General features: G+C 35.5%; 3 protein-coding genes across 7 annotated transcripts in view; 1 reads left to right on the top strand and 2 right to left on the bottom strand.

Moving 5' to 3' along the window:
• Positions 1-40,601: 40,601 nt before the first annotated feature.
• Positions 40,602-54,253, top strand: LOC131163060 (uncharacterized). 2 transcript variants are annotated; one of them, XM_058119764.1, is made up of 7 exons: positions 40,602-41,074; positions 43,619-43,971; positions 47,445-47,630; positions 47,801-47,902; positions 48,075-48,146; positions 48,273-48,389; positions 52,703-54,253. In XM_058119764.1, the coding sequence occupies exons 1-7, from the start codon at positions 40,846-40,848 to the stop codon at positions 53,978-53,980; spliced, it is 2,337 nt and encodes a 778-aa protein (XP_057975747.1). In that variant the 5' UTR covers positions 40,602-40,845; the 3' UTR covers positions 53,981-54,253. The 2 variants fall into 2 exon arrangements, with proteins under 2 accessions (XP_057975747.1, XP_057975745.1); XM_058119762.1 differs by having other exon boundaries at positions 40,620-41,074; positions 48,075-48,149.
• Positions 54,254-65,144: 10,891 nt separating this feature from the next.
• On the bottom strand, positions 65,145-140,576 carry LOC131162389 (tubulin-folding cofactor E). Of its 2 annotated transcripts, XM_058118823.1 has the most exons (15): positions 140,016-140,576; positions 119,338-119,508; positions 102,375-102,421; positions 95,104-95,250; positions 94,797-94,871; positions 88,860-88,969; positions 88,611-88,753; positions 88,454-88,515; positions 80,219-80,326; positions 80,098-80,132; positions 71,834-71,896; positions 69,988-70,079; positions 69,829-69,905; positions 69,665-69,742; positions 65,145-65,571 (listed from the first exon to the last, which is right to left on the bottom strand). In XM_058118823.1, the coding sequence occupies exons 1-15, from the start codon at positions 140,371-140,373 to the stop codon at positions 65,473-65,475; spliced, it is 1,665 nt and encodes a 554-aa protein (XP_057974806.1). In that variant the 5' UTR covers positions 140,374-140,576; the 3' UTR covers positions 65,145-65,472. The 2 variants fall into 2 exon arrangements, with proteins under 2 accessions (XP_057974806.1, XP_057974807.1); XM_058118824.1 differs by lacking the exon at positions 119,338-119,508 and having other exon boundaries at positions 140,016-140,488.
• Positions 140,577-142,222: 1,646 nt separating this feature from the next.
• Positions 142,223-144,179, bottom strand: part of LOC131162387 (uncharacterized) — a 17,484-nt gene continuing 15,527 nt past the window's right edge. For 2 of the 3 annotated variants that reach the window (XM_058118821.1, XM_058118820.1), the window contains exon 11: positions 142,223-142,642. In XM_058118821.1, the coding sequence (XP_057974804.1) occupies positions 142,448-142,642 (195 nt within the window). In that variant the 3' untranslated portion in view covers positions 142,223-142,447. Of the gene's footprint in view, positions 142,643-143,994 lie in introns of those variants that run through there. The other variant, XM_058118822.1, reaches the window with a different exon arrangement.

Here is a 144,179-nt window from a genome sequence, read left to right as displayed (position 1 = left end):
CGATTTAACCTAGTCAACCACTACTTCTATCTTACCTGGATCAACTGAGACACCTCTTATTGACACGACATGGCCAAGAAATGCGACCTGCTTCAGCTAGAACTCACATTTCTTCAACTTGGCATTCAACTTCTTTTCCCATAGTACCTGAAGTACTAACCTTAAATGGTTTTCATGCTCTTCCGAACTCCTAGAATATACTAGAACTGGTCCAGGTATTTATGGAAAACACTGTTCATTAGGTCCATAAATACTGTCGGAGCATTAGTCAACCCAAATGACATGATCGTAGTGACCATATCTAGTTCGAAAAGCAGTCTTCGCAACAACCTCAGTCCTGACTTTCACCTGATGATACCCTGATTGTAGATCGATCTTCGAAAATACATATGTTCCCTATAGCTAGTCAAATAGATCATTTATACGAGACAATGGGTATCGATTCTTCACTGTTACCTTGTTGATCCCCTAGTAATCAATGGACAATACTGGAGCTCCCCTCGGCGAAACACTAGGTCTAATAAAGCCCTTATCCAGTATTTCCTGCAACTGCTCCTTCAACTCTCTAAGTTCAGCTGGAGTCATCCAGTATGGAGCTTTAGAAATCGGTTCCTTACATGGTAGCAAGTCAATAGTGAACTCCACCTCCCGATCAGGAGGTAAACCGGGTAAGTCTTCCAGGAATACATCCGAAAATTCATTAACCACTCTAAAATCTTCAAGTTTCAGATCATCCTGAGGTGGTTCCTTCACACAAGCTAGGTACCCCTGACAACCGTCCAAAAGTAACCTTCTCTCCTGTATAGCCAACAGAATCTGTGGCGTCGAATGCACACACGATCCCACGAACTCATATTACTACGTCCCAGGAGGTCTGAGCACCACCACTTTCATACGACAGTCAATTACCACAAAACTGAAGGATAACCAATCCATCCCCAATATAACATCAAACCCGTGCATGTTGTATAATACTAGATTCACCGGTAGCAACCTTCTCTGAATTACCACTAGGTAGTTCTTTAACATCTTCCTACAGATCATCACACTCCTAGATGGTGTAGCCATAGACAACCCCTCATCCATCACTTGGGTTTCAGCCTCACACATTTTCACAAAATTTTTAGATATAAAGGAGTGGGTTGCTCCTGAATCGAATAAAACAACAACTTTATTTTAAAGCAATAACATGGTACCTATCACCACGTTGCTAGCGTGTTCTGCATCCGTTGGAGTAAACGAGTACACCCTCGCCCGAGCTATGTTTCCCCGAGGCACCTGATTTTGTCCTTGGTTCTGACTCGGTGCAGGCGTACCAGTCCTCTACGTACGATAGTCTCGAGCTTTGAGGCCCGATTTGCCACAGTTATAACAGTTACGCCCAAACGGCTGACATTCACCATTATGCCACTTGTAGCACCTGGCACAATGCTCATGTGATTGTTCCCTTGTGGACCCCACAATTCCATACCCTGGCAATTACTAGAACCATAGTTCCTCTTCTTCCACCGCCCTTGACAGGAATCAGTCTATGAACCAGAAGGCACCAGGCTCTTCTTCTGATCCTGTGACGCGTCATCCTCTCAGAGACCAGCCTTAACCATGGCGGCCTTATCCACTAGAATAGGAAACTCCTGAATCTGCAGCATTCCCACTAGCCCACAAATGTCCTTCCTCAGGCCTTTCTCGAACTTCTGAGCCTTTTCGTTCTTGTTCGAGATCATACATGGCGCAAAGCGAAACAACTTGATGTATCTAGCTGAGTAACTCTACATTGTCAGGGTCCTTTGAGTCAGACTTGAGAACTCAACTGCCTTTGTGTCATGTACGGAAGTCAGGAAGTATCTCTCTAAGAATACCTCCTTAAAAAGGCCCCACGTCATCCTCGATGAATCAAATCTCTGCTCCTCAAGCAGACTCACCGCCATCCACCACCTTTCAACTTCTCCTGCCAACTGAAACGTAGCATAAAAAACTTTCTACTTATCAGTGCAATGGAGAACTTTCAGTATTTTTCTGTCTTTTGCACCTAGTTCTCTACTACAATCAGGTTGGATTCCCCAATAAACGTTGGAGGATGCATGTGGGTGAACTTCTCAATGATGCAGCCCGCAACAGTATGTGGATGCTCCCGTCCCCTAGCACTTCGCCTGATCTCTCGCATAATATGCCTGGTCAAGCCTTGAGGCACGAAAGTGACCCTTCATTCACAGTCCCCTCTGAGCTACTATCCCACTTGCTATCTTTGGGCTCCATACTGAAAATAGTATAGGAATAGATTAGCATTCCTATATCATAGCACAATTAACACAATCATTATAGAATAATTATGTTAAATTTCTAGACTCTCAGGCCTAGGTCTGCCCTACCACACAAACAGGAAACCATCAATGGTTTGCCGTGATTTTACTGAAATCGTCATTCCAAGAAAAACACAGAACATCGTTAATGAATCCCTATCTAGCTACAAGACAACCCTTGCCCTACTCTACCCATTCCTACATCCTATACTCTAGTATGTTCACAACATGCCTAACCAAGTCCACAAGACCTAACAACCTGGTTAGCTCTAATACCAAACTGTCATGCCCCGAACCCAAAAATGGGGCCCGGGGTGTGATTTAGTAACATAACCCATCCCTGTATCATACAACCATCAATTATACTACGCAATATAAGGGTCCGACCCTATAGGGTTCACGTATACCCTATCCACCATCACATACACAGTCATACGCAAAGGAATAATTCAACCTAATACATTTATAGTACCATATCGGAGTCTATACAAAAAAGGATCTAATCCCTAAAATACATAATATACCTCGGGTGTCTTCATAACCCAAAATGACAACCCAGCTAAGGATTTGTACTTACACAAGTACTCCTACACAACTAACCAACCACCACGCTCTTGATACGCTAGGACGCTAGTGTCGGCTACTCAGAAGGACCTAAAAAACATTTGTATGATAGGGGCGAGACACCTCTCAGTAAGGGAGAAACAGGTTATATCGGTGTGTGGATACATGAGTGTTATTTATATAGTAAAACATAAACATTTCATAATTCCAGTATTTTCACAAACAGTTCCAGTATACATCACACAAAACACCTCGGTCTAGTATCGTCACACTCTTCGGCCTAAGCCGACCGCACGACACTGCGCCCCTGGTAACCTGGCATAGCCTAAGCCCCACAGCGTTCAACCGATGCAAACATGGTACAAACTCATACCCTTCGGTGACCAACCAAAATCATAGGTGGTATTGCACACCCTCGGCCTTAAACCGGATATCGCTGCCTACGGTATTATTCCGGCATGCCTCATATCTCAGCCTTCGGTTGTTAACTGGCATGCTTTGATTGTCCTAGGCCTTCGGTTTTATCCTGATTCAGCATTATCACAAAACCTAGAATATTTTGGAACTCATGTTCCTATATCTCATTTCAATTACACAAAGTCTACGGTAGTTAAACAACACGCTTTTCCAGAAAATATATCATTCACAGCCTATGGTAGTTAATCGACATGCTTTTCCAAAAAACATATCATTTAATATATATCAGCTCATTCCACACTTATTTGGGTAAATAAACAATCTCATATCAGGTGTTCCAAAAATACAATTTAAAATAATCAAAGGTACGTTTATCTCTATATTAAAGTTTAACCAAACATATAGTTTTCCAACAGAAACGAAGATGATACTCGAAACCCCCAATTTTCCCAAAAAGTGTAAACTCGAAAATCTCGTAATTTCATCCAATAGATTTTCTCAAATAAGTAGCCAAAACATCCATAGAATTGTAAAGCATAGTTTTACCAATTTAGATTTCAAGAAAATAAATGATAGAAAAAAAACCCCTTACCTTTCCCCGAAAACCAAAACACAAACTAAATGGCTCCAAAATAGCAAACCGAGTTCCCAAAACCTAAAAATCGAAGAACACAACTTCAAAATAATCCTATCTACTACATATCTACGGAACCAAAAATGAAATCGGACCCTTACTTCGAATTTGGGAGAAAACCTGAAAATCCTAGAAACGAAACTCCGATCTGCTATAAACGTAGAGATTCTCCCCTTGATCCACGTGATAATGTTGGATCGTTGATTTGTGTAATAGATAACTTGAATCCTTAGAGAGAGAAAAAGAGGGAGAGAGAGCGGTTCGAGTTCTAGAGAGAGAGAAAGAGAGAATCTTAGTTTCTTAGCAATGAAGCAAAAAAATATCCTATTTATAGGCTCTTGACTCGGTCCAATTCGTCGACGAGACGGCGCCTTCATTGACAAACATCTACACATTTCATCGACGAATCGGTTCTTTTGGCGATAAACCCTATTTCGATATTTTACAACTCATTCGATATCTCTTCATCAACGAGTCTCTGAATTTCGGTGGCAAAGAGTATGAGAGCCTTCATTGACGAGAACAATGACTTCGTCGACGAAGCCTGCTAAATTTACCTTTTTACCCTTTTGTTATTTATTGAATATGAAATTCTCAGATCGGTTCTTACACGGTACATGCCTTACATCACATAAGGTTCATACAATACCGTCATACAATTTGATTTTGACATTTCCAATACCAATTATTTTGCATCAAATATCATTTTCTATCAAAAGACAACCAGTATTAATTGACCTGTAGGTGCTGAACCATTTTCTATTTGCTGTCATGTGATAAGAGCATCTAGTATCTAGGATCTAAGAATAATTTGTGAGGCACTCATAACCCGAGGAAATATATAGCATATCACCATCACTGCTCTCTGAGTCTCCTTCCACTACATTTGTAGATTTTGACGAACCCTTAGACATATATCAACTTTCTAGTTTTTGCCAAACTGATGTCGAAGAATCCTCATCCATGACGTGATACAACACCTCATCTGCTAAACACAGTTGGATGGTTGATACTACCTTTGCCTCCAATTCATTCCAACTTGCTTCATCTATGCTTTCCGGTTGAATTCGTATAAGGCCTTTGCCATGCCTTGCTGCACTAAGAGATCCTTCACCCTTCTTTGTCACAAACCAAAATTTATGGTTCCACCAAACTTGAAAATGTAAAATTTTACAGATGAAAATCCAGAGGCCATTTCAACAATGCTCTAATACCAATTTTTTGTAAAAAAAAACCCAAATTGCACAGCGGAATATATTTGTATAAAGAATTAAACATACAATGCATCACTTAAATGATGAAAATACAGAACAAGTATATGAAAGCAATAATAGTCACAAGGACACAAGGAATTACATGGTTTGGCAATGCCTACATTCACGGGAGCAAATGACAAGAATTCACTATCTTTTTGTCCAATTTACAAGAGCAATACAAGAACCCTCTTAACAATACTCTCAACCATTATTCAACCATACTCTAAATACATCATATATGACATATATATATATATATATATATATATATATATAAAGTTCATGGAGGTTTTCCCTCCAAACTCTAACCATATTAATGTCCACCTTTCAAAATTTGAAATATGTGTTGGGTGTCCCCGAGCCAAACCATCGACGGATTGGACCAAATCGTCGACGGTTTCAGACAGAATGCATGTTTTCCCTTTGTGTATGCTTTCCACTCAGTATGTGAGCCACAATTCACAACACACCTCCATATGAGACCTTGCATGCATACACGCTTGTGTGCCCAATAGGCCATCAACCTTGCATAGGTCCATGATATCTCATTTAAAACTCTCTCATGCATGCATTTGCATGTAAAACTTTAATAGCAAGCATGTATCCCCACATAAAATCAAAGAAACATGGAGGTTTTGGTCCTTGGAGATTGGTACCCATAAAGTAGCCCTTGAAGCCAAAGGGAACAATACTTGGACCCATCATACTTGAATAGAGAGAGGGGGAGTTCGAGGGTTGGTGTTAGCTCTAAGGTTTCATTAACCTAGTTTTGATGATAACAAACTATTTTGTACTAATGACTTTGTGTTGAAGTTTTTCTTTTAAACAAGATTTCAAGTTGTGATAGAGTTAAAGAACTGAGAGGAGATTTAGACTTTCACACATTTTATTTGTTGTTGGCCTAACAAGGCCTAATCTCATTTTCATGATAACAAATCAAGATTACTTAACATTTTTGTTTAAGTTAAGTTTCAAGGTTTAAGTGTTTTTATGAAATCAAGTGAGTATACTTGAAGAGCTTGAATGAAGTTTACACTTAAAGTTATGAGCCATGATGGATATAAAGCTTCCAGTCATGAGGAACATGAAGTTTATTGAAGCATTGATCAAAGATTAAAAGGATACTAAAAGCTGTACAACATGAATACTTAGGAACTTAGAGAGTTTTATCTTGTTAAAGTTTTATGTAAGTAATTCGATACTCAATATTGAAGATTGAAGCTCTTATGAATTTTTATGGAGTTAGAGACCTGCTTTTAAATCATGAAAATATTTTCATAAAGCCTAAATTAGGTTTTCCAAGTTACAAGTTTAAGTTTTGGAACCAAATTTTGAAAAACCATAAGTGGCTAAGTGGTTAGGCGACTAATGATATAGCATTGGGCGGCTGATATGCTACTGACTTTATTAACGAACGAACAAAACAAGATCAGGTGATTGAACCATCATGACTAGTCGACTGACCCAGTACAGACTTTCTAAATGCGCTATTTTTAAAGAGCTCGGGCGACTGACCCTATGTCCCAGTGTTTTAAACTGTTAACAACGTGGAACTTGTTTCTAAATTTGGATGATTTGGCTTCCAAACTCAAAGAAATTTTCAGAAAACGGTCTAAAATCTTTCTACTCTATATAAAGGTATTATTCTCGCAAATTAGGTTAACTCACGCCTTATATACGATTCAAAAACTTGTGTTATACTGCTGAATCTTTTTCGGAAAGGGCTGTTATGAGTTCTTGCTGAAACATTGAGAAATTCTAATTTGATCTATCGAAATCCACACTCTGTAATCATATTACAGGTAATATAATCTCGAACTTCATTTCTTTATTGATTTTATTGAAGTATATTGTGATTCTAACATGTACAAATCTATTTTTTTTAGGAGTATCTCTATTGTACAAACAATCTTGTTTTGTTTGTTTTTTTATTAACAGTTCAGAGCTTTGAATCGTTGCCTAACGATAGGGTTGTTCTCGTTTGAGAGACATCTCCACCTTAAACGGAGAGAGGAGTACTACACCTGGTAACAAAGTGGAAAGGAAAATCCTCAAAACGGGTTGCTTGAGGCAAGGAAGTAAGCTGCTAGCCAAACCTTGTAAAAATTTTGTATTCAATCTTCTTCTTTCCTATCTCTTTAAATTCCTGTAAGTTATAACCTGCGTATATGTTTTATATTCATTGAGAACTTGTTGAATATTGGGAACTTGCTGAATATTTGGAATTGTGATTGAACCAAGAAGTTATCTTAAAGGTTGATTTATATTGTTAGATTAAAAATTAGATTTTATCTCTATATTCGGGTGCAAAATTGCTGAGGTAAAGTGTTGGTGATTGATCATTTAATTGAAGCACAAGTGCTAAAATAATCCAAGTTGCATTATTAAATTTATATCCTAAAAATATCATAGACTATTGCTAAAAATTAGATTTTGATAAATTGCTAAACTAAATTAATTGAAGTTTGAGTTTGGATGATATTTTCATATTCATATTCATATATATGATTGCTGATTGGTATAGTACGGTCGCTATTTAGATATTGTGGTTGTGTAGTCGTGGAAGTTTAAATTAAAAAGGGTTAAGGTAATCTGAAATTCCACTAATGAATTTTTAATTACCCAATTCACCTCCCTCTTGGGATTACATCTTTAATTTCAATTGGAATTAGAGCGTAGGTTGTAGTAAATCCTAACAAGTAGCTACATAAAGATACATAATGGCATACATAGGTGTATCCCCTTTTGGTGAAGGTCAATCTTCATCTAGACCTCCCATTTTCTGAGGTGTAAACTACACCTTTTGGAAACAACGAATGAGGATATTCTTGCAAACTATGGATTGGAAGGTCTGGAAAGTAGTTACCCATGGTGACATTATTCCCACTAAGAATTAGATAATAGAGAAGTTCCTAAAGAATAAATTGATTTAAATGACACAGATATGAAAAAATTGCAGTTCAAGTGCAATGAATGCACTATATTATGCCTTAGATGCCAACGAATTCAATAGAATAATGGCATGTAAATTAGTTAAAGAAATCTGGGATAAACTTAAAGTAACTTATGAAGGAACGGTTTATGTGAGGGATAGTAGGATTGACATGCTCACCTGTAGAAACCTGAACTAATAAAAAGAAAATAAAATAAATAAAAGGGAAAAAAAGCAAGAAAAAAAAAAAGATGGTTTGGTACAACACCAAACCGCAAGATCCCATTGAAAAATCGTCGACGGTTTCAAAAATTTCAGGAAAACCGTCTACGGTTCCTGCGGGGCTGAGAATCTATAAATAGGATTTAAGTTATTTTTATTTCATTCTTTCCTCTCCTCTCTTTCTCTTTGCTAGGGTTTTGACCCTTTCGCTGATTTCTCTCTCTCCTAATGTCTCTGATCGGTTGTCCATTCTCGGCTTTTCGGATTTCTCTCCTTGGCAAGTTAGGGAAGCTAGGGTTTTGGTTCTCCAAAGCTGCCGGCACCTTTTCAGGAAAGTGATAAGCAAATCTTCAGGATCAAGTAGGGGGAATAAACTATGTCAGCTGTTTTTTTATTAAATTTGAACCGATTAAATGAAAGTATAAGATTGTAGGGTTAAAGTAAGAGATTTTCTAAACGATTTGAGTGGTTGAAATTATTAGTTTGAGTTATTAAACATGTTTTTTAAAGGATTAAAGTGAGCGGGGTTGATTATCTCTGTTCTCTTTTAAATATGAATTCTTAGGTTATTATAAACTACGGAGATGATCATATCCTTATTTTCAGGAATAATGTATTCAAGCATATTATGGTATATTTTCAACAAGCAGTATATTACAGTATAGTTAACACTTAAATCGTATGGCATGAGATTAATTCCTTTTATTAAACCTGTTGAGATCACAAGGATTGTTGAAAGTAATGTGGAAAGACTTTTATGAATATGGTACCGTAGTATTGTGCAATTGCATATCTGAGGGATATGTTTGGTGATATCAAGGTAAAGGGGGACGGCAATACGTAATGCCTGAATCCTTGGGACTTTAGCCCGAGGGCTTGCTGAATTGCGAAGGCTTGCTACTGTATGGGGTAGGGTGCTAGAAGAGTGCTCAATGTCAACGAGTGCCTAGGTATGTACCAGATGTGGTCATCGAAGGATAGATTGCTTTATATGTCAACATGACCTACATTATACATAGTTATTTATATGATACATGTATTGAATGTTATTTATATATGATACATTAAAACTCATTAGCCACACACTGATAATAATTTATTCCATCTTACTGAGAGATGTCTCACCCCATGATTATCTAATATTTTTCAGATGCCCTGTGGAGTATAACAGTGATCAGAGTAGCACAGTGAAGCATAGGTGGGATAGAAGGTCCTTGGTTAGAATTGTTATTATTTTATTTATATTTTTGATGAGTTCAGAACCTCATTGTGATACTGGAATTTTTATTGTAATAAAGAATGATTTTTAGTACTCTGATAATTGTTATGGAGATCTTCCGCTGTGTATTTATCTGGTATTATAGATTTTTTTTTTAATATAACCCTTCGGACCCCTTTCCGGGTTCGGGGCATTACATCACTAGTGAGTATGAGGCCTTTAGGATGAACCCTGAGGAGTCTAGTACTAGTATGTATACTAGGTTCACCCATATAATTAATTCTCTTAATGCACTAGGTAAGAACTACTCTACATACGAGATGATTAGGAAAATCCTTAGAGAACTTCCTCCTATTTGGGAACCTAAAGCCACTGCCATAACTGAAGGTAGAAACTTGAAGAATACTTCCCTAGATGAACTTATAGGATCGCTTCTCACGTATGAGATGGCGATAAATGAAAGAACTACTGAAGTCAGCAAATAAAATAAATCCATAGCATTTAAAGCCTCCAATAAAAGCTCTAGCGATGAAGATGAAGAGGTAATAGATATAAATGATATAGCCTTCATAACCAAGAAATTTGCAAAATTCCTTAGAAATATAAATAAATTCATAAGAAAATTCCAAGACTTCAAAATGGATAAAGGAGAAACTAGTAAGAAGAAAACAAAGGTTGAACCTCCAATGTGTTATAACTGTAGAAAGTAGGCCACATAAAACTGAATTGTCCACAACTCAAGAAGGATTCTAAGAAGAAGAAGAAGAAAAAGGCAATGAAGGCCACTACATGTGACAATGTAAGTTCCAACAGTTCATAAAGTGAATCAAGCGACCAAGAGGTTGCTAATGCTTGTCTTATGGCATGTGACAATGATGAAGCACAAACTTCCTTGTCAAAATCATTTAATGATTCAAGCAATGAATCCTGTGACGATTCATCTGATGAATCCAATGATGAGACTATGCCATTTTATAAAGAACTACAAATAGAACTATTCAAGGTTTATAAGATTCTAGTTAAAGTGATTAAATGGTACACTTCTGTTAGCCTTGGCATATTCCCAAGAGGTGGGGGGGGTGAATTGGGTATTTAAATTTTTTCCTAGGTTTAGCTAATCCAACAATAGTATTTCATAACCTAGGGTCTTTCTATATACACATAAACCCAAATGCGCAGATAATATGCGAAAATTAAATCATGCGCAACATTCACAAAATAACATACATGTGCAGAAAATAAATTACAAAAAAGTAAAGTGCACACACGATATGTTATCAGAGTTTAGCTAACTGTGCCTACGTCCCCACCTCTATCTCACAAGCCCTAGGATTCCACCAATGCTCACCTAATGGGTGGAGTGACACAAGTTACAACCAGGTCAATTAACGGGGTTGACCTCAACCTAACCACACCTTATCAAGATGGTGCACCTAGCTTTCCTAACCGAGTCTAAGCCAATTCGAGACTATTCAATAGGGCTAGTTTCCCTCTTTAGGCCCACGCCTGGAATACAACAGATATGAAAATTTACGTACATGTAAATGCTTCTTATACTAAGCATATATGTACCACTATGTTCAACTGAATAATGCACTCACATATGATAGGATATTAAGCTCAAATAAGATTTAGTTAACTAATGTGTTAACTCTCGATAGAATGTATATCAAAGTGTGTATGTGAGAGTGAGACTTTTGATACAAGACGAATATGCTTCTTGTGTGCACAATCAAACAGTTTCTATAACCCTAGACAAGTATCACAAAAATATTTATCAAATGCAAAGCACAATGGATAATAGGGTTTTAAGCTTGCTAAAGGTATTTTCGTCAAAACACAAATCAAGCTTATGAATCTTGCAATGAGGATGCAAGATCAAAAGCCACACAAGGGTTTTTCCCAATCAAATATTTATGAATGAAATATTATGGGTAAAATCTTAAGCAACTCTCCAAAAATCAATACACAACTAAATGAAATGAGAAAGAGTTAAAGCTTGTAAGAATAATATGAAACACTAATCTCTCTCAAAATAAATGGAAAGATGAATATGAGAAGAGATTTTGGCAATGAGTATAAAAATATGGAAGTAGGAAAAAATTTTGCCCAATAAAATTTTTAGAGAATTTTGGTTAATCTAAAACCCTAATCTTGCATTAATTTTGCAAATGAGGGCCTATATATAGAATTAGGAAAAATTATAGTCATTGGGGACACGCTGGGTATTTTAGAAAAAGATTAAGTGAGTTTGATTAAAATTAACTCAGTTTAACTCTTGGTAAAAATTCAATAACCCGAGAGGCTCGGTCGACCGTAGTGTCCAGTTTGGTCGACTGTGGAAAAATTGAGCTGAAAGGATGGTTGATTTGACTAGCAGAGTTCAAGGGTGATTTTCCAAATCTGCGCGGTTTGGTCGACCAGGTCAGTTTCAATTACAAGGTTTGGTCGACTGGGTGGTTGACATTTCCCACGTGGGGGTTCGGGTGACCTGGGTGTTGTCCATATAATTCTAGTCGGTCGACCGAGTGGTCAATATGTTGACCCAGGGAGGTTTGGTCAACCAGGGCTTACCTATATATTTCTGATCGGTTGACCGAGCGTTCAACTTGTTGACTCGGTGGGGGTTCGGTCGACCGAAAATCTTAGTGTAACTAAGTTTAGTCGATCGAACATGCCATCCTTGGGAATTTTGATTCTATTCCACTTATAATGTTATCCCTATACATATGATGATTAATTTAAAGTCAATAGGGAACATTTTCATGCATAATAGTGTCTAAGGTCTTTGAGAGCCTACTGAAAAAATTTGGCATCGGTCGACCGAACCTTAAGGTCATTAGGTTCCCTATGGTCAATCTACGATCTTGCTGAGTATTAAACCTATCATGCATGTTATGCAGTTATTATAGACTATAAATTATTATAGACCCAAAATGATAAATATAAAAATATAATACAACTTGAAAAATAAATCAATCTTCATGCGCAGCTCCTTTGCAATTCCATGGAATACGCCGGGATATACTCATTCAAGTGCTCTTACAGCTTCCACATTACATCATCATCTGTATTAGCTAAAACATAAACCTGCTCAAATATTCAAAGCACACAAATGACATACTATGGTTTGTCATAATCAAAACAAGGATCTGACCAAAAAATCAACAATCTCCCCCTTTTTGATGATGATAAATACGGGAGCAAAATATGAGTTCAACTAGCAAGGCTTCCCCTAATAATATGCACAGATACAAAATGATATTCAATAAAGTTTACAAACAAGCATGAAGACACAGAATGATTCAAGTTGTTCATTTAAGTACAACTATCATTTTCAAATTGAAGTAACAGGGAGAAATGACTAATTTTGCTTTTATAAAACATCTCCCCCCTTTTGTCATCAACAAAAAGGTATGTAAAAATATAACTGGTTTTTAAAAAGTATAGCAATTAAGAACACAGACAAGATAATTAGTTATTAAAAGACTTAAATGTCATGAAAAACATAATCAAACTAGAAATATCCTCAAACCATTTCAATTTAAGCATTTTATAAGACCCGCAAAAATTTGGAATTTGAAGACATGCGGCATATAAAAAATAGGTTTAAACATAAACATGATCTAACTAGTTCGCATGCATTTTCATGTGAAGTTACAGAACCAGTTATACAATTTAAAAAATATATTTATATAATAATAAATGTATATATATATATATATATATATATATATATATATATATATATATATATATTCCACTTATGATGTTTGCTTAATATACTAGGGGTTGCTTGCCAAAAAAAAATAAAGTAAGCAACTGTTATTCTGGTTTAGCATTTAAGCACAATTTCATAACATAACCAAAAAGGGCAACCATATAGATCCAAAAAATTTATCAATCACATATAAGATCATATGGCAAATTCAATAATGATGTAACAATCAAGCACATGCCACAGTAATATCAAAACACATCTAAGCCTAAAATATTGGTGAGCATAATAAGATGGGCATTTTAATTTTTGGATGCACCCCCTATCAATTTGAATTCTAGCTTAGATGTAATAAATTGCTTTTACCAATTAAAGACTAATTTCATTATGCTAAGTAGTATAAGTTATCAATTTAAATCTTTAATATCAACTATACTGAATATTAATCAACTATATTTATCCCTATCAGTATAGTTGTCCCTATAGACCATAGATGCATCAGAGAGTATATATAGGCATGCAATAATGTTCATGACCCAAGACCATTCCATATCAAAACATAAAGCTTTAAGCATAAGATATAATATTCTAGGATTTTTATAAGAGCCTCAATATTTCAAAAAGTGAAGTGATGGATATAAGTCATTTATGCGCTTTCTATAGGGATGAGCAGAGCTCCCCTAATCATTTGGTGATTATGTGATGATGAAGTTCAAAATTTTCAGTTTTCACTCATCCTTTCAAAAAGATTTTAACATAAATTTTATCATAATCATCTATGTATATGGTTTTATTTTGGAAAAATTCTAACAAAAATTCGGTAGCATGTCGTCTGTAAATTGGACATTTTCCCATAAAACCTGTACCTACAACAACAACAACAAAACCAAGCCTTAGTCCCACTAAGTGGGGTTGGCTATATGAATCCTTTTCCGCCAATTTATGTGATCATGGACCATTTCTTTTGATAGATTCAAAGATATTAAATCCTTACTCACTATCTCCTCCCAAGTTATTTTAGGTCTACCCCTACCCCTTCTACTACCCCCCACAGTAACTAAGTCACTCTTCCTCACAGGTGCACTATAAGGCCTACGTTGCAAGTGTCCATACCATCTGAGTCGTTCCTCCCTTATCTTATCTTCTATAGGAACTACACCTAACTTACCACGAATATGTTCATTCCTTAATTTATCTTTCAATGTTATACCACTCATCCATCTAAGCATCCTCATCTCGGAAACTTTTACTTTTTGGATATTATGTTTCTTTGTCGCCCAACATTCTGATCCATATAACATAGCTAGTCTTATAGTTGTCCTATAAAACTTCCCTTTCAATTTTAAGGGTATTCTACGATCACATAGAACACTTGAAGTACTTCTCCATTTTACCCAACCTACTTTAACTTTATGCATTACATCATCTTCAATTTCTCCTTCAGCTTGCATAATAGATCCAAGGTATCGAAATCTACAAGTGCTATTTATTTCTTCATCATCAAGTTTAACTTTGTCTCCAATATTCCTCCTATTTCCATAAAACCTGTACCTGATAGGTTCAAATAAGCAGTATATAGTTCAATTCAAGGCACACGAGAACCTATATCCACTACCAGCATGCAATTCTCATCAACTGCATCCGCCATGCAGGAGGCATTCTAAACTAAGCATGCATTCCAGTAGTACAATCAACAGTCCATATAAAATGTAAACCATCCAACAAGATAACATGAACAGTAAATAACCATGGATGGTTAGGAATTCAGTGCAGTACTCATATGGACAGTTAGGCATGAAATATAAAAATATGAGAGCATTTTAATTTATATAACCATAAAAGAATATATGCTCTCCCTGAGTTATGTGCTCAACTCTGTCTTTTCTTATTTTTTAGGTTCTTCAGCCAAGCGTTATAAGAATTTCAACGATTATATCTTTACTTTAAATGCTTTTGGCTTAAAGGACCAAAAAGTCACAATAGATATTTATTTAAGTGAACTAAGCCAATATTTGCCTCTTTTCTTATGATTTTTAGTACGTGAGAGACCCAAGTTTGAATGGCTTTGAATGATAACTAAACGTGCATAGGTCACTTTGAGATACACGCATTCATCAAGATTAGGACCTAGGCAACCAATTCACCCATTCAACACAGTCAAAGGATATGAAACTCTAAATGGTTTAATTTTAAAACTTGAGAGCTTTGTTTGAGCGATAAAGAATAAATACTCTTGGATAATAAGATTACAATTAAGTTTAGAAAAGTATTTAGGTGAAGCAAGACATTATATAGTATAAATGGACTGGAAGGTAAGTCCTAGCTATTTAGATGAAGAGCATTTAGGAGTATATAATTTGAAGAACGATACTCTTTGAAGAATGGAAAATATCCTTTAGATATGATCACTATTTTGGAGTAAGGATACAAACCAATGAGAGAATGGATCTTTACCAGATGTGATCATGATGTGGTAAAGCTTTTCTTGTGGCAGAGATGAACCAAAATCAGAGAATTTGTATTTTGAACTCAAAGGGAACAATCTTGTAACGCCCCGAACCCTTAAACCCGGGTCCAGCGCATTATACCTAATAATCCATAATTAACATAACATACGCAGCGGAAAACATAACCATAATCTCTATATAATATACACCAAAAAACCGTAATACCAGAGTTTACTAATTCTAACTACCAACAATAATAAATCATCAATCACCTGCATTTCCATAAATCTGCATAACTCCCAAAACAATTCAGTATGTTCACAAACATTGTTTTCTCCATAGACTTAAAATGTAAGGACGTAACACATAAATATTTGCATCCCAAAATTAACAAAAAAATATACCCTTTTTTTCCATTTCCCAATAATGCTATAAAAACCTCAAGCTCTCAAAGCTCGATCTCGAGGATGTCCTGAAAAAAAATATACATTTATATTCGGGTGAGACACATCTCAGTAAGGGAAGAAACCATATATTAAAATAGTGTGTGGCCAACATGAGTTTATATATGACATAATATTTAACATTTGAAAATCCTTAACATAATTTTTGAAATCATTCCCTGATCCTATCAAACACATGCAAATGTTTAACTCACAAGATTACCCGGGGATAGGGGTGATTACCCGCCCATACAAGTAGCACCCCTCTACTCTGATATTTTTGACAACCCAAAGGTCGCAACTAAAGCATACCAGGGCACTCACCTTACTCAGTAAGCTCTCAAATGATAAATTAATCTCATACTCACATTGTTCAACAATAGCTTACCGGCAAAGGCCCTAAGGATAGGAAAATCTACTCGCCCATACAAGTAGGTTCCCTCTGCCCTAGTACGTTATATGGCTATTGCCACATCTGTAGCTACTAGTGCACTCGCCTTACTCAGCAAGCCCTCAGGCGAAAGGTACACCTTGCCCAATCGCAACATGTTCTACGTACATATATACTTTTAATATCATAATACATCATTCTTTTCTGTCATTATACATTCATGCACATTCGTTCCTGCTCATAACTTAACTTTGCATTTCATTTCACTTTAAGTGACTCTTTCTCATTTACATCATTTACCTTTGTCATTTCATTTCATTGTCATTTCATTACATAACATTTCATTTCATTACTTCGTACTACAACTAATCTTTAGCCATCATCAGTTAGTCTACATAGAAACGTGCTAGATCTGCTAACATAGCTCCTTTTAGCTGTCATCAGTTAGTCTACACAGAAGTGTGCTAGATCTGCTAACATGACTGTCTTTCAATTGTCTTACATTTATATGGTTGCATTTAACATACACAGGCAACATTGTCCATATCATATTTTATTTTCATTGCTTTACTTACTTAGCCTGTATCTCATACATTTAACATATACTTGCACAGAATCTTATGCCACATAATTTAGTAATAAAATTCATACACTGCCTGTAAAATAAGCCAACCAACATTTAATGTTTACATACTGAAAATACCTTTCATTTCTTACTTAATTATCCTTAAAATATTTCTCACTTTCATCAGTTCATTTTCGCATATACATATCTAATAAACAACCCTAAACTCGAAGGAAATATAATTTAAACAGTTGGCATTTTACCCATACCGAAACATATACACGTACATATAACACAATTTATTTTTCCATTAAATTCATAAAAATTCTGATTTAATATATATTTTTCCCCTTACCTGGTTTCTTGAATTACGCCAATAGGGACTCCGAAAAAATACTTGCGGCGCTCACCCGGGCCCTAAAATTAAATTCCTAATTTCAATAAATTATTCCTGAATAAAATATTATTTAAATATTTCCTAGGGCCATAACTCCTAAATAAATAATAATACCCTTAAATTTAACCAAATTCTCAAATCCCACTCTCGTTTTAAAGTAGGGCCTAGAAAATCCCAATTGAAAAATTACCTACGTCAAAATGACGATGACGACGACTAGGACCCCGTGGTGGTGTCTGTTCGTCGATTTAACCACATATTAACGGCGAAATTGAGAAAATGGAGAAAAATTACCTTTCCTCAGGAGCAGTGTCCAAGCCGTTCCCACGACCAATCTGCTATAGTAGAAATGTCGGCAGCGGAACCAGGATTCCAACGGCACCTTCCGTTTCCCGATCCGTCGCAAACTCGCCGAATAATTGAGAAAAGGAGAGAGACGGAGACAGATTGGCTGGCGCGCGTAGGAAAATTTTCACTTGGGGCGGGTGTCCGCGCCTGACGTCCTTCTCTGTTCTTTCTTTTTCTTTCTTCTTTACTTATTCTTCTGTCAGATACTTTATATATATATATATATATATATATATATATATATATATATATATATATATATATATTATATTAACCTACTACATAAGTGAATATATATATTTCTCTTATTTCAATTAGTTTTTTTTTTTTAAATCCAATGTAAAAATATTTAATTTAATAACTAATTATTTAATTCATCTTAATTTAATTTAATTTCTTTATTTAAAATTTTTCTTTTTTTCCCACACCATTCCTTTTATTTATTTATCTGTTATTTTATTTATATTTTTTTCTAATTATTTTAATCCTTTTAAATTTTCGGGTCTTTACAAATCCCCTAGTGGATGCCTCTAATTTTGATTTCAAGGATGTCTTGTGAAAGACACTTAATATATGTTGGTCATTTATGGTCAACAGTGCTTTAAGCCTAGAGTGATGACTTTATTTTGATTTAAGTTTTTCATATTCAAAAGTGAGTTTAGGGTATAGTGATATATGATATAAGATGGAACCCTAACACTCAATTTTGTGCAATGGACAACAATGGCTTAACTAAAGTATTATATTTAAGCATGGGTTAAGCATTTGGAAATATTTACCTATCAATGATGCCTAGTCCATTTGGAAGTGAATTTTATTCAATGTTTGAATTGGCTTGCTAATCTTATGATTTTTAGTATGGCAAAAGTGTATAATGAATACATATACTAAGAATTTTCATTTTAAACACAAACCACTTCCTAAGCCTACAGTTATCACAACCCTAAACCTAGGAACTAAGGGAAGATTAAAATATTTATAAAATTTTTTATTGGAATCCGATCTTCCTTAGATCCTAAAGAGTTTGCCTTGTTGATTATCCATTTCATTTCCTTTTCTAAGCCTCTGACACTTCTAAGTAGACAGTTAAACCATACATGCCCTTTTCTTTCATGAAGAAAGCATATTTTGTATATACGTGAAGAATTATGCTTATTTAAACTCTTTTTGCTTGATGAGGCATAAGGATGCTTATGGGATTTGAAGGATAAATCCTTTTTGAAAATGTTTTTCTTTTTACCTCTTAAGGGTTTGTTTGAACTATACTTCCCATCTTTGGATTTGAAAATCATTTTAGAATTATCTTCAATCTTTCTTTCTAAACAGATGATTTTCAATATCTTCACAATCTTTTTCTTTTCTAAGATGGCATGATAATTTTTTAAATCTTTTAATTGTCTTACCAATCTTTTATTTTCATTTTTCACTACAATTTCCTGTTTAGATAATCTAACTAGAAAATTATGAAACTTAAATGAAGTCTTCTCTAGTTCTCTATACGAGGGCATGCTTTTAACATTTAGTTCATCATATGATTCATCATAAGATATATCATAGTAATTATATGAATCATTGCATGCTTGTTCAACAAGACTATCACAAAGATTATCAGATGATTCATCATACGATATGCTGCAATACATTTCACAAGAATCATCGCATACATCATTAATACATTTCACAAGAATCATCACATACATCATTAATAGTATTATCAACAGAAGATTCAACATGAGACACAATACAACATTTAGCATAAAAATCATCAATCGAGTTAGAGTGAGAATCATATACCTCATCGCTAATTACTAGCTCATGATTTACCTCCTTTTCTTGGATCTCTCCATATCTCTTATCCAACTCAACCCAGATCTCCTGTGCACTACTATATGCCATAATCTCATGAAGAATATTAGTATCTAAAGCACAATACAGTAAATCCATGGCATATAAATTTGCATGCATCCAATTAATATCATTTTCTACTGGCATACAAATTTCTTTATCAATCACCTTCCAGGCCCTCCAATTCATAGATTTTACAAAAATGTTCATTCTAATTTTCTAGGCGGTGTAATCAACACCATAAAATAATGGAAAATTGGAAGGTAATCGTCCCTCTCCGAATGGGGATACACCAATGTGAGTCATTGTGATCTTTTTGCAAAAACGTTTAAGTCTAGTGCAATAGACTCTGATACCAATTGTTAGCCTTGGTGTATTCCCAAAAGGAGGGGGTGAATTGGGTATTTAAATTTTGTCCTAGGTTTAGCTAATCTAACAACAGTATTTCACAACCTAGGGTCTTTCTATATACACATAAACCCAAATGTGCAGATAATATGCAGAAATTAAATCATGCGCAACATTCATAAAATGACATACACGTGTAAAAAATAAATTACAAAAAAGTATAGTGCAGACACGATATGTTATTGGAGTTCGACCAGCTATGCCTACGTCCCCGCCTCTAGCTTGCAAGCCCGAGGTTTCCACTAATGCTCACTTAATGAGTGGAGCGACACCAGTTACAATCAAGTCAATTAGCGGGGCCAACCTCAACCTAACCATACCTTACCAGGATGGTGCATCTAACTTTCCTAACCAAGTCTAAACCAATTCAGGACTATTCAACAAGGCTGGTATTCCTTTTTAGGCTCACGCTTGGAATACAATAGATATGAAATTTTACATACACAAAAATGCATCTTACACTAAGCAGATATGTACCACTATGCTCAACTAAATAATGCACTCATGTATGACAGGATATTAAGCTCAATTGAGATTTAGTTAACTAATGTGTTAACTCTCAACAGGATGTATATCAAAGTGTGCATGTGAGAGTGAGACTTTTGATATCAGACTGATATGCTTCTTGTGTGCACAATCAAACAGTCTCTATAACCCTAAACAAGTGTCACAAAAATATTTATCAAATGCAAAGTACAGTGGATAATAGGGTTTTAAGCTTGCTAAAGGTATTTTTATCAAAGCACAAATCAAGCTTATGAATCTTGCAATGAGGATACAAGACAAAAGCCACACAAGGGTTTTTCCCAATCAAATATTTATGAATGAAATATTATGGGTAAAACGTTAAGCAACTCTCCAAAAATCAATACACAATTAAATGAAATGAGGGAGAGTTAAAGCTTGTAAGACTAATATGAAACACTAATCTCTCTCAAAATAAATGGAAAGATGAGTATAAGAAGAGATTTTGGCAATGAGTATGAAAAATATGGAAGTAGGAAAGATTTTTGCCCAATAAAATTTTCAGAGAATTTTGGCTAATCTAAAACCCTAATCTTGTGTTAATTTACAAATGAGGACCTATATATAGAATTTGGAAAAATTATAGCCATTGGGGACATGTTGGGTATTTTAGAAAAAAATTAAGTGAGTTTAATTAAAATTAAGGTAAAAATTCAACAACACGAGAGACTTGGTCGACCAAACTTGAGGTTCGGTTGACCATAGGTCATTTTAAACTACAAGCTTCAGTCGACCGGGCGGTTGGCATTTCCCATGTGGGGGTTCGATCGACCAGGGCGTTGCCCATATAATTTTGGTTGGTCGACTGAGTGGTCAATATGTTGACCAAGGGAGGTTCGGTCGACCAGGGCTTGCCTATATACTTCTGGTCAGTTGACCGAGCGATCAACATGTTGACCCAGTGGGGGTTCGGTCAATCAAAAATCTTAGTGTAACTGAGTTCGGTAGATCGAACATGCCATCCTTGGGCATTTCGGTCCTATTCCACCTATAATGTTGTTTTTATACATATGATGATTAATTTTAAGTTAATAGGGAACATTTTCATACATAATAGTGTCCTATGGCCAATTTAAGGTCTTTAAGAGCCGATCGAAAAAATCTGGCATTGGTCAACCGAACCCTAAGGTCATTCGATTCCCTATGGTCAATCTACGATCTTACTGAACATTAAGCCTATCATGCATGTCATGTAGTTATTACAGACCATAAATTATTACGAATCCAAAATGATAAATATAAAAATATAATACAACTTGAAAAATAAATAAATCTTCATGCGTGGCTCCTTTGCAATTCCATGGAATACGTCGGGATATGCTCGTTTAGGTGGTCTTATGGCTTCCACATTGTATCATCATCTGTGCTAGTTAAAACATAAACCTACTCAAATACTCAAAGCACACAGATGTGATACTGTGGTTTGTCATAATCAAAACAGGGATCTGACCAAAAAGTCAACAACTTTGTTGAAAAAATAAGAATGAAGTGGTAATGAAATAATTAAAATCTCAAAATCTTGCTGAAAGAGAAATGGACTTAATGGTAGGCTCGCTAAGGCTTGGGTCCTTAACTACCAAAGATACAATTTATAAACCTAATTAACCCAAGTTCAGTAGAATAGTGAGTAAGTTGGGTGTCGATCCACAGGGACTGGTGTGCAATTGTTTACCACTTCTAGCCTAATTTACTACACTTTGTGTTAAAAGGAAAAATGAGAGATTTTGAATCGGTTTTTCTAACAACTACTGAAAGCATTTAAATTTTACATTATCACTACTCCTAAAAAGCAGGTCTTAGATCATGAATCAAGCCTAGACTGTCGTGTGCGTTAACTATGTCCAATCAGCTATCCGTCCTAGGTAACTGCTAAGTGAACCATTTGATGGCATAGAGTCACCAATCATCCGAAGCACAATCGGGAACCAGGGTATACTCTATCACAACGATCACGAGATCACCCCGTAAATAAACCGTAGCCTAGTCTGTATAAGTGAATGAATCCCTAACTAGGCTATCCTTTACCCTAAGGTTTCAACATAATCAAAGATATAAACTTGCATGGAAATTAAAGTGTAGATATTGAAAGTGCATGTATTTAAATGAAAGTAGTAAAGAAAGATGTAAAGAAATTATGTAAAATTGTCTTCAATTTCAACTCAAAATTTTAATGATTGGGATTACAACCAAGAACCATTTACTCTAAGTGGAAACACAAGGAACACGAAGGTTGTCACGGACTTTTAGCGAATCCATGCACGAACCAGTACATGAATTGAAATCAAAAGTAGTAAATCTACTCTACTTGGCACCCAATGGCTTTTTAGATCTGTTACTAGCCCAAAAGTGGCCAAAGGGGAACCCTCGGTATTGGCCTTACAAGGCTTACGAATCTTATTTTGATAATAATAAATCAAGGGAATTTAACATATTTTGGTTAAAGTGATGATGTTTTAGGAATTAAGCATTAGAGTTCAAGACCAAGAGTGCATTGCTAACCTACATTCCAAATAAGTGATTAAAAGAAAGCTCAATAGATTAAAGTTTGACAAATCTTATGAAAGCTTAAAGAATGTTGAAGCTCAAAGTCAAGATAGACTTAAAAGAAGACATACATGAAGACTTCACACTTCGAATGTTTAAGTCTTAAGAAAGTCTTATGTAAGCACTTCAATTTAAAATCAATATGGATGTTTTGAATCTCTTAGGAATGATTATTGACTTAGAGACCCATTTTTAAAATGCTGATAAAATATTTTTTTAAGGTCAAAAGTTATTTAAAAAGGTTAAAATTATTTTTGAAATGAGAAGCACCTTATATCTATATTGATAAGCGATTTTCTCTATCAAAAAATCCTTATCTTAAAGAGTGTGCAACATGAAAGTTGTGGTATTTTTTCTTAACTTTTTGTTGACACTAAGAACATTCAAATCAGAATTGTTTAGTAAAAGTTATACCCAAAATAGTGAAAAGTGGTTGAAACTTACAGCACTTCTTTTTGAAAGGCGAGTGACTTTCCAAATTTAAGAAAAAGTAGCGTGGGAATGTTTTCAAAATTGTTTGCTTGTGCTTCAAACTTTGTATAAACTTGAAAAATACTCCAAGTAAACTTGGGCAATAAGAAATTACTTTTAGAACTCTATAAATACATGGAAAACCAAAGGATTTTGACACACAACAACTTAAAATCTAGCAATCAAAGTCTCTAATTCTCAAAGCTCTCTTGCTCATACATCCTTGCCGAAGTTCTACTAAATTCCTACTGATACAACCACTCGGTTCTTGTGCTCTTACTAAGTTTCAATCAACCTAAATAAGAACCCGATGATTAATTTCTTGAGCTTCAAATTCATTCTTTATTGATATTTAATTTGAAGTATATTAGTGCTCTAACTTGTACTAATCAGCTCTATTGTGAGAGTGTCTTTGTACACAAGAATTTGTTCTTGTTTCTTGTTGTTTTGACAGTTCAAGTTGTTGAATTGTTGTTTTACCAAGTGTGGGGTATTGCTTGGAGAGGGGGGTTCTATCCTATTTGAAGAAGTGTGTAAAAGGTTTGCTCCGCCCAGTTAAGGGAGCGGTATAGTGAATCCATGGGTGGTGTACCTAAGGCGAGGACGTAGCCGGGTATAGCTGAACCTCGTAAAAATCTTAGTTTCACTCTCTTCCTGTAACGACCCGAAGAAAAATGGTATTTAAATAATAAAAGAAAGGGAGATGGAAACAGGAACAAAAGGAGGCAGTCGACAAAGCGTTTGTCGACGACATTGTAATTTGGATGGCATAATCCCAGGAATTTTTCAGCTCCTCATTGACGAAGATAGGGGATTCATTGATGAGGGTATAGGATGAGCTCATTGATGAGGACAGGATTCGTCGACGAGAAAATATAGAGAGAGAATTTGTGGAAACCTGAAATTCGTTGACGAGGTTGAAGTTCATCGATGAACTTTCTATAAGACTCGTCGATGAGGTAACATGGTTCGTCGACAAATCCCGCAGTATAAATAGGGTTAAATGTGATTTTCACCTCATTTTCCTGCGTCGAATCTCTCTCTCTCTCTCTCTCCTCACACGGTTTCTCTTCCTTCTCACTAGGATTTTGGGTCCGATTTCCACTAGTTTGACAATCTGAAGCCACCATGATGCTCTTGGGAAAGTTCTCTACAAATCTGCCGGAGCAAATCGTCGGTGGGACTAAGGTGGAAACCATCCCAAATCCAGGGTAAGACTTTCTACTTAATATTTGGATTTTTGACAGTTTAAGAAAGTGTAGTATGCATAGGAATATTGAACTTTAGTTCTGGGAAATTTCGTTCAGGGTATTGAATGGGAAACCCTGCGGGTGCAGGACATATTTTTTTAGAGGCTTTTCAAGAATCAGGTAAGGGGATAAACTAAACTAGTATTTTATGAAAACATGTATATTGCTATAGCATTTGATTTCAAGAAATAAATATATTTATATATGATTTATATTTGAGAAAATACTGTTGAAAATAATGGTATGTTGAATATGCGAAAAACCTGTTAGTGTGGCATGAGTAAAAATTGTTATGAAATACTGTTTTCTGGGAATATGTGAATGATACAGATTTTTATAATGGAAAACCGGCATATAGGCCAAAATTTTGATATATTTTTCGGCATACGAGCCGAGCTATGTGTATGATTTGCTGGCGTATGGGCCGAGCTATATGTATGATTTGCCAGCGTACGGGCTGAGCTATGGATATGTTTGCCGGCGTACGGGTCGAGCTATGAAAATGATTTGCCAGCATACGGGCTGAGCTATGATTTGCTGGCGTATGGGCTGAACTATGGTAAAATGTGAAATACCGGTGTACGAGCCAAGCTATGGTAAAATGTGAAATACCAGCGTACGAGCCGATGATTTTCATGATATATGTATATATGCTAAATGATATGATTGATTTGAAAACTAATGATATGAAATATTCATGTATCACAGTTTCAATATATGTTATATGGTATCAGAACCTGGTTGGCTTGGTCTAGGCTAGCACTTGCATGGTACCGTTGCTATGTGTCTATGGTCTTCATAATCATGATATTTGTGTTAACGCCACTTTACGGAGTGGTGTGATATTGGATGGTCAATGTGGTTTTTAAGAAGTGTGTGAGCACCCCTGATGTATGGACCAGGTCAGGCAGACCCATTAGACTTACAGACTGTACTTTTGACTTGACAGTGGTCGGTCAACTATTGTCAGGTCTCGCTTTCGAGCCACACAATCCAGTCATGTGGGGGTAATACATGACAACAGTCAGCTAACCTACCAGGAATATTTTTTGTATTATTATTATATGAGATGAAATATGTTTATGATAATGCAGTATATTCTGCCATGTTTTGATGATATATATGTTTTCCCATATTTGACAAAACAGTTACTGAATATGTTTTGTATGTTATATGTATAACACGGAATACTCATGTTGTCACATACTGGTATTAGTTTATTTCCCTTACTAAGAGGTGTCTCACCCCAAAATTTTATAAACTTTTCAAGAGCCCCAAGTAGGAGAGCGGGAAAAGCTCCGCTGACCTAGTGCTGTTTGTCTGCCCTCTTTGAAGGGTAAGTTTTAGTAGGGATAATTGGATTTTGTGGGAAATGTCCCTAGATCTTGTTTCTGGGATGTATATACTGAAATACAGTGGATATAGTGACTCTGGTACTTATGATACTGTGATGGATGTTTTCGTATTTATAATATTGTGATTGTATGTTTCTTGCTGCTTAGGCTTCCGTTATGTATTCTGATGTATCCCTAGTACCCACAGGTCCAAGTGGATTATGATCTGTTAAGTTGAGATTTGTGATTTTGTAATATAAAATATATATATATATATGGGAAAATTAAGCAGGTCGTCACACTTCCCTATTCTCTTTAAATTACAGCATATATAAACTGCATGGATGCTTATTTGAATTGCTGGATATTAATTTGTTATTGGGAATTGCGGAAACCATAGGGGAGTACGTTGATTAATCAATATTGTTGCGACGTTCGGGGCACAGGTGCCCCAGGGTAGCGAAATAAAAATTGTGGTTTAATTTTTCAGGAAAAATAAGAATATTAGTGCGGTTAGAATGCTTGATTACTACCCAATTAAGGGTAGAATTGGTTTGTATTACCAAAGCTGAGATCAGGAGTTCGGTTACGCGAGAGGAAGGTACGAGCACCCCTTACGCGCCCGTTCTTATGAACGGTACCGAATTAATAAAAGTTATCCCACCAATTAAATTTAATAAATCTTTCAAATTACTCCCTTTTGTGAATTTTGTGAAATACACATGCAAAGAAATTAATCACATAAAAATATACATAATATATATATTCCCTAAGAACTGGGGTACGTAAGGCTTAAAAAAACCCGTAAGCTTTTTGTTACAATCATAGGGATACATACACACAAAAATACATAATCATATAATACAAAAATACTTAAAGAAAATAAATGTTGCATTTTATAATATAAAGTATTAACATATAGTTAAGATTAAATACTGAAAGTACCAAATAGTATTGTAATGGGTTATACTATGCTAAAATATTGAAAATATATAATAGTAATGAATATCTTATACACATAATAATAACACATACCGTGATAATAATAGTAATGACACACAACTTACTATATATATATATACACATAATAATAATAATAATAATAATAATAATAATAATAATAATAATAATAATAATAATAATAATAATAATAATAATAATAGTAAAAAGGATAATAATATACATACGTAATCATAATACACTATCATATAATAATATAATAATCAAGACCTGAAAATAATCAAACTCTAAAATTAACACACAATAGATATGAAAACAATTAACCCATAAAAATGCTAATATCGAAACAATTCTAACCCTAAATGAACAACTAAAGTCTTACCATTAATAACGATGTGAGAGACCAATCAAACTCTATAATACACATGCAATATGTACGACAAGCAAAATTATGGAAAATAATTTAAGCCACAGATATATCATGCAAAAATCAAACCTTAAATAAATCATGTGATAATCGAGGCCCTAAATATACAATTAAAACCCTAAATATGTCATTAAAACCATAAATAACATATGTAACAATTGAAACCCTAAATACAATATAAACCATAAACATGATACATATACTAAATAAATCAAAGACCCTAAGTAACATGGAAACAATAAACATGGTAATAAGAACACCCTATATAAATATGACTTAAATGATACAACTACAATAAAAATATGTAAACATTAAACATAACAAATTGAAAATTAATACAACACAACCTTAAATAAATAAACAATAAATATGAAATAATAAAAATAATATACATATACAATAAAAAATTAAACTTTAAATATTAAAACCCAAATAAATAAATAAATAATATATATATACATGCCCATGTAAGGAATGCATGGTGAGCGTGCGTGAACTGTGTGTGCATGGAAGCTTACAGTGGGGAGCTATGTGCGGACGGTCAAGAGGTCGTAGCTGCATGAGGGGGCTGTTGTGGAGCGTGAACGAGTGAGGCTATTGTGGTGGTGGAAGGCAGTTGCGGAAGAAGCCCTAACACTGGCCACCGGAGGCAGCCGCGGTGCAGGAGGTGCGCGGAGGAGACGCTTCTGACCGTGAAGAGGAAGCGCCGATACTGAGCTATAAAAGCATTCACCAGATCTCTCTAGGTACGAATTCAGGCTTGGTCTTACTGAATGTACCATCTGATAGCCGCTCCAGTTAAGTTATCCTAAAAGCAATGTATCATCAATTTCTCATGGTCTGAGTGTGCGGCCATTTTCTGGCAATAGAGGCATAGGTGGGTCCGAGGACAATGAGTTTCATCAAATTTTTTGAAGTCCAAGACTTTAAATTTCAGTGGTAGGATCACCTTCGAAACTAGGAATAGGTCATTAGGATGAACGAAGTCGAATGTATTAGATCCTTCGATAGCTCTCAAACGCTCCTCGAGCACATCACAACGATGCTCAACCTGAGATCTATTTACTCCCATATCAAAAAATATGATCAGAGGTGTCCCTGCTACCGAGAATCCTTGTGTAGTCACGGTAGGGATGAACAGAGGGATGTTCGGCATTGGGCCCTCTGTGTTACTAGGTGGAGGTGCTGAGGTCTAACTGTGTACTGGGGTAAACGCTGGAGGATCTGTGGAATCCGCATCTATTTCATGATCAATCTACACCATTTTTCCTTTGTTCATTAACAACTCCAAGATTTTGCTCATTTTATTGTTCAATTCTTCTTGTCCTTGTTCTATGCTCAAGACCCTGCTTTCTAGCTGTTCACTTATAATTCTTGTCTTCCTTCTGGTATTGTACTAGTGTGTAGAGGCTTCAATTGTTCTAGTCTGGTTTTACACCTTGCTTCATGTACATAAAACCCCTCCTTTAGAATGATGAAGGCATGATTATGTTATGCAATGAGTGTTTATGCATGGATGTAACTAGTGCAAACACACATACAAACAGAGATATGAATATGCATGTAACCTATTGTGCATGACTATGCGTGAAATTATGCATGAAGTGCATGAAAGTAATGCAACCTAAATAACCACTTTACTAGAATTCTGAAAAGAAAAAAAAAAAAAAACCTTTTCCACTAATGAAAGATTTCAAGATTAAGCCGACCATTGATGAACCACTATTTCAATTCAATTCCTCCCTTAACCATTCCTTTCTTTAATGATGGTCCATGTACCTTAGATCCTACAAAGGATCAGGTTATGATAAAGGTTCGGGGTTAACTCGGGTGAGTCAACCCATTGGATTAGTTCATTGTGGGCTTGTAGGCTTTGATGTGCATTAGGACCTCAGATGTTTTAAAACATGAGCTCCAAGCCGTTTGCTGATGGGTTTAGACCCGAGTTTAAAAAGAGTTGATTTTGAATTATTTAAAAATACTGGCCTAGATTTTTGGGTAATAGAGCCAAAGCCCACTTTTTGAAATCTAGGTTTGGCTTTTTGAAAATTGGGCTTGGGCTCAGGTTTGTTTTAAAAAGAGTAGGGCCCGAGTAATTTGAGAAGGATTGAACCGACCCATCTTTTAAAATGCTTAGACTAAGTGCTTTGTTCTTTAAGAATGGGTCGTGGTCTCACTATCGAGCTTTTCCAGAATATTGGCTAAGTGGTATGGATGTCTAGAATTGATGCAAAATGCATGACATAATATAAAGTATCTCAAAATCATATATACAAAAGACTATACGTGGAGAAGGATGTAGCTCCTGTCCCGGCCCAAGGTAGGTTTATATATATGAGATTCTTTAGGGCTCTATCTTAGGTAAGGGATTATGGATAATTATATGTGGCTAGGTTCTATTCCTTATTGATGACAAGGTTCGCAGATTGAACTTTAATCCTCCCCTATAAGGGTCTGGATAAAGCCCATACTGAGCGGAGTGGTTCGCGGGTCCCATCAAGCTCTGTCACAAAGGGACTGACGCTATTACACTTCTATCTAATCTTAATAGGGAAAGCTCGAAACCCCACATGTCACACAACATTCAAATATTTACAATTGATCACATGCTTTATTCAAACAACAATAGAAATAAAGTGTTTACAATCAATTACATGTTTATTCAAAATATGGAAATAAGATATTTACAATAAACACACTTATTCAAAAATTATGGAAACAAAATATTAACATGTTCATTCAAAAATTATGGAAATCAAATATCTACCTTTAATACGTTTATTCAAAAAATTTGGAAACCAAATATTTACAATTAATATACTCATTTAAAAGATATGGAAACAAAATATCTACAATCAATATGCTTGTTCAAAAATAAAATAAAATTGGAAACAAAATATTTGTAATTAATATGTTTTATTTTAAAAAATTTGGAAACAAAATATTTACAATTAATATGCTTATTTTTAAAAATTTGGAAACAAAATATCTACAATTAATATGTTTATTCAAAAATTTTGGAAACAAAATATTCTCAATTAATATGCTTATTTTAAAATATTTGGAAACAAAATATTTATAATTAATGTGCTTATTTTAAAAAATTTGGAACCAAAATATCTACATTTAATATACCTATTCAAAAAATTTGGAAACAAAATATTCACAATTAATATGCTTATTTTAAAAACAAAATATTTGCAACTAACTATTCACAAAAAAGGAGTAATTAAAAGACTTGTTAAATTTGAATTCGGGATAATTCTTAATTAATTACTAACTCGACTCTCTAAAGTCCTTAGCGGAGTCGTCAAATTGTCACAACATCCCAGCGCGCGGGTGCCCTAAGGTGGCGAAATAAAAATTGTGGTTTAAATTTTCAGGAAAAATAGGAATGAAGTTGCCACTAACCTTTTAGTGTGGTTGGAACACTTGATTACTACCAAATTAAGGGTAGAATCAGTTTGCGTTACTGAAACTGGGATCAGGAGTTCGATTACGCGGGGGGAAGGTACAAGCATCCCCTATGCGCCCGTTCTTATGAACGGTACCGAATTAATAAAAAATTATCGCACCAATTAAATTTAATAAATCTTTCAAATTACTCCCTTTTGTGAATTTTGTGAAATACACATGCAAAAAAATTAATCACATAAAAATATACATAATATATATATATATATATATATATATATATATTCCCGTAGAACTGGGGTACGTAAAACTTAAAAAAACCATACCCTTTTTTTTTACAATCATAGGGATACATACACACAAAAAGACATAATCATATAATAAAGAAAAACTTAAAGAAAATAGATGTTGCATTTCATAAGATAAAGTATTAACATAAAGTTAAGATTAAATACTGAAAGTACCGAATAGTTTTGTAATGAGTTATACTATGCTAAAATATTGAAAATATGTAATAGTAATGAATATCTTATATACATAATAATAACACATACCTGATAATAATAGTAATGGCACACAACTTACTATATATATATAATAAAACATACCTTTATAATGATAATACTGATCTTAATATATATATATATATATATATATATATGTATATAGACACACATATATAATAATAATAATTCACATATCATAGTAGTATGCTATAATTATAACAATAATATGCTTACTATAGTAATATGGCACATACCTTAATAATACCCTACAAAAATAATAGTAAAAAGGATAATAATATACATACATAATCATAAACACTATCATATAAGAATATAATAATAAAGACCTGAAAATAATCAAACTCTAAAATTAACACACAATAGATATGAAAACAATTAACCCATAAAAATGCTAATTTCGAAAAAATCCTAACCCTATATAAATAACTAAAGTCTTACCATTAATAACAATGTGAGAGACCAATCAAACTCTACAATACACACACAGTATGTACGACAAGAAAAATTATGGAAAATAATTTAAGCCATAGATATACCATGCAAAAATCAAACCTTAAATAAATCATGTGATAATTGAGACCCTAAATGTATAATTATAACCCTAAATATGTCATTAAAACCATAAATAACATATGTAACAATTGAAACCCTAAATACGATATAAAGCCTAAACATGATAAATATACTACATAAATCAAAGACCATAAGTAACATGAAAACAATAAACATGGTAATAAGAACACCCTAAATAAATATGACTTAAATGATACAACTACAATAATAATATGTAGACATTAAACAAAATAAATTGAAAATTAATACAACGCAACCCTAAATAAATAAACAATAAATATGAAATAATAAAAATAATATACATATACAATAAAAACTTAAACTTTAAATATTAAAACCTAAATAATATATATATATATGTATGTTTGTATGTATGTATGTATGTATACATGCACATGTGAGGTATGCACGGTGAGCGTGCGTGAGTGGTCTGTGCATGGAAGCTTACAGTGGGGAGCTGTGTGCGGACGGCCAGGGGGTCGTAGCTGCGCGAGGGGGCTGCTGTGGGGCGTGGACGAGTGAGGCTGCTGTGGTGGTGGAAGACTGTCGCGGAAGAAGCCCTCACACTGGCCGCGGGAGGCAGCCGCAATGCAGGAGGCGCACGGAGGAGACGCTTCTAGCCGTGAAGAGGAAGCGTCGGACTGATTTGTCGTCTGCCAAGGATGCGCCGGAGAAGGAGACGTTGTGCAGTGTGCGACGGAGAAGGAAGCACTATTCTGCATGGGCCGGAGAAGGAGACGTTGTGTGGTAGTGGGAGCATGAGTGTTGTCAGAGATGGGTCACCGGAGCTGTTGGTAGGCTTTGGAATAGGGGGAGGTTGTCGGTTATGTGTATAAGGGCTGCTGGGTTGGCTATCGTAGGGGTTAGCTTTGGAGAATAAGGGTGAGGTGAAGCAGAGGGTCGTGAGGCTGGTGGAGGTACTTGCTCGCAGGGCTGCAGTTTTTTTTTTTAATCAAATGGGTAAATATGTTGATCAAAGAACGTATGAACAAGTATACTGGGCATTCTCAGGCCAAAACAAGATCGCCTATTATAGCCAATCAAACTAATTCAAACATTCCTTACATCAAAATCTCTATCAAACTCACACACCATCAAGTTAGTATTACTCAGTTCCAAAACATATCAAATTTGTCAAAAACTGCCCTATAAGTATACTTTCGAATAACCTTAATTAATTCTATAGGGGTTACATGGTTTTCAAATCTACTCCTGTTCCTTAGAGTCTTCATCAATAGAGCTTTGTTCTATGAATTCAAATCAATGGCAAGGCTGCGTTTTTGGTTGTGAGGGGAGTCGGAGATGGTGGGGTTGTGTGAGGCTAGGGAATCTCCGATATGGTGGGGTCTTTTTGTGCTCTCGGCTAAAGGTGGCTTGTAGGGAAAGAAAAAGAAGAAGAGAGGGGAAGCTGCATGAAGGGAGAGGGAGAAGGCTACGGCTGGGTGTTGTTTGTGGAGGAGGATGGTGGTGGCTGAGAAGCGGGGGCGTGTGAGAAAGAAGCCTGAGAAAGATGAGAGAGTATGCTTAGGTTTTTTTTTGTTTTCTTTGGTGTCTTCGCCCCCACCAGTCGTGTTGCTATGTGGCTTTTTAGAAGCCAAAAGCACCCAAAATAAACCCCTAAGATATCCTAAGTGTGGCTGGGATGCAAGCAACCGTGAGCCCACGCAAGCCCTTCCCCTTTTTCTTTTATTCTTCCAAAAATAAGAAAAGGCCCGGTAAAAATGTGAACTTAAATTCCCAAGAATATGAGAGCTGAGACTCAAAAATAAAATAGACTCAAAATTTTTTAAAATAGCTGCAACCCAAAAATTAATAAAAGAGACTCAAAAAATAAAATAACTAGGACTTCAAATAAAACGGCACTTCAATTTAAAAATATCTGGCACTTAATTTAAAAATACTAGGACTTAATTTTAAAATACCCGACACCCAAAATAAATAATCGAGACTCAACTTAAAAATAACTGGGATTTAATTTCAATATGCCCGGGACTCAAGGATTAAATTTTTAAAAAGGGATCTGTTTTGAAATAGTCGAGACTCATTTTAAAAATAACTCAATCATGAAAAGGACTCAATTAAAATAATCGGGACTCAAATTTGAAATAAAATGGGACTCAATTTTTGAAAATAATCATGACTCAATTTTAAAATAAAAAACTCAATTTTGAAGACTCGGGGCTCAATCAGACTTTTCAAAAAGGGTCCTCCCATTCCCGAGATACAAAGTCAACTTTTTATTACACAGGGTATTCTCAGAAAGGTCTGGTTAAAATTGGGGTGTCTACAAATATTATTACGGAAACCACAAGGGAGTACATTGATTGATTAATACCAAAACTCATTAATATATTGGTTGGTTACATACTTAAAATCAAGATACCTATTTGATATCGATATTTGAATTTTGGAAGCTTGGTTGAATTCTTTATTTTTGTGATATCAAGCTAACTTCATTGATTGGATTGAATATCAATTATACTTTTGAAGTTGTTGTGTTTGAAGAGTGTGATTGCAAATTAACTCAAATTGAAAAAGGGGTTAACTCTTAACTAAAGGAACTTGTAAAACAAAGGGATTTCAAAGAAAAAATTTAAAAACCCAATTCACCTCCCCCCCCCCTATTGGAAGTACACCTAACTTTTCAATTGGTATCAGAGAGAGGTTGTAGTAAATCTTAACCTAAAAGTTACACAAAGATCCCTATGACACACCTAGGCGTATCTCCTTTTGCTGAGGGTCAATCCTCAACTAGACCTCTTATCTTTTGTGGTATAGTAAAGAATGTGAATTTACTTGCAAACTATGGATTGGAAAGCATGGAAAGTTGTCACACAAGGTGACCTTATCCCCACTAAAATTGTGGATGGTAAAGAAATACCTAAAGAAGAAAAAGAGATGACCGACAATGACCATAAGATGTTGCAAGTAAATTTAAGTGTTATGAATGCATTATATTGTGTTCTTGACATAAATGAATTCAATAGGGTTGTGACGTGTAAATCAATTAGAGAAATATGGGATAAACTAGAGGTAACCTATGAAGGAACGATTGATGTTAGAGATAGTCGAATCGACATGCTCACAAGTGAGTATGAGGCCTTTAGGATGAACCCAGATGAAATAATCACTAATATGTACACTAGGTTCACTCATATAATAAACTTTATTAATGCCTTAGGATAGAATACTCAACTTATGAAATGATCTAGAAAATCCTTAGAGAACTTCCATCGATTTGGGAACCTAAGGCCACTGCAATAACTGAAAGAAGAGATTTGAAAAACACTTCCTTAGATGAATTAATAGGATCCCTACTCACATATAAGATGAAAATAAACAAACGAACTAGAGGAAAATTTAAAGTCAAGGAATCCAATGCATTTAAAGCCACAAATGAAAGCACTAGTGATGAAGATGAAGAGGTAATGGATGTAAATGATGTAGCCCTCATAACCAAGAGACTTGCAAAAATCCTTAGAAAAAAGAATAAACTCACTAGAAAATTCCAGGACTCAAAATCAGATAAAGGAGAAACCAATAAAAAGGAAACAAGGAATGAACTTCCTACATGCTATAATTGCAAGAAAGTGGGCCACATAAAATTGGATTGTCCACAGCTCAAGAAGGATTCTAAAAAGAAAAGGAAAAAGACAATGAAGACAACTACATAGGACAATATAAGTTCTAGTAGCTCAGAAAGCGAATCAAGCGATCAAGAGGTTGAAAATGGTTGTCTTATAGCATGGGATGATCATGAGGAACAAAACTCTTCATCCAAATCTTGTGATAATTCATACAATGAATCTAGTTTATTTGATGAATCCAGTGATGAGAGTAGACCATCTTATAAAGAACTACAAACAGATTTATTCAAAGTTCATAAGATTCTAGTTAAAGTAACTAAACAATATATTTCATTGAAAAATAAAAATGAAACTGTAATGAAAGAATTATAATAAAAAAATCTTACTGAAAGAGAAATGGATTTGAAAATCAAGAGATTGGAAAGTAAGAATGAAAAAGTAACGAAAGAACTAGAAGATTTAAGATCTCAAACTTCTATTGAAAAAGAAAAGGACCTAGTCATTAGTGAACTTGAAAGAAAAATAAATCAAATGACTAAAGAGCTAGTAAGGATGCAAGCAAACTGCAAAGGAATAAAATATTAAGAAATACTTTGCCTTGAAAGTAAAATTGAGGATTGAAATAAATAATTTACAACTTCACAAAAGGAAAGGAGAATTTTGATAAAATGATTGGATCACAAAGAATGTCTTTGGATAAAGAAGGTATAGGATTCAATGGAATTGAGAATATAAGGAAAAAGAACCTCTACATGAGGTACTTTGTAAAAGCCTCTAAAGACTATGCTAGCACCTTTCAAATGCTTACACACACACACCACATGCTTCCTATGTAAGGACACACAAAGTTTGAATGTCCATTAAAGAGAAAGAGTGTGAAAACTAAATAGGTTTGGAAAGGATTTTGACAATAAATTACTTTTAAAACTTTATAAATACATGGAAAACCAAAGGATTTTGACACTCAACTACTTACAATCTAGCAATCAAAGTCTTTAATTCTCAAAGCTCTCTTGCTCACACATCCTTGCTGAAGTTCTACTGAATTCCTACTAATACAACTACTCGATTCTTGTGCTCTTACTAAGTTTCATTCAATCTAAAGTAGAATCCGGTGATTAATTTCTTGAGCTTCAAATTCATTCTTTATTGATATTTAATTTGAAGTATATTAGTGCTCTAACTTGTATTGATAAACTTTATTGTGAGAGTGTCTTTGTACACAAGAATTTGTTCTTATTTCTTGTTGTTTTGACGGTTCAGATTGTTGAACCATTGGTTTACCAAGCATGGGGTATCGCTTGGAGAGGAGGACTCTATCCTATTTGAAGGAGTGTGTAAAAGGTTTGCTCCACCCGGTTAAGGGAGCGGTATAGTGAATCCATGGGTGGTGTACCTAAGGCGAGGATGTAGGCAGGTATAGCCGAACCTCGTAAAAATCTTGGTGTCACTCTCTTCCCTATTCTCTTTAAATTACATCACATATAAACTATGTGGATGCTTATTTGAATTGTTGTATATTAATTTATATTTGGGAGTTGCGGAAACCATAAGGGAGTACGTTGATTAATCAATATTATTGTAGAAATCACAAGGGAGTACGTTGATTGATTAATACTAAAACTTATTAATATATTGGTTGGTTACGTACTATCGATATTTGAAATTTGGAAGCTTGGTTGAATTTTCTATTTTTGTGATATCAAGCTAACTTCATTGATTGGATTGAATATCAATTGTACTTATGAAATTGTTTTGTTTGAAGAGTGTGATTGCAAATTAACTCAAATTGAAAAAGGGGTTAACTCTTAACTAAAGGAACTTGTAAAACAAAGGGATTTCAAATAAAATTTTAAAGACCCAATTCACCCCACCCTCTTGGGAGTACACCTAACTTTTTACTAGGCACATAGACGAACCTATATTTTATACCCAAAAGGGTTTACAAGGTTTGAAATTCAAAATAAGAAAATTCTGTAGAATATCTCGCAAAGCAATCTGTTGGCGCTTGTGTCTGTCGACCAGGTTGCACCCATGTCTTCCCTGGTCGCGCCCTGATAGAGTCTCGCGAGAATTCGGGAATTCAAACTTTAGGCATTCTCGACCTGGTCGTGCCTCTGGGTCTTCCTTGTCAAGCTACTGGTCAAGACTTTCGGGATCTCAACTTCAGTAAATGTTCAGGATCTTGACCTAGTCCCTCCTTAGGGTCTCTTGGTCGAGCTGTTGGTTAGGACTCTCGGGATCTCTGACTCAGTCAGTCTTCAGATTCTCAACCTAGTTGCCCCTTAGGATCACTTGGTCGAACATTGCAGCATTCTTCTTTCAGTCTGAACCTTGGTATCTTCAGCTTGTGACCTGGTCGCACTGTGTGGTGGCTGGTTGCCCCACATGGTTAACCTATGTCTTCTTTCCTTTGATGCATTAAGGCTCTGTGGGCCTGGTTGAGCTCCTGATTTGAGCTTTGTGCACCCCAATTACTCCCTTGGCTTCTCACATTGTTTAACTCCTCGGTTTTAACGTGTATTTCCTGAAACATGAACAAACCTTGCATACCTCCTAACTATGATAACAAAGGGTAAATACATTATAAATGAAGACAAATCAAAGGTAAATGAGGGTTTAAAATAGTACATTTTAGGAACACATCACTAAAAAATTAAGAGATTATAAAGCAAGAATGAAACGGTAATGAAAGAACTGGAAGATCTAAGATCCCAAACTTTTATTGAAAATGAGAAGGATCTGTATATTTATGAACTAGAAAGTAAAATTAACAAGATGGCCAAAGAACTAGTGAGGTTGCAAGCAAACAGCAAAGATATAAAAGATTTAGAAATACTCAATCTTTAAAGTAAAATAGAGGACCAATCTAAAATCATCTACAATTTCGCAAGAGGAAAGGAGAACTTTGATAAACTGGTTGGGTCTAAAATAATGTCATTAGACAAGGAAGACATAGGGTTCAATGGAATTGAAAATAAGAAGAAAAAGAACCTTTACGATACTTTGTAAAAGCTTTCAAACACTTTACTAGTACCTCCTCAAATGCTTACACACACACACCACATGTTTTTTATGTAAGAAGAAGGGACACGTAAAGTTCGAATGTCCATTAAAGAGAAGGGGTGTGAAAACCAAACAGGTTTGGAGAGTAAAAAAATCATATCTTGTTAAACCATTAAAACCCAAGAAGGAATGGGCACCTAAAATGAAAACCTAATTCTCGAACTAACACCTCCATAGATCTTAGTAGTCATTCCCCTTTTAGGAATCAAGAAGGTTCAATTGTACCAAAATAAAAAGGGTTAGTGATGCCTGCACAACCTATAGAGTTTAAGTTAGTCTATCCTTATATAAGAAGAGATTTAGTAATGACTATAAGTGTGTTCTGATAGTAGATAATGCCTAATGTAAAATACTAATAGATATGTCTATGACAGTAGAGACCTTGAGAAGCTATGTAAAGATGATGAATTCTAAGAATCAATCTAAAGCCTAATTTAATTGAGCATATCATGATTAATTGATTAAACTTATGGCTATAGCTCAAGAGATATGATAACATAACCAAGTTGATTCATTTCCCATGGAAAAAAGTGGTAACCTTAGTTGAATTATTAAAGATAATTTATGTATACAGAAGGTTTAACATCCAGAGCACAACATATGATGTTCTTTGTACAAACTTGAGATTTAGAATATTAAATTAAAAGAGCCTCAGTATTGTTTCTCATCAAACCCTAAGTCCATCTTGAGACCTTGTTGATTGATCAAACATTGAAAGAAGTTCAAGATGAAAATCAGTAATTCAGCGTGGTAAACATTGAATAAATCAACAGGATATTCGTCTTAAAATGATCTTAAGACACTGATAGGTCCTCAAGTGTAAGTGCAACGTAATTGTTCTTTAAACACTCACAACGTATGGTTGATTCAAGAAGAAAAGTGCATCTACGAAGTTTTTCTGAGTTTATATAAGTTAGTAACTTATAATAACTTAGAAACTTTCAGAAGCTACTACTGAGAAATTCAGATAGTTCACAAATTACAAATAGAAAACTCTTCTTTGCTCAATCGAAAATTCCTTAAATCATAATCAAAACAAGAATATTGAACAAAATCAAAATGAATTATAACAATCTTGAAGATTAATTTCCATGTTTATTTATGATATTAGTGTCGAAATCAAATGAATATAAGAATGACATTGTTGGCCACAATCAAATAATGGATTGTACAAGGCTTAACTTAGAAAACATTGAATTCAAAGAGTCCTATACATCAATAGCTAATTTGGAAAGCAATATGAAATAAGCAATATGAAATTTGGGCATTCATATGCAAAAGAATAATCTTAATTAAAAAGAGAGGATATCTTAAGTAAATTAGGTTTATTGCATAGTAGAGAGGTGATTTGAGAAGGAGAAGTTAATGAGAATGAGTGATTGAGTTAAAAGATTTATAAAAGTTTCTAAAATGTTTTAAAAATAAACGTAATGAATATGTACTTCTAAGAGTTTATATTTTAAAATTAAAAGTGAGAATTAGTGTAAACATTTATACTTTAAATATCAAAATTCTAAAGATTATGATGGTGAGACATTTAATTGTAATTATTAGAAAAGTCAGAAATAAAAAATAGAACTATTTAGTATGAATAATTTTTATTATTTTTATTATTTTGATATAAATGATGCAAAATTAAAAGGTCAACTGACTTCTAAATTTTTGTTTTTTAACGGTTAAAAGTGAAATTAAAAGGAGGATTTACTTGTTTAGAGTTTAAACTGTAGATTTGGTTTGGGCCGAACAATGTAGGCCCAGATATCCACCTTGGGTTGGCGGCCCATGGGCACTCGGCCCTCAAATCAAAATATCTATAGGCAACCTATCTATATAATGCCTCGAACGGTTCCGGTATGGAGCATCTGACACCCTCGTTGGATTTGGATTCCACTCTTCCTCTCTAAATCTTTTCATCTCTACAAAACCCTATTCGCGTCATCCACAATACAAAGGCTCCTTTCATCATTTGAAACCCTATTTCTTCTGATCTCCCTTAGGGTTTGTCGATCTAACCTGGCGTTTGGTGTTTGTGGTGAGCTAGCTTGGGATTTTACTGCAGCTATGGCGGAGGAAGAGGTGGTGGCCCCTGCTGCCGCGGCGAGCCCTGCTCCATTGGACCATAAGCGCAAGCTCGAAGACGTTGTTGTGGAGTCCCAGGCTCCACATCCCTCTCTGGACTTGAACGTGGACTCTGAACCTGCTGCTGCTGAGAATGCTGAGGGCGACGATAAGGACACCGAAGCATCTGAAGCTAAACGACCTCGTATTGAGGATAAACCGGACGGTTTAGGTATTTATTTTTTTATCTGATTCAAGTGCGATGTCTCCTGTTGGTTTGTATCTGCTTTATGGGTTGAGGTTTTCTCTTTCTAATTTAGCTGGGTTTGTTTGTTTGTGTGTGTCTATATATATATATATATATATATATATATATATATATATATATATTATTTGATTAATATAGCACCGAGGGGGTGCGACCCATTTACCAGCAAAGAAAAGAGAAAAAAAACTGTGTTTTTTTAAATAATAAGAAATAGAAAGCGTTGGATCAGTTGTGTGATGGGGTAGTCAGTAAGTCAGGAATTGAGTATACCTCAACAGAGTTGTAATCCATTTCCTTGAGGATTTTGGGAGGTACGGTGGAATGACTATTGAATAAGATGGCATATAGTTAAAATTTTAGAAATCAAGGGAATAGGTATTCCTTGTATATTTCATTCAAGAAGTAATAGGAAAGGAATAGACATTATGATTAATTTTAGGAATAGTTATTCTTTGTCAATTCTTCATTATGGACTCAAAATCTTTCATATTGTGATTTGATTTATAGTAATAACATAATTTCTTGTATAACTAATTGTAACTAACCTACTAAAAATAATATATTCCTAGTAATAGGCATTCCACAAACCAAACGGAAAGATTTTCCTTCAAATCTCTAGCATTTCTCTCTCTACTGTCCACATTATCCAAAAAGAAGAAAAGTGAGTGGGATCTAGGTGTCATTAGATATACCCTTCCGTGCCTGTATGGATGTATATCCTTTCTCATGGTTCTGGTGATGACCCAGTACTGTCCCTTGGTTCCAGAAAATACTGGTCCAGGGGCAGTGGATATAGTAAGTAGTCTACAGTTTCAGCATCTTCATTACATAGCAATTTTGGTTGGCACAGGAGTTCACCAAATAGTTTTCCATGTTGTGGCATTTTGTTAGAATATCTGGTTTCTGTGCTGGAAAAGTTTGTAATTTAATGGGTTTTGGTTGTATCTTTCGGAGCTTCTGTTTCAAAAATAAATCAACATGCTCACAGTTCACCTCTTTTCCTTGTGTTGCCCTTGAGGCTGGTGAGGTTTTTCCCACTGAATCTTCCGGTCACAGCTCTGTTCGTCCCTTGCCTTGCACAAGTTTGAAGGAGTTGGGGGCTTGCCTTTCTTTGAGCTCCACTTGTTCAAGCCCAGGTGGTTTCAGTTTGGTCCCTCTTTCTGGGTCCACCTCCCGCCCTCTGCCTGGTAAACCTGTCGCCTTCACTCCTTTCCCCTCAAGCCGTGGGCCTCTCGGTTCTTTGGACTCGAAGCAATTTATTTTTGAGTCTTCTAACTTGCAGCAGGTCAAGCAAAACCTGATGGAACACGCCTGACTTGTTTTGGATGGTGAGGCTTGCATTCCAGCTTCTGAGGTGGATAAATTGGGAATCATCCCTGCAGCAGCCACAGATCTGTTAGTTGCTGATGACAGCCCTGCCTCTGTATTTGAGGGAATTTCAATCTACAGGTGTCAAATTGGGTGCTTCACAAAATGAATCTGGTAAGACTATTGGGGTATCTTGGAAGGCTTTGAAGGAAGAGCAAGGCAGTTATTTAAGGAATTTGAGAAGAAAGATAGAGAAAAAGGTACAATTTCAGGGGAAAAATTGCTTGGCAATAGCCGCTTAGAAGGAACAAGTGGGGAATTAAAGAGACTGGAATGCTTGGTGAACTATGACAAGGTTGGAGTCTACTCCTGCATTGTTCATGGACCAAGAAATTGCGGAACTTAGCCATCTCCTTAGCAAATTAAAAATGGGTGCTGAAGTGACTGTGGGAGGTGAATTGTGGGCTTGGAAATGAATAAGATCTAATAATGTAGGGATAAGATCTCTCCCTCCCCTTGCTATTTTCTGGGCCTTGTAGATGGAAAGGAATAGAAGTGCCTTTCAAGGAATTCTCTCTCCTATTCAGGTTGTTATGAACCATTGGATTGCTATGATCTTTAGCTGGCATTCTGAGCTTGTTGAAAGGGACCTCATTGTAATCCTTGATTTTCTTGATACTTTTCATTAAGGGGGTGTTTCTTTCTTGTTGTTTCTTTGTACTTGGGTGGCATCCCCTTGATGCCTCGTTTTATATAATTTCTCTTTGCTGATTAAGAAAAACATGCTTGTGGAAAAAAAACTAGATAGAAGCCTTGAAGTTATTGCAATCTGGGCAAATTTACCATTCAACCCTTTTTGTCAGAATGAGAAAAGCCAACTTTGAGATCATTGGGTATTCCTTCTAGTCTGTAGTAAGTTTATGAGTGGCTTCAGTTTGTGCTAGTTTCTTTTTGAATGCTCACTTTTTTCTTTTACTTGTTTTATTGCAAAATTTTGTTTATTGAACAAAAATGGAAGAAGAGTGAAAGGGTATGCTTTGACTTTGCAAGATGGGGTCAACTGTATTGATTTATTTTCTTTTGTTTGCATGGGAGTGGCATATCTTGAAATTGTAAAGAATTTTATTTTCTTGGTTTCACGTCTTTCTTTTCTTTATATAACCACTAGTGTATTTAATATGGGAAACTAATTTGTTGCAGTGAGTGAGAATGGACACCAGGCAGAAAAAGAAGATGAGACTCTGGAGGGGGAAGCTGAAGAAGAACAGCCAACTGTGGATAATGCTGTGATAGAAGATGCCGAAGATTTATCCAAAGAAGCTCCAGAAGTGATAAAGAATGAGCAAGTGGATGCCGGTAGTCATGAGATGGATGATACCCTAGAGCTGCCTGCAGATAATCCTCAGTTGGGTGATGGTGACCAAGTCACAGAGGGGGAACCAAGGGAACCGTCCTCGGAGATTCCTCAATCAGTTGATGTTTATTCTGAGCAGCAGCAACCTACATCAGAGAATCAGACTACGTCACGTAAAATGGAGGTCCCAAATAATAAGGTATGTTAATTATGTTAGAACTACTTTTTTTTGTTTTTGTTTTTTGCAGTAATAAGGTCCCAAATAACTAGCCTGCTAGGTTCTAGCTAGTAGTGTTTCCTTAAATTTGAATAGTCTGAATTGCAAAGTGCACACTTTCTAGCTTGCTTATTCAGTAATAACTAAAAAGGAAAGCAAAAATAATGAAGTAAAGGAAGAAGAAATTGCTAATCTTAATTCAATGAATTGCTGTAAACTTTTCTGCTTCTGTGGCTTTGTCAATTAGACTATAAACAAGAAAAATAAATAGAGGAGGAAGAGAAAAGTGAAGAAAAGGAAAAAAAATTTGCTGAATGAAGAAGAGCTTTTTGTTAGTTGAAAAGAAAAAAAGAGGAAATAGAAATATTCGCACTCTCTGCTTTGAAAAAAATTAATAGGTCTTTGGCTTGTCGATAATAGGGGAAAGAAGAGGAAGAAAAAATTACAAAGATAATGCATATTTGCTACTGCAACCTTAAGCTCTTAGGCTGACTGTACAACTCCCTGGTTGTTGAAGCTCTCTGCTGATCTCAAGGGTTGTAGCTGGTCTCAGCTCTTGCTGAAAGATGGAAGAGAGCTTTCCGTTTCGAAGGAAGAGAGCTTTCAAGAGATGCCCATGTGCTCTCTTGACTTGAGATGAACAAATCCCGGGAGATGCTTGCAATTTTGCCCTAATTTTAATGTATTTGGGCCAATTGGATCAAATTTTGTGTCTTAAAATGTTTAGGCAATAAAAAATGTCTAAACAGTAAAAATCCATATTCTGTTGCACAAGTAGAATTGCAATCCTATTGTCTTGATAGGATCCTACTGCAATCCTACTTGATTCCTATACTTCATATGATTTGGATTGATTAGGCAAGTGATCTGAATATTGATAACCATGCACAGTATTGTTGCTGGAGGAGTTGGCCAGCAATGTAGCTGATTCACAATCATCACCGGAGTAGCTCTTTCATTGGAATTGCAGGATGTGTGGCAGCTCAGGCCTCTTATGTGCATTCACAATTGTGGGAAATAGATGGGTTTTAATTTGGTTCTTGGTTTTTTCGCCTTATTGATCTTTCATTATGGGTTGAAAGAAAGAAACGCCTCTGAATTTTTACATATATGAATCAGACATGGGTATCACTTTGATTCGGTTAGGTTTAATTTAAGGAAATTTAGTATTGCCAACAAATGCTCACTGCTTATTTAAATTATTATTATTTTTTTGAAACTATGGTGCTGGGGCCCTTTGGATTCTTGACTAATCTGCTGGGATAATGAGCCCGCCCCTTTACCCTTCTCCACTTAAATACCAAGGTATTATCTCAAATGGAAAACCATAGCCCTCAAGACTCGAATCCTGGCCATTTAACTAGGAGAGCATTGTCAACGAATTGATGTATTTTTGTCATTTGCATTCACTCCCAAGACAATAAATGTAGATGAAAAAGAGAGATTATCTAGATTAACAATTTTTTTCATTAATATAAGAAAATACTTTTTATAGGAAGAAACAATTTTGAAGGAGGACAACAAGCAATCCCTCAACAGAAGAAAACAAATAAGAAAATAGAAAACTAAGTGGCAACAGACATTGACCTCCCTCAAGGTTTTGCAAAAAGGCTTTGGCAATCCCTCATACATTTGATTTTTGGGACATTTATACCCACCTTTGGCTTGTCCTTTGTCAAATATAAAGAGTAAGTCTTTGGCAAACCTCAGGAAGGTCTGGAATTTTTAAAGTGGTAAGTGACGTTTGCATATTTTTCCCCAGCTTCAGGGGGCCTGCATGTTTTGACAAACCTCAAGGAGGTCTACGCCATTTTGCCAAACCTGAGGGCTTTCAGTGTCTTCTACACAAAACTAGAGATGTGCAGAAACAAATACTAGCAATACCAATCAAATTTACACAGCCTTCCAATCGCACTAGATATGAATGAGAAGAATACCATCTGCAACTGAAGATGGACTAGAGGAATACCTGCAAACTGTCTGCAACTAACAACCTGCGTAGCCAAAAATTCCACTTTCAAGATCATAGTCCTCTTTTTGTTAAAAGGCTTAATGCTTCAAAAGAAGCAGGTCTTCTGTTGAGTTTGGGCAATTTCAACTCTGTTCCGGAATGACAAATAGTGAAACGAACAACTGCTTTGCGAAAAGGGCAATGCAAAAAAACAGATAAGCATTTGTCTCATTGCTCTGTTACACTGGACATGAGTCTTAGAAGATAAACTTAAATCAGGCTCTGCTTCATTTGTAAAAATTCATTAGTATTTATTCTATTGGGAAGCAAAGACCATTGACGGAGGATTGCGTACAACCTTTAGGTCACCTATTCTGTATGCTTACTTTTTGCGTAGAATTAGGAAACTATGATTAAATTAAGCTGCCTCATTTGTAAACATTCATTAGTATTTATTCTATTGGGAACCAAACACCAGTGATGGCACCAGTGATGGACCGCCTACATCCTTTAGTTCACCTATTCTGCTTGCTTACTTTATGAGTAGAATTAGGAAACTATGATTGCATTACATTTTTTTTTTACCTTTTGTGTAATTTCCTGTTATGTTAGGTTTTAGGCATAAGCACGGGGTTTGTAAGTTGTTTGAGACAGTTAACATTTGAATTCGGATTTCTTGACTGGTTTTCCCTCTCTCCCGAGTCTTCCTCTTCTCTCCTTCCTGTACCCTTCTTTCTCTTCCGTTTTCGCCTTCTGTTCTGTTCCCGTTTTCTCTCTGTTCTTTCCCCCCCTTCTCTGTTTCTGATCTGAACTTTCTAGTCTTTATTCTGATCTACTTTCTGTTTGTCTAGTAGCCTCTTCTCCTCTCTCGTCTACTCTTCTTTCATTCTCTCCCCCCCTCCCCTATATTTATTTTCTCTATATCTCTGATTTTCTTTTTCTATCCTACATCAATAACACGAAGGCTTTAAAGTTGGAGGAACTGGTAGCCTTCCAAGTTAAAATTTGCAACTCAAAGGAACTTTAACTTGGGGACTGTACAAGATGCAGATAAGAAGATTTGCAGGAGAAATAAACAGATACTAGGACACCAAAAAGATCAAGAATAATATTCATAAGAACTAAACTCCACCTCTATCATAAGGCAGCGATGAAGCTGTAGATTCCAAGAAGAATAGGAGCCCTCTCCAATAAAGAAACTAGAGTCAGGAGCATCATGAAGTGGGAAGAGGTGATACAGACAAGTAAAAGCAATAGAACATTCCGTTTCCACAAGTAACTTATCTAAAAGCAACTGTATAAATTTGAATGGGTGGCATTGCAGCTACACTACATCCAACATGATATTTGTAGCAGTTTGTCTTCTGCTCTGATCAACACTGTTTGTTTCTCTGGATAGTTTTGTTTTATAGAATGCTTCTCTGGATGGTTATGCAGTAATTTATTGGTGTTTATTTGGAAAACTAAGTTTTCTAATAGAATGCTTATACAAATCTTGGCACAGGTTGGGGTTCTTATTGGCAAAGCTGGGGATACCATACGTTACCTACAATACAATTCCGGAGTAAAAATTCAAATCACAAGAGATGCTGATGCTGATCCATATTCTGCCACAAGGCCAGTGGAACTAATAGGAACCTTGGAAAATATAAACAAGGCTGAGAAACTTATTAAGGATGTTATAGCAGAGGTGAATTGCTGTTCTGGGAATTGAGAATAACTCTTTCACTGACACCCCTCCCTGATGTTTGCGTACATTTTCATGTTTTTGTTTTCTTGCTTTTATTTACATTTTGGAGATAACCAAAAAACCAAAAAATTTCCTGTTGGCATTTGCTTAATTTTTTCTCCTCACTGCAGGCTGATGCAGGTGGTTCCCCTTCCCTTGTAGCTCGGGGCTTTGCAGCCGCACAGGGTTCTGGAGCTGGAGAACAAATTCAAATACAAGTACCCAATGAAAAGGTTATTTTATTTTATTTTATTATTTTTATATGGCTGTTGGTTGCCTACAACAGAAAAAATATAAATGCTTGTGTATTTATGCATTCATGGATGCATTTGTGTGCAACTTTATGCAGGCAGGCATAGGTATAGTTTTCAGCCTTGCCTCATTTGAAGTTTTCTTATGGTCCAGGTTGGTCTAATCATTGGCAAAGGTGGGGAAACCATTAAAAACCTGCAGACTAGGTCGGGTGCACGCATCCAGGTAGTTGATATTGTACGCCTTGACATATGATGTCTGTAGAAAATTATTGAAGGGATCTTGATGTAGGTGGTGTCTGACTTTGAAATATGACACCCTATAAATGCTAACGAGTTCTTTATCTTTTAGCTGATACCGCAACATCTTCCTGAAGGCGATCAATCTAAAGAGAGGACTGTGCGAGTGACTGGTGATAGGAAGCAGATTGAGATGGCCAGAGAAATGATAAAGGAAGTCATGAATCAGGTTTGTTTATTTAACTTACCTCTTTATGGTTGATTAACTGCTGTGGCCTGTGGGTATGTCTTTTATTTTAACTATTTTAATTGTGCACAATTATCGTTTGTTTAGTTATCATCAGAGAGATGTTTACCTCTGTGGTCAGTTTGAAGCATTTATTTTGTTTGTTGTCTTATTCCTAAGCAAATTTGTTGGCAAACAATTGATAAGATTGGCTGAAGTAGTGCTTTTAATGTTCTTCCTGGGGTAAATTTTGCTTTTTATGGTGCCACATGTTGATCTTGTCAGCTCATCTATCAATGTCTTAAAGATATGAAGTAATAGGATTCTGGTGAATTTTTAATTTGAAGTGAACATTGTGAACTTTCTTTTATGAAGCATGCTTGGATAGGTCTAAACCTGGTTGGTCTTTACAGCTGTTCAATACTTCAATGGCATATCAGTTTGTGTTTAAACCTGATTTGTTTGCCCTTCTATCATGCCTAAGATCTCTTGAGTGCATATAATTCTATCACTTGGGTTCTTTTGCCTGTGCCATGTATTTCCATGATTCCATCACATTGCGTCAAGGTCTTGTGGCGGAATTTACTTGGACATGTTTACTTGATAAACCGTCATGTATCTTCTCACTTTAGTACAGGTGGTCCAGTAGTCATGGTCACTCTTAAGCAATGCTATTGTTATCGGACATACATGGTTGTGAATGCCCTGCTCTGCTAGCTAGTGTGAAGTAATAATAGTTGGGTAAATGAAATGTCTTCGCCTAGATGGACTTAGCCAATGAATCTCAATCAAAACATATTTCACTATGTGCCTATGACCCTTGATTGGTGCTATAATAATCAAATAAGGCAAACATATTATCTATTAATGGTATTAACTCTAGTTTATGAATATTTTTGTAGAATTTTTATGGAATGAGTAAGGGATCTTCCTACGATGTGTGTGTGTGTGTTCATTTTTTTGTTTTTTATGTCAAATGCCTGAATTGTTTTTGAAATAGGATTCTAGCAACCAACCATACCCAAAAATTTTTAAATCATGATTTGTTGAGGTTGTTGATGAATTCTTTTTTAGTGGACCAGATCTACCATTCAAAGCAATATGCAATTAATATCGAGGACATGGTTGCTTGTGCTAATACCTGTATGTAAATCAGACAGATTCTGCCCATTGTGTTGCCTATGTCACACCCTTGCATCCATTTAGGAAAGACTTATTTCATAATTTTACCATGGGAGAGAGTATAATTGCTTGAATATAAATCATAAGAGTTTGCGATATTGATGCATGATCCATGCCAAGGTCACTTGAATGCAGTTATAGGAAGATCTTATATTAAATCCGAGATGTCGGTTGCCATGATTTATTTATGTTGAAGGTGCCGATTTCGAATTGGTTGGCTTCAAAAATGCAGATTTGGCTATTCCCTTTCACATGGGGTCAGCATTGCTTTCTTGGTGTAGCAATAGACGACCACTATTCACTGTCATCCTCTGAAGAAAGGTATCAGGCTTTAACTCTCGCGATTGCAGGATGTTTATAGTTGGGTAAGATTGCTTTGAGACTTTGACAACTAAAAATCATAGTTCATTAAAACTATATTGTGTTGACCTTAGTGTTCTAAGAGTCCCCATGTTATATGCATGAGTCGTGTTGGAAGAAAGCATCATGTCTAGTGAAATCCTCATGTTCAAAGTTTGTGATCCACACTTCCCAAATTTGTATTTGATTCTATGCTGAAACATGTGGATGTGGTATGAGCCCCCTGATCTCTTTTTAGTGCATAACAAGTGTTTGAGAAACATGGTTCCTAGATATTAGTGTGATCTGTTGCAATAGCAAAGCATATAGTGTATGTACATGATTTAAGATGACTATTTAGTTTTGAAAGCGTTAGTGCTGGTCTTTTATTAATGGTGATTTTTTTTAGCCCCTGAAGTGCAAATGCTTTGTATTTATTTAGCATTGGCCCACCTCCGGCATCTTGGTATGCTTTTGAACTAAATTTATATTAGTCATGACACTTCAATTTGCTTTTATTAACATATTTTCTAGACATCTAGTTAGAAATTTGATCAGTAATTTTGTTTTCGTGAAGACTTGATATAACACTGTTGGCCCTAAACTTAACAGCTTAAGCTTTTATCACATGGTGATCAAACATAGCATCAGAGCCATGGGATTTGTTGGGTTATATTCTTATTGCCCACAGTTATTGTATGTTCATCAGAAATTATTTTAGCCCCCAGGGGGGTTCTCATTCATTTTTTTTATGGCTACATGTTGGCAGCCCAACGGCTTAAAATTTATCGTGTTTTTCATTTTATGACCTGTTTATTTTTGTATTTTTTGTGCAAAAAAAAAACAACATATTTCTTGTTTGCTAGAACTTCCAAGCAGCAGCGCATTCCCCCCTCTCTCTCTCTCTCTCTCTCTCTTCTTTGACGTAGACATGCTTCCATTTTTCTAAACCCGAAGAAGAAAACACAACAGAACTACAACCAATTTCCAGAATGTGACAGCCTGCCATGGCTGTGCAAGACTTGAGCAAAAATGCGTTGTTAGCATTATTTGAACCATCTACCAAGCATAGCACAGATTTCCATTGATGGGGGATCATAAGATCTCAGCGGAGGTGGTCTTGTCTCTTTCATCTTGAATGATTAGCTGGACCAAGGCTGTTGAATTTACTCATTATGATGCAATATTCCTTTCTGTCCAAATGTTATTTGGTTGTCATTGCTGTTTGAGCAGTGTTTCTTAGTGATATTAAGTCTTAGCCCTTCAATTTGTCTGAAGCCTTTGAGATTTCATTCTCCTTATAGGAAGTACAAGGTTTTCTGTTAAGGAATTTATTCATCATATTTTCTAGAAGTTCCAAGATTGTTCTTATAAAAAAAATGAATGCTTCTTCAATACATTCCCATGTATCACCAATTTGTCCTGGCCATACTTTCCATGTTGGGCATGTTATGTTCCATAAATGCTTCATTTCTGCCAAAGGAGGAAGGAAACAGTTTGTGGGACTTTGACAATTTAAACATTTGCTGATTAAATGAGTGCGGACTTGAGGACTACTATAACCACTGGGGTTTCTGTTATATTAACATCAACTTCTCAATATAACCATGATACCCTATCTAATGTTTGTCTCATGATGAATGGTAATTGGACTCTCATTTTAGTGCATTCTTCATGCAATTGGATATTCTCCACCTGAAACCCATAGTTACTGGAACTGGAAAGCTACAGGTATTGCACGACTTAGTAAGACTAGTGATGTCATTGATTCTTAGGACAATGTTGTCATTCTGCTCATAAAAAGGGGTGCTTTCTGCAAATGAGTCACTTTTGGATGTTGGGAAACAATTTTTCCCGTTATTCCGTTTTTTGATTTTTGCCCCTCTTTTCTTTTCTTTTCCTATTTTTGGTGATTGGGGGTGGCGGAGAGGGGTTGGTTTGAATTTCACTTTCAGAAGTGGATGTGTTGGCGGAGGTTGTGAAAAGCTGATCGATGGATCATGATGACTTATGGAAGGTCTGCTCAAGTTTAATTTTGAGTCTTGTTAAAAAATAGCCTTGGTGTTGGGGTTGTGTGCTCCTCTACTGGAGTGAGAAAGAGTTAATGATGGCACAAGCTGTTAGTTTGGCGTATTCGACTTCAAATCTGTGACGTGGTATGGTATGTGACATTAAATTTGTGACATGGTTTACATTGCAGACTTTCTTTCTTTTTGCTTGGCTGATAGCAAAACCTACTTTTTTATGATGAGGCCATTTGAATATGAAATCTAATCCTGGAAATACGGTGCACTGCTTTTTATATCAATTACTTGGTGCTTTTAGTGCTTTATTTCAATAGGCCATTTTATGTTCTATTTTGTATGTTTACCCGTATTTTGAGTTCATGTTTTGGCATGTTACATATTATCCATTTTCAGCATATATGTTTGTGTCGTGGTCCTGTAACATTTCTCTAGTGAAAGATGAAATGGGCATTATTTTACAGTCAAAGCAAGATTCCCTTGTTCTTATGATACAAGCCATTATTATTTGCTTTGACCAACTTCTAGCAATAGTTTAATGATGTTTATTTTTTCAACTTAACATGGCTTGTGTGTTGTCACTGGCTGCTGCTTTTTTTTTTTTTTTGCACTTTCTAAATGAGATTCACTTCTGAGCTGCAAAGGCCAAGTTTGGGCAGAAAATTCTGAATTTTATTTCTTCCATTTTTGAAATGTTATTTCCCGAATGAAGCTGCACGACTATTACTAACTATTCCCTTTTTTTGTTTTTAAATAATTTACTTTGGTAAGCCCGTGAGACAATCGCACTCTGGTGGTTATAACCAGCAGGCTTTTCGACCACGTGGACCAAGTGGCCCTCCTCAGTGGGGCCCTCGTCCTCATCATGCACAAGCAGGGCCATATGATTACCAACATCGAGGGCCGCATGCATCTCAGAATCTGCAGTATCCACAACCCGCATATGGAAGTTATCCTCCACAACAGGGGGCTCCAAGAAGCAGCTTTGGTTCAGGTTGGGAACAAAGGCCTCCTGCCACAATGCAGGGCCCTCCCCACAGTAGTGGTTATGATTACTATGGGGGACCAGGAGGGGGTCACTCAGCCGGCACACCTTCTTCCAACTTTCCTGCGCATGTTTCTGGTCCTCCTGCCTCTGCCATGGGCACAGCGAATTCTCAGGCAAATTACAACTATGGGCAACCACATGGTACAGATTATGGGCAGCCAGTCCCTTATTCTCAAACAGTACAGCAGCAGAGCTATGGGCATGGATACGAAGAGCCTAAATATGATAATCAAGCTCCAGCACATCTCTATGGGGCGCATGGGAGTTCTCAGCCAGGTTACCCACAGGCAGGCACTCAACCGGGTTATGCATCCCAACAGCAGTATGGGAGGCCACCATCATCATATGGTATGCACTCACAGGGACTGGCTCAACCTCAATCTTTTGGCCCACCAAGGGCTAGTCAACCTGGGGATGTGCCATACCAAGGTCCCTCCCCAAGTCAATCTTATGGTTCAAATGTGCCGCCTCAGCAGCAGCCATATCCATATTCATCAAGTGGACCAATGCAGCAAAATTATCCAGCCTATGGGTCTGCACCTGCCACTGACGGATATCATCAGCCCCTGCCCGCGTCTGGCCAGGGTTATCCACAGCAAGGTACCCAACCTGTGTCAGGTTACAGTCAACAGGGTGGTCAGCCTGGCTATGCTCAAGCTGCTGCTCAAGGGGTTTATGGGTCGTACTCGTCTACACAGGCAGGCTACACTGAACAACTGGCTACAAATAGTGCAGGGTATGGATACCAAGGGCCTGCTGATTCTGGTTACAATAATAGTGGTGGCCCAACAGCAGCCTACAGCGCACCAGTAAGTGGCCAGCAGGGTTATGCTCAATCTGTGCCAGCGCAGCAGCCTACATACGACCAATCAATACCGCAATCAGGTGATTATGGAGGATTAGCGAGTAATGCTCCTGTTGGTTATGGTAAAAGCTCGCCCCCCCAGCCTGGTTATTCTCAGCATGACTCAGCTCAGATGTATGGTGCACAACATCGTTGAAAATTTTGATATTCGTAGAGGGATCTCAGCAGGCCTGGGCATGGATGTTATTGTTAGCTAGTGTTAGTTTGCGTAGGCTTTTGTTGACGTTTAGTGTTTTTTTAATTCCATTTCCAGATAATCTCTTTTCCTCAATTATCTAAATTTGTTGTCGAGATGTTTCATATTTTGTTTTGAACCCTGCATTTCTCTTCATGAGTCTGATGGTATAATGAACTTGTTAAGTTGGTGCTAATATTGAATGGTCTTCCTCGAGTGGTTTTTCTAGCCAAAGTTATGGAGCTTTTAACTTACGCTAACAATAAAGATTCGATGTATTAATTTTTTTTACCTCTCTCTCTCTCTCTCTCTCTCTCTCTCTCTCTCTCTCTCTCATACCTTCACAATTTGGGCTCAAATCTTGTTTTTATTCTTGCAGTTCCTTAGCTTAGCACTAGGAAACTTTCACAATGTTTGGGAGAAGCCTTGAATTTGAATGTAATCTAAATTCTGTATTGAATTTTATGTTAAGATTTACTTGAATTCAAATTCAAAACTCAAAATCTATGCTCTGAGAAGGAGACACAATATTTCTCAAGTGTTTAATTCAATTAGTAATTGTTGTGATGCATTAAGAAGGATAAAAATATTGTATAATTATTAAAATTAGGCATGCACTATTCTTAGCTGGCTCGTTATATTTTTCTCTAGAATCATATTTCTAGTTGCAGATGAATCTTGATGGATGTAATTAGACGGTAGGTTTAACCTAGAATAAGGGGGAGATATTTTACACCTGTTTCCTCAAGTAGATGAGTAACGCGGATATTACTTAGATGGGAATCAATTCTTTGTATTCCAATTATTGCTACAATTTTGATAATGTATTTGAACTTTGAAGCAAGACAATTAAAATGTCATAATTTGTTTATTGATTGTTAAAATAATAAATAGAAGAATTTAAATGGCAGTATTTTACTTGGGTCATGAATGTGAGACCCCATAATTGCAGAGAGGTGATCCGTTGTACTTGGGTCAAGAGCACTCATTGCAATACAAGACCCTTTTAAAATTACACTTTTAGGGGCCTAGGTGAATTTTTAAATTTTTAAAAAATATTTTTCCTTGATGGCAGATCGCAAGGAAGATTTTATCTTGTTGGTTTCTTTTCTTTTCTTTTTTTGTTTTTTGGTTGGTTTTGGAACTAGTATGGATTCAAAATAAAAATTGAAATTTGTACCAAGTTTAAAAATTTTCATTTTCAAACCAAATCATGATTCCTAAACAACTTGACGTTGGCGTGTCTATAAAATATAATAATTCACAATTAACAAAACGTTACATCAAACTCCCATACACCCGATTTAATTGAACCTTACCCCTTAGTTTGAAATAGAACATTCGGTACTCCAGAGAGGATTTGGTTCTACATAAGCCCTTTATTTTCCTTTTTCTTTCTTGTTAGTGCTTTTAAACAATTAAAGTTCTCTCTCCCTGTGCTTTAGAGTATGGATTTCGAATCTTAAATTTGAAGTTAGATAAATTTAAATAAAATATAGTACAAAATTTTATTGAATTTCATACAAATTCGCATAAACTCAAACCCAAACCTCGAAATCTATACTTCCAACTACTAACTTGGGAAAATCCACTTCTAATTACTCTTATCACTTAGAACACGAGAAGTCCTCTCAAGTTAAATCTAGTCGTGAAGCAATCAAAGACGATAGGTTCCCACATATCAACCAATCACCAAGAGATGAATAATCTTTTAGATTCCTCATCAAGATAATTATATATTTTTCTAATTTTTTGTAAAAATATTATTTAATATTAATAAAATCCAAGTGAGGATTTTACTAATAAATACACAAACCCAACCTGTTTATATAAATCATAGTGTCACGGACTCTCAAATAAGGCTCAATGAAGGGCCGCACAACACTCGATGAGAGCTCTCCCCAACTGCATCAACCGATAATCGCAAGTTCAATCCTGCAAATATAAGCACCATATAAGTCTTGACAATCATTGGAAATGAGAATTGCGTCAATATAAACTACAATAGAGCATACAGGTAAGGTAATCATGTATAAATGATATTCATAACACAATGGGATACATCTCATTCTCAGACAACAAGACATAACAATGGAAAGGACTACTCATTTTATTTCATTCAAAGGGACAAACCATACAAGCATTGTCACAAGTAATTCCAATATTCATTATAAATCCCTGGAGAATACATGTAAAACTATCTCTCTTCCCCATTTAACCCACATTACATTGTTACCCCTTAACATCCTCCCCCACTTATTTTATCGATGTCCTCGTTGATCTGCCATAAGGAGTCTTTTGTTTTCAGGTTCTATAGTTGTTTTGATGTTCATGAAATCTAGAATCTTCTGTGACATGCTAGAGGTTTTTCTTTTTGTCTTCTTCTAACTATTGTTGTTGGCAACCTTCATTGTTGACTACTCATTTTCAAGGATCTTCTCTACATCTCTGGCTACAATCTTCATTTTGGGGATGGTTGATCTCTTGGACTTCTATCTGTACGGATCTTCTTCGTGAACATGGGACAATTTTAAGTTGCTGATGTGGTGTATACTTTTCCAAGTGCTAGGTTTCCAGCTTCAAATTATGGTGGTCGTCACCCTTTTCCTGAAGGCTTCTTTGTGAATTTGTAGGCTTTCAGTTAATGTCCATCACATGGGTTGCCAAAAGCATGCGGGAGAGTTGGGTGTTAATCTATCACCATCTCAACAAGACATAATTAGTTGCAAAATAATTCAATGAATTAATGCAAATTAATTTATATCTAATAGGGAAACATAATTTTTTTTTTGAGTTTATCAAGGTTGCAATTTTGTTTCCCACATCCCTTTTGCTAATTAGGTTCTCAGGGACTCTCCAAAAGCCTTAAAGCTCCCACCATACACCCATTTTATCCCAAGTATGTTTTCGAGGCTTCTGTTCCCTCCTGGAATGCTTTCAAGGCGTTCAACGCCTTCTGTTTTGGACATTTTGCTATACAATGGGGCCCTATGCATAGGAAATAGGCAATTGGTGGGCGATACTCCTCATTACTTATGTCTCTACCCTTCGACTCTCCAGTTGATAAGGGTCCTTTATTTCTCCAAAAGCTATTAGATCCCTACCCTTCGGCTAGATCTCTGTTCATTTTTGGTGGATGTTGGGCATTTACTCTTCTAAGAACTGTTTGAGGAATCATCTAATTGTCCGAATGTTGCTAGGGTCGAGTATAATAAATCATCTAGTCGTTCGTCTGCTACAAGAGTAGAGGTAAGGTCATGAACCCCTTGCCTTCATAGCTCATTCTTTGGCCATGTTTTGAGTCCCCGAAGGAAATGGAATACTTTGTCCAAGTCCTCAATATCTTTGATGTCGAGCATTAGGGCTTGGAACTCCCGTACATAACTTCTTATCGAGTCTGTTTGTTGTAAGTCATATACCTTGCAATGTGCCATGTATTGCGCATTTCCTAAGTAAAAATGTGCCTTTAAAGCCTATTTTAGTCCCTCCTAGGTAGGGGTGAGCATAATTCGGCGGAACAAGAATTAATTGATCAATTTTGGTCGATTCAATTTGGTTAAGAAACGGGGTCAGTTTGGTTCGGTTATGATTTTACCAAACTTTGGTTAATCGTTTACCGGTTTGGTTAAGAGAAATTTTAATTCGGTTAACCAAATCAATTGATTTAATAATTAATTAATATTTAAATATAAATTAGTATGATATATATGATATGTCAAGGGCGGGATGGGGGAAAGGCGAAGCGGAGGCCAGGGCTATGTGTTTTTACTTGTTAGGGATGCGGTATGTCATGTCATAGAAGATTATTGAACTGTTTTATTTCTGGTATGATATAGGGGAAGTGAGCACAAGGTTAAGGAGATCGGGAGGTCTGCCCCTTGTTTTTCGTGAGCCTTGAGAAGTAGGAATCAATGAATCCTCGAGGAGAAGATATAGAGATGTTAGTACTGTAGGATCATTAAACAAACTAATTTTGAGTCTTCTGTTTTGAATGTGATGGGGAGACAATAGCATTGATATACATTATTTTCGTTGATTTTGTGGGAAATTTGTGTGTATCCCCATCTTTTTTCTTTTTGATGCATATTGTTTGTCTACATGGGTCACATCCCCACGCTTTGGTGCTTTTTTTTTTTTTTTTTATATAATAAAAGAAAGTCAATTATATTTTGTTTTTAATAATTAATTTCAAATTATTTTGGTTAAATTCGATTAACCAAATTACCCGAAAAGGTAATTCGATTCGGTGCGGTTCGGTGAGCTCCCTTTGTTCGGTTAGTTTGGTTAATAGAAATCATTAACCAAAAATGGTATCAGTTATCGGCCTTCGAGACTTTTGTGCCACCGTGTTGGAATTGGTGTATTCCCAAGAGGGGGGTAAATTGGGTATTTAAAAAATTTCTTCCTAGGTCAAATTAGCCAGCAACAGTAATACACAACCTAGGGTTTGTCTAAGTATTTTCCAATTATTCACAGTATTTAAATCATGCACGCATTCATAATTAATTAAATCTAAGCATACATGTGCAGGAAATAAATTGCGGAATTATAAAGTGCACACACGATATGTTATAGGGGTTCGACCAATACTGCCTACGTTCCTGCCTCAGCTCGCAAGCTCGAGGATTACCACTATTGCTCACTTAATGGGTGGAGTGGCACCAGTTACAATTAGGTCAAATTACCAAGGCTAACCTCAAACTTTACACACTCTCCTTGCGGGGCGGAGAAGACCCTAACAACTGATCCTTATGGGTTAGATCAATGCCCCCTCAGGCCACGCCTGGAATACAACAGATATTCAATACAAATTTTGTGTACAAAGATATGTGTTTCTCCAACAAGTAGATTTGTATCAATATTAACCAATGCACATCAACCAGATATGAACTATAAACTTAGTGCAAATAATGTGTAATAACACTCTCGGTAATGTCAATAATCAATCAAGTGCAAGAGTGTATTACTAATCTATTTTTGAAACAATATGTAAATATATTTCAACCACAAGTAGGGTTTCAAAGATTTTCAAAGAATATAATTAAAATATCGCTAAGATGGTTTCCTCAAAATTCTAGCACAAAATATATTTAAAATCAAGTTTGTTTGAAAAATATTTCACAAAGTACAAGAACAAGCCTTTGAATACTTGCAACAATACTGCAAGATTCACAAGCTCTAAAGAGTATTTCTACTAAAGACTTATGAATTAAATCACAAGGGGACTCTCAAGCTCACTCTCGAAAAATCAACATCAAACAAAAACAATGAGAGTGTGAGCCAATATAAACAATCTCAATAATACTCTTACCAAAGGATTTTAGCAAGTAGGATGAGTAAGAGATGGATTTATGGCTTGTATATGATAAAATAAGGGTTTTGAAATTTAGAGAGTTTTGGCTAATGATATTTTCTAATTCATGCTTAATTTTTCCAAATGAACTAGTACTTATAGATATTCATAAAAATATAACCGCTAGAGACTCATTTAGTATTTTTGAAAAAGTTTAAGTATGGTTAATAAAAAATAATCATGTTTTAACCTCGGTAAAATTCGAACAACCCAAGAGGTTCGGTTGATCAAATTGCTTAGTTTGGTTGACCAGGGTGTTTTTGAATTGAGGTGTTGATTGACTAGACTTACGGTGATTTTTGAACTTTTGAGGTTCGGTCGACTAGGTTAAGTTCGGTTGACCGAATTTGGATGTTCGGTCAACTGGGCCATTTTCCTACTTCAAATTCGGTCGACCAGGGCATTGGGATTTTCCCATGTGCTAGTTCGGTCGACTAGGGTGTTGACGCTCATTTTAAGCTTGGTCGACCAAATAGTCAAACCTTTGACCTTGGGGAGGTTCGGTCGACCGAAGTTGCTCTGCGTGTTAGCGTTCGGTCGATCGAACACACTAACTTTGTGCATTCAATTCCTAACTTTCTTTTAAAGACACTCTTGTTCACATATTTGTTACTTCTAAGTTATAGGGGGGCTTTTTCATGCAATAATTTGAGACCTAAAGTCAGTCTGTGGTATTTGAGCTAACCCTAAAAATTTGACATCGATCGACTGAAGGGTGCCCTACGGTCATTTGGTCCCCTATGGTTAATCTACGGTCATGTTGAGCATAAATACCTATTATGCATGTGATGCATTTATTACAGACCATAAATTATTACAGACCAAATAGTGAAACAAAAATACATATACAATTAAAACAAATATCTTCTTCTTTTACTTTTAACTTTTCATGGAATCATCCATGATAATGTGCTTTAAATCCTTTCTGACTTTCACTTCACTTTCATATGTGTGATCTGAATGATTAATCTGTTCAAGTACTTAGACACAAACAATAGTAACATGCAGTTTGTTATAATCAAAACCAGGGATCATACTCAAAAAGTCAACACACTGCATTTAACTTAGCACTCACCTCCTGTAAGTTGTTTTGAAATTGGTCCATTAAGTTCCAGAGCTTGCCTACTTCCTTCCAATCCTCCTTCAGGGTGCTAATGGATTCTTTGACATTTTATGCAATTAAATAAAAATTGTCAGTTAACTCCAGTAGGGAGGCCTGAAGCTCTATTGGCTCTCCCCCTTGGGATGTAAAGGATGACATTACACCCTCAATGTGTTTTAGCCTATTCTCAAAGGCTTATAACTGCTCAATGTTCCCTCAAGATCTATTGATCTTTTATCTAGGGATTTTATATTTTATATGTGGAGTGAATTTCTCAAGTTCCACAATTCTCTTCTCAAGTTCAGATGCGCTATAGAGGTTTCCTCTAGTGTTTTCTCTGGTGGCCTCAAACTCTATTGACATGCCTCTTTTTTTTTGAAAATTCCGTCACAAACACTTGGAGTTTGAAGAGTCGTCTCCAAGGTTTTGGGTTTTGTCACTCTTGCCTCAAGCACTTCAACGCGCTCTGTCTTTATAGACTTTGAAGTTCTCATTTTGCTACTCATGGTGCTTGCACACACTGTGGTCTGATACCAACTGTCACAGACCCCCAAATAAGGCTCAACGAAGGGCCGCGCGACACTTGGCAAGAGCTTTCCCCCAATCGAGTTAGCCAATAATCACAAGTTCAATCCTGCAAATATGAGCAACAGATAAGTCTCGACAATCATTGGATTTGAGAACAACGTCAATATAAATGACAATAAAGCATATATGCAAGATATTCATGTATAAAGAATATTTTTAACATAATAAGATAAATCTCATTCTTAGACAACAAGACATAATGATGAAAAGGACTTGTAGTAACTTGGGAAAAAATATTAATTATTAATTAATTAAAAAAAATGATGAAAAGGACTTGTAGTAACTTGGGAAAAAATATTAATTATTAATTAATTAAACAAATAAAATGAATAGTATTCTAATTAAAAAATAAACTAATTGGAATAAAGATGTATATATATAATGTTAATTTAATATATACATATACATTCCTTCCTAATTCTTGAGGAACGAATTGAATTGAGGAATCAACAGAGGCGCCCCCCCAACTGGTCGTCAATTCTCTCTCTCTCTCTCTCTCTCTCTCTCTCTCTCTCTCTCTCTTCTCCGTCCCTCTTTCTTTCTCTCTTGGATTTCCTTGGCCAAACGGACGCCGATCGAAAAACGGAAGATACTCCTGGGTTCCATTCTCCGCCACCAACAAATCCCCAAACTCATCCTCAAGTTCTCTCTCTCATGGCATCCTCGTCTTTCTCGACCCTTTCACAACTAGTCTAGACTTTTTTGAGTGAAATCTAGGATAACATTCTTTGACACACTATTAATAAGGGAAACCACAAAATGATCCAGGGTCTTTAGTCTCTTCTCTTTTCAAAATATGGTTTAGCCGATGCACAAATGAAAAACCTAGATTGACACCCTTTTTTTCATTCATCAATGGTCTTTAGGTCCCCACACTTTCTCAATCTACCTTCCCTAAAGAAGCTTTCCTCCTTTGGTACCTTACAAGGACCTACCGACTCAGTATGATCCTTCACAAACCTTGAACTTATGCCTTCTTAACAAACCGGAGACAAAGACCTCGTCAGTATAGTTACTTTAAGGATTGGCGCCTGTTCTTCAAAACAAAACCATAATGGATTGAGTAGTTAGTTTTCATTATAGGGTCCCTATATTTATTAGTCATTTTTCACCTCAAAGGTGAAATCCAAATTCAAGACGAGAATAGATATATTAATATTTCTCCCATCTATGAAAGGATAATGAGCATCAAAGAAAACTCCTTTGCAAATCGGCATTTTTCAGCTCATAAATGGATTGATATATATATATAAAAGAAACTTATGCCACATAAATCAGGTTGACTAAGATAGACTACCATAAGATCTATTCAATCCAGTGCATTTTTAGGATAATGGAAGAGCCAAAAGCTCTCATTACACAGTATGGTTATCCCATTTCTACAATACCTACCTAATGAATAGGTTGACACTCTATTATGTGGAACAAATAAAGAGTAATGAGACAATTGAAGATTTTGGAGAAAATGACAGGCTACCCAGTTGAAGAAGAAGAGGATTATAAGGCAAGAATGGACCACTGAAGCGATGGACCACCGAAGGACCATTGAAGCACTAGAGGACCACTGAATGGACCACCCAAGGACCACTGAAGCAATTCCAACCATATCTTTATATTTATATGTATTATCATTGTCAGTCAACTTTATCTTTGTGTATTGTCTTTATTAGTCAGTTTTAGCTTTTCAACTTCATGTGTTTTTTCCTTGTCAATCAGCTTTAACTTTATTAAAAGGTGTGTAAAGGAGATAAGGAAAAATATTATGTCGAAAACATATTCCAAGATGTTAGGGCATATTCCCTTACTCCTCATCTATTTAAGGGAGGCTCTATCCTCTAGTTAGGCAGAGTAAGTGAGAGTCAAGAATTCTCTTGTAAGAGTTTCATGTATTTCTTTTGTTCTTGTAAACCTTTCCCTTTTGATTAATTATATTTAAGAGTTGCTTCAACTCTGACGTTTAAGGAATTTGGAAGGATTATATGATCACAACAAAAAAGGAGTACGAGAGAAAGAGAAAACATACCTTACCTTCCTTAGAGGGTCATTTTTATAGGGATTCAAAATACCTCGTTGATTTCTCTACTAGTGGTTATTTATTATGGATCACAAGAATTACACGTTGACTATGAATATGTTAAGTAGAAGGATTGATGTGCTAACCTCTTCTTTTAGTTAATGAATGTTACATCATTTCTATTGATCTCTAGATGTCTTTTGATCTTATATAAGTTAGTACCGAGTTTAATGTGGAAGTCTCTTTTAAATTATATTAGTATTGGTTGAACATACTTTGCAACAGAGTTACAAGCCATCATTTATGACTTGAAAGAATTGACTCAAGCATTCTAAATTTCCAAATATGCCCAATCACCAATAGGAATCATAAGGTGACATTTCCTATGGGACTTTTTGGATATTAATACAAAAGCTAGAAATGAAAATTTAAAATTAAAACTTAAAAACTAACAATCCATTTGGTTTATAAACAACAATAATTCACACAATTAAAAAATTAATTTGATTAAAATAATGAAAAATCAAAAAAATAAATACAAGTTCTAAAAGTATTATAATAAAAGTAAAATTACTATATTTTTAATTCACAATTATTTAATTTAATTTAATTAACATTGTGGATGGAACAATTTAAACTACAAATTTGAATATTAAAGTACCATTCAATAGGTTGTTAATTAAAAACTGACAATAAAAACAAACAACTAGCAATACACAATTGTATTTTATTTTTATATATAATGTGAAACAATCTCTACACTTTCTACTACCCAACCTTGCAAATGAACTGAGACTTTTGTGCATGGTCTAAGCCATGGTTCATGAATTTGGAAGACATAATATGATAGCACCACATATACTCTGGGATACTTTTAGACATGCTTAGTGTACCCAATATGTAGCCGTTAAAATGCATATAGGTACACCAATAACATATTGCCATGTGCCTGGTGCCTTGGACTATAAACAAACATTAGGTTAGTCAAAATACATAGATTTGTTATCATGTGTAAGACACATAAGAACGACAAAATATAATTAATCTAGATGCACCGAATACTCTCTCTTTGTAGCTAGTCGCTGAGAGAAATATTGATCGTAACAATGTAAATAACACATGACCAATTCAATTTTTCTAAAATTCCAGACTAACTATTCTTTGAAGCCAAACTCTCGAGTTGAAAGAAATGAGTTAGTCACACATGCCACATGCAGAAGATTATCCTTGCATTGCAAGCTCCGACAACCAACCTCACCTACGAGCATCCACCTTGAACCTATTTCCAATCCTAAAAAACTACTTCTTGCAAGATGAGAGGCCGTTTAGTATCATTGTCCAAAATTACGAAACAAAAATTTAAAATGAAAACTATAAATAATAAGCAAAAAGTTATGGATATTTTTATTTTAATTTTAATTAAAAATTATTAATAAAATAAATAATTTAATCCAAAAAGTTAATTTTATATACTAATATATTCTAATAACAGGTTATCAACACATTTGAAAACCATAAAACTTGATTTTTAGCTTTTTCACAAAGTGAATACCATCAATAGAAACAAAAAATTGACAAGGTAAGCAAATACGTTTACTTAATCTATTTATTCATTGTACAGAAATGAAAATAAAAAAAATAAAAATAAGAATGATACTCTAAACTTTCAAGTGAATCTGTAAACACCTTGCATAATTTTAGAGAGTGTGATAGAGAGAGTATTATGTTGAATAAACCATTGATCCAGTGTTAACTGCATAATGAGGGTGAAGACCGGGGACAATACATGTAACGCAGCCAAAAAAACAAAAACCAGTTACCAGTTCTCAAGTTCAACGAAAGGGTAGATACACAAGCCAAAACCAGTTACCAGTTCTTAAGTTTAACAAAAGGGTAGATTCATACACAAGATTTAATCTTTCTCCAATCATTTGCAACTTGAGGCCTGTCAAATTTTTTAATTTCAAAAATATAATTGGCCAAGTAATCGAGGGCTGACATATGGTGGGAGAAGCTACAATGATTATTTCCCCTGTGACAGAAAAATAAAACAAACTTGCAAATTCCCTGCCTCTACAAAGTCCAAATTTCAATATTTGTTCACAGAAACAAAAACCAATCACGATAGTTAACATCCAAAATTGCACAAGTATGAATAGAGGGAAAGGCCAGACGGGACAATGCACAATGTTGATCATCAGCCAATTACACAATCATATATGTGTGAAAGAAGAGAGGAAATCTGCAAACAAGTGCTATTCCATATTAATAAATTTATAATACCCTCTGCTCAAAATAAAGCATCTCACACACGACCACCAGGATTGTCGATTATCAATCAATCAATCAAAAATCCCTTTATTCAAAACATAGTCTTCGACAGATGATTTAGTTCGTCAATTCTCCTCATCAATGAGAATGGTTGATCCATTGCCTACTCCAAGGTCCATCAATGAAGCCATTTCCTCATCTAGAGAAATTGGCAAGGGGGAACCCTGCAAATCGCAAGAAGGTACTTGTTCCTGCTTTAGCTAGTTTTGGTAAAGAAAGCATTCAACTAGAAAAAAGAATGCCTGGTGTGCGGTGAATGCTTTAAAAAATACCAAAGTTGCATGTGGGCCACATAATATGATAATTTTTTAAACTATGGAGAACTATGGAAGTGGTCTACTAGCCTAGGTATTTAAGGTGGGAGGATAAACATATACAAACTTCACAAGCTTTCTGGGGCTGGGGAAAGAAAAGAGTCTAACTCTAGGTAATACCAAATGCATAAAAAGTGAGGAAAATTGTATTTTAGTTAAAGACAAAGATACAAAGGAGACTGTATTATATACGAAATCTATTAAATAAAAATCAAGCAGAAAGCATAAACTTACCCATGACTAATAAGGAAAGGCTAATACACACACACACACACACACACACAGAGTACATGAAAATAAAAATTCATTAAAAAAGATTAAAAATGTAAAAGTTGTAGGATTGAATGGAAATCTTCAAAGAAGTCTGCAAACGGCTTGAGATATATTTGGTGATATGGTTGGCTAGTTTATCATGAAAATTTTAAAGAGAAAAAATGTCAAACGAATGATGGAAATAACTTTAGTATTGGTATAAAAATAAAAGGATGTGGGTGAGATTTGCAGAATAATTGTACAATCTGTTTTAAGTTGATTAAGCTTCAGATATAATAAATTTTAAAGATAAATCGTATTGGTTTAAAAACTAGTTTGACTAACAAAAACCAAGACTAGAGGGCACATATAGCTAGTCATTTTTGTTGTGTGAAAATTTTGAAAATATGGAAGCTGTGCATGACTACATGAGCTGTTCTTGCGTGACACATTTGTTGGCCTAACAAGCCTTAATTTCGTTTTGATGATAACAAACCAAGGATTCTAATTCTGCTTTCAACTTAAATTTCAAGTATTATCTTCCTTCAAGCACAATGGTGAAACTTGTAAAGATTGGATGAAGTTCAGCTTAAATTCACAAGTCATGAAGAAAACAAATACATTGAAGTATTGACAAAGCTTGGACAAAGTTAAAGGTTCTACACACGAAGACTTAGGATTTGTTGTTCAGATATTTTGGAAGTCTCATATAAGTACTCTTAAACTTCAAATTTGTTTATGAAACTCTTAGGAATTAATATTGAACTTAGAGACCTGCTTACATTCTAGAAAATATTTTTACAAGTCCAAAATTCTTTTCAAAGTAATACTAACAAGTTTTGGAATAAAAAATATGTAAAAAATTTGAGTGACAGAGTGTTCAGGTGCCTAAGGAAAAATACTTAGTCGACTGAATTGCTACTGCCAATGTGAAGAAATCAGAACAGAGTTGGTATAGGCGACTGAAGTAAATTCAGATCACCCGAGTAGGGTCAAGAGATTGAACTCATGAGTTTAGGTGACTGAATCGCTATTGCCAGTTCGGGAGTGCATATTTTAAATGGTTCAGGCAACTGAAGTTCATGTTTTAAACTTACAAATTGCGCTGATTTCTTTCCTAATTTTTAAGATATGGTTTCCAAACTAGAGGAAAACGGTAAGATTTCTTCCTAAACTATGTAAAGGTTATTATATGCGCATTAGGGCACCAATACACATACATACTCACTGATTATACTTTGATTCATACTTTGAAAAGCTGTTGTGCGTATTCTTCAAGCCCTAAATAGATTTCTGATTCAATCGTCTCAAATTCTCATACCACAAATCAGAAAACCTTTAATTTCTTTGTGAGTTTCATTGCAAATTGCTATTAAGAGTGCATAGTGTGTTTATCTTTGTACAAAATCTGCTCTACTGTGAGAGTTAATTGATTGTACGCAAACTGTATTGCTGTTTTTGCAAACTGATGACTTGGGGATCAAGTTGTTGCCTAGCGAGAGGGTGTTGTTGCTAGAGAGGGGTCTCCACCTTCCAATGGAAAGAGGCTACTCCATGAGTAAGGAAAATCCTCATAGCAAGTTGCTTGGGGCAAAGACGTAGGCAGGAAGCCGAACCTTGTAAAAAATCTCTATGTTTATCTTCTTTCCCTAATTCTCTTTAATTTCTGCACTAATTAACTGCTGTGTATGTTTTAAATTTATTGGGAAAATATATTGAATGCTGAGATTTGATTGGGATCACCTTGACTAATTAAACCTGTTTGTGAATGCTTTGTATGGTTTAAATTTCCAGTTGAAAATCAGGATTGCTGAAACTCTGAATTGAATTTGATTGGCTGAGGTAAAGTTATTTCTGTTGGTTGGTTGTTGAAGCATAAGAAGGCTACTTGCTTGAGTTATATTGTTGAATCTCGTTTTAAATAAATACTTGTTCGTTGTCTGAATTCTGATAAAAATATTTAAATCTGCTGAAGGTAAAATTTAGATTGTGGTTTTTAATTTCATATATACCTAGGATTGCTTATTGGTATAGCCGTTCGTTGATTAGTTTTTGTGTGGTGATTGAGATTGTTAAAAAGATTTAGAATAAGTCAAGCTTCCACGTAATAAAATTTTAAATACCCAATTAACCCCTTTCTTGGAATTACACCGTACTTTCAACACATTTGTGGAACTGAAGTAAGTAGGGCAGTGACTAGATGAGCTGTTTGTGCTTGAAATATTTTGGAACTCAAAAGAAAGGCTTTTGAAGATCGTAGATGTAGGTGGATCCAATAATGCCTTTTAACTCCAACCTTTTCAGTGCTCATCAATGGCTGCCAATGAGACTTTTTCCAATCTTCTAGAGGTCTGGAGCAGGGTGATCCCCTCTCCCCCCTTATTGCTTATTTTGGTTATGGAAGTGTTGAGTCTCATGCTGAACAAAGCACTGGAAGGAGGCCTTCTCAAAGATCTTAGTTTTGGATGGGAGGAAAATGGAAGTTTCCCATCTCCTTTTCCTGGACAATACAAAATTGTATCTAGTTCTGCCCAAATCCACAAAAATCCAAATCTAAGACCCAAAACCCACGCTCCCAAATGCTACTTTAGTTTCTTTGGATGTAATGCTTGTATATTTATGGGGAAAAAGATGAATATATCTTTGTTACGGGAGAAGATTCATTATTTTAGCCTCACTTTGGTCTTCTTCTGCTGGTTTTTGAAAGGAGTGAGGTTTTCTGATATCCGAAGGGATTAGTTGACTTTGTTAGTCTGATTGTGAAGTTTTGGTTTATTGTTTTTCTTGTATTTTTTGTTTTCTCTCATTCCTCTGATTTGTTGAAGAGGATTTCTGGTTCTCCTTGTATATTCATCCTCTTCTAATAAATTCATCTTCTTTTGCAATCCAGAAAAAAGGAAAAAATTTAATGGATGTTAGGAATCTCTACAATATCACAGTTCCTTTGTTCTTCTCATAAATTTGTATTGTCCTCTTTTGTTCCCAAAGATTGAACTGGTTAATTAGTAGTCAAATAACTTAAAAAAAAAAAAAAAAACAGCAATCCGTATAATGTCAACAATGTTGGTATTACCGTATTAATGTTGCATGTTTCAAATTAAAAAAGTACCTATTTAATTTTATTTTAATTAAATATATGCTAAATTTAATATTAGTTTTAACGTTTTTAGAATATTAACTACTGCTTTAATGGTTTCGTATTTATGATGCTGGAGGTAATACTAAATTTTACCTATATAAACTATGATCCAGCTTTTAAGATAAGTTTTTTCTCGTTCAAAATAACTTTATCTTCTACTCTTTCTTTAGATTTGTGTTTTGTTGGGTAACTAAATGACACTATATCTACTATATAGCTCTGGTGTTTGTGAGTGCACACAAAATCGAGTCAGCTGAGGAATCCTAGAGGTTGTGCACCTAGTGACTATATACACTAAGAAATGTTCTTTGTAGCACGAATTCGGATTTAAGGACAGTGATCCTTCTACGCCTAAACTTCTAATAAGTATTTACGTTTTATTTAATTTTAATTTTATTAGGAAATATTTTTTCCTTCTATTATATTTCCGAAAATCAATGGATCAAAATATGTACACTTGTTAATCACCAAGAGGTTACTGCTTTGCTTCAATTGAATCGCGTTGGTTTCAATACCCTCAGTCAGCACAAATTACATGAGATAAATACAAACCTCTTCTTGGAAAAACAGTTTTGGCTTGACAGACCTTAGCTTGAGAAAGCTCTCACAAAGAATCTTTAGCTTGCCAACCTAAAACAGATAAAATATCTGAATGTAAGGTTGCAAAAACAGTTGCAGTCAGGCACATGATTCTCCAGAGAGGATGGGATAATTACTGTTGTGGAGGCTGGCAATTTCTTTGTCAAAACTGGCCTTTCGCCAATTGATGCCCCAACACATTTCAGATTAATAGCTGCATGAAGCATATGAAAACTGTGTAATAACCATCACTTAAATTACTAAAAGCAGCTGAACTCAAAATTTTTTGATCATACATATAAGTCCAGAAGCCATTTTCTGAGGCCCTGCTGCTCCAATTGTCGGTATTTCATCCTCAATTGCATGAATTTTTCTAAGCTCAGAAAACCTATATGTTCAGCCCATGATAGATCATTAAATATTAGGATAATAATTAACAACTGAGAAAAACCACAGCAAATTATTTAGTGTAATGACGGAAGAAAGGTGGCTCATAATTTTGGACAAAAGTTGAATTCCAGTTAATTAAAACTGTGAAGGATTCTAAGTCTCTTGCCAGGCTAGATATGCAAAAACCTAGCATTTCCCAAGACAAGATCTCATCCAGCAAGGATATTTTTAGCATTATAACCAACCTACTTGGACGTGTTAACTAAGAAGTTTACACATATCCTACACTAATGAATACATCAGAACTCAGAAGGTCATAAATAGACGAGAGTGACATCTGCCCCCCTCATTTTGGTTCGTAAGTTGGTGATCCAAGGGGAAAGGACAGGAGATTCAAACCAGAGAACATGCTTCCCTAGGTGCAGCACCCAAGTGACATTAGTCTGATTTATTTTACTCATGACTAGTCCCTTATAAAAGATTAGTTTATACACCACAGTTAATTAGCAACCTTAATACGTATATGGTATAAGGGAATGCTCTTTGCAGAACAGAATTTGTTTTGCCTAACTGAAAACAGTACTCTTAAAACCCTTGCTCTATGCACAAACTGCATTGCAATCAGTAATAGTCTTTTAAGTTTTACTTTCTTCCTTAGTCAGCAATAAGAATTTGACCTGGGCTACTTAAACTCATTTTACCTATCCAATGCCTTCATCATTATGCTATATGGATTAGGCATTTGCTCAATTTTCCTAGTTTTGAAATTTAAACAATGGAACTTTTAATAATTTAACAATGATTTTAAAATGAATTTATTCCGTGATATTAACTTTAACAAATACGGATTTCCCTGATATTAGGTTCTCCTGGATTTGCAAAAAAAATAAAGACGAAAAAAAACTAAAAGGGTATGTTCTAGGTAGTTCGCCTTTGAATTCAAGGAAAAGTCAATGGCTGCACATATCTGCATTTATTGTGCTTCCCTTCCACCTCTAATTCCCCCTTAGTTTTCTTAAATTTCTATCACCATTGCAATGGCTTCCAAGTCTCATGCATCACAAACTTAATATCAAACATTGCTCTGTGATTCATCCTAGCATCTACTCCCAAACATGGGCTCCATATCTTGTTTTCAATCTTCAACAGGCTCCAAATGCCATCCAGTGATAAAAAGCCAGAGAACAATTGCAGCACTTTTTAATTAGTAATAAAAATTTAGGGTGCTAATACCATAATGTAAAAAATCAGTATCAGTTCATCATTTCTTACAAATATGGTTGAGTACATCACAACAGATTTGCCAACTTTACATGGTTTAATCCTTAACCTTTCTCAGAATATGAAAACCTATAGATTATATACCACATACACATCTACAAATTTACCAAGCACAAAAATAGACAATCCACGCCTGTCCAGGTTATTCATGAAGTACCCATCTGATTATTCTCATTAACAAACTGACAGTGTAAGACAAGTATGCTAAAAAACAGAAATAGTTGATGTCAACACAAAAATAATACTCATCAAATTAGAATATTAGATACATTCACCAAACAGACCATGAATTACTAAACTGAGTTTGCTGAGTTGACCTTTCTATAAATTCAATATTTTTATTAAACTACAGAGGTCAATTTAATAAATATTATATTCTGTTCTGTAATGAATTCAAGCTGTGAACCACAGAACAGAGAACAAATTCAAGGATTTGACCTAGCAAAGCATGGTGAGTGGAGCAAAATTCACCTGGGATGGAGCTGCTCAATTTCTAGATTGTCATGCGAGCTTGACATAACCAAGCGGACATACCTGCAAGAAAGATTCCAAATCACTCTCTTATATTTTATTACATCATCTATAGCTTCTATGTGGAAATCGTTTCTTATATTATATTGACACCCATCTCTTTGTATCTCTCTTCCTAATCTTCATTTCCCTTTTTTCTTGGGAAATATAAATCGACTTAACCTGATTCTCAAGAAAGATTCCAAGTCACTCTCTTATATTTTATTACATCATCTATAGCTTCTGTGTGGAAATCGTTTCTTATATTATATTAGACACTCGTCTCTCTGTCTCTCTCTTCCTAATCCCCATTTCCCTTTTTTCTTGGGAAATATAAATCCACTTAACCTGATTCTCAACCTGGCCGGCCGACTGATTCTGAGTTAAACAGATGCAGAAAAAATATTTGAACAATAACTAAAAAAATAAACTGCAAGATAAAAAGCATGTAGCATTAAATAAAGACCAATAATATAAGGTTCTGATGAAGGTATAAAGGTCTCTTTTGCAGAAGTAATAATCATAATGAAAAGTTACAAATGCGGACTGTTCTGTCCAATAGTGTTGACATTGCACAACAGCAGTGCAAATTTTTAATTGGCAGCATATGGATATGGTAGGGACTTCCCAGTGTAATCACTCTGCTTAACATATGTCAATATTTAGTCAGCCATGTGTTCAGAATTCAAAATTCATTAGAATTCTTCATATGCATGGGGTATGTTCAACAAGTGCCTGGTTGCACTCTAGTGCAATGCCTACAGATGTCCAACAAAAGGCAGTGGAGCGATGCAGGGGCATAAGTCTGAATTTTTTTCACAAGTTATGGTTCTACACTGTAGCTGGACACATTATATGCAACTGTCACTTCACCATAGCAATTTTATTTTGGATAGATTTTCTGTCTTCTTCAGTTCTTCTCATGTTATTTTGCATAGTTGACATAAAACCTATTTTAAGGGTTAGCATTTGTTCTGCATTAAGGTTTCATGCCATACAAGGCTTTCTAATTCGATGTAACAAGGCATTGCAGTTTTTTTCGGAAACAAAAAATCTAGAGAGATGGTTCTTCTCTTCCCTGGTAGACTCTAGAAGCCCAGTCCTCATCTGAGTATATTGATCCACACTGCCCTCTCTTTTTAGTCCCCTGCATTCTCTTTTACAACATACCCTGTTTTGCTACATCAATTTGGTATCAAACCCGAAGAATGATCTGACAATTGCTGTGGCGCCAAGAAGGGAGAGAGTTAGTAGAACCAAGCCCAAGAGATGTTAGAGATACAGAGGATGATGAAGCGACTCATACAAGAGATGCAAGACTAGAATAGAGATTGCTCAGGAGTCCATATTAATATAACAGAAGGTGAGCATAAGCCCTTGGACAGCTGGACCTACCGGAAAGACTCAAGAAGGAAGATACTAATGATGATCAAGTTAATCTATTCTATAATCCTGTGGATTGTGATCAACATCGATGTGGTGGATTAGAATAACATTAGCAAGAGCACTTGATCTAAACTCAAAAATTAGGCAGAAGTTTCAGATTCCTTGAAGATGCATACAAAAACTACGCTGATTCAGAAACTAGTTTGGACACTCAACTTTGAATGGAAGCCACCGCTAAAGACCAAAAGGTATTATTCAAGAAGTTAAGAGTCAAACATGGCACCACTTCTGTAGCCCTGCCATTTAATATAATCCCCAAAAGATCTAATTAAACTGAATATTTTGCATGGTAGCTTGAATTTCGATCCAGGTTATTATGTTGAATAAATTCACATTAAGCATATGTATGCATTTGTATAAGAGGAAATCAATATACATTCTTTAAGTTCACATAAGATTACTTGAATATGACTATGGTAAGAGGGGCTTGTATATGATCAAATAAGAGAATATAGGTTAAAAAGAACAATAAAAAATATGGGGTCAAAATATAAAAACAGAGGAGCTGGACACTTGAGAAATCAGGAAAGAGACACCTTGTAGTACACTTACAGCACCTGCTGTCTTGTCCTGTTACTTCGAGCAAAAAATTCAGTTATTGCGGTAAGGTCTAGCCTGTAGAGAGAGAAGGTGGAGGAGATAGAAATAGAGGAAGTGGGGGGGGGGGGGGGAGAGGGAGAAATTCTGCAGAAACTTCAGAAATATCACGAAAATACAGAAAAATCAGAGAAAGAATCAGGATTAGTTGGAAAAGCTAATAATAATTTTAGGTGTCTTTATTCTTCACTTTATTTATCCAGGGATTTTGATAAAAATGGAATTTTATAATTCAATTGATCATAAACCTTTTTAAGATTCAATTTAAACACAACTGCCCTCCCCTTTATTCCTCAGCACATCCTCCACATTGTCATTAGCCACCAAAATAGTATCCACAACCTACCCCCACAAAAGCACTTTGAGCTTGAGAAATGATATTTCCCATTGCTAAACTCAGTCTATTCACAAGCACCTTCACAATAATCTTGTACATCCTAGTAACCAGACTAAAAGGCTGAAAATCAGCAATATGGATATACTTTTCTTAGGCACCAAAATTGTGAAAGTGGAATTAATGCTTTTACTTGGAAAAACATTAAAAAAATCATTTAAAATCTACAGTAAATCCACTCTGACGATATCTCAGCAATCCAGGAATAAATCCGCATTAAAACCATCTGGACGTTAAGCCTTACCCCTGTCCATCTCAAAACACTACCAGCCTAACCTCACTTTCCTCCAAAGGTCTCTCCAACCAAGAGTGCGAATCCAAAGAAATGGGATTCCACTCCAAGCCCTCAATCATTGGCCTTCCTCCCTCCTCCTTCGGAAAAAGATTTGCAAAAAATAAAAAATAAAAAATAAAAAGAAAAAGAAAAATGTAAACTCACTTGCTCCCAAACTAGGATTGGAAATAATCTCACTCTCTCACCTCCAACCCCCTAATAACACTCCTCTTACCATTAGTCAAACTATGAAATAATTAATAGCTTCAATCACCCTCTCTAACCCATGTATATTTAGTCTTTCGCCTCCAACTCTTGACTTCCCAAAAAATAACTTCCACTAACTCATTTTTCAAATCCACCATCTTAAAGTATTGTGTATACTTACATGCATGGTTTCTTCTTAAAGTGGTGATATCCTTATAGGAGCATGTCAAAATTTGCTTTCCACCACCCTCAAAACCAAAATTACAGCTGACTTCTGTTTTGCAAAAATTTCATCGAAATTTCCTTGAATAACCCAAAATTTATACAAATCTCAAAATTTTAGCAAAATTTGTCCAAATTCACCTAGATCAAGGGAATAGACTGGATCAATATAAAGGGGAGGGTTAATAAGTTAGCACAAGAAACTACGATAAGATTAGCAATTTGAAATATAGGGACTCTTACGGGAAGAAGTAACTTAATATGCCCTCAAGAGATGAAATGGGTAGGAGAGAAAGCTAGAGAAATTGAAAAGTTAGGATTTAAACTTTGGTACAGTAGTAAAGAGAAACATAAAAATGGGATGAGTATTATTGTCAATAGAGATTTAAAAGATAATGTAGTAAGAGTTAAAAGAATAGGGAATAGGATCATTAAAATTAGGGTAGCTTTAGGCCTGGAGATAGTGAACGTCATTAGTGCGTAGCCCCAAATAAGCTTAGTAGAAAAATTGGAAAGACAATTTTCGAAAGATATGGATAGTATTTTACAAGGGATACCAATGTCTGAAAAGACATTCATAGGAGCTGATTTGAAGGTCACATTGGCAAGGATAATATAGGATATGAGAGGATACATTGGAGGTCATGGATATGGAGATAAAAATGAGGCCGGTGATACAATCTTAGATTTTTCCATGTCTTATAATTTGGTTATATTGAATACTTGCTTTATAAAAAGAGAAGAACACTAAATAACTTTCAAGAGTGGGTACAACAAAAGCCAAATAGATTTCTTCTTAACTAAGAATGGGGACCGTCTATCTTGTAAGGATTGTAAAGTTATTTTAGATGAAAGTTTGGCTACACAACATAGAGTCTTAGTATTAGATATACATATTAATGGAAGAGAAGGAGTAACATAAATCAATACACAAGGACTAGATGGTGGAACTTGAAGGGCAATAACATAGTAAAATTCAAAGATAAAATGAACAAAGAGTGAGATTAGATAGTAGGGAATAAGGTTGATGCAAATACTATTTGGAATAAAATGGCAAATTCTATCGTAAGGATAGCAAAAGAGGTTTTAGGTGAGTCCAAAGGAAATTACTTGGGTAGTAAAGAAAGTTGGTGATGGGATCAAGAAGACCAAAAAGCCATTAAGACAAAAAGAAATTGGTACAAAATATGGCAAAATTGTAGAAATATAGAAAATCTTGAAAAATATAAAGAAACAAGAAAAAATGCAAGAAAAGACTATTAATGAAACTAAACATAGAGCTTATAATACTTTATATACTAAACTAGACACAAAAGAAAGAGAAAAAGACATTTATAGACTAGCTAGAGTTAGAGAAAGAAAATGCAAAGATTTAGGTGATGTAAAATGTATAAAGGATAAGAATGGTAATGTCTTATTCATAGAAAAGGGCATAAAAGAGAGGTGGTGGAGATACTTTGATAAGTTGTTTAATGGAAACCAAAATGAAAGATTGAACCTGAAAGCGACAAACGAAGAGAAGATTAAAAATAGGAGATTTATTAGAAAAAATAAAGTCCCTGAAGTTAAGATGACATTAAAAAAGATGAAAAGTGGGAAATCTATAGGACCAGATAAAATACCAATTGAAGTTTGAAAATGTTTAGGGGATAAAGGAATTATCTGGTTAACTAATCTATTCAATAATATTATAAAAACCAAGAAAATGCGAGAAGAATGGAGGAAAAGTACGTTAGTACCTTTGTATAAAAACAAAGGTGAAATTCAAAATTATAATAACTATTGTAGAATTAAGATTATGAGTCATACGATGAAATTGTGGTAAAGGTTAAGATTAGAAACAAAGATTTCAGAAAAACAATTTGGTTTTATACCTGGGAGATCAACAATAGAAGCTATCTATCTTTTAAGAAGTTTAATGGAAAAGTTTAGAGAAAAGAAGAAGGACTTGCATATGGTTTTTAATGACCTAGAGAAAGCTTATGATAGAGTACCTAGGGAAGTGCTTTGGCGGGTATTAGAAAGAAGGGAGTTTGTAGTAGATATACGGAGGTCATTAAGGATATGTATGATAGAGTAGTGACTAACTTTAGGACGGTAGGAGGAGATTCTAGAGAGTTTCCAATCCAAATAGGTGTACATCAAGGTTCTACTTTGAGTCTTTATCTTTTTACTTTAGTAATTGATGAAATTACTAGGGATCAAAATGAGATCCCTTGGTGCATATTGTTTGCAAATGATATCGTGTTGATTGATGATAGTAAGAGCGAAGTGAAATCTAATAAATCAGTAATTAGTGACACGACTTAACTTATCAAATAAATCAATAATTAGTGGAATTGAATACTTGTTGCCTGTTGCCACTTTATTGAGCACGCGGCAGTCCACACACGTCCGCATGCTCCCATCATGTTTTCTTTAGAAGGACGTATGTAACTTGCTTCAAATAACTCATCAAGGTTCTACTTTGAGTCCTTATCTTTTTACTCTAGTAATTAATGAAATTACTAGGGATCAAAATGAGATCCCTCGGTTTATATTGTTTGCATATGATATCGTGTTGATTGATGATAGTAAAAGCGGAGTGAAATCTAATAAATCAGTAATTAATGGCATGACTTAATTGATTAAATAAATCAGTAATTAGTGGAATTGAATACTTGTTGCCTGTCGCCACTTTGTTGAGCATGCGGCAGTCCACACACATCCACATGCTCCCATCATGTTTTCTTTAGAAGGACGTATGTAACTTGCTTTAAATAACTCATCAAGTTGCTTCCTCAACCCTTCAAACTCTAGAGGTGCCATCCAGCATGGCCCCTCCCCCCACCCCCACCCCCCCAAAAATAATAACTTAATCTCATGTTCCACTCCTTGTTGTGGAGGCAAGTTGTGCGATAGCTTGTTCAACTCAATACTTTGTACTCATAGTAGGAACGTGCTCCAGCATTGCCTCTTCATCCACCGCCAACGTGGTAAAATATCTCTACTCACCCCTTCTCAACCCATTTTTCAGTTGCATGGTAGAGAGGAACTTCTCATCGTCCCCTTTCTTCACAGCGTCTTCCAACAAGTAAGAGTGATCTCCCATCAAACAAAGGGAGCAAGCAAATGGCATTGGTACTGCCTTACTATCCCTTAAGAATTCCATTCAAATTATCACTTGGAAATCATCCATTGGCATAGGTTGCTTCATAATTGACGGAGCTTTGGAAGGCTCCATCAAGGATTCCTATTTACAAGATTTCAAAGCTCCATCAATTATGCTCAGTTAACTCAACAATGGACATGCTGGTTGGCTCAAACAGAAGAAACAAGGAAAATCTTCCTCCTGCGAGTCAGCAACTCACTGCCACTGGTCTGTCGCTGCTCCTGCAGTGCAATGGAAGCCCAGGAAGTCCAGCAGTACAAGAACGGTGCTGGGGCTTCAACACGAATAAAATTCTGTTCTAAACGACAGGATTAAAGGGGCAACAAAGCGCAGCGTTTTACAATAAGACGTGTCCTGGAAGATTCTAAGCCATGTCCCGTTGTGTCTAGCCATAAACAATGAAATTAATTTCTGATACGTGTCGGGGCGTGTCAAGCTGGTGTTGGTATGTGACACATGTCAGATACAGACTTGAGGCTTCCAAGAGTGTTGGTGCTTCCTAGGTCACAATTGATTCCTTGCTCTTACAAAGTTGATGCATCCTTTGTGGCAGAATTATGTCTATGTCCTACTTCAATAGTGTCTGACACTCTGACCAAGATGTAAAGTTCATGGGGACTTTTTGGAAGGCTTTGTGATGGGAGTTACTTGCACAATTACCACACCCCAGTACTTGAATCTGCAAACAGATGGTCAAACCAAGGTTATTATTGAAGCCTTGGTAATTTGTTGTGATGCATTGTCAGGGAAGATGAACCACAAAGCTTTGGGATATGACTCTTCCTTATGCTGAATTTGCCTACAAGAAGTCAGTAAACCAGACCCCCAAGAAGATACCTTCTAAAGTTGTGTATGGGCAGAAATGTTAACATGCTTTGAATCATCCATTGCCACAAGAAGGTTGAACTAGCAAATATATTATAGCTTTTGCTTAACATATAAAGGGGAATTATGATGAGCTCCCACTAAAGCTAGCAATGTGCTTCATAAAGAGGAAATTATTCTAGCACATTTTTTGCCAAGTTTTTCTATCACTATTTTTCTTGTGATTTGTAATTTTTCTTTGTTTAAATTTTGAATTTTTTTCAAAATTTTCTTGCATTTTCTTATAATTTTGAGTTTCTTTGAAACTGAACAACTTAAAATTTTGAATCCAGCTCGTCAATTCAGAACTCAACTCAAATTTCGTAATTAATGCTTTATCTTATCAAAAAGCTCTACACTCCACAAGGCCATCCATTGGCCAAGCATTCCCACTATTTTGAGTCCTTACACTCTCTTTAACAACAAACCTTACCTATGATTTTGTTTCACTATGCCTTGAAGTGTTGATGTTATACAGGCTGCATTACACACTGCAAGCTAAGCATTTCATGACAAGGTTGTTGAGTTTATAAACACGTGCCTAACCTCTGTTTACTGATGTTTGATGATTTAACAGTTGAACCTTACATCTTAATTGCAACGGGCAACCAACACTATTGGGGCTCAATATACATCATTTGGGCCTCAACCTAACAGCTTAATCTTAATAAATCAACTATCTAACATTGTATCACAGCCATGGCTGCTTCAACGTCCTGGGTTCTATTCTTGTTGCCTGCACTTATCATTCATTCGTTAACAATAACCACAACACTGATAGTGTTGTGTCATTCATGGTTTGTTTACCTTTCCACATGCAACCAAAGTGCATTTGCACCTTGGTGCACCTTGGGAGTGTTAAGACGGTATACATTGTTGCCCCAAAACCTAACAACTAAGCTTTTAGGCTGTGGTGATCTAATGAAAGCAAGGTACATGTAATTAGACCTAAAATCAAGGAAATGTAAAATGTTATCTAACAAAATACTTTTATTTTGCAATATTGTCCGTTAAAGTGGATGCCGTTAAGGTAGAAATTAAAGGAGTATTTTAAGAAAGGAAAGACATACCGAATCTCAGAGTCTCTCCGCTCACGAGAGCTTACCTGACAAATGTAGCAGATAAGGATACATGAATATCATAACCATGCAAGGAAGCAAATTCAATCTGCACACAATTTCAGGAGTTTACCTCACTCCCATTTAATATTTCAACTTTTTCTAGTCGTGCTATCAAAACAAATCTTGGAATTCCTCCTTTTCCTGGATCAGCAACTGGATTCTCAGAAAGCCTAACATCCTTTGCATGTCATAGAAGAACAATCAGAACAAAGGCCAGTGAAATATTTCTTCGAGAAAAAGTTTCATTTCAGCACCAAGAGGGTGCTAGCCCAAGTACACATGCACAAATACAGAGAAACAGAGAGAGGATCATGTACTTGATAAGAAAACCAAAAAATCAAAGGCTGTGTGTATGTCCTGAAACTAATGACCACTAAACCATGCAGATAAAATCACGAGCAACTTATCTTCAAGTATTAACAGAATTGTGCTCATTAAAAACTCTTCTATTTCCCTCCATCCACATGTGAACGCATATTCTTTAGGCAACGGTAAATTTAAATTACTTGGATAAATTTGCATAGTTTTTTGCCTTGCTTTTGTATTGAACAAGTTCATATTAACCATGTCATTCATTAACTAAGATATGTTAATTGATATTGGAAATTCCAATCAATCTATTAGTGATGCCGTGATGGGTGGTGTTTAGATGAAAGTAAATTATAAGGGCCATGCAAAAATATAAATAACATAAGGGTTGGGGCAATGAGGAAAAAAAAAAGGTAGGGGCAAGCTGAAACCAGGTGTGACACCTGGAAGCACTGCAGACCAGCAACAGCCACCTGGCGGCATTGCAAACCAGCAGCCAACACCTAGCGGACAGATGGCAGCACTATAGGATGCTTGTCGTCACCAGCTGCTGCTGTCCTGCCATGTTTCCAGCTTAAAAGGAGACACTTGGCAGGCAGCTGGCAGCAAGTAGTTGCTGTCTTGACCATTCCAGCCATGCAGAGCAGCAACAACACACAAAATACCAAAAATTCCTGCTGCAAACCCTAGTTCTAGAGAGAGGAAAAGAGAGAAAACTCTGCAGCAGCAGCAACAAGAAGACAAGCCATTGGTCCCGCTAGGTGGGGTTAGCTACATGAATCCTTTTGCGCCAATTCACCCGATCGAGAGTGTTTTCCTCTATTAGATTAAGGGCCATTAAATTCTTCCTCACTACCTCATTCCAAGTTATTTTAGGCCTATCCCTGACCCTTTTCATTCCAAAAACAATAACTAACTTACTCCTCTTCACAGGAGCTCTATTAGGCTTGCGTTTCAAATGCCCACACCATCTAAGCTGCCCCTCCCCACCTTCATTTGTTTTCAACCGGGGCTATACCTAAATTATTGCGTATATGCTTTCTTACTTTAATTTTAATGTTAAACCACTCATCCACCTTAACATTCGCATTTCAGAAACTTTTACTTTTTGTACATGTTGTTTCTTAGTTGCCCAACATTCTAACCCATAAAGCATAGCTGACCTTATAGTTGTCTTATAAAACTTTCCTTTTAATTTTAAGGTCATTCTACGATCACACAATACACCCAACGCACTCCACCTTAACCAACCTGTTTTAATTCTATGTACTACATTTTCTTCAGTTTCCCCTTCAGCTTGAATAATAGATCCAAGATAACAAAATCTATTAGTGCTATTAATCTTTTGATTATCAAGTGTAATGTTATCTCCATTACTACTCCTTACATTACTGAAATTACATCTCATATATTTTGTCATATTCCTACTTATCCTAAACTCTTTAGACTCTAATGTGGCTCTTCAAAGTTCTAGCTTAGATTCCACTCCACTCCTACCATCATCAATTAACACGATATCATCTACAAACAACATACACCAAGGGATCTCATTTTGGATATTCCTAGTAAGTTTACCAATTACTAAAAGAAAAAGAAAGACTCAAAGTATAACCTTGATGTACACCTATTGTGATTGTAAAATCTCTAGATTCCCCTCCTACAGCCCCAACGTTAGTCGCTGCTCTATCATACATATCCTTAATGACCTCAGCATATTTATAATAAATCTCCTTCTTTTCTAAGACCCACCAAAGAACTTCCCTAGGTATTCTATCATATGCTTTCTCTAGGTTAATAAAACCATAAGCAAGTCCCTCTTCTTTTCCCTAAACTTTTCCATTTAACTTCTTAAAAGATAAATAGCTTTTGTTGTTGATCTTTCAGGCATAAAACCAAATTGATTTTTTGAAATCTTTGTTTCTAGCCTTATTCTATATTCAATTACCCTTTCCCATAATTTCATCATATGGCTCATAATCTTAATTCCCCGATAGTTATTACAGTTTTGAATATCGCCTTTGTTTTTGTATAAAGGTACTAACATATTTTTCCTCCATTCTTCGGCATTATCTTGGTTTTTATAATAGTGTTGAATAAATTAGTTAACCAAATATTTCCTTTATCCCCTATACATTTCCAAATTTCATTTGGTATTTTATCTGGTCCTATAGATTTCCAACTTTTCATCTTTTTTAATGTCATCTTAACTTTAAGGACTCTAATTTTGCGAATAAATCTCCTACTTTTAGCCTTCTTCTCATTTGTCCCTTCCAAGTTCAATCTTTAATTTTGGTTTTTATAAAACAAATTATCAAAGTATCTTCACCACCTCTCTTTTATGTCTTCTCTAACTAAGGCAGTATCATTCTCGTCCTTTATACATTTTACATCATCTAAATTTTTGCATTTTCTTTCTCTAGCTCTAGAAATATAAATGTCATTTTCTCCTTCTTTTGTATCTAGTTTAGCATATAAAGTATCATAAGCTCTACATTTAGCTGCAGAGAAAACTCTATAGCAAGTAAGAGAAATTTAGGGAAATTAAGGAGTACAGAAAATATAGAGGAAATTTAAAATAATTTGGAAAAGCATAAAATCAAAGTAGGTGTTCTTAATTTTCATTTACTCATCTAGTGATTTGGGTATTCAAAGGAAATAACGGTAGAAACTTGCACAGAGTTGAATCTTAATAAGGAAGATTTAAGCTTGTTATTTCTAATTACTTCATACGGCTGCATATATGTATTCTTTGGTTATGATAGCTGCATATTTCGTTTAGCTGGAAATTTTTCATGTGATAGATATTAATCTTGTAAGGATGAGGTTTTACTTGCTATGGCATAGCTTGTGTATGCATTTGTTGAATTGCTATGGTGTGAAATAGCTGGCACCATGTGTTTTTTGTGGTTGTGCTATTGTGGAATTTAAGTAGGGATTCCTTGGATGAAAGGCCCTAAACCTCCAAAGGGTATTTCTGTGTTAAGCGGTGGTTGGCCAAGCTGTAAATTGGCACTTGTTTAAGATAAAAATTCCATTTGTTTGACACAACACTGTTATATTAGAAAAAATTGACCTTGATGTTAGATGAAATTTTAGCTTTCCAAATGTAATTCTCAAGGAAAAGGTGGTAAGAGTTAGATAAGCATAGAGGGGAGTAGAAAAATTTATAGGAAACAAAGTTTAAAAGGATCCAAATACCAAAAAAGGATCCAAATACCAAAATCTACTATCATGTCTAGAATCATGTCTAGAAGAAGGTTGAAAGGGCTCCAGCAAGGTCAATAAAAAGGCAGATCCTTTGTCGTCCTATCATTAAGATGCCTGAAAACATGAAGGAGAACTCCAGGGCAAACAATCTCCAAGGGTCTGAAAAGAAGCAATGGGAGCATTATGGAGATGAGAGAGGTGATAAAGATGATAAACCCTTAACGAATAAAATAAAATGATAAAAACAATACATTAATAAACAACCCATACACATATCTCACAAAGCTTTCCGCAACATATTTAGGAATTGCTCTGCAATTTGCATCCAAATAGAGGAAAGATCAGAAAGAATATTAGACTTGCATCAGTAACATTACGGTAATATCTAGCATCCCACCCATTTTGTAGAGGGCCAAAGTTACACTACATCACTCTATGCCAAATGGAGAGGTTCCAAAGGAAATAATCAACACCATTTTTTCATTAAGCAATGTGTTGGACACCAAATTACACAAATCCCTGACCAGATTTCAACTAGCAAACTATCTGACAACTAATTAAGTGATCCCTTTTTTTTCTGATAGAAAAGGGAAATTTCATTAATAGGGAAAGAATTAAGAGATCCCTCTTATCTCCTCCCATCAGTTTCAGCCACAGCTGATCACAACAAATAGTCGACAAAGAATCACCACCCAGAGGAAGCCCTAAACACTTAAAAAGCACCTACTACAACTTAGTTTTAGGAAGTATTTTGATCTTGATTTCTAGGAAACTTTTTGGAAAAAAGACAAAAAAGAACAATGATTGGTAAGAGATTCCAGCAAGCATAACACGACTCCTCAACAGTGATTTTGAACATTAATATAACTTGTTTGTTGCAAGCAAGCTGGTTCTCTTGATGACCAAAAAACCAAACCCAAAATCTTGAGATGAACCAACTCCACTTAGAAGTAGAACTCCCAACCATATGTGATGCTCCCATTCTTGAGCCTCCATTCAATGCTTATCAAGACATTAATAGAACCTCGTTTCCATCATAACAGTCTCACAACCACCGCGAAAAAAAAACTTGCTCACCTAATCACCATAATAATTTCCAAAAAACAATACAGCTTAAATGTCCCCTAAAATTTTTAACAAATATTCAAACAAGAAAAAATTACCAAATTATTAGTCATACCAAGTTTCACACGCATACACGTTTGAAATTTGAATCTGAAATTACTTCCAAATAAGAACCCTCAACTGTTTATCTAGCGCCCACATCAAGAGCAGCTTTTGGAGGGGCAACTAGATCATAAATTATTGAAAGATGTCCTCGGCATAGCCCCCCTTTTTCTTTTTCTTTTTTTTTTGCCTCATTTTTCAAGAACATAAAAATGAAGCAGGCCACATGTCCAGCAAACCTTTTCGAAAAACTCTTTCCTTTTTTCTTTTTTTTTTCAATTGATAAAATATATATATATATATATATATATATATATATATATATATATATATGCATAGAGAGAAAGAGAAACTACAATCAAAAGGAAGGCAAGAAGTCCTGGAAAGAAAAAAATAACGGGAATCAAAAAAAGAAAATTCTAACGAACTAAACTCTTTCCAAAATACTGGTAAAGATGCTTGTATGCAGAAAGCAGACTAGTCAGATAGTTTTTTTCAGAGAGTTTTCATTCCCATTTTCACTTGTAAGAAAACAAAGCAATATAAGAAACATATCCTCAAAAGTTTATGCTTCAAAGAATCCCCTAGAGCCTCGGGAGGGAACCTTTTTTTTTTTGTCTTTCATGAATTTTCAAAATTTCCAAGTACTTATGTCTGCACATCTGGATTTTTTCGTTTTTTGACTGACCAAAAATACTCTTAAAACATAGCTTTGATTACGCATCCATAAGCTTGTAAAGTAGAATCTGGCTTCATTTATAGAGCTCATATATTTGAAGCCATATTATTTTTCAAAAGAACACTCCATCATCATCCACCTGAAGAACAACTTTGAAGGAACAATTATATCTCTCTATCTCTCTCCCTCTCTCCCTCTTTCTCTGCACCTCTCCAAAACATCAAGAAGTTGATTTGAGCATTTTGATTTCTGACTTCTGAGTAATACAAATAATGAATTCTCATAAGTTTGTTGTTTTTATTCTTGGAGATGAAATCTTTTCAAACTTGTGTTTTTCTCCTCAAAGTATCCTAGGCAACAAGTTTGTGAACTTAGAATTAACTGAAGATTGTCTTTATCCTGGTGGTAGACAGCTAATACCAAGGTCTCAATGCTCCCAAAAGCCCTGGGCTCTACTAATACCATCCCCAGGGCCCTTCCCTTGTAACTGTGAGGGCGACAATAGCCATTCAAGGTTAGTAGCAGTATGGCTCCATGGTCTTAAATTTCTATGAAATTGTCAAAATTTCCACTTCCCATCACCCTTGATGTTTTCAGTCTCACAATTAAAAAACCTCCATCAAAATTTTCATGAACCATTCAAAACTTATTCAATTCTCAAATTGCAATGGAAATTAGTCAAAAATTTCCTTGAAACTGAAACTTGAGATTCAAAAATAAAGAATACTAAAAAAGAGGATACAAATTACAGCTTTAAGATTTTTGAAATTTTATGCAAAATAAAAATTAGATATTAACAATATTTTCTTTGACCTTTTATCAGTTTTATGTATAAATTAGATGCATTTGCACAACCAATATTTAAGTGATTTTTCAATTTCATTCAAATTAAGGGAAGATTTTTAGCATGGTCACATTATGAAGTTATTGCACCTTATATAGCACACGCTTGTCATTGATGAATTTGGCATTTTTTTCAGTTCTAAATCTCACATTTTATGTATATTAACAATTTCTACAGTTTCATTCAAAAAATTGTCCTGCTTTAGTTACTACTAATTTCCATCATTTTTGAAAACAAAAATCAACATTAAATTTTAACTGAAATTTCCTTTTTTTTTTTTTTTTTTTTGAAGAGTTGAAATTTTAGTCAAAACCTGCTACGTATATTTAACAATTTCTGGAAACTCATTAAAAATATTCATGTGGGGGTTGCTATGTCTATAGGGAGAATAATAAGAGGCTTCCTTTGGTGTGAGGTAGGGGAGAAGGAGAATTTCATTAGATGGGAGGTGGTGTGTAGGTCTGAAAGGAGGGAGGGCTGGGTCTATGGAATTTGTGTCTACAAAAATTGTTTTGTAGAAAATAAAAGGTTATGAAGGTTTCCTTTAGAGGAGAACTTTCATTGGCATAAAGTAATCAAAAGAAATTTTGGTTTACAAGTTAATGGGTGGGATACTAATGTGGGGCTTAGACCTTTCTTTGAGAGTCCTTGGACATGTATAACTCAGCTTTTTTCACAATTTATTTCTAATACCAAATTTTGGGTGGGTAATGTGCTTCTCATTCATTTTCTGGGAGGATCCATGGTTGGGCGACTCCATTCTTTCTGTGTCCATCCTTCATTCATATCGCCTGTCTTTGCTACATGGTGGGTTTGTTTCTTCCTTTTTGATTTTTAATGTGGAGAATTTTTATTGGGATTTCCATTTCCATAGAGCTATGAAAGACAGAGATGCAGTTGAGATTGCTACAATGTTGATGTTATTGGAGGGTAGCTATCCTTCCAATTAGGAGAAGGGGGGGGGGGGGGGTTTGAAGTCCTCAAGGAAATTTTCTTTTTAATCTTTCTTCGATTTCTTTAATCTAGGAGAATGTCTTTTTCTATATATCTTACTGTTTTTAAGGCCAAAGTTCCCTCTAAAATTAAGGTTTCTATTTGGTTGGTTGTTCTTAATATAGTTAAGAGTCTTAAGACTAACAATCTGTTGCAGAGTAGGAGCCTTTTAAGGCTTTATCCCTGAATGTGTGTTCTTTATTTGGACAGTTTTCTGAGTCTGCCTCCCATTTGTTTTTGAATTATTCTTTCTCCTAGAGGATTTGGAAGCGAATCTATGGTGTTGAGGAAAGTTGAGTTTGTCTGGGTGGAGGATGGATAGAGTGGCAATTTCTTTTTCAGGTATCAGGAGTAAAGACAGATTAACCCTTTGGAAATGTGTGTTGTATGCTGCATTGCGGGGTGTTTGGTTGGAAAGAACAGCTGTATTTTCAAGAGTAAGAAGAATTCTCGGTCTCTGGTTTGGGGTGAGATTCAGTTTGACTTCATTATGGACCATTTCTGCTGGCTAATCAAGGGTTTGTCTTTTCAGGATGTTCAGCATAATTTATGCGCTGTTTCGTATTGATTTTTTTTTTTTTTTTGTCTATTTTTGTTCTTCTGTTCCTTTTAGAAGGATTTCTTATTCTCCAGTCTTTTACATTCTCTATTTATATATTCTTCTTTTTTTTTTTTATCAAAAAAGATCCTCCTGCAGAAAGTACAATAGAGCTCCAAAGATCAAAATAGAACAGCCAGAAAATAACAATAATGCTGCCTTCCAATCTCTAACCAAATCCAACAGCAGCACACCCCAAAAAACCCAAAGGAATGGGCCCAGAAAGATGCCAAGGACACTGCTCTACCCCACAACAGACAAAAATGCATTTTTAAGATTAAAAAATTAAAAAAACATGCCATTTTTTATTAAAATTGAAATACATTTAGCAATAATTATAAAAAATAACTACACATTGAGCAAATTGTAAATAATAATTGTTAGCATATCATCCATGTGCAAAACTTCATGATCAAAAGACAATAATTCAAGTTGCACCACTGCAGCATGGTATTTACAACCAATCCAATAATCAACAAAAGAAAATTTTCTCATTACAAGACCTTACCACTAACTTTGGGAAAGAATTTAGTGAGTCAATAGAGGCCAGATCCTCAATCTTGTTACCTCCTACAACACAAAATGGAAACAAACCCAATAGGAAAATTCATAAGATGGCCGAAAGCAAGAGAGAATTACTCCTCAGAAGAGTTAAAACAAATTACCAAGAAGAAGACAACGAAGACTCTGGAAAGACCTGCTGCAATTCTCGGAAGAATCACATCCTTTAAGGTATTTATGTAACATGCCATTATCAGGATAATGGACACAGTTCAAATTGTTCTTGTTCAAATGAAGCTGCTCCAAGCTGCATTCAGGAAGCATATCAGAAGAGTTCTAAGAAGTTTGAAATTTACACAAAATACCTCTACATGTAGAGTTACTAAAAATCAAGAAAATCCGTCTTTCTATACCTTGGTAACTGAGAAAGTTTCAAGATTTCATCCCATTCAGCTATACAATTATCTTCCAAATTTAAAAGCCTCAGAAAATCAAATCCTTGAATGATCCCGCATGATGTAGGCTGGAGAATGAAAAGAGTTAGTTAGAGAAAATAAAACAAAAGATATCTAATCCAGTCAGTGTTTTAATAGGCTTAATCGAGGCTCACCTTAAGGCTTGCCTCAAGGCACAACATGCCTAAAACACTTTGAGGCTCAATCTAAAATACCAAATTCCAAAAAGGCTAACGCATTATATGTTGTGGCTAACACATTTTTTTACAAAAGGCATGCCTTTTGCACCTTTTTAGTTGAGGCTCATGCATTTTGGTTGAGTGATTCTCAAGTAAAAATTGGTTAAAAAATTTTAACTACATGTTTGTATAAAAGGAATCTCATAATAATATGAGTTGATTCCAAGAATTCTCGAACATCTTTCCAAAATAACAAAGAGTTGTATCTTAGATCATGAAAATAATTTGAACTTTGTGATAGTATAGCTATCTCTTGTCACGATTTATGCCATGTATTCAAGTTAGCAATTTTTGAACGGTCACCAAGTAGTTTGCAAAGTACATATAATTTTTCTTTCTTACATTTTATTTGCGATTTTCTTAATTTTTATTTATTTTAAACTATATAAAATTTATTTACATTTTTGTAATCTTAAAAATAAATTCTTAAAAGGCTTACACCTCGCCTTTTAAGGGTTAAAACGCCTCGCCTTTTAAAACATTGAATCTAGTACAGCTGTTCCAAATTTGAAGCCAAGGAAGCAAACAATGCAAAAAGATATAGGAGTCAATCTTTTATTTGTTGGCAGTTCAATATATGAACCCAGGTCATCAAATCATTCTTTTAATAGACCCAACAATATTTCAAAAAATAATGGCAGTTGCTCATATTCATGGATAGGTTTCCTATAACATAATCTTCTCATAGCTTCTATTAGTAATCTATTGGCATTGATTACATCCCTCTTTTAACATATGTGGCCTTTTCTCATTGATTTCAAGCTCCGTATTTAAACTAAATTAATTCAGTAGCAAAACTCTTTAATGTACTATTTGGGAATGTGAATTTGGTACTATTTTGAAATACAAAAACATCGTTCGGAATGACACTTGGGAGAATGTATTTGAATTTGAGTAAAAATCAGAGTGGATTTCAATGGCCCAAACCCATGCATTTCAAATTCCTTTTTACCCAGGTATTTGAATCCCATTTCGATCTCAAATCCTTCTCAACGCGATGCCCAAACCGCCTCCTCCCTCCCTTTGAAGTTGCTCCCATACCTGAAGCCGCATTTCCCAATCCTGAAATTGAAGAATCTTAGAGATCAATACACCCTGATTCTTGAAGCTGCATTTCCTGATCTGACAGCTCTCTTTCAAAGTTGAAACTGCATCTACCTCCAGATACAGATTCTTCATCATCTTTGTCCTCTTCTTTTTATCCTTTTTCTTCCCCCTCTTTTCTCTCCTATTGCTATTAGGGTTTCTATTACCGTTTAAACTGTGTGATTTTGTCATCAAAATTGTGCAGAAGTATCTTCTTCCCATTTTTGGTAATACAAAAGAACAGATCAGGTAGCTGCTAACCATGTTATCCAAATAATCCAATCAATGGAGAATACAAGTTGTAGCATCATTAATTCTTTCCAGTTCGTGTATATATGTCTTTTTGAATTGATGCCAGGATCAATCTACATGCGTATGATTTTATAGCTGTACCGTGTTTATACTAATCTTAAGGTGCATGCTCTGGTATAGTTGTGTACATTTTGCATGCGTGTGTGTGGAACTGCAATGAAGTTGGGAGGTCGGGTGGAGTATAGAATTGTATTTTCATGAAATTGATCGCCTTCCAGTAAACATGATTTAACTGATTTGACACCAATCTTAATTTAGTAAGTCCATGCTTCCCATGCTGGGATTGATGGTCAGAGTAATGTGTTTGGATTGCAAGCTTTGTGGGAGAATGAGTATTTGAACCTTGGCCATTTTAACAATTTTAACCAATGATGGTCAGGAATACTGGGCAGCATGTTTCAAAGAAACGTGTACTTATAGGTGCTACTGGTAAACAAAAAAAAAAAAAAAGTACTTCTGTCTAGCACTTGAACTCATGCAGCTGCAATAGCAGGTGTTTATTTCTAAATTAAGCACGAAGTTGTTCACAAATTTTACTTGAATCTCCATTTCTTTCTTTCTTTCTTTCTTGTTTTGCATTATGCGGGTTTTCCTTTTGTTTTTATTATGTATGTGTTTGATGGGATTGTGATGGTGCCAGTTTGCTGGAAAACTGATGACCAAGTAAAATCCTCTCCTTGAAATGGGTTGAGAAACTGCTGCTCTGTCACTCGAAGATCGTGTGTTGGCAGCATGAATTTTAGAACTTGAATTTGAATTTGTGTAAATTTTTGAAATTTTCTCAGTTTGTATGGTGTTTAAATTCACACAGTTAAATTTTAAGTCCTCAAATCCAATCCCTTGAATACAGGGAAAGAATCTTTTCATAATAAATGACAAATTAATTCATCAATAGAACCAAGCATTGATGCTCCCAGCAATCAACTCAAAGACATCTTAGAAAAATTTTCCTGGCAAGCAGTTCAATACCTTAACAGAAATAGTTTTGAAGTTAATAGAAGTTATGACATTTATGCTTACATAAATCAATGGAATATCTACTTATTTTTAAGAATAGATAGGACTGGAGTAGTATAATTGCCTTCAAAGCATTATTATTATTCATTCAAATATTTTGCATCTGTCCTTTTTGAACCATTCAAGAATTTATATAATCCGTAGCCATAAGAAAAAAAAAAGTATATAAAATAAACCGAAAAAAAAAAAAGTTTCAGAGATAAACATATATTTATGGCAGTTTGTAGCAATTTATGGCCTCCAGAAATAATGGTTAGCAACTGAAAATAAAATATTTACTTTAGCTACGTTATAGGTTATTTAAATAGATGGCTTTTCCACTGAATTATTTCTTCAATAACTCAAACACTAAAAAATAGTTATATGAGCATCAGACTACAATTTATGGCCACTTAAAATTCTAGCGTGTATTTACTATGCTTTCCTGGCATGTCTAATATTCCACATCTTTTTCTGTCATTTTATTGAGAATTCTAAATCCATGTTTTATACAATAACAATCCAATCCAATTTATGGGGTTCTTTTTTTTGGCTTTTTTTTTTTTTTTCTTGTGAGGACACAGATTTTGTTTTCATTCCTCATATTGCCTGTTTTCGTTTTATTAAATACTTTTTGGTCTCAGTTACAAATGTTTAGAGGAGCTTGTAGCTGAATTGTAGCATCTGTCTTGAGTGCAGTTTAATCAATTGATTTATAGCCCCTCCAAAATATTGGATTTTGAAGAAGTGATACAAATTTGATGCCTTTATTTGAAAGGCCAAATTACCCCATAAAATGAAGGATTTTATTCGGTTGGTTGTGCTTAAGTTACTAGAGAATGCTAACACCCTAGCAAACCACATATTGATACGAATGTTTCAAAACGTGGTACTTTTTTTTTTTTTTTGGGTAAAAGAGGGCGGCACCTCCTAACTTTATTAGAAAACCCCTCACTTATTAATTTAATGGTACATTTTCATTCTGGAACACTAAATCTATCGATCCAAATTTTTAATTTAATGTTTTTCACATAACCTAATATTTTATTAGTTAAAAATGCAGAATCTTCTTCTCCTTGACTTGCCTGGGGGCTGGCTTTTGAGGGTGCACCCAGTTCCCTCTTGGGTTTTGGCAAGGAGGTAAGGGCCTGAAGGGCCGTGGCCACCCCAAGTTTCCCAGGATATCCAAAAAATGAAGTGGGATCTTCTCATATTAAGTCAAATTTTTATCATTAGTAAACTATTCCACACAAGAAAATCTCTTCTGCATTTCAGAAACGCCTCAACATCCTCTCCAAAATATACAAGTGTTTCACCGACACATCTATTTGACTATACCCCTAACTTTTCCCATTTTAGAGCATGTACCATACCATGATCCCATTCCCCTTCCACATTCTACATAACATTGGTGCTTAATAAGATCAATACCAATAACTTGTTGCGGATCAAAAGACCATTGAAGGCTCTTTCTCCGCATGTTTTTGTGCTCCATTATAAGAATTCTAAAACAGCATGTCATCTTTTTTTGCATTGTGATTTTGCTCAGAGGATCTAGAACAAGTTATTTGGTGTTTTGGGTGGAGTTGGATTTGTCCTATATCAGTGGAGGAATTGTTAGCTAATTCATTAGCAGATTTTCAGAGGAGGAAGGATAGGGCAGCAGTATGGAAATGTGGAATCTTTCCAGTATCATGGGGGTTATGGCTGGAGCATAATGCACGAACCTTCAGGGGAAAAGTTGAATTGGCTGCTGGTTTGGGAAAAAAATTCATTATATCCCTTCTTTGTGGTGAGTTGGGTTTGGAGTTTTAGGGGAGTTCGCTTTCCAGATTTCCAGTGAGATTGGAGGAATATGTTGGCTTCATTTTTCCTTTTTTCCTTCACTGTTTTTTATTTTTTACCATCCTGTTTGTTCCAGAATTTTCTCAGGAGATGTCTTATTCTCCTCTTTTAAATTCTTCACCTATGAATGAAAATTTGTTTTTCTATAAGAAATAAATAAATAAATAAATAAAGGGGAATATGGGAGAAAAGAAGCCAAGATCAACATAATACAGCTAGCAAGTGGGAGGAAATAAACATATCTCACCTATCAAAGTCAAAAATTTTAGAAACGACAAAATCTTTGAAAGATACTAATCAAGCATTATCGCCAACGGAACCCTAATAAGTGCCAAGCAAGAACCACACACCAAGGTGTAAAGAAGCAATTCTATTTCAGGGTTCAAATTAGCTTGCACCTAAACCACTTTTAAACATGCTAGTTCTCAAAACAGAACCCAACCTTTGAAGATTACAAATGAGAGACTCCAACCTAATCAACACCATCTATTTAATGCACAATACCCCAATCAACAGCCCAATAATTAATTCCAATAAGAAGATCGACAATTAGATTAAATAAAGGAGACATCTGACAAAAGTTAAAAAGTGAAATCTAAGCTTTAGGTCTCCATTCATAAATCAAGATAACAAAAAAACATGATGATTACCCTAATACATCGCCATCTCAAACCAAAATTCTTCCTAACCAAAACCTCAACCTCAACAGGAAAATCCCAACTCACAACAATACAATTTCTCAAAATCCAGTGTAAACACTGCGCTTTTCTTTAATAACAACCTCCACAATCTCATTACCACCAAGAAACATCTAAGATTTGGCTTCAGTAAAGCACTCCAATTGATACTCTCACCCAACTCTTCATTCTGCATATCAGTAAGGATCCTTGTAAGAATCTTAAATCTCATACACGTCACCAAACTAAGAGGCCAAAATCCTGTCTTAATAGAATACCTCTTTATTTATCTATTTATTTATTTTTATGAGACAACATAGAACAATTTTTCTCATGGACTAGAATTTAAAAGGCACACAGAGGTTCAAAAGAAAAATTCAGACCCTCATGCATTTCCTATGACCTGGTTTATGTGATCAAGATTTCTACAGAGCTTCGGAATCTATTGAATGATGCCCAAGTCATATAAAATTGCTTCTTCATAATATATTGAATGAGCTTTTAGTATACTTCTTCACTATTGTATATTTTGTGTACTACTTTTTCATGTTATCAACATTCACCATGACCTATTTAAAAAAATCAAAAGAAAAAAATAATAAAAAGAATGCTTGAGTGCTTCATGAACATAGTAATTAATAACAATTACAGAACTATATAAACATTCATCAAGCATGTTGAAATTGGGCAATAAATTAAGATTAAGATTTAACAGAGCTATGAAAAGGGAAATAACATACTGTAATTGTACTAATTTTATTGCCCATCAGATGCAGCTCTTCAATAAGTGGCAACGACAGCTTAAGGATTTCAACCTTACAAAACAAAAATAATATTTCTTCAGCAAGCACTAAGCAGGTGAAATTTAAGAAAAATTAATTGGGGGGTGGGGGGCACAGGCACAATAACATATAGGCCGTTATTGCAGCCACACCTGCATCCATTATCTCTTATAGTGATTGAGTGAAATTTAAGAAAATTGCATAGAATGAAAGAAAAAATGGGAAAAAAATGGAAGCAAACAAACAAAAATAACATTACACCAACCCGCATCCAATTTATGCCCATATTGTTTAGAACTAAAATGTGGATATTCTTCAATGGCGGGAGCCCAGTTATATCACGTGCCATTGCATTGTTAGATAGATTGAGAACTGAAAGTTCTGGTAACTCTTCACAAATGGTGCCGATATCCTGCAAAGAAACACCAAGGCACATTAGGGAAAAAATTTCAAATGAAAATAGCAACACAGTGCATAGAAACAAGGTATTCTCTATTCATTACATTAAGAGTGAAATAAATGCATAACTGTTCAACAACACAACATAAACATCCCAAAAAACAAAAAATGCCCCCAACAGGGGATAATAATTACAAAAAGATACACTTATTTACAGCACATAAACGCAAACAAAAATTCACACTCCATTCAAACTCATGATATGAGCATAGAGAGCACCAGGAGTTTGCAGAGTAAAAAGAGGAAACAAGAAAAAAAAAATTTGTGAAGAAATCAGCGAGAGAGAGAGAGAGAGAGAGAGAGAGAGAGAGAGAGAAAGAGAAGGGGTAAAGAAAAATGGTGCAGCTGAAGATGCTGAAAAAATAAAATAGCAAACCTCAATGTGCTTTGTGCACCAATGGAAGATAGAATTGTGAGCAATCTAGACTGTCACGGTTCATTGAAGTAGGAAAATACCTTCATTAAAATCCTTTAGAAAAACAACGAATTATATCAAGAGAAAGAAGAAATTTAAAAAAAAAAAAAAACATAAAATGAAGATGACAAAGCAGCCTGCATTAAACAACAAAAACCAAATGCAGAAAAAATGGGGTTCAATGGAAGCATAGTATTGGGAAGTTGAAGAGATTTAAAATCTGCAGGCCTTATTGTACAGCTCCAGAATCAATTGTTAATAGAGAGGTTCAGTTCAAAGGATGGAGGAAAGCCTCTAATTTTTCAGTAAGAACTACTGTGCCTCAAATGCTAACAACCATCATGGAATTTTACCCTGGAATGCCATTTGGAAAACCAGAGGTCCTAAGAAATAGTCTTGCTTTGTCTTTTTTCCTTTTCTTTTTTTTTTCTTTTTCCCCTGGTGGAAGGCTTATTGATAAGCTCTCCTTATCAGCGAAAATTTTTGCAAGAGCACATTGTGCAGGTGGGTGGTGCCTCATGTGCAACAGTAATGAGGAAAGCTCACCACCTCAATTCACTGCCACGCTGTTTGGAAAATACAGAATTTAATATTACATTGGTTCAGAGTGCTATAGGTGATGCCCAAGAGTTTAAAAGGACTTTTCTAGCTAGAAGTTGTAAAAGGGGTTGATGGGAAAAGAAGGAGAAGAATATCATTCCCCTCTGTGTCCTGTAGAGCATTAAGGTAGAGGAATAGAACAGCTTTTGATGGTGTCGAAATGCGCATACAGAATCTAAAAATACCATCATGCATACCTCATTTTGATTTGGAGCTCAGGGCTTAGGAAACTTTTGTCTATACCTTGCTCTGTAGTCTTATTTCTTGATTGTATTTTTGGGTTAGCACCTGCCTGGAGCCCTATTATCATTTATTTATTTATAGATAGCAAAAGAAAATATTTAATTGATAAGAGGAGAATTTACAAAAGGCGAAAAGACTTTGTCTCTCAAAGTACTAGAAAAAAATAGAAAAAAAAAAACTAATAAAACAAAAACTGGGAAAAAAAAACATAAAAATTCAGAGCAAAAGATTCCTCCAGTCTCACTGAATAGTCGAAAAACAACTCCATTAAAGCATCCGAACCAAACACACCATAAAGAATCTATGTAATGAATCCTTTCCCAAACCAGCTGCCAGTTCAATTTTCTTCCTGAAAAAATACTTGCATTACGCTCCAATCATAATCCCCACAGCACGGCAAAAATACCACACTTCCATAGTGTCTTCCTCTCCTTCCTTCTACTAAACCCCTCAAATGAAACGGACAACAATTCCTCCACCAACACTGGACAGACCCAAGATTCTCCCATCACACCAAATATATTATTCCAAATTCTACAGGCATAGTCAGTGTAAAACTAAATGAGGTGCCATTTCAAAATTCAAATAGCATAACACAAAGACATCTGGAGATGAGGCCTTCAAAGGTTTCCTAGCCTGCAACAGGTTTTTAGCATTGATTTTATTAAGCACAATCAGCCATATGAAAGCCATAATTTTTTGCAGGAGCCTTTGCCTTCCAACTAGAAGAATATAGGGGGAAAACAGGTATTAGAAAAGGTCAAAAACTCAAAAAAGATTTACAAGTGTAAAGCCTCGAATGATTCAAACCACAAGACCAAGTATCCCTATCTAAAGAAAGATTACAGTTGTTCAATAATGATAACGAGGATGATAATTCCAACATTTCTCTATCATTAAGAGGTCTTCTGAAATGAAAATTACAATAACTAAAAGGGCTACCTGAATCAACCACAAAGAAGGAAATCATACTATCCTGCCTTGAACTCAAATGAAAGAGACATGGAAAAGACATGGCTAGAATATCATTCCCAACCACGGATCTTTCCACAATCAAATCCAAGAACCCATTCCCACCACAAAATTAATGTGAGGTGTAAACAAGGAATAAATTTTAGAAACTTATCTCCAAGGGCTCTACGATGAACATCTCAAACTATTGGTACCCCACACATTCTCATCCACCCCATACTTGCTTCCAATCACTTTATGTCATAGGGGGTGATCTTCCAAGGGAAAACGCCAAAACCATTGAGCTAAAAGGGTGATGTTTTTGGACACCAAATTTCCAAGACTTAGCCCATTAGTTATTCCTGTTGGTCCATTAAATAACTTTGTTCCCTCTAACCAAACCAGACTTGCCCCGAAATAAATCTTCCCCTGTAATTACACTCGTTACTTTGATGATAACCAGAATTCCAGCATTGAAAGAATATTACCCTGTATTTATGCCCATTATGTTGTTGAATCCCAGAATTCCAGCGCTAAAAAAATTTCCCCTGTACTTATGCCCATTATGTTGCTGAATCCCAGAATTCCAGCACAAGACATTGTTTAGTCTTTCTTTAAATATGAAAATTGATTCTGGATTCATTTTTCTATTTCTTACAGTTCTATCGTATGGTCAAATTTTGTTCAGTAAAATACTACTTAAGCAATTTGTTCATATGCAATTATTATAATGTCTCTAAAATGTTGGAAAAAGAAAAACCTGAACATGTAAGTAGAAAATTTAGAATTACTAAATATTCAAGAAAATTTACCAACTATAATCACATTTATTTTTAATATATGAATATTAAAAATAAAATCTTTTTAATGTAAAAATTACATGCCTTACTCCAAAGAACAGCCTAACTCAATAAATTGTAACAGAATGTGAGAAAGTATAAACTATGGACCTTACAATTTTGTTAATCAAATTTAATCTTGACCCCTGCTTATAAATCCTGGTTCTGCCACGACCTCTGTCGATGTGGGGGGGGGGGGGGGGGGGGTGCGGGTGCATGTAGAGTAAGATATGCGTGTGAGTGTGTGCATGTATATCAGAGTCATGGTTGCTAGAAGGTCCTGGGTTCTTGTTTCCCCAGGTTTATTTTAGGTTTGTTATCTCTACACATGAAATTGAGCTGCATGAGTGCAGGAGTGTTAAGGCCTGAAATGCATTGTTGTTGGACCACAACCTAAAAACTTAAGCTATGGAATAAAGGAATTATCAGACATTATATATTTCATTAAATTTAATCCCCCCACCCCCATAAGTCCTCGGTCTGCCCTCCAAGCACAAATGTTTGAAAAATGCCTAAAACAGTACTGCTCAAATGGCTCCTCCCATTTGAAGAATGGTTCCCAAGATTGTGAGCCAAACATGCATTCAATGATAACATTTGGTGGGTAGTTGCCTCACAAAATATGCTCCCTACTGTTACCTTTCTTATCAAAAGAAATTCTATCTCGTACAACATGTCTCATTTTCCAATGATCTCATATAAATTTCAGTTTTGGGCACTTGCCTAACAATATGAGCTGCCTCATCTTAAAACCGCTAAAGAAATACCTTAATTTTAATTTGGAGGCCTGTCATGGATGGAATTAATTTCAAATTGCTTAGCCCCGCTACTGCAGAGTGGCTTGAGAGACCCTTCAAAGAAGCTGAAATCCTCCAAGCCATCAGAGATTGCAATGGTGACAAAGCACCCCGGTCCTATTGGTTTGTCCTGATCCTTTTCTCAATCTAATTGGGACATTCTCAAACAGGACCTCATCAACACTTTTAAGGACTTCTTTAGAGGGTAGACTCATGCATAACATTTACGCCAAATTTCTTACTTCAATTTCAAAGAAATCTGGGGCTTTTAACATCAAGGACTTTCGTCCAATCAGCCTAGTGGTGGGTATGTATAAGATTCTTGCTAAAGTCATTGCTAAAAGGATCAAAAGAGCCACCCTAGAAGCTATTGGGCAGCACAAACATGCCTTTGTAGCCGGAAAATAGATCATGGATGCAGCCCTCATCTCTAACGAGGTGGTGGATTCCCATTAGAGAGGAAGGAGAAGCAATGTGGTGTGTAAGCTTGATATGGAGAAAACTTTTGATCATGTCAACTAGAACTTTTTTCTTTATCTTCTTAGAAAGATGGGTTTCAGGGGGCGATGGTGAAGTTGGATCACCCACTGCATTAAGTATTCCAAGCTTCTCAGTGCTCATAAATGGGTGCCCCTCTGACTTCTTTGGCTCCTCCAGAGGCTTGAGACAAGGCGATCCTTTGCCTCCCTACCTTTTCATTGTGGTGATGGAGGTGCTAAGACTCATGTTGGAAAAAGCCACTGACGGAGGACTCCTCAAAAGCCTCAGAGTCAGCAGTAACAGAAGATCTTTGATGGTATGCAGTAACAGAAGATCTTTGAAGGTATCTCACCTTTTATTCGCAGATGACACCATCATTTTCTGTGAGGATGACCCTTTTATATTCTCAATCTGCGTTGCATCTTAATTGCTTTCAAGGTCGTCTCAGATTTGAAAATATCAGAAAAAGTGAAATCATTCCAAATGATGACAGTTCAGGAGGATTTCTCAGAAAAGTGAAATCATTCTGATCGATGACAGTTCAGGAGGATCTCTCCTTGCAAGTCTCTTGGGGTGTAAATTTGGATCCTTCCCTATCAGTTACCTCAGGTTAACTCTAGGAGCCAAATTTAAAGATAAAAGAATTTGGGACCCCATCATTGAGAAGTTTGAGAAAAGGCAAGCAAGATGGAAAAGGAACATCTTGACAAAAGGAGGGAGACTCACTCTTATTAAAAGCACCTTGACAAACCTTCCGATTTATTTCATCTATCCTCCCCCTCTCGATTTCTGTTGCCAAAAGACTGGAAGGATTTAAAGGAGGTTCTTTTGGGGGAACTTGAGGGCAGAATTCATATTCCACCTCATCAAATTGGGCCAGGTGAAACAGTCATTCAGTTCAGGAGACTTGGGTTTAAAGTCCCTTCGCATTTTCAATAAAGCCCTTCTTGTGAAATGACTTTGGAGATTCATGACTGAGAAGGATCACTTTTGGCAGAAAATTGTTGCTATGAAATATGGGGGCTTGAGCACAATGGGTGGACCTCCCAGGCTAGCAGAGGGCAATATGGCGCAGGCCGCAGGGGTGAGGAAAATTAGGAAATACATTAGGAAAGGTTGGAACAACGACTTCTCCTTTATTAGATTTCTGGTGGGGGATTCAGACATTTATTTTTGGCATGATTTGTGGATTTATCTGGAGGCCCTCAGTGTCTTATTTCCAGCCATATACAACATAGCTTGTGATAAAGATGCTTGCATTAATCAGCACATTCAAGCATCATTACAAGAATTTTTATGGAATATCTCATTTCATAGAAATGCAGAAGACTGGGAACTTCACCAGCTCACTGATTTCTAGAGTCATCTTTACAAAATCGAGCTTCAAAACACTCATGACCTCCTTGTTTGGTCCTTGGACAAGAAGGAGGTCTTCACTATCAGATCCTTTTACAATAAACATTTTATCCAGGAATTAATCAACATCCGCTCCCGTTGGTCTCAATTATGGAAGACAGCTGCCCCAAAAAGGTTGCTTTTTTACCTGGAAAGCAGCTTATGGTAAGATCTTGACCTGGACAACTTGCAGAGAATGGGATTCTCCATCACCAACAGATACGCCCTTTGTATAGTTAAGGCTGAATCAGTTGACCATACCCTTCTCACTGCCCCTGGACTAGAAATCTTTGGAATGTGGTTTTGTCTCTTATCGGACAAAGGTTACCACTAGATTTTTGGGAGGGGAACTCTGGGCCTGTAGAGGGATCCAGACAATAAAGGAGAAGAGTTCTCTCTCATTCCTCTTGCAATTTTTCGATGTGCTTGGAAAGAAAGGAACAGAAGGGTCTTCAAAAATTCAATTTCAACGCATCAGTTCAGCAAAGAGCAGTGGTTTACAGCAGCTACTAGTTGGTATAGTGGACTTGTTGCCAATGAGTTCAATGCAATGTTCGATTTTTGTGACACCCTATAAGGTGATTGATTTCTTGTACTACGGTTTGGCATCCCCTTGATGCCCTTTTAATGCATACCTTTTTTTTACTGATTAAAAAAAAAAATGGTCTTTTAAACAAAGTGGCAAGTTCCATGCAAGTTTTTTCAGTCCACCGTTCCAGTCAATCTCCCAAATCCCCATCAACTATTAATGTTGACTTCATGTATATTTGAACGCTCTAGCAATAAACTGTGAATGCAATCAATGTCATCCCTTGAAAAGGTCATAAAAATGATGGTATTCAACATGGGAAGAAATTTTGTAAAGCCCCAGACCATCATAAATGCATCATGCATCATGTATTAGTGCACAAAAACATGAGAAACTGTTTAATCTTCAATTTTCCAACAGCAAAATAGTGTTTCTTCTGTATATAAATATACTTCTTTAAAAGAGTCTAGGAAGCATGGTAATGACCAGATGATATTCTATTTCTTGACTTCCAAATGGTTCTTTTGAGAAGAAAAGGGAACAGAATAATGGAGGATAATCGTGGGAATGCAGAATAAGGAGAAAACAGAAAGGCCAACACAATTACTTTCTTCCAAAACTCAAGCTAAACATCCAGAAAAATCAGAGCAATGTCCATATGAACAACCACCATGGAAATAATAACAGTAATGCATAGTCGAATCAATAAATAAAAAATTACAAAATTTTGTGAACTGTAACAATAAGGGGCTTTCTATAATACATGAAATACAGCCTTTTTCTAGAGCGAAGACTGGATTTATATGGATTGCCACAAAATAAACATACTTTCCATTCTGAAAGCAAATTTCCAGTTAAATCGAGCTCCTTTAGATCTGCAATAAAAGCATGAAGGTTTTAATAGAAATGAAAAGTGTAAATCCATCAAATAATCTAGTAAGAAGATACTTGACTACAACTGGCACAGTTAGGCGATCAGGTTTGTATGGAAGATGCCTCATTCTCCCTTCAGTATATTCTCCTTTTCTAATATAACTTTTTGTTTATTAAAAACTTAAAAATTTTAAAAAAGGCCATACCCCTTCCTCATACTTATCAACCTCATTAATCACCAAAACAACATCCAGAATTTGCCTACCATCGGTTCCGATGCGCATGGTTTGTGCAAGTCTTCAGAAAAAACTAATGCTCATATTTTTCTGTATTGTTGAAGTGCAAGGTTGTTATGGTCTAAGCTGCTTACATTTTTTGGTAGTCATGGGTTTCACCAGCCATGGATTATTTTTTTTTAATACCAAATTGTACGGGATTTGGCCGGAATAATAAGGGAAAGGTTTTGCGGCATGGTGCTTGTTTTTTTATTGTTTGGGTGTTGCAGGCAAGGAGAAATTATAATACTTTTTCAGGATCTATTTACACCTTTAGCTTTATTTTTGGATCAGCCACCCTCTTAGTCTACTTGAGTTTCTTATTCAGGTGCTATTGGGAGAATTTCAGTGAATAATTCAAACAATATTGGAAGAATACAACTTCATAATTTTGTTCTTTATCTTGAAGGATACCTTGTTGATGGGGATCAACATACACCTCGGGTATCTTTTGCGGATATTGTGACACATGGACGACCACCCGCAGTCCACCATTGGATGTGAACTTTATTTGCAGCAATTGAAACTTCTCTTGGAAGCTAGCTTGGAAAGAGGATGACAATTTGCAAGTCAAAGAGTCTTGTTTTAAGAAGCATTTATTTCATTTTAAGTTCCTAGACTCCACTATCATAATTATTCTAGTTCCTAGGCATCTGTTTCCTATGAGAAATTATTTCCTAGGAACCTCATTACCTATGTTTTAAATGTTTTATTTTTCTTTTGTATTTTCTTTAATCTCTTAAGAAGCCATATGCAAGTCATGTGCATGCTCATGTAAGACTATAAATATGCCATCACTTGTATTGTAAAAGGCATCTTTGCATTATCAATTAAAAAGGAAGCCTTTTCTTAAACTTGTGAATCTAGTTCTTCTCATTGTGAGTGAGTAGTGTGAGGCTACATTCCGTCTCCCCGGAGATTGGGTGGTGAGAGACCACGACAACATCAACGTCATCATCAACACTACACGCCCACTCGTCTTTCATAGCTCACAGCCACAACCTTCCTCACTCCTAAGGATCAACAAGCTTGTTCGTGGTACGATCGAGTACTCATGTGTCTTGGTGTTTGTCATCCCAAACCTTTTGGTAAGCTTGTTTCAATTCTTTGTTTGTGACGAACTAAAACAGCCCCTAAAAGTACCTCGTAAGCCTTGAAACACTACCCAAATCCTTGATTGAAAAACCATGTTCATTCTCTTTGAATCTTCCTAGATTTTCAACATGAACATGCTTGCTAGTATCGTGCTTAGGGATATTTGATTTGTACACTAGGCCTTGGAGTTTTTTCCCGTTTTATTATTAAATTAAAATAAAATATTAAATAATACTTCATTTGGAAAAAAATTTCCCAAATTAATACTCACGTAATCTCGCAGCTTGTGCTGCAAGATTTGCTTCAATGTTTCCCCTCTGACTTTCTTATCAAATTAAATCTTGCAGGATCTTCCTGCGAGTTTTGCCAGACATATATATATATAATTATAAGTAAAAATGCATTAAACCCAATTAAAGAAACAAAATATTTTTTACCTTCTTAAAAAAAGACAAGTATTTTTAGAAATAAACTCTATTTAATAAAAAAATAAACTCTATTTAATAAAAAAAAATGTAAACAAAAATATTATTACCTTCTAATAAAAGAACTTGCTTTCATTTAATTGTCAATTTTTCGTCTTAACTATTTTTGATTTTCTATTTGGGATTTGTACATTTCAACTATTAATATGTTAATTTCATTGTCATTGTCATTTTGTAGCAGTTAAATTTTGAAAATAACTGCAATACAAAATAATTATAATTAAAATCCATTTTAAATGAAAGTTGATTTTTTAAAAGTTGAATTAATTAAAATCCATTTTAGTCATATTTTTTCCCAAATAAAGTATTATTTAATATTTTATTTTAATTTAATAATAAAACAGGAAAAAGCTCAACTTTTAAAAAATTTATTTGAATTCAGCAAGACTAGACCTAAAAAAATCCATTTTATTCAAAAAAATAAGTGCAAAAAATTTATAAATGTTAAATAAAATGCAAGCTACCCTAACCAATGAATGTTTAGTTGAGAATCTCATATATATATAGCTAAGATATAATTTGTACCATTTTTCACATTTTTTTTATAATTTTAGTCATATTTTTTAATAGCTATTTGATTAAAAAAATCATCAATTTAACTAGGTTTTTAATTTATTTTAGTTTTCAAAATACTAACAAAAAAAATTTGCTAATTTTTAATTTTTTCTTCTTATTTCTAATTTTTCAGTTATTGTTCCTAGTTTTTAGTTTCATAATTCTTGACAATAATACCAAACAAATTGAAGATTTTTCATTGTTATAACAATATTTTAATATGTAAAATTGGTTTCTAGAAATTAATTTATTCATTTTATATAGAAATTTTAATGAAAATTAAAATAAAACGACCATGTGAATTTAAAAATATAATTCAAATAAACATATTTGCAAAATTTTAAAGAATTTTAAAAATAATAAAAAATATTTTGTTTACTATTTTTCAATTGTCTGCAAGATTATTTTTGTAGCAGTTAAATTTTGAAAATAACTGCAATACAAAATAATTATAATTAATATCTGTTTTTATTATAATATATTATGATTTTTATTTTCTTAACCATATTTCCTAATTTTTATTTAGTCCAAATTAAAGACAAAAACTAACATACATTCAATTATGTGTTTTTGTTTACTAGTTAGGGATACATGTGTTGTCCATGGAATAGATTTTATGCATTAGAAGCAATAATACATAGATTATAGTAATAATTTATTATCTATAGTTAATTAACTTTTTTTAGTATGAAAGATCATAATATTACAAATTAATGGATTTCAAAATTAACTCAAGTGAATATAAAACTCAAATGACATTGAGATGAATAAAATAACTTTTATTTAACTAAATAGTGAAAGATTAAGAAAATTGGAGTATTAATCAAAAGAACTTGATATTTACAAACATTTTTAAAAAAATTTAGAAGATATTAATAGATATTTAATTAAATAAAATATATATATATATAAGAATGAATGCTGAGCACAACTGCCTACGCAACTACCCGTATAGTAAAAAAAATATTTTTTATTATTTTTAAAATTTTACAAATATGTTTATTTGAATTTAAATTCACATGGTCATTTTATTTTAATTTCCATTAAAATTTCTATTTAAAAAATTATATTGTTTGGGTTTGTGTCTCTTAATATTTGTATTTTTTATATTTTTGGTTTGATTTGAGAGGATTTGGCATTTCTTTTTACGATGTTTACTTTCACATCATACAAATCTTCTACATATTTATTTGATCTTGTAGATGGTCGTGATGAAGCATTCTCTCTTTTGTAGAGGATTGGAAGAAACTTTATACTACGTTTATGTTATGATTTTTTAAAAATGTTTTGAGCATAAAATCTCCTTTTTATTTTGTTAAGTTTTAAATGATAACTAATTATGGAGAGCACATGGTAGCCTTGTGCTTGACTTTTGACTTTAATCCTTTACCCTAGATGTGTTCAGTTTTATTTTGTTTTCCTTTTTTGTTTGTTTGCAATAATTAATTCAAATTTATCAATCATAATCACATAGCTCATCTTCCATGAAATTTTTTAAGCAATGATGATTAAATTCCAACAGTATGTGAGGCTAATTTTTTAGTAGCTAGAATGACCGTTCTTGTTAAAAAATAATTCAAAAAAGACAACTCAATACTCAAAAAAAAAACAATTTGAAGGAAACTCAAATGTCAAATTTCAAAGAAATTGGGTTTAACATTGTCAATTTGTATCCATGATTCAATGAAGAGAATTATAGCTCCAAGTGCTTTGAGAAAACATAACACAATTTATGAGGTAATTTAGAATTGAATTAGAAGTTAAAATAATTCGAGTAACATTTATTAGAACTTTTAGTCCTCTACAATTGGATTTTTTTCCGTAATGAAATTCAAACTGAAAATCAATGACAATGAAATTAACATATTAATAGTTGAAATGTACAAATTCCAAATAGAAAATCAAAAATAGTTAAGACAAAAAATTCACAATTAAATGAAAGCAAGTTCTTTTATTAGAAGGTAATAATATTTTTGCTTACATTTTTTTATTAAATAGAGTTTATTTTTTATTAAATAGAGTTTATTTCTAAAAATACTTGTCTTTTTTTTAGAAGGTAAAAAATATTTTGCTTCTTTAATTGGGTTTAATGCATTTTTAATTTTATATATATATATATATATGTCTGGAAAATCTCGCAGGAAGATCGTGCAAGATTTAATTGGATAAGAAAGTAAAAGGGGAAACATTGAAGCAAATCTCGCAGCACTAAGCTGCGAGATTACGTGAGCATTAATTTGGAAAATTTTTTCCCAAATGAAGTACTATTTAATATTTTATTTTAATTTAATAATAAAACGGGAAAAAACTCTAGGACTTGTGATCTAAGACTTATAATATAACATCTTTTAAAGTGAACTTGATTACTTGAATGAAATGATCAACTAAGGGATTTTAAACAAAATCATATACGTTTTCAAAATCTCAACAACTTGTGATCATTAGAATATGTTTGTGATGTTCATGCTTGGTTAACTCAATTCTTCTCATAGATTGTGATATTGTGTGTGTGCTACAAAGAGGGTCAACCGTAGGACTACGGGTACTTAGAACCGTCCTACATCACTTGTCTTCCATCGTAGATCTTTTCTCTCTCTTAATAAATATTCTTCATCAATAAAAAAAAAATTCTGAACAGGACCAACAAGGCACTCGGAGAACTATAAATAGTGCCAAAAGTGCCAACCAAAAGCTCATTCAACCTATCAGCAAGAACATTACAATGATTTTGTACAAATAGTGGCCAAACTAATGGGCATAGAATCCTTTGCATTGATAGAAATCATAGAATGGTCATTCTTACACACGGGTGATAAAAGTAGAATTTTCATGCTCTTTCCAGTAAACCTATTAACAAAAAAACTCCTCAGAGGCTTTCAAGAAATCAACTTTCACCACAGCCCAACACCTTTGGGGAAAAAAAAAATCCAATATTTAAACCATCTAATGCCAAAGCTTTCTCCCTCCATCCATCCCAAACACCATCTTGCAAATTTCCTCTTGAAATAGCCTCTCCAACCAAAACACCTTAATCCTCGAAGATAGTATGCCAATACAAACCCTCAATCATCAGCTCTATAAAACCTCCTCAGAATAAAGTATTTTAGAGAACCCAGTAATCTCTTCAACTATTTGATAATCACATGAGGATCCCTAACATTCTCCCAGCCCTAGCTTCCAACTCTTTAATCACTCTTTTCCACTTCTTACCATTAGTAACCCCATGAAAAAATTATAATTAAAATCCCCTCCCTTAGCCCTATCAATCATAACCTTATGCCTCCAACACCTATCCTCATTTAAAAGCAACTCCTCAATCTCATTTTTAAAAGCAACTCTGCGACTCTCTTAGTGACCATATCCCTGGCTAAGTACCAAAATCCCATCCTATAGATAGACTTGAGCTCCAACAACATATTAGCCCCTAATCTAGCATCCTCAAACACCTCCACATATCACATTTTCAAAGCTTGCATAATATGCTTCACCTCTTCATAAATCTAAAGCCCTCACATCCCTTTACAAAACAACCTCTCCAACTCTCCTCAAATCTAGAAATAACGTCATATGGAAGGTCAAGAAAAGCATCCTCCCATTCACGACAGAAAATATATCCAGACAGATCGACACTCAACACCAAAAAAATCCCTGCCTTCACCCCCCCCCCCCCCCCAAAAAAAAAAAAAACCAAAAAAAGAACCAAAAGAAATAAAATAAAAACAAAACAACGCATTACTTAATGAGCTATCCCTCAAGTCACAACGCCTAATTTATATTTATCAAAATCTTTCACACAGGAAATTATTCTAAAACCACCTTGTTTTGAAACATGAAAACTAACAACATTCAAATCCCCCACTCACCACCCATTCCCCCCACCCCCCCCCCCCCCCCCCCTCTTTTTTTCCCCCAAAAACACCCAATAAGAGGACCACAGACCAGGACAAGAAGACCCATAAATTGAAGAAAGCCACTATTGACCTCTCCCCAAAGCTCAAAACAAATTGAGCGCAAATGCCCACAGAACCCCAAAAGGGAAGACATTAATGCAAATTCCAAAACTCCCAACCAAGACACCACTCTACCAATTCATGCTTAGTTTTTTGCAACATGACCCAATTTGAGTGGAAATTATTTTTTTCTCGCATCTCCTAAAAGCATCCTTCCCCTCCCCCAATCCTTTCTCTTGGAGCCAAAACATTTGGAAGGTCAAAGTTCTCCTTGATTCAAATCTTCATCTGGATTGTGTCGTTGAATAAACTTAATACGCATGACATGTATCAAATAAGGAGGCCCTACATAGATTTCAGCTCCAACATGTGCTTGATGAGGGGTGAGTCCAATGGAATGAACACCCACATGTTACTTCACTGTAAGGTTGCATCGTAATTCCTACCTTTGGAATGCTCTCTTTTCCTATATAGGAGAAGCATGGGTGGAGTCTTGTAATGTGAAAGATCTCTTGTTAGTGAACTACAAGGGTTTTGGCTCAAGAAGAAATGGATGCTAAATGGAACAGGGCAGCCTCTGCAACTATTTGGACTCTTAGGCTCACGAGGAATGTGAGATGAGAACTTTTAGGGGATGCTCTTTCACCCCACATACATTGTAGGACAGAGTGGCATTCTTGGCATTTTGTTGGGTCCATTCTCTTGTTTCATTTTGGGATCGCGGTCTTCAAAGGGATTGGAGGGCAGCCCTTGTGTAATCTTTTCGATCTTTGATCATTGTTCATTGTTTTATGTGGACACCTTGTCCTCAAGATTCTTGTACTTCAATAAGGTTGTTAATATATTTTTCTCTTATCAGAAAAAATAAAATAAAATAAAATATGACCACGTTGAAAGACGCCATCATCAAGATAATGTCCCTAAGCATCATATGCGTCCTAAAATCCCCCTAAATCTCAAACATTTCAGCTAAATATCCTCATCAAGACTCCTTACCCATATCTTTTTCCCCATCACAATTGATATATGACACTAACTTTATAAAAGGAGAATCATCCTAAATGGCCAAACATCCCCAAAATCTCCAACATTCTCATCAAAACTCCTTTTTACTCCTTACCCCTATCTTTCTATCCCTAAAAATAGATGGCACAAACTTTTGCAACTCTTTTCTAGCTTCTTCTTCTTATGAACTTACTGTACATTTTGTTAAAGAAATGGAATGGAATCAAACGTCACTTGATTTTCGCATGTTCTTTATTCAATTTTTTATTCCATTCCATTCCACAAACCAAGTGTCACGACAATTGCTAAGGGAAATCATAGTTTTGAAAACCAACTAGACCATTCGGTTCAACCTGTTCAATCAAAACTAGCCACCAGAGCAGTTCAGATCACCTATAAAAACTGTAAATAAAGCAAACCAGAATGGGCTGAAGTGACCTGCCTTGGACCAACAGAAAACAGTCTAAACTGGTCAACAGTTCAACCCATTTTTCACCAAGTAGAAAACATAGAACAGAAACCCAACCCCTTCCCCCACTGGCTCCAAAAGATCAACCTTTTTCCCATCGTTACAAAGCAGGTATAACCCTGTCCCTAACCTATTCATCTCTTTGACAGTCCCTTCAATATCAACAGAAAATATTAAACACCAGGGGCGACTGAACTCCTCAACTTGGAACGAACAAGCGCACCTTCCTCTCTCATATTTCCATCTTTATGCCCTTCTCCATATCTTTTCTAGTTTAACTAAAAGCCTTAATTTGCTAGCCTTTTTAAATTTTGGCGACAGAAAGCGCTCTCTCTCCCCCTCTCTTATTCTTCTTTTTTTAATTTGTAAACATATAATATTAGGGTGAATGATGGATGAATGGGACTTTGGGGAATGATTTTGTTAATAACAGGGCAAACACCTATAATGAACAAGTATATCTAACCAATAATCAAATTAATCGCAAATGTTCTCATGCATATCTATTTTAATAGCCAGGCACATTCTTTAGGGAAATTATGGTTTAAGGAGGTGTTCTACATATCTTTTCCTTTCATTTCATATCAGATATTACTGTATCTAAGGAGAAGCCTTTTGAAGGAAGTGTGAATGGAATCAATAAAAAAAAATTATAAACAATGAAATTTATTAGGAAAAGGAAAAATAATAATTACAACAAAAGGAAAAAATAAAAAAAATACAACTTGGAGAACAAGGCATCCTCCAACAACTCAAAGTGAAAAACTAAAATAATGGAAAAGAAACTACAAACTACAATTAGTGAAGAACCCCAGTGCATCACAGCAAACCAATCTCTCTGCACACCCTACACAAACCACATAGAGCATTGAAGTAACTCAAGAAAACCAGTGTCCAAAACCAAATTATGTTATGTAATAGTACACTTAAAATTCTGGCATTTCCCTCCAACCAAATACACCAAATAAACTGTACACCTCCACAAAGCTTTCCTCTCCTTTCCCTTCCTGAAACGTCTAAAATTACCAACACAAAAATCAGCCAAAGACCGAGTAATTTCTCACCAAGAAGTCCATAAAAGTTATTCAACAAATTCAAAGACAAAGGATAACGTAAGAACAAGCATGAACCAGTCACTCCCTTCCTAAAGCAAGGACAGAAATATCCAATGATAGTCCCTCGGCCTCCTCTATTGGGAATCATAATCCAAGTAAATGCCTCTCTTTTTATGGAACTTTAGCTTTCCAAATAAAAGAGTAAAAGAAGAAAGGATTAGGATTAGGAGCATGAATCAACTGAAGAAAAAAAGATTCACAAGAATAATCTCGGAAGAATCTTTTACCCAAATTCTTCTATCTCACCTCAACTAACTATAAAAAAAAAATTAAGCACATTCAATAAGTCATAAAATGAGTCATCTATCTCCAATTTATTTCATTTCTTTCTTTTTCATTGGAGGCACATTGGGCCTAGTCTACATAGTAGGACGTAGCCTGTCTGCCATCCCTTACCCCTTACCACCCCTTTCCAAGGCTAGAACCTGCAATCTACAACATGGAAGTCCCAAGCTCTAACCATTGGACATCCACTAGTGAAAACTTTCATTTATTTTACTGGCATACCCAAATTCCCACAATACCATCAGAAGAATTGACTCAACCATAGAACTTTCCCAACAATCTATAGAAGGGTTAACATATTAAAGGAATTACTTACACCAACCCAAAGAAAAAGAATGGTATCAAGGGCAACTATAAATGTGAGATAGACAAATCCTTATGCCCCAACCTCCTATCTGAATCAATCTAATCAACACATATGTTAGAATAGTATAATAAAGGATCCCCTTGACAAACACACCTAAAGGCTTCAAACCAAGACCTAGCCTCACCATTCACCATACAACAACAACAACAACAAACCAAACCTTAAGTCCTACTAGGTAGGGTCGGCTACATGAATCCTTTTTCTGCTAATTCACACAATTGAGAGCATTTTCCTCAGCCAGCTTAAGAGTTAATGAACCCTTCCTCACTATCTCATTCCATGTTATTTTAGGTCTATCCCTACCCCTTCTACTCCCAGTACGAATAACTAGCTCATTAGTTGGTCTTTTTTTAGATGCCCAAACAATCTAAGTTGCACCTCACTTATCTTATCTTCACAGTGCTATGCCTAATTGCAACTATGTTCATTTCTTAATTTATCCTTTAATGTTATACCACAAAATCTATCTTTCTTTTTTTTTTTTTATAGAAAAAGAAATTCATTAGATAAAGATAGAATTTGCAAGCTGGAGAGTGGACATCTCCTTAACAAAGTTTAATAATCCTCAGGAAAACCAAGAAGAAAATTACAAAAATAAACCATGAAAAAAACTCAAGACGCCCTCAGAAGAGACTTCCAATCGCGCTGAACTACTGAAACACACATTCCCTTGGAATTTCCAAAGCCCATACACCATAAAGAAGCCATAAAAAGAATCTTTTCCCACACCAACTAATATGGTAACGTCTTCTTTGCAAGTATAGGCGTATTACATTCCTTCCACAAACCCCAAAGCACTGCAAATATAGCATAATTCCATAATACAATTCCTTCCTTCTTCCTCCCAAACCCCACAAAAGAAATTTCCAAGAACTCCTCCACTGTTCTAGGAAAAACTCAACTTTCTTTGAAGTAATTGTATAACTTCCTCCAAACCTTCCATGCATAATCGCAGTGCAGGAAAAGGAGTGAAACAGACTCTGAACAATTAAATCACAGCATAGAAATATGAGGAAGGAGAGCCTTTAAATGTCTCCTCATCTGCAACAAGTCATTAGTATTTATCCTTGTTGAATAATTGGGTACAATGGAAGACCTAAAACTCAATGATAGGTCTCTCCCTCTATTTATAATATATGCCAAGTACAACAGGAATGACCATAATACCCTTACTAACTCAACACTTATTACTAACAAAACTCTTAACACATAATAATAATGCTAAATGACTGAATAACCATTGACACTCCCCCTTAAGCTAAAGCATATATATCATATGCTTCTAGTTTGTTACAAATGAATTTCACACGAGCACGTCCCAAGGCTGTAGCGAACAAAAAAGCAAGCTGGAACTCAGACTTCGCATGAGTGGTTGTAATGAGTTTGTACAAGTTTCTCTTGAATAACGTGGCATTCAACTTCAATGTGCTTTGTCCGGTCTTGGAATACAAGGTTGGATGCAATATGAATAGCAGCTCGATTATCACATATCAACTCCATAGGCCAAGAATGTGGAAAACCTAGTTCATTCAACATGTTTTTTAGCCAAACAAGTTCACATGTAGTGTGCACCATAGCCCTATACTTTGACTCAGCACTCGACTTGGCCACCACAGTTTCTTTCTTACTTTTCCAAGACACCAAATTACCACCAACAAAGATACAAGACCCGGTTGTGGATCTTCGATCGAAAGGTGACCCGACACAATCTGCATCTATATATTTTTTCTGAATATGGGTGTGACCCTGAACCTGATATAAGAGACCTCTCCCTAGTGGACCTTTGAGATATCTTAGGATGCGAATTACTACATCCAAGTGACTTGTTCTCGGAAAATTGAGAAACTGACTCAAAAGACTTGTTGCAAAGGATATATCTGGTCGAGCGACTGTGAGATAATTCAACTTTCCAACAAGTCTCTAGTGCAGACCTAGGTTAGGCAACAAATCACCCATATCTAACATTAACTTACTATTGGGATCCAAGGGTGCATCAACGGGTTCGGATCCCAACAGCCCCATCTCATCAAAAAATCAAGAACATACTTCCTCTATGAGAAGATAGTTCCCATACGACATCTCGAAACTTCTATACCCAAGAAGTACTTCAATGGTCCCAAGTCTTTGGTCTAAAACTTACTCTGTAGAAAATTCTTTAGGTCCTGGATGTCATGATCATCATCACCAGTTATCACAATGTCATCCACATATACAAGCAGCAAAATCCTGCACAATGGAGTACAACGATAAATACAGAGTGATCTATTGCACACCGATGGAGACCAAACTCAAGTACTACAGCACTAAAATAGCCAAACCATGCTCTTGGAGATTGTTTTAATCCATACAATGATTTCCTAAGCCAACATACTAAGCCTGACTCCACCTAAGCAACGAACCCAAGCGGTTGCTCCATATATACGTCCTCATGAAAAGCACCATTTAGGAAAGTATTCTTCACATCTAACTGATGTAGAGGCCAATGACAAGTGGTGGCCAAAGAAATGAACAAACATACTGAGGCAAATACCCTTCATCAATCAAAGTTGTCTTTTGGTTAGACTTCTGCTTAATATAACTATCTAATCCTTGCCCGATATCAAAGGACAATAAAGAACTCTCTTCTTATGCAAGCTGAGGTATATAAGATTGCTTCTTACAAAGTAATAACTCTTCCTATTTTTCGTCAAAACCCAAATCTACAACAAGTTCTTCCCAATTATCTTCTCCTCCCATATCTAACTCCCTTCTCAATTGATCGACTAGAAGGTCAGACTCTGAATCACAAAATCTGCTTAGCTCATCATCTACTTCTGAGCTCCTCTCATCCTTGCTGAACTCATCAATTTTAGTATATCTTCATATACAACTGAATGTGTCCCTTTGCTGCAACTTGGGTCAATTTCATAAGAGAACCTGCCCTCTTTTTGCTGCATTGATTGCTGTACCCGATCCTCTATACAGACCTGCTGCCTAGTCACATCATCAATAATCTCTACTTCCTCTTTAGCCACTTCAGCCTTCTCCACCCCTGATTCCATATCTAGATCTTTGGGAAGATTAGTCATATCCTTTAAGGGTAAATAAACCTAAGTATGCTCGCTGGAAGCCTTCACCTCTGGCTGATTTCTGTATTTTCTTCCAAATTTCTGGACTTTAGTATTTTCCTTGCTAGTTTTTCCAATGTTTTTTTAGACTTGGGTACTAACCTTTGATCTCTTATCTTCTAAGACAGGCCCAACGCCCTTTTGATAAAGCTTGGCCCGCTGTTCTCTTTCCTTATACCCATTTAGTGATCATAAGAGGCCCACTAGTAACAGGCCCAAAATTCCCTCTTCCAAGCCTAGAATTATATTTAGAAGCAAATTTAAAAATGCATCTGGGTAGGAAAGTTGGAAAATCTTTCATGATATCATGACATTCCCCATCTTTCCTTTCCGAATCCTTCCTTCCTTCCCCTCATCAGCACATCGTCGGTGACTTCTGTTAAGAATTGCTCTCTGGCTACCTCAAAACCCCCACTCTGCTCCTTCGTTAACATATTGTGGTCAATTATGTTCATGACACCACAGTCTAAACATCTAAATACAATCTCCTTGCCTTGTTCAGATGAAAGCTGCAATAGAGCTTCGAAGAAATCCCTCCAACCTTCACTATTCTTACTCTAAGGAACACAAACAAAGCTTCGTTTACTCCTGCAATCCCCTTTTCAACTCATAGAAATCTTCCTTTAGGATTGGATCGCAAATTGATTGAGATCCAGGATCCTTCACCTTGTAGTATAAGCCTTCTCAATAAAGCTCATCAACTCCTCAATTTCCTTCGCAAATCACCCCAATAACTTAGGGATCTAAATAAGTTCCTCTTTCTTTGGTAAAATGTGAGAGAACTTTCTCCCTGCAAACTCTGAAATTCTGAAGTCTGAAGGCCCGAGACAATTAGCACAAAATATTTTGTGATCGACCCAAATTGAGGGATGTCCTCCCCACCCAAACAACTTCTTACCTGATAAGCAGCTCGTCTCACCCATTCTGCAATACCACCTCCAATCAAACTAAGTTGTGAAGAAGCCAAAAACCACCCTCAGTGAACTTGAGACTAAGACTTGCAGCTAGGTAATCTACGAAAGCCAAGAATAATTTGCCTAGAAGGGAATTGAAGATCTACTAGGATGGTCTAAAGGGAGCCAAAAGGGTTTTCTAAAAAAAAGGATGGAAAAATAAAATAAAAAATGGGGCTCGATAGATCTTGTAGAGGGACACTCGACTGGTTGGATAATTGATCGACTATGATAAAGCCTAACAATCCTCTCTATCATTGATGGAACTGCGCGAACCCTAAAGCCAAGGATGACTTTCCGAATGCATCACAAGGGATGTAAGAGAAGATGATAGGTCTCGCTGATGGCTATAAGGTTCAAACTCTCTGATAGGTGTCGAATCTACAATTTGACTTGATTCCAGTACAAAGATAGTCGAGAAACTAAGATTCAGGACAGAAGATAAAGGAGAAGGATGCCTAGATTAGTTTCCTACTCTTGATGTCACAAAGGGTGTCGGTGTCGCGAAGGATGGTCCATCTCTAGCGCCATTGCACAACAACAATAGCTTTTTAGCCTAGAGTCTTACACACCATTTATCTGAGATCCGACTGCATTTTAGTGAAAAAAAACCTACCACAAAATCCACCGTAGCATTTGCATTTCGACAATCATTACTTTTTGGATATGTTGTTTCTTAGTTGTCCAATATTCTGATCCATAAAGCATGGCTAGTCTTATAGTCGTCTATAGAACTTTCCTTTTAACTTTAAGGGTATTCTACAATCACACAACACTATCAAAGCACTCCTTCATTTAGCCAGCTTGCTTTCTATGTATTACATCCTCTTCAATTTCTCCTTCGCTTACATAATAGATCCAAGTTACTGAAATCTACTAGGGATATTAATTTCTTGACCATCAAGTTTAATCTTTTCTCCAATATTCCTCCTACCATGGATGAAATTACATTTCATAATATTATGTCTTATTTGTACTTATCCTCAAACCTCTAGAATCTAAATCCTCTCTCCATAAGTCTAACTTAGATTCTACTCCACTCCTAATTTTGTCAATCAAAACAACATCTGCAAACAACATACACCATGGTATCTCATTTTGGATACTCCTAGTGAGTTCATTAATCACTAAATTGAAAATACATGGGCTCAAAGCAGATCCTTGATGCACACATATTGTGACTAGAAAATTTTTGGACTCTCCACTTGCAGTCCTAATGCTAGTCATTGCTCTATCACAGATACCCTTGATGACATCAGTACACCTACTGCATACTCCCATATTTTCTAATGCATATCCTTAATGCATACTCATCATTCACTAAGACCAAAAAATCAACATATGAAAGACATCCTCGAATCCATTTCCTCTATCTCACCCTTGACTCTTCTTCACTTTATTTTTGCTGCCACCCAAATGGACGTCTTTCAAACCAGATTAGGCAACCACAAGCCCATCTAGTACATGAGCTGTTATGCTTCTAATTCCTTCCAAATTATGCTCCCCAGACAACAAAAATAGGTGGACAGAATACCATCCTGAGTCTGCTCATTCACCTACGTCTCCTTGGTCGCTTTCTTTTGTTTTGGGTGGATATCTTATACTTATTTTTTACATTCTGTTTTCTTGGTGTAATATTCTCCTCTCTCTAATAAGTTTCTTGGTTTATCAGAAAAAGAAAGAAAGAAAGAAAAATAGGAACACCCTCTAAACAGTCAAGCTGAGATGGAGGCACATAAGAAGTATCACCCAATTAATTAGAAGATTTTGATACATACCCAAATTAATCGTGAAGACGTGAGCCTCATCAAAAAAGTAATCCTCAATCACAAACAAAACTACCATCCAACACACTCTCCTCATCAAAGCCATAGCCCTATTTTGTTTTATCCTTACTAAGATTTTCCTCACTAGTTCTCTTTCCTGAATCTTAACTTTGACCAATACAATAATTCCTAAATATAATATCTGACATCACTATTTCTTCTCAAAATGTACTTGCACATAGAACCACATTTTATCTATCAACACAAAATTTCTCTTTTCCAAACCATTCTGCCCCAGGACGCAACATCCGACAAGTATAAATTTTGGATGTTGCTGCCTTTCCCTCAACCAGAGCATCTCCCCACCCAAAAATAACAATCCGGCTTGGTATTATTTGATCCCAATATCTCAAACACCAACCTGATCATTAACCTGATCACTCAACCTTTCTGGCACCCGACTCAAACATTTGCAAGTCCTCCATCTTCCAGAGAAATTTCTCTGGATTCCTCATCAGCACAAGAAATAACCCTTCATCCTCCACTTGGCCCACTTGACAAAATCTCACAATAACCACTCGTACAGTTATCTCTTGCTGAAGAAGAAGCACCCAATGAGCCACAGACATTCACTCCTGCACATGTGCAATCTATTTAATGGAAAAACTAAAACAGCCCTTCACCTCCAAGCTCTTTGTCACATGGACCACTCTGCCACGTCTATCTATCTGTGAAGTGTGCTAGGCCTTAAAGCCAGCTTTCTGGACACCCTCTTTACCTTGGGATTCTCCCTTTTCAAACCAAAACTTCTCCAAATGAGAGGGCAGCCATGTTGCTTCTCTCTCATCTACTATGAAATTAAAAAACAACCACCATGGTTGCTAGAATCCCTCTCAAAAAAACATGAGGTGAGGATAAGCTAAACAAAAGGGAAGCATCCCCACTCAACTGATCCTCACAAAAAACAGACTTTCTTCCCACCACAAATGCAAAATCTGACCCAATGAACAAATTTAACAATTAATTTTCTAAGGACTTGCATCAGTAGTATTAATTACTGCCTTAGAATTCCATCCATTCTGTTGGATCACATACTTACCATGATCATCTTATGCCAAAGGAACTTGAGCCCCAGCATAAACCACCATAACCATTTAACCTCAAAGGCAATGTTCTTAGACAAAAGTTTCCCAAAACCAAACCACTCTGAAACATAAGCCAACTAACATTATCCCAACTAACCAAATGATACCTCTTACTCTCACCTGTCCCAAACCACAAAATATATCTCGTCAACTTCTCCAACCTACGATCAATTTGCATAGGGATTCTAAAGAGAGAAAAAATAAAGACAGATAAGGACAAAGAAGCCCAAAACAAAGTAAGACATTTAAAGGAAATATTTAAGTAAATATATTGCACAAAAATCAGAGCATCACAAGTCAAAATATATATAAAAATTAAATTAATAAAACTAAACAAACAACTTACTTGGGACAATGTTACAGATCTGACATGGAGCGCTAGAAGAGCTAACACCTAAATAAGACAATGATGCACCTCTTAACTCTTCAAAGCGACTAAGCCTGTCTTGAATTTTATCTTTCCCAACAAGTTCAACAGACACTCGTTTGTTGCTCGCTGAAAGGACATACATTTCATCTGCAACATGATATTCTTTATGTTCATCATATTAAGCAATATCTATACAACAGTTAGAGGGAAAATACCATAGCAATGCTGATAGGAAGAAAGTTAACAGAAGAAATTAGAGATCCAAAGAACTGGAAAGTTCATGCTATATTGAGAATAGGAGACAAACCTCTAACAGCAGGCTAGGCCTATTACCGAAGAAAATTACATCTTAAAGACATATACAGTTACACATGACTAAACTTCCTCAATAACGTTCAACTCTTTCTTTTTTTTTGGGGGGGGGGGGGGGGGAAAATTTAAAGTTGACCAGCTGACAAATTGATTACAGATTAACTGAAAAAGGAAGTATTCCTTTATTGACTAAATTGGGCCAGTTAGGTGAACAGGCCCAATGTTTAGGAAAGGCTGATTTGGGCTCCAGTTTAAATCTAAAGGGTGGCACTCCTCACATGGGCTTTCCGCGTAAGGTTGATTTTGGGTGGTAACCAGACCCATGATTCGGTAATCAGGGACTCAAGTACTGCCATGTTGGTTCCGGAAAATGGGCAGGCTCAAATTACTGTTCCTACACCTAAAAAATGAGTATAGGGAAGGGGGATGATACTCCATCTGGTAATGGAATTTTTATCCAGCCATCAATTATTGGAAATTAGAATTGTACAGATCAATAGTTGGAGGAATTCCAGGATGCTAGAAGTGTAGATCTGAACAGAGATTGTGGAGATAAAAGTGACTAATTCTGAAAATGCATTAGAAGGTGGTGTGGAAAAGAGCAAAATAGAAGAAGTGGGGTAAAGGGAAAAATGTGATGATTGTCGTCTTTATTCTAACTTTTTCTTTTGTAATAGTTACCACGGAGTGGGTCCTTCAAACATTCTCTATTAATATTGCTCGGCCGATAAATGGTTTTATACTAATAAACTTGAAGGCAATGAGGTTTATGCCCGTCCAAGGGCGGCTTGTTTGGATGCTGAAATGAAGATAATTGAAGAAAAAAGAGGAAATCAAAGTGAATCAATGACAAAATTACTCAGGACAGATTCCAAAGCATTTTTTATAGTAGTGATTTTGACTGGGGTGGGGGGTGGTTGTTTGATGAGATTCATGAACAGTACAGATATGTTTCTGATTCCCGCGATGAAATAAGGGATTTATCTTATGTCCATCCACCCCTGCTGGAAGGCTTGGAGGGAGTCAATGGGTTGGTGAATAAGTGTCAACGTAGGGATGGAATTTTGCCAACACCAGTAAAGGAGATTCCAAAGGAGGAGCTGGAAGCTCAAGTTCTTCTAGATAAAATGGATTTGAAATTGAGTGGTATTGGAAGAAATGAGGTGCGTTTGGATGGTGGCAAAAGTCGAAAGACGAAGGGTCAAAGGGGATTGGCAAACTCAAAAGAGTTTGGTAAATTATGATGGAAAGGGTTCAAAGAGGGAGTTTCTTGGTTAATTTTATTTAGTTTTATTTTGGGATCTTGTGCTTTTTTATTGTTTTTCTTTCTGTTTTTTTCATTTGGTGAGAGTTACTATATGATGGACTCCTTGTCCCCATTTGTACAAGAAGAAGAAGAAGAAGAAGAAGCAGAAGCAGAGGCAGAAGCAGAAGCAGAAGCAGAAGAAGAAGGAGAAGCAGAAGAAGAAGGAGAAGAAGAAGAAGAGGAGGAGCAGAAGCAGAAGCAGAAGCAGAAGCAGAAGCAGAAGAAGAAGCAGGAGAAGAAGCAGAAGAAGAAGGAGAAGAAGGAGAAGAAGAAGAAGAAGAAGAAGAAGAAGAAGCAGAAGCAGAAGAAGAAGAAGAAGAAGAAGAAGAAGAAGAAGAAGGCAGAGATGGAAAAGGCATCGTTTCTGCACTGAATTTACAATTAAGGCACAGCTTAAGAACAAGGATGTTTTGCAGCAAAGAAAATGAGTGATGTTGACCAGCTGACAAAGTGATTACAGCTAACAGGTAGATGGACAAAGGAATCATTCTGCACTGAATTTCACAATTAAGGCACAGCTAAAGAATGAGGATGTTTCAGCAGCAAAGAAAATGAGTGATGGTTGCAAGGCCTCAGATTAGATGATGAAGGCAGTGGACATTCTTGTCAAGTATTTTCTCAACTGTAGTGCTTTGGGAGACTCTAAAGCTTGAAGGACTTGATGGAATTGGAGAATGCTGAACTAAAATAAGATTACTCTGACTCTGATCTGGAGAACAGAGGAGAATGTGGATAGTTTGCTCAAGGTTGAAGGACTTCCCATTTATCAATTGAGGAACAGGATTATCAGGATGGTGATTCTCCTGTAAAGGATAATATTCATTGTCAGCTAATTTATGAGGAGATTATGGTTATTCCAAGTTCTACACGACATGATGGGGATCAGCATTCATTGCCCATGTCATTTTCCAATATTATGACACGTGGATGGCCTCTAGATGTCCACATTTCTTTTGTAGATGTTACGACACGTGGACAACCTCCAGAAGTCCACATTTCCTTCGCCGACATGTTAACACATGGAAGACCTCCGGTTGCCCCTTTCGTTCGTTGCTTCACAGGAACTTATGGAGTATCTAGAAGATGTTCCAGTGTGAGAAAGACCCCAGCAGAGATTCCAAAGCAAGTCCGAGAGCAAGACCCCATGTGGGCCCTACATAGTCTTGTGGGCTCCATACGGTTCCATATTGGGCCCCACGGCTGGGCCTCCCCTTTGACATAATTGCAGATTTTAAGTTGTAATAATTATTGAGTCAACTTGCTTGCATGTGCTTGTCCTTAGTAAGTTGTGCTTGGTATTTAATATGTCCTGTAAGTTGGAGTGTTGTAAGTTGTGTGAGTATTTATTATGTCTAGTAAGTTGGTGTCTTTATTATTTGTGTCTCCCATGCTTGTATGGGAATTGTTAGTTGTTTAATGTCTTTGTCCCCCCATGCTAGCTAAGCTTATTAATGCTTTGTCCTCCTATGCTAGCTATACATATATACCCCTTCATTGTAAGAACTATGTAGAGAGAAAAGTTTGAATATTGAATAGAATTCCTTTTGTTGAAGCTTGTTCAGCTTTGTCCAATCTTACGATTGTGTAGTGTGAGGCTACGTCCTTCTCTCCGGAGATCAAGTGGTGAGAGACCACTATCTATCCAGTGATTCCATCTCCATCACCTCCCTCTTACCCCCACACGGCCTCCACCCAAATACACCCACACGGCCAGCACCTTCCTAACCCCACACGGCCACCATCATCACTTCATTGCATTGCTGCGTTCATTATTGGTATTCACAAGCTTTCACAAAGGAACTATTGTGTGATCCAGCTGCGTGTTGAGCAACGTCTAGCATCCATTGAAACTCTTGGTAAATCAGTATCTGTTTGAACCTTTACTAAATCTTGTTAAAGCCCTATCTTCAATTTTTGAAATTTCATATTTGATAAGCCTTTGCATCCATAGACTTCAATATTTCATCTTGCTAGCTTGAAATCAATTGTGGAATATTGCGGTGCTAAACTTAGAATTTTATTCTTGAAATATGGAAATAAAATTCTTGCTGCATCTAACTTAATACCTTTGTGAAAGAACCAATTGGGACTAAATTTTGGACAGCATCATACACCCTTTCAAAATTTCCCAACATGTGAAATGTCCTCTAATTTATTGTGTTTATGTCTGTTAATCTAATTCTTAATTTAAAGTGTATTGAGTGTATGTGCTTGTGAGGGTTGAACCGTAGGACATAGGTCGACCATTCCCGTCTTACATCAGGACAGCACCATAGTTGTTAGAACCTTATGATTCGCAATTCAAATCTTACATATATTTTTTTATAACAAAATAAATTTCATTAATAGGGAAAGAATTTACAAGGAAGGAGAATAAGATATTTCCTGAAGAAAATCTGTTTCAAATCAGAAAAAACCAAAACAGCAAAAATCAAGCCAATCAGTTCCTCCAATTCCTATTTAAATCCTGGAAACTAGCTTCCCTAAGAATTCTAAAGCCGACACACCATAAAGAAGCCATATACTGAAGTTTTTCCTGCACCAATGACCAATTTACCTTCTTCCCAGAAAAAATTCATGCATTATGTTCCTGCCATAAACCCCATAAGAATGCAAACTTGCCACTCTTCCACAGAGCTGCCCTATCCTTTTTCCAAAGCCTGTGAATGATATGACTAACAAGTCTTCCACTAAATAGGGACAAACCCAACTCTCTTCCATAATTCCAAACAGTTTGCTCCATATCCTCCATGCAGAATCACAATGCAAAAAGAGATGAGTTGCTGTTTCGGATTCCTATGAAAGAGTATGCAGACATTTGGACAGAGAGCCTTCAAAGCTCTCCTAATCTGCAGCAAGTTATTGGCATTAATTTTGTTAAGCACAACCAACCAAATAAAAGTATTTTTTGGGGGATTTAACCTTCCAAATAATAGGATAGAGAGGAAACAATGAACTGGAGTAAGTCAAAATTTCACAGAATGATTCACAAGCAAACACCCCTGATTGATCCTGAGACCAAGGATGAGCATCCCTTCCCGAAGATAGATTGCAATTGTTCAATACAAACAACAAGGAAGACAACACCACCATCTCCATATCATTTGAGGAGCTACTCACATTGTCAACAAAAAAAGAGAACTCCCTTTGGCCCAAAGCACAATCTAAAAAGGCAAGGAAAATAAGTGGAAAAATAAGCATTCCCAAGCGTTGAGTCTTTCCAAAAACGAATCCAGGAGCCCCTCACCTCAAATTTAGAGCTACAGACCTCCACCCCGCTCACTAAATGGTCCCTACGACCCCCCACACCAGACCACAAAAAATCGCTCATAATTCTCTCAAGCTTACTAGCAATCCCACCAGAATCTTAAAAACAAACAAGAATTATAGCGGAATGCTAGAAAGGCCTGAATAAGCATAATTCTACCCCCAAGAGAGGAAAGGGCCCGCTTCCAACCATCTAATCTCTTCATCATCCTTTCAACTACTGTATTCCAAAAATACGCCACTCTAGGATCCCACTCCCCTCCCCCAAAGGAACCCCAAAGTAAGTCAAAGGCCAATCCAATATACCACACCCCACGTCAGCAGCTGAATCACTGGTTCTCTCGATGAGTACATTAAAGGATGCTAACCCACTCTTCCCTGTATTAATTTTGAGCCAAGAAACCCTCTCAAATACTTGAAGAATACCCAAAATTCTCCTAAATGAAGGGCTATGCTCATCAAAGAAAAAAATGGTATTGTCGTCAAATTAAAGATAAGAACCCACCACCCCCTCACTCCCCACATCTAACCCTTTAACCAACCTTCTATGAATTGCACACCAAATCCACAACTTACTAGAGAATCAAAAACTAACCAAATTGTTGCTGAAATTATTCGGTTCACCCTCTGCATGTAACAAATTGATCGATTCTCATGATTCTCAGCGTAACAATTGACCCAACTGAGTTAAAACCCCAAAATTAGGCCTTTTATTGCTTTTCTTACACAATTGCCCCCAATTCCGTCACTACGTCGGCTCTGTGCAGAAAAAGAGGAGAAAACAAAACTTTAGACCTTCTGTTGCCAATTCTAGTAAGCTAATCACATTTCACGGTAGTGTTGTGATGTAGGACGGGATGGATCGACCTATGTCCTACGGTTCAACCCTCACAAGCACATACATTCGAAACACTTTAAATTAAGAATTAGATTAACAAACATAAACACAATAAATCAAAGGACATTTCACATGTTGGGAAATTTTGAAAGGGTGTATGATTATGTCCAAAATTTAGTCCCAATTAGTTCTTTCACAAAGGTATTAAGTTAGATGCAGCAAGGATGTTATTTCAATATTTCAAGAATAAAATTCTAGGTTTAGCACAGAAATATTCCACAATTGATTTCAAGCTAGCAAGCTGAAATATTGAAGTCTATGGATGCAAAGGCTTATCAAATATGAAATTTCAGAAATTGAAGATAGGGCTTTAACAAGATTTAGTAAAGGTTCAAACAGATACTGATTTACCAAGAGTTTCAATGGATGCTAGACGTTGCCCAACACGCAGCTGGATCACACCGTAGGTCCTTGGATCAAGCTTCAAATTACCAAGACTAATGCAGCAGTGGAGTGGAGGATAGATAGCCGAGGGGTGTATGCTGTGATGTGGCCGTGTGGGTGTTGTTTGGGTAGTGGTCGAGTGAGTGAAGGAGGGAGGATATGGAGATGGAGTCGCTGAATAGATAGTGGTCACTCACCACCTGATCTCCAGAGAGAATGTGTAGCCTCACACTACACAATCGAAACGATTGGACAAAGCTAACAAGCTTCAACAAAGGAATTTCTTTTCAATATCAATATTCAAACTTAGCTTTTGTTCTTACAATGAAGTGATATATAGCTAGCATGGGGGGACAAAGACATTAAACAACTAACAATTCCCATACGAGCATGGGAGACAAATTATAAAGACACCAACTTACTTGACATAATAAATACTCACACAACTTACAACACTCCAACTTATAAGACATATTAAATACTAAACACAACTTACTAACACACAACTTACTAAGGACAAGCACATGCAAGCAAGTTGTCTTGCATGTTTAGAAATTAAATACAAAACAAAAGTCAACAGGAGGCCCAATTCCGTGTGGGGCCCAATGGAGTTGTGTGGAGCCCACATGACTGTGTGGGGCCCACATGGATCTTGAACTCGGACTTGCTTCGGCATCTCCACTCGGGTCTTTCACACACTGAAAAGTCTTCAAGCATCAACAAAATAATTATGAGCTGATGTGGACATTTGGGGGTCGTCCATGTGTCAGCATATCATCAAAGGAAATGTGGACATCTGGAGATCGTCCATGTGTCACAATGTCTGAAAATGACATAGGTAGGGCATGCTGATCCCCATCATGTTGAAATATAAAGGTTCATTTTTTTTTTCGTAGTTTGTTCAAATTTTTATTAGTTTTGTTAAGTTACATTTTTTTTTTTTGGTGTTGCTGCTTAACTAGAGAAAGCAGATGCAGGAAATATGATTTCTTTTATTTCTGATAAACACCAAAAGTTCAGTCTTTTAATCATTTTTTCTTGATTCCTTGAGTTAAACAACAAAAAGTTTAATTCTTCTATTTATTTTTCTTGACTGCTTCCCTAACTTTTTATAGTTTAGAGAAAGCACGCACACGAACTATGATTTCTTTATTGACAAAATTTGACTGTGTTTTACCATTTTGTTTGTTGTGTATCAGTATATGCATGTCATTTGGAATCAATTTTCAAATTTTGTATCGAATCTTATGATTTGATTGATTCTTGATTCTCAATTCCTCAAAGTGGAATTTCAATTCATGACTTGAATCTCGATTTGACAACTATGCAGAGCAATATTTCTTTTTTCCAGAAAGGGGGTGAATGAAAATTCTGCTGATGCTCAAGAGGTTAAGGTGTAAGAGGGAGATAAAGAACTGGCTAGGCTCTCGTGAACTGCTCCAATCAGTGTTTAGCTATTGTTTCTTTTCTTGATAACTCTTTTTTTGTGCAGTATTTTCTGATAATACTGCAAGCAAGAGGGGAAATTGAAGAGGATGTAATACATTAAGTTAAAGTAGGTTGGGTAAAATGGAGGAGTGCGTCAGCCATGTTGTATGATCGTGGAATACCCTTAATACTAAAAGGAAAGTTCTATAAGATGGCTACAAGGCCAGCCATGCTTTATGGTTGGGCAACTAAAAAACAACATGTACAAAAAGTAAAAGTTGTTGAAATGCGAATTTTAAGGTGAATGAGTAGTATAACATTAAAAGATAAATTAAGAAATGAGCATATATGCTATAAACTAGGCATAGCACCACTAAAAGACAAGATAAGGGAGGGGCAGATTAGGCATTTAAAACACAAGCCTAGTAGTCCATCTGTTAGTTATTGTTTGTGATATTAAAAGGGATAGGGTAGACCTTAAATAACCTCAAATGAGGTAGTGGGATTTAATGGCTCTTTAAGTTAGAGGAGGGAAATGCTCTTGATCGGGTGAATTGAAGGAAAAGAATTCATGTAGCCAACCTCAACTAGTGGGACTTAAGGTTTGTTGTTGTTGTTAGTTATTTTTTTATAGTCTTCCTTTCGGTTGGGGGCATGATCTTAAAAAAAAATTTCACGAAATTAGCAAAATTTCCATCAAAATTTCCGCTTTCCACCACCCTCAAAATCGAAGTGCCAATTGATTTCCGTCAAAAATTCAAAGAATTATCTGAAATTCATCATAATTTTGAATTTTTAGCAAAACTTGCAAAAAATTTAACTACAGAATGGCATTTCCTTGGAATTCAAATGTGAGAGATTTAAACACAAAGTGAAATCTCTCTCTTAATTTAAGTGGACGGTGTGTGTTTTCATTGTGGTAGCTGACGTGAAGTCAGATATATTCTGTTTCTAGTATAATGTTGTTTCTGTTCCTCTGTTCCAGAGGCTGCTATCAGTTGTACTCTGCTTGTGCTTTGCTGATGATGCTGTTTCGATGCTGTGTTCGTGATTGATTGCTTGCCATCTCGTATTGATTGCTGGTTGGTTTCAATTGGTGTTTGATGATTTATTTCTTGTTCTTGCCTACATTTGTTTCTAGCTACAGCTAGAGTGCCAACCATAATGCCTGCAGCTGCTGCCATGTAGTTTATTAAGTGACTGCAGTACTTTTCTTGGTCTCGTGGTTGAGTAATTCCTCCGGGAATACAGTAAGCTCAGTTCTGTAGTCATAGCTAGCCTTGAAGTTCTGGATTTTGGAAATTCTGAAGTGCTGTAAGTTCTGGATTTTTGAAGTCCTCAAGTGTTGTTTATTGCTAATGTGCTGCCTGACTTCTTCTCAAGTTCCTTCCTGTGATAATTCAACCATGATTACTACCTCTAACTGTGGTAGGGGAAGCTCTAGTGGATGAGGGCAAGGACAAAGACAAGGTTTGGACTGTGAACATGGCACTGATTGTGTATTAGGATAACGAGTTTGTCGCTGCAATTTTGGCATTTGCACACATTGTAGCAAGGGAAACCATACTGTTGGTCGCCATTGGATCCCCTTGGGAAACTGACTTGGCCCAACAAGTCTCTTGCAGAGGACAATTCTATTATTGACACTGCAAATGCATCCAGCCACATGTTGAGAGCATCATCTATTGTGCTAAAGAGGAGTATAATAATCCTGTTTGCATGGTTCAACAACTCCAAACTCAGTCTTTTACATCTATTGCAATTGTTAGGTAGTCATCCTCCTCACGTCAGGTCATAATCCTAGTGCCTCCTCCCATATGATAGGTAGTCCTAATTTACTTTAGTCCTTAAGCACAATAAGGTTACTCTTCAATTCAATTACAACAGTTTATGGTTCTAGCAATATTCTTTCAATTCCTTCTATTCCTCTTCCACTATGTTATATGTGCCTAATTTTCCTCGAACCTATTATCAGTTAGTCAATGAACTAAGCCTCATAACTGTTTTGTGATCTTCTGTCCTACTCATTGTGTTATTCGGGATCTGCACATGAAGAAGAGGACTGGTGGAGAGCTTGAGATGGATCACTTGTATGATTTTGATGGTGGTCGTGGTGGATTCAAATTCTTTTCATACAGCTTCCTCAATTTCTACCCATGGTATTTCTCTTGATCAATTGCACACTCGTTTAGGTCATCTAATCCTTCAAAACTACTACAACTTTTTCACATGTTCAAGGTTGTTTTTCATTTGGAGTGTTTTGTGTGTTTTGCGGAAGCATATTAGGACATCTTTTCTATCTAGGGTCACATCTCGCAATAAATCATTGTTTTCTCTTATTCATACATTTCGGGTATGTGTAAAGTCAAGAATTTGGCTGATCATCAATCTTTTGTGTCGTTTGTGGATGATTTTTCACAAATGACCTAGATCTATTTGTTAAAAGATAAGTCTAAATTTTTGCATGTATTTATTACCAACTTCGCTTGTGAGCACTTAATGTCCTAATCTTTTCACACACAGTTAGTCCCAAGCTCGGGTAAAAGAGGAGGGTTGTGTTAGATAGCTAACAATTAGCATAAAATTTGTCAAATCATTATGACATAACCCTTACCGAATATTTGCTGGGGCATCCCCTACGAGCGACGCGTTGCACTTGCACCACTTGGGTGTAGCAAAAAGTAGGCGAGGGTGGGCTAGGTAGTCACCCCAAAGCGATGCACCATGTCGGCACCCGGGTACGGTGTCAAATATGTGAGGATTTATACATCATTCTGGACATGGGTAGGTAAAGAAGTTAGTTTAGGAGACCAGGATTAGGTTAGCAACTTGGAATATAGGGGTACTTAGGGAAAAAAGCATGAAAATTGTGGGCACAATGATTAGAAGAAAAATTAATATAATCTGCCTTCAAGAAACTAAGTGGGTTGGAGAGAAAGCTAGAGAAATTGATAAATCGGGATTTAAACTTTCGTACATTGGAAAAGAAAAATATCAGAATGGGATAGGAATTATTGTGGACAAAAACATAAAAGAGAGTGTTGTAGATGTAAATAGAGTAGGGGATAGAATTATAAAAATCAAGATGGTCTTAAGCCAAGAGATAATAAATATCATTAGTGCTTATGCTCCTCAAGTTGGTTTAGTAGAAAATCTTAAGAGATAATTTTGGGAAGATATGGATGGTATTATACAAGGCATATCAAGGACTAATAAAATATTCATAGGAGGAGATCTAAATGGATACATTGGAAGGGATAATAAAGGTTATGAGAGGATACATGAAGGATATAGATCTGGAGACAAAAATGAGTCTGGGGAGATAATCGTAGACTTTACTATGTCATATGATTTTATTACAATGAATACCTACTTTAAGAAGAGAGAAGAACACTTAAAAACCTTTAAAAGTGGAAAAAATAAAAGTCAAATAGATTTTTTCTTAACTAGGAGGGCAGATCGTTTATCATGCAAGGATCGTAAAGTTATTCTTGGTGAAAGCTTAAGCACACAACATAGTCTTAGTGTTAGATATATGTATAAAAAAATGGAAGAGAAAGGATCATATAAACCAATGTAAGAGAACAAGGTGGTGGAACCTAAAGGGAGAAAATATAATAAAATTTAAAGATAAAATAATCAAAGATGGTGATTGGACTACAGATGATGGGATAGATATAAATACTCTTTGGAGTAGGATAGCTAGCGCTATTAAAAAGATAGCAAAAGAGAGTTTAAGTGAATCAAGGGTAAGATTCTCGAATAGCAAAGAAAGCTAGTGGTGGGATAAAGATGTCCAAAAAATCGTAAAGACAAAAAAGAATGTGGTATAAAAAGTAGCAAAAATGTAAAAACATGGATGACTTTGAAAAGTATAAAGACACGAGAAAAGATGCAAAAAGGGCCATTAGTGAAGCTAAACATAGATCATTTAATAATTTGTATGATAGATTAGATACAAAAGAAGGGGAAAGAGATGTATTTAAACTTGCTAGAGCTAGAGAAAGAAAGAGTAAAGAATTAGGTGATGTAAAATGTATAAAAAGTGAGGATAATATTGTCTTGGTTAAGGAAGAAGACATAAAAGAAAGATGGTGAAGTAACTTTAGTAAGATGTTTAATGAAAATCAAATAGAAGGCTTAAACTTAGAATTGACAAATGAGGAAAAGATTAAAAAATGTGAGATTTATTTGCAAAATTAGAGTTAATGAAGTTAAGTTTGCACTAAAAAAATATGAAAAATGGAAAAGCTATAGGACCAGATAACATTCCAATTGAAGTTTGGAAATGCTTAAGTGATAACATAATTATATGGTTAACTAATTTATTTAAACAATTATAAAAACTAATTAATACCTATATACAAAATAAAGGAGATATTTACAATTGTAATAACACTCGGGGAATTAAATTTATGATTCATACGATGAAACTGTGGAAAAGGATAGTTGTACAAAGATTAAGGCTAGAAATGAAGGTGTCAGAAAATCAATTTGATTTTATGCCTGGGAGATCTACTACAAAAGCTATATAGTTGTTAAGAAGATTAATGGAAAAATTTAGGGAAAAGAAGAGGGACTTGCATATGATATTTATTGACTTAGAAAAAGCATATGATAGGATACCTAGGTAAATTCTATGATGGGCTTTAAAAAAAAAAAGGTGTTTGTAGTAGGTATCTTGATGTCATTAAGGATGTGTACGATGGAGTAATGACTAGTGCAAAGACTATAGATGGAGGACTAGAAAATTTCCAACCACCATAGGCGTACATCAAGGATCTGCTTTGAGCCCTTATCTTTTTGCTTTAGTGATGGATCAACTGAATAAGAATATCCAAAATGAGGGTCCATGGTATATGTTGTTTGCATATGATATTGTATTGATTGATAAAACTAAGGGCGGAGTAGAGGCTAAGTTAGAATTATGGAGCGAAACTTTGGAATCTAGAGGCTTTCGGATAAGTAAAATAAGACCGAATATATGAAATGTAATTTCAATAATAGTAGGAGGAATATTGGAGATAAAGTTAAACTTGATGATGAAGAAATAAATAGCACTTGTAGATTTCGATACCTTGCATATATTGTGCAAGATGAAGGAGAAACTGAAGAGGATATAATGCATAAAGTGAAAGCAAGTTGGGTAAAATGGAGAAGTGCTTCAAGTGTGCTTTTTGATAGTAGAATACCCTTAAAATTAAAAGATAAGTATTATAGGACGGCTATAAGACCAGCTATGCTATATGGATCAGAATGTTCAGCCACGAAGAAACAGAATATCCAAAAAGTAAAAATTGTCGAGATGAGAATACTTAAAATGGATGAGTGGTATAACACCGAAAGATAAATTAAGAAATGAACATATTCGCAGTAAGTTAGGTGTAACTCCTATAAAAGATAACATAAGGGAGAGATGACTCGAATGGTTTGGGCACTTGCAACGTAGGCCACATAGTGCACCAGTGAGGAAAAGAGAGTTAGTTACTGTAATGGGCAGGAGAAGGGGTAGGGATGGACATAAAATAATTTAGAATATGATAGTGAGTAAGGGTTTAATAGCCCTAAATTTGTCAAAACAAATGGTCCATGATCGCAAAAATTGGCGAAAAGGATTCATATAGTTGAGCCCACCTAGTGGGACTTAAGGCTTGAGAATTCATATAGTTGTTGTTGTTGTCGTCGTTAAATAAAAACTGAAATTTCTATCGACATTCAAATTTTTAATACACTTGAATTTGTTCAAATAAGCTTCGGCCTTTTTTTCTTGGCCAAAGGGATTATTCATTATCCCTACCCCTCAACAGATGGAGTAGCAAACCAAAATATATATATAGGCATTTGCCTCACATAGCACGGTCTCTACTCCTTCGTATGCATGTTCTGAAAGCCTTTTGGACTGCTGCTCTTATTACAACCTATTTTCGAATCAACAAGATGCCCTCAATGTCCTAGGTAGACAAATTCCCTTCTCCATTGTGTACCCAGAAACATCCATGTTCTCTATTCTACTTCGTGTCTTGGGGTGCACATGTTTTGTTCATTTTCCACATACTGGTCAAGACAAGTTCTCTCCTTATGCTATGAAATGGGTGCTGATGTGTTTGTTAGGCACTTGAGAAATCGAAAAGGATATAGATGTTATGATCCCCACACTTGTAGGAAATATGTTAGTGTCAGTATCACCTCTTTTTTTTAGGGGGACTTTATATCTCTAGTGTAGGGTCCTCCTTGGATGAATGTATCTTGATGTTAGTGCCAGTATCACCTCTATTTTTAAGGGAGATCTTATTTCTCTAGTGTAGGGTCCTCTTGTCCCCTTATCAATCTCAAGAGATCTTCTACTTCCCTTTCAAATCCATCAATTACTGAAGAAAAACAATTGAGAGTTCATGAACAATGAAAAGCGCGCAAAACATCACTACCATCATGCAACCATTTCTTTTGTCCATCATTATTTTGACTTCTGGTATTGAATATCCCAATCTATCTTGGATTTGCCATTGCACACTGAAAAGATACTCAAACATGCACTCAGAAGTCCTTAGTTGCTAACCTTATTGTTCATTATGTTTTAGTTCGTCACCTTCCTAACCCTATGCATTCTTGGCCTTAGTTATTCCTTTATCCATCCCTTCCTTGCATGTTGGAAGTGCTTCCTAACCCTGGAGGGGAAGCATGCAATGGATGTAGAAATGGATACCTTGACCACTCGAAGGACATGGGACTTGGTCTTGCCAAGAGGTACACCCAAACATATGGTATAGATTATTTTGGGACCTTATCTCTTGTTGCTCAACTAAATATTGTTTGTGCATTGATCTCATGGCAGTTAATCTTGATTGGCCCTTGTAACAAGTGGATGTGAAGAATGCCTTCTCATATGGATATTTGCATGAAGATTTGCATGAAGAGGTATAGATGGAGCAAACTCTTGGCTATGTTGCTCAAAGGCAGGATGGTAAAGTATGTAGGTTTCATAAAGCCATTTACAGTCATAAGTATTCTCCTCGAGCTTGGTTTGACGAATTTAGTGTTGTGGTCTTTGCGTTTAGCTTTATCCAATGCCACTCTAATCATTTGATTTTTTTTCTATAAAAAGGAGACAAGTGTGGATCTTCTAGTAGTTTATGGTGATGATGTCATAATCACTGGCAGTGACCTAAGAAAGCAAATGTTATGCAGTGCCTTCAAGAAAAATTTCAAATCAAAGACTTGGGTACTCTATGTTACCTTCTTGGCAATGGCTTTTTACATAGGAAAGGGTTGAGTACTTCTCTATGAAAATATATGTTGGACTTGCTAAATGAAACTGATTTGTTGGGAGCTAAGGCAGTTGATACTCCAACAGACACCAACATGAAGACAAATGTCAATATATGCAGTTGGTTGGCAAGTTGATCTACTTGACTATCACTAAACCTAACATATCTTTTACAGTATAGATGATGAGTTAATTTTTTAAAAATCCCAAACAACCACACTGGGATTCTATTTGTAGGATCTGCAGTATCTCAGAGCTCCCCCTTTAGAGGTTTGATATATATATATATATATATGTAATAGAAACTGTGAGATCGTTGGACAATTTTATGCAAATTGGGCCAAATCTATCGATATCAAAGGTCTATTACTAGATACTATACATTCATGAGAGGTTATCTTGTTACCTAATGCAGCAAGAAACAAACTACTATAGCAAGATCTAGTGTTGATGTGTGAGCTTATGTGGCAAAAGCCTCTAATGTCACAGATGGGGTTCTTGGTAATGAAGCCAATAGATATGATTAGTGATAATCAAACCACCATTTATATTGCTAGCAATCCAGTGTTTCCTGAGAAGACAAAGCATGTTGAAATTAACGTTCGTTTTGTTAGGGATGATATGATGAAGAAGGTAGAAAGGACTCCCTTTTTGAAATCTATGGATCAGGCAAAGTTTTTTCGCAAAGCCTTAACTAAGATCACCTTGTATAATGGTTGTAACAACTTGGGGTTAGGTGGTAGTTATACACCTATAGCTTGGGGGGAGTGCTAGAAGAGAGTATGTCATTTTAGTAGTCAGGTTGTGTTAATGGGGGTATTTTTGTCCTTAAGACTTAATTACTATTACTAATAAGTAATAATATATAGGAAAGCATACCTAGAGTTGGACATAAGATACAGGAAACTACCACCTAGTTTCCTCTTTTTATCTTCTTCTGTTCTTTTCTTCTCTCCTCCATCTCAAACTTTACAACATAACCCAATCATAAGCCTTTCCAAAAGACAATTTTAGAATGATCCCCTTCTCCTCCAGCTGACTAACTTTCTCCACTAGCTCATTCCCTACCAAGATGGCAACCACAACCTATCTACCCCTAACAAAAGCACTTTGGGCCTCAGAAATAGTGTCCCATAACACAACTCAACCTATCAACAAGAACCTTTGTGATCATCTTATATACACTAGTTACTAAGTTAATAGGTCATAAAATCAGCAACTTTCATAGACCAACCCCTCTCAAGCAGCAATTAGATGAAAGTCGAATTAATGTCTTTGCCCACAATCCCATGAAAGTAAAACTCATCAAAACCTTCATCAAATCAACCCTAACTACATCGAGGCGAAAAATAAAAATAAAATAAAATAATATAAAGCCATATTAAAACCATTTGAGCCCGGACCCTTATCCCTTTTCATCCCAAACACAACAACTGACACTTATTCTCCTCAAAAGGCCTTTCCAACCAACTCACCCAGTCACTAGAAATAGCACCCCACTCCAACCACTCAATCATAGGCCTACCCTCATTCTCCTCAAAAAAAAAAAATAAAAATCAATAATCTCATTAGTAATCAAACAAGGATCAAAAGTAACTACCCCCTCCTCCCATCTCTAATTTCCCAATCAAATTTCTTCTCATCTTGCCATTTGCCAACCTATGAAAGATTTTCTTTTTGCAATCACCCTCTCAAAAGCTTTAATCTTAGTCTTTTGCCTCCAACTCCTCACTTCCCTAAAGATCTCCTCTAAACTCATTTTTCAAGGACACCTACCTCAAAATCCTCTTGGCTTCCCTCTTCCCCTTTTCTATCAAAATTATCAATGTCACCTAAATGCTAGCCTTCTTTGTCATATATTCCTATTATCTCCAAAGACTTAAGCATTCCACTTCTTCAAAACATCTTCTAAACATTTGAGCTTCTTCATAAAGTTAAAGCCCTCCCACACATGGTCTTAAATATCCACGATATTGTCTAAATTTATATCGAAACTTTCACTCCCCATCACCCTTGAAATATAAATGGCAATCAATTTCCAATGGAAAAAATTCATAACAAAATTTCCATTTTCCACAAATCACCCGAAAATTATTGAAATCTCCAAACTTCAGCAAAATATGTTGAAAACTTAACCATAGAATGAAATTTCATTGAAATTCAAATTTGAGATTCAAAACCCAAATTGAAACTTCTCTTTTAATTTATTTTCTTTTTTTTCTTTACTAAAACAAATATTATAACAATAAGAATGTGAATAGCTCTCAGACTTTTGATAGCTACAACATATCGTTTGACTACTTACGCCAAAATTATCTATAATTATATTATAAATAATATTTAACTGCCAAAATTATCTATAATTATATTATAAATAATATTTAACTAACTTATGAATTTCATCTATATTAATGAATGTTCTTTTGATAACTTATGAATGTTTCATCTATATTTCGTTGCACTCTATACACCACATAAGTATCCTTGATGTATTTAATTTATGATATTTTAGTTCTAAATCTTGCATTATCATGTCCATTATAGTTTCTAAAGCTTCATAAAAGAATTACATGTTGTATTGCTAATTTCCATCATTTTTTATAAAATAGACATTGACATGTAAATTTTGGTCACAATTTACATGCTTTTGAAGCCTCAAAACTTTAGTTGAAATCAAAATTTAAGACCTTGCACCCAGCCTCTCTCCAAAATCTCGCTCCAAGTATTCTTAAACAATGAATAAAAAGATTTATAATCAAGTGACATGTTTGCAAACCGAGGAGATGGACCCCACTTTACCTTGCTAAACTCTTAACAAAATAGGGAATGATTAAACACTAGTCTAGACAAAACAACTTGAGAAATACTAGGAAATTCATCCTCCCACTCACCACATAACAAAAACCTGTCTAGATGATTAGCAAATGCTCTCTCTCCACCCACTAACAAAGGAAAAACAGCATTGCTCAGAACAAGATCCCTCAACCCACACTCCCTAATAAACCTATCAAAGCTCCACATACTCAAGATAACCATTTACAAAAACCCACCCAACCCCCTCCCTCTTACACTCCCTATAACTCCCAACTCACAAGATGATATTTCATCCAATCCACTCCTGACCAAGAAAGACCCCACATAATCCTCTCAAAAATAACCACAAACCCCAGACCAGAATCTTAGAAAAAGATAAAAAAAAAAAAAAAACAAAGAATTATCAACAAAAGAAGCCTAAATTAAATTAACACAGACCCACCCCACAACACCACCCAGCGACCCCCAGGAATAAAAAGCACCTTTCCCCTCATTAACACATTTAAAAACCTTAGCAACCGCATGAACCCAAAATCAATCATAAAGAAAGGATTACCATGTAAAGGAACTCCTAAATAAGACATAGATCATTCTAACATCCCACAACCTACAAGCATAGAAAAACTAGAAGTCACCTTCGGGCTCAAAATAAAATTACTTAAACGAAATATATTTGCATAGAGTACATCTTATGTATAATATACAATAATATTATATAATTATAATTTCTATTTGTATATCATCACAATATAATTTAATATACTAAATTATGAGTATATTGTTGAACCTCTTAAAAGATACCATGAGCAACTCCCAACTACTTCTCGAAAAATCTTTTATTCAACAGGTTTTTAATAAGAACTAACAGTTATATTACTTTTCATATAATAAACCAAACACTAAATATTTATGCAAGTACTTGTAAGTGCTAAGTAATTTACTTACTTATAAGTGGTACCAAACAAAGACATAATCCACAATATAAATTATCAAAAATAACCACAACCCTAGACCAGAATCTTAGAAAAAGAAAAAGAAAAAAAAAAACAAAGAATTATCAACAAAAGAAGCCTAAATTAAATTAATACAGACCCGCCCCCCAATACCACCCAGCAACCCCCAGGAATAAAAAGCACCTTTCCCCTCATTAACACATTTAAAAACCTTAGCAACCGCAAGAAACCAAAATCAATCATAAAGAAAGGATTACCATGTAAAGAAACTCCTAAATAAGACATAGATCATTCTAACATCCCACAACCTACAAGCATAGAAAAACTAGAAGTCACCTTTGGGCTCAAAATAAAATTACTTAAATGAAATATATTTGCATAGAGTACATCTTATGTATAATATACAATAATATTTTATAATTATAATTGCTATTTGTATATCATCATAATATAATTTAATATACTAAATTATGAGTATATTGTTGAACCTCTTAAAAGACACCATGAGCAACTCCCAACTACTTCTCAAAAAATCTTTTATTCAACGGGTTTTTAAGAAGCACTTACAGTTGTATTACTTTTCATATAATAAACCAAACACTAAATATTTATGCAAGTACTTGTAAGTGCTAAGTAATTTACGTACTTATAAGTGGTACCAAAAAAAGACATAATCCACAATATAAATTAACTTACTAACCCTAACACAAGCATGTTCACTGACAAGCAAAACCAGATTACCACCACACTCCATAACGCCTTCCATTGGTCAAAGTAAAAATTGGCAATAGAGAGAGTTCATTTTTGCAAGGATCTATGGGGAGATTCTTTTCTCCTACTTTCCCTAGTTTCTATCTTTCCAGCCATAATTATGCATCCATCTTTAGGTTCTTCATCTCCAATGGGACTACTATTTCTAGGAATATCCCATTTGGGAGAAATATTATGAATGAGAGAGAAGCAAATGATCTTATCAATCTTCTATGAATGCTAAATCTTCTTGATTATCTTCAATAGTCCTAGAAAAAGATAGAAGAGTGTTTAAGTCTAAATTCTAATGCTTCTAGGGTTTTTCTTGCAAATCTTGTCATGCCCATTTGATTGATGATCCGAATGTTGTTTCTTTTTCTTTGATTGTAATTGTTTGGAAAGCAAATGTCTCTTTCAAAGTCAAGGTTTTTACTTGATCAGTAATAATTGATAGAATTTGATAATAATGATTTATTCATGGCAGAAGACTTAAAAAAGTTTTGCCTCCAAAAATGTGTATTCATTGATACCAGAATGATGAGACTAATACTCATATCTTTCTACATTGCCCATTACCCCCGTGTCTTTGGAAGATCCTGTTTTTAAGTGTCTTCTTTGAAAGGTGGACTTCATAAATTCAAAGCCTCTAGGGGGATAACAGGGCACAAGAAAACCTCATGTTCTTCTGGAGAATCTAGGTTTTAGATTAGTGAGACAAGGGAACCAAATGAAAAAACTGAAAAAGGAAAAAAAAAAAAAAAACACTTCTCTACTTGTCTGCTAGTTCCTTTTTGTTTTATTATTTGTTTCCTACAGTTCCATTACTCAGATCTACATCACCATTCTAGCTGCAAACCGACAACATATGAATCTATAAATGAATGAGATCGATTGATTGTAAAATAATAAAGTAAATATAACTAAAGGCTCCTAGTATACAAAAAAGGAAAGGGCGTCCCAGGCCACAAGGCTTTAAGAGGGTAGGGGGAACTTCGTCACAGTGTACACAGCCTAATGCAGAAAGGCTACTACTATCTACTACTAAAATAATTGGGTTACCTCATTTGAATGTTACAGTTATTTTAGTCTGATATTTTGAATTCCTAAAATGCCTTTTAGCTGTTTTCATCTGCTCCACAAAACAAAATGACATAATAACAAAAATAATAATACAATTATTTTGAAAAAAGTTTTAAAAAATATAAGTGTTTCGAAGCCCAACACTGTGAAGCCAGTGACTATTAAGGATCACCTAGATAAATCATTGTTAACCTGTACCTTCCTCTTCTTTTGTCGACTCTACCCTGTATCTGAGCACGAGAGCGTCCAGCAAAGAAATCCCAGCCGTCAAATTCTGTGGCCGGACGAACGACCCAGATTTCTCTGATTTAGCCTGGAAGTATCGGACCCCATTGACTGACCCATCGTGCTTGGCTTCTCCATTGTCCCAATCGACACCCACCCAGGTGCCTGAATGGCCTTCCACGGGTCCCACGTACTGCACAGTCCCTCTTCTCCGAGGATCGCCGGCGGAGTGGACTCGCTGACCGGGTCTGAACTCGGGCATTGCACGAGGTGAGCCGGGCTGGTCGGAGGACGGTGTAGAGAGAGAAGATTCTGAGGAGAGATTTTGCATACTTTCTAAGTTCTGAGAAAAATGGTGAAGAAAAGAGGGCGGCAGTAGGAAATCAGCGGAGAGACTATCAGAGACGGATCGAGTCGGCTTCGCTTCGGATGTGAGTTCCAAAAAAAGGCCTGAGTGAAAGATGCTACTGTACAGCTTTTAGAAGCAGCAGCACCGTGGAGGGAGCAGAGAGAGCACAGCATTTCTGGTACCCAAGCATCGATTCGTCATAGGCTAGAAGGCGGTCTTAATTTGCAAATATTTGTTTTAATATATTATTTAAAGTAAGTTTACCATTGGTAGCATTAGATTCACGGTTCAAATCACAATCGAAATTTAGAAATGTTAGATTCTCTCTTTCCGTAAATAATTTGATAGATAGATATAAATATATATATATAAATTAAAAATAAGTTTAATTTATCAATTTTATCATTATAGTATTAAAAAATTATTCAATTAATTTAATATATTTATAATAAATCTATTTTGATAATTACGTACTTGATTATAATTTACATATTTTTTTATAATATATTATTATTATTATTTTATTTTAACTATATTATTAATTTTATGTTTTATCTTATATTTTATAAGTATAATTTTTTTAATACATACAAATAAAAATCTCATGTATTATAACACTATAACATAATTTATTATTCAATATAAAATAATAATATAATAAAACAACCAATATACCATTTTATTTTCCTACACAATAATATTTTATTCTTTTTTATATATTTTATTATTATTAAAATATATTATTACATATTCTAACTAATAATATTAATAATTAATATTTCATTTTATTTTATTTTAAGATTACACATAACAATAACCACAATTATATCATAGTATTCTATAATTTAATACCATTTTATTGCAACAACAACAAAATCAATTCATATGAATCATTTTTCGTCAATTTATGTAATCATTAACATTTCTTTCGATAGATTCAAAGATATTAAATCCTTATTCACTATCTCCTCCCAAGTTATTTTAAATTTACCTCTATCCCTTCTACCCGCCCCCACAGTAACTTAGTCACTCTTTAAGGATACTATTACATTGCGTGTTATAATATTATTATATATAATATAAAAATTAATAATAATAATTAAAATATTTTATATTAAAACTATTATTATATATTTATTTTCATTTTAAATTTTATTAGCATATATTTACGATTGATGATAATAAATATTTTGTTTTATTTATTTTCAAGATTAAATTTATAATATAATAAATCCATAATCATATTACAAGTATATCACAATATTTGACATTTGTATTGTTCTATTAATTTTTGTATATTATAACATTGTTATATACAATAAAAAATATTAATAATGATATCATAATATTACTACTTTTTTAATATACTATATAATATTAATATAAATAATCGTCTTATAATAAATACTGTATTTTCAAGAATCAGAATTTAATTTCAAAATAAAAGTCAAGAATCAAAATGTAAATAAAAGGACGAATCTCATTCTAATATGAAAAGGAAATCGGAACGAAATTAAGAATGAAAATCAGCCATTTAGAATTCGATTCCTAGAATTAATTCCCAATTGTGAAACACCACTTTATAAGACAAACCTATGAAACCATCGGACCAAAGCAAACAATACCTTACCGGAGTTGGGCAAGACCATTGCACTAAGCAACGTAACCAAGGACGATCATTCAGATTCCACTTGGAGAAGGACGAAGCTGTTAATTTCAGTCCCTTGCCAGAGACCATCCAATTTTATTTCTTCTTGTGTTTACATAAAATAATTTTGTACTTTTTATTTTATTATGACATTTTTTTTCTTGGGTATAGCCTGTCACACTCTTTTATTGCATTGTGCAAAACAAAAGCGCCCTTAATTTCATGAAAGAATTCGTGTTCATCACTAATCTAGACGACGGCTCCAACCGCTCTATTTTCCCAGGTTTTCTAGAAGAGAAGACTGGAATACATACAACACAACTGCCTGCAACTTCAAGCTCTCCAACGAAGTAAAATCAGCCTCTTAACAAAAATTTACACCGACATCTCATATTTGAATAATATTGTTTATTTACCAATACAGAACTTGCTAAAGATGTTGGACAAGATTTCTTCAGAGATATCTTCTCCGCTTATTTGACCAAGAGCCAATGCAGCTTCCCTCAAATCAATTGTCCAAAAATCAAGAGGCATATCCTCCTCTATTGATAGTTTCAACCTTCCAAGGGCCTCCTTTGCACGAACAAGCTGTTCACATTGCCTCTGATAAATCACAACACGCCAAATAGAATCAATTCAGTAAAGTCAAATAAAGATTGATTTGCCTCATTAAGGTTAATATAATTCTTACAAATAGCATGTTTACTGCATTAAGTAAATAAATAGGAAGTGAAGCAGCCATACAAAAGGCATGTCATATGACCAAAATTGAAAATTCACTCTGTTGCATTTGGACACTCGAGTGCACCTCCAATTAGGCTGAGTTAGGGACCAAACACAATCCCAAAATTGGGCAACTCCAAACCAGTCTTAAAGTTACCATATCAGTCGGCTATAGTTGACAGGACTCAGGAGCCTGTGATTAGCCATTTTGCCTTTTCTTTTCTTTTCTTTTCTTTTTTTCCCCCTAGGTTAGTTTGCTTCAAAAAAAAGAAAATCTATAGTCAAAAACTCACTTTGTTTGCATGCCCCTTTAAGTGGATATTAGAGTAAATCTCAAGTAAGGCAGGGTTAGGGACCATACCCAATCCTGATAGTGGATAACTCAAAATCAAACTTGGTTACCATACCAGCCAGCTTTCCATGACAGGATTAAGCAGTCTGAGATTACTTGTCCCCCTTTCAAGCTCCTCCCTACCCATTCCTAAGGTTTGAAACCAGATTACTACCATGATCAAACTGTCAGCATGTCCCAAGGTATTGTTGGATTTTAGGCAATGTACTAATGCCGTTCAAGTAGGAACATTAATGCTAATAATACAACTCAAAGAAGAGACTATAAAGATGTAAAATTTTCTCTAATTATGTTTAAATGAAAATGAACTAATTTAATTAATGTTTCCTTATAAGTGGAAAACTCTCACAGAAAGGCCAACTAATCAGCAAGACCAATGGAGTGGCTTTTGGCCAGATCTCTGAAGCTACTGTGAAGTTCTATGAATCTTTGTTTATAGAAATAGCAAGGATATCATTCAACTGGAATGGCCCTTCTCAAAAGAGGAGGTTTTAGCAGCTCTGATACTTTGAACGAGGCAAAATACTGGATGGGCTGACTGGCTTTTTTCAATAACACCATAGCATTATAAAAGTTGCGGTAATGGCTTTCTTTCAGCAATTTATGAGCACGGAAAATTTGAAAAGAAGTCCCAAAGCTAATTTCAGAGGCCCAGAATGCTTTTTCCAGAGAGATTTATGAGAATTCCAAGATCTAAAAAAAAAAAGGAATTGGAGGGGGAAAAGAACACCCCTGTACTAGAAGCACACCAACCATCTTTATCAAAATGCTAAATCAAAACCCTAATCGTTTTTGAGAATTCTACAAAATTGTTATTGACTGAATAGGAAAATGATTAGGAAAAGACAGACTGCAATTATGGGATAAGACTTACAGTGAGTGTCATACTATTTGTTGAGGATGGAAAATGAGAGTAGATCGGAAAAAAGTGCAATAGAATGGGAGAAAGATGGTATTCTTGTGGTTGCCATGAGTATCGTCACCCGCGAGGACTTCACTGAGGGCCAGTGTGCTCCATGCAGCAATGCCGTTGAAGGTATTGGCAGCAGCAGCCATGGCAGTCTC

The sequence above is a fragment of the Malania oleifera genome, chromosome 8 (assembly GCF_029873635.1).
Source record: "Malania oleifera isolate guangnan ecotype guangnan chromosome 8, ASM2987363v1, whole genome shotgun sequence".
NCBI lineage: Eukaryota > Viridiplantae > Streptophyta > Magnoliopsida > Santalales > Ximeniaceae > Malania > Malania oleifera.
This window is presented reverse-complemented; position numbering and strand designations above follow the sequence as displayed.

What these genes read in the sequence shown, in the direction of transcription:
- LOC131162389 (XM_058118823.1), bottom strand. Translation starts at nt 140,373, where the DNA reads ATGCAAAATCTCTCCTCAGAATCTTCTCTCTCTACACCGTCCTCCGAC. An exon ending in AAATATTAAATGGGAGTGAG is followed by an intron (nt 80,133 to 80,218) that starts GTAAACTCCTGA and finishes TACATTTGTCAG; the next exon opens with GTAAGCTCTCGTGAGCGGAG. An exon ending in ATTGAGCAGCTCCATCCCAG is followed by an intron (nt 70,080 to 71,833) that starts GTGAATTTTGCT and finishes CTGAACATATAG; the next exon opens with GTTTTCTGAGCTTAGAAAAA.
- LOC131163060 (XM_058119762.1), top strand. Translation starts at nt 40,846, where the DNA reads ATGGCGGAGGAAGAGGTGGTGGCCCCTGCTGCCGCGGCGAGCCCTGCT. An exon ending in TGGAGGTCCCAAATAATAAG is followed by an intron (nt 43,972 to 47,444) that starts GTATGTTAATTA and finishes ATCTTGGCACAG; the next exon opens with GTTGGGGTTCTTATTGGCAA. An exon ending in CGGGTGCACGCATCCAGGTA is followed by an intron (nt 48,150 to 48,272) that starts GTTGATATTGTA and finishes TTTATCTTTTAG; the next exon opens with CTGATACCGCAACATCTTCC.